The following is a 135,414-nucleotide window of genomic DNA, read 5'->3' on the forward strand; positions in this document are numbered from 1 at the left end:
CAGCTCAGCAGAAAGAAGCTGCTCTTCAGCCCCAGCTCCTCTGCTGCTGGAGGAGACTTGTCTCACAGTCAATACACTAAACTGGAGCATACTGCGATGTTCAGGGATCCTTGGCTGTCCACACTTATATCAATATTCCCAAGCCTCTTGTGAACAAGCCTGGGGCATGGTTACCTAGCTCAAGGCTTCTAGTGGGATAGAGCAGCACCAGTCCTGGACAGCCCAGAGCAATAACCTGGAGCTTTGGAGCTGGGACTGTGTGACACGTCCCTGCTCCAAAGGACAGGGCCCAAAGCCACCCTCATTTAGAGTGACACACACCAGAGGAACAGCGCTGCTGCTGCTTTGCCCCCACAGTCTGCCCCTGGACAGTCCACTGGCTCGCCCTGCTGCTGACATGTCCTTCCACCTCATGATAACCTTTCCATTTCCATGAAGGCTTTGTCTTGCATTTGATTCCTGAGATAATTTTCTCTCTCCTCCTAGGGAGGCTCAGTGGGAGACAGAGACCTAAGCACAGCAGGCTGCTTCCCCTGCCAGGCCCTCTTAAACTTCACAGCATGTCCTGGTGCTGCAGGCATCACTGAGGGACAGCTCCTCAGATGTCTCAGGAAGGAGGAGATGCTATTTTTCTGCCCTCTAGGATTCCTCCAGGGGATCTTCAAATCCCTTGACTCTCACAGAGTAAGTCTGTTTAATCCAAGTCTGAAGGAGGCAGCAACACAGGAAGAGTTGGATGGAGGAAGCCAATTTTTGTAAGCTTATTAGAAAAGATTGTAATGCTTCTGTTCTTCAGGGTTAACAGTGCACATTCCCTCCATCAACAGCTTAGATTTGCTCTGGCCTGCTCTGCACTGGGCCAGGGAGCACATAACTCTACAGCAGTTTTCTTGACCTGCAGTGGTAGCAGGAACAAAGGCAGCTCACATCCAGTTGGGAGAGGCACCTCTGACCATTGGGAAGAGGAGCACGAGCAGCCTGAGAAACTCAGTTCTCTTTCCAGAGAGAGCTCCAGTGCCCTGCCCTCATGTACGTCCCTAGAACCATAGAATACTCTGATTTGGAAGGGACCCACAAGAATCATCCAAGTCCAGCTCCCTGCACAGGACACCCCCAAGAATCACACCATATGCCTGAGAGTGTTGTCCAAATGCTTCTTGAACTCTCAGGTATCACTCATCGGATAAAATGCACTTTAGGCCGGAAGCAGATGCAGAAACTGGTTTGAATGGAGTTAGACAGAACATCCACCCAGGAAGGCTTGACAGCGTTATTGGGTTAGTGTTAATGCAGCACATGTGGTCCAGCAGGCAGGGGAAATGGCTGGGCCTTCCTCGGAATTGATGGCTTTATCCCTTGCATTAGCACCAACCTGCTGGCAGTGCCTGGCTTTGCTTGCAGAGGCTGTTTTTCCCTCCTGCCATGCATGCAGAGCTCTGTTCAGCTGCAGGAAGAGAAAGAGGGCACTATCAACTGTGTGTTCTGTTCATTCAAGGCAGGCTTGTCATGACAGGGAAGCAGCAGTGTATGGTTGTCTTTCAAGAGCCCGAACTGGCTGGAACAGAGCAGAGCAGCCATCCTTTCTAATGCCAGGAACTGCTGGAGAGGGCAGGAAACAATGATGGCATCTCCTCATGCACCTTTGACCTTTCCAGTCCTCCCAAGGGCTGCATGTGGTGGATGAAAGATGGAAGGCAAACCCCACAACCACCACTGATTTCCCCACATGCAGGACATGCCTTGCTGAATGACAAAAATTTCAACTGCTGCACAAACCACAATTAAATGTGTTTATTATGAAAACCACTACTTTATAGATTTTTGTGCTGGGTATTTCCTCACCTCATCTTTACAAAACCTACAGCTTGATTTTACAAACTGAAAACTCAGTATACGGCCCTGGTGAATTCAGAGCACGAGCAGTTTTCCGTATTCAGAATTAGTTCACAGTTTCTGCTTTCGGCTCCTTGTAAATCTACCTGCTTTTTTCCACTGATAATATTGAATTCAACCAGATTAAATCTAGACAGAATGGGTACAGCACGTTTTTTTCTGCTAGCTGATCACTGAATCTGACTTATCAGCTCTGTGACTTGATATCTAGAAGCTTGATACAAAATCTTGGAAGCCTGTCTACACAAGAACACCATTTTAACCAGCAGTACGATGTCTGCAAGTCCTCTACCATCAGTCTATGCTTCCCTTGAGGAAGGAAGAAAGAAATGGAAGTGCTGATCAAAAGCAGCCTCTGTTTTTTACATAGCACTGATGTAATGAAATATCCATCCTGGAAGTGCAGGAGATTCTAGGAGGCGTTCAAGGAACCTCTGTTAAGGAGAAACAATGTGCTGTGGGATTTCAAATGGTCCTCTCAAAGGAGTCCTCAAATTGGTTTTTTTCCTTGAATCCAATACATCAAAATGATAAGCAAACACTATTCCCAACTAGGCACAAGACAAACTGAAACATGACAAAGGGGAGAAGTTTCTGTTTATTTATTCCTCTTTAAAATGACTTAAAAGAAAATTCAAAACACTATTTAAAAAAGAGGGGATTCAGAGTATTGAGAAGCTGAAAATCAAACCACAAAGGAGGCCTTACAAGGTTAGCAGAACATAGAAAGCATAGTTAGTATAAAACAGATTTACAGTCTCAGTGAGCAGCAAATTTGTACTGCCCATATAAGTGGAACAGCACGTAACGCTGCCCCTACTCTCTGGAACACAGAACTCTTTTATAATTTTGTTTTATTGTAGTACTGTGTAGGAAAACACAACAATTTTAAAAAAGCAACATTTTCAATTGAAAGAGAAAAACATTAAAAACATTATATTGCTCTATAGGCACTGATAAATGTCTTTCTGTGGTAAAAGAGTGTGCCAAGCAGAATTCAAAATTGTATAATTCCTCTTAAAATCATACAGCCCTGGTGAGATTGCAAATAAAACTTAGTTATGCTACTTCTCTGGCACTGCCTGACAGCAGCTCTGCCCACTGTGAACTGCCTGCATGTCTTCATGGACAGGGCTATGCAGAAGCAACAGGCAGCAATATTGGAAAATGAAGGTTTCTCCTGGCAAGTCAGAGCACTGACAGCTCAGATCCATGGAGGGCATTTGTTACACTGACAAGAAGTGACTGACTGCATGTGCTTGCCAAGGCTTTTGCTCTGTTACACCTGACCCTGAGGTGCTGAGTCCCAGTAGGGAGCGAACGGGAGCAAGAAAATGTTGCTGCCTACAGGTCTGCTTAGAAAGAACCACTCTGGTGGCCAGTGGCTGCTGGCAGAGGCTCAGCTACAAGCCCTGTCCGAGCTTGCCATCAGCAGACAAATATTCCATCTCCTCGCCCCTCACTGAGCACAGGCAGCTGTATGTTACATATGCCCTCCTCTGCAGAGTACTCTGCTCAGACTATGGAGCCCTTATGTCCCCCTGAGAACAGGGATGAGGACTTCACTGGGATCTGCAACAAAAATCAAGTTAAAGCCATTGGGAGAAAGAGCTGCTAGGGCCTTGGAAAAGGTTAAAGCAGTGCCTGTGCAGGGCACCCTGAAGCAGATTTTTACCGTGCAAGCATCCTCACTTCTGAGACTCGTCCTCCCCTATGTATTTTGGCACATGCAGCTCTGCTGCTCCCCTGCTCTGGCAGGCAGGATGCCTGAGAGAAGCAGTGCTGAGCTGCAGTGACCCTGCCTATGCACAGGGGAGGGATGATGCGCTCCAGTCTTCTGTTCTGCTAAAGAGTGTCTGCCTTAAAAAGTCACCTTTTAAAAAATGCCATGGCAGGGACCAGTTAATCAAACATGTCCTCGAACATGCGTTGCCCCATGGCTATGTAAACCTCTTTTTCCTCTGGCGTCATCTGGGCCACCAGCTCGGGACGCTGGCTCACTTGGCTGTAAGAATGTGGGCGCCCAGCCACCGTGACAGTGGGGTCTTCTGCCACCACCTCAAACTCTTCATCCTCCTCCTCCTCCTCCAGCCCGTATGTTGTGGTGGCTGTGGCTGCAGGGCGGGGAGGGGACTCCTCCTCCGACTCGCTGGTCTCGCTCTCGGAGTCACTGGCGTTGCCGCCGGAGAGAGGAGCGGCGCCGCTGACGGTGACGGTGGAAGCGGAAGGTGTCTTCTTCTCGTGGATGAGCAGGGCACGCATCACCTCCTCGTTGTCATCCAGGGCTGCCCGGCTCTCCTCACGCTCCTGGAATGCATCCAGATCCCGGCCCCCTGCAAAGGGACCCGAGGGAATGAGCATTTCCTTGCAGAGAGCTGTGTGATGGCCCTGAAAGTTTTCTTAACCTTCATTAATTACTGCCACTGAGCTCAGTTGGCAAAGTCACACCCTTTCTCTATTCCAACTCCTCCTCTCCCTTGATATGCCTCATCTGCCTCATAATGGCAGAGCAAGAACTGACATCTCCTAGGAGCTGGGAGACCTAGAGACACTGTGGCTCCCAGCTGGAAGCCTTCACCAGGAGGTGAAGACAACACACTGCAGGTGAAGACAACAAATGCACAATATCAGGGAGGTGTCCAACTCTGGCACTACAGTGGAGCAGAAAGCAAAGCAATCCTTAAAATACAGACCCCAAGCCCAGGCCCTATCCTGCTGAGCTCCCTGCCTGTAAGGATTAACACAGAGAAGAAACTGATCCAGGCAGACAAAGAATATGTGGAAATCATGTGTTATAAAACAACATTTAGAGCAGCCATGCCTGTTGAGCTCAGACGTGCACCAGGGAGAAAGGGGGAATGCTCCTTACAGGAAGATGGTGATGGCATGGAGCAGATGCAGCTGACAACTTGCAGCCCAGCTGTGCAGCACAGCACTAGCCAGTGCCTGCTCTCCAAGCTGAAACACAGCCCAGACAGTCCCTGTGGCTCCCTACCTGTGCCTCTTATTTGAAGGGAACTGCAGCATCCCAGCTGACACACCTGGCCTGTGCTCCTCTTTCAGAAAATTTGGGTGAACAACAGCTGGGAGCCTGGCTGCCTCTGGTAGGCAGGATGTCTGCAGTTCATGGATTCTAAAGGTAAAATTCTGCTCAAAAAGTAGCATCCCACAGAAAACCTCTTAGAACGACATCTCCTAGGAGCTGGGAGACCTAGAGTCACTGTGGCTCCCAGCTGGAAGCCTTCACCAGGAGGTGAAGACAACACACTGCAGGTGAAGACAACAAATGCACAATGGGCAGGCACCTGGAAAAGACTTCCTCAGGGAGGTGTCCAACTCTGGCACTACAGTGGAGCAGAAAGCAAAGCAATCCTTAAAATACAGACCCCAAGCCCAGGCCCTATCCTGCTGAGCTCCCTGCCTGTAAGGATTAACACAGAGAAGAAACTGATCCAGGCAGACAAAGAATATGTGGAAATCATGTGTTATAAAACAACATTTAGAGCAGCCATGCCTGTTGAGCTCAGACGTGCACCAGGGAGAAAGGGGGAATGCTCCTTACAGGAAGATGGTGATGGCATGGAGCAGATGCAGCTGACAACTTGCAGCCCAGCTGTGCAGCACAGCACTAGCCAGTGCCTGCTCTCCAAGCTGAAACACAGCCCAGACAGTCCCTGTGGCTCCCTACCTGTGCCTCTTATTTGAAGGGAACTGCAGTGTCCCAGCTGACACACCTGGCCTGTGCTCCTCTTTCAGAAAATTTGGGTGAACAACAGCTGGGAGCCTGGCTGCCTCTGGTAGGCAGGATGTCTGCAGTTCATGGATTCTAAAGGTAAAATTCTGCTCAAAAAGTAGCATCCCACAGAAAACCTCTCCTAATCCTACCTTTGGTGAGAGGGCTGTGAGTACACCTAGCACCAAAAGAACTACAGGCAGTACTGGGGGAAAAAACCCCAAAAACCACCACAAAACAAACCAAAAAAAAAAAACCCAGAACAAAAAATTAAATATGGAGAAAAAAAAAAGGCCTAAAAAGTAGGACAGGGTCCCTGTGGCAAACTTTCTGTCTTACACCAAAAGATGCTGCCTATGAACAATTGCTGGAGCTGAGGGGTTGGCATTCTGCCTTCATACAGGCAGACACTTGCCCACTCCTCCAAGACACAGACCCTCATGGGTTCAGCATGACATCCAGGCAGGCAGCTCCCAAGTCTTTCCCCTCTCCAGTCAAATATGTGCTGGTTACATTTTTCAACCTGAGATTAAAAAATAATGTGAAGGCATTTAGCACTAAAAGCCAGGGCAGTTTGTGGTCACTCCTTTCCTGTGGTAAAATAAAGGCCAAAAGAACCATACCTAATTTCACCAGAATTCTGTTTTCATTGTAAATAAAGTTGTAGTAAGGGGTGATGGCTACAACTAGTAAGACTAGAACACTGCCAAATTCCTGAAAGAAAGGAAGAATAAAGGCATCGTGTTGGCAGTCGTGTGCTCAGCTCACTGCTTGTGACTGTGGAGCAGAAGAGGCTGTAGGAGAGCATCTTGTGAAATAATATCATAGCTCATCACACTGAGAGCTGTGAAACGACAACAGCCAGAGTTAGCTCCACAAAGGCTGCCTTTGTGGCTCAGAGAGGCTGTCTCTTGCTTGCAAGAACTGTTTCTGCCAGATCCAAGCAGTGAATCTTTTCTGTCAATGGTCCCAAGTTTCTGTCCTTCCTGTTTATGTGTTGCAGAAGCAATTTCAGGCTATTTCCACAAGATCCCTCTTTGATCTCCATAGCTGAGGAAGTTAAGCAGTGATGCCACCATCCTGTAAGGAGATACTCCAGCTCCATGTCCCTCAGTGACTTCTTGAGAAACACTTATGCTGTGTATATTAAAAGTTGTCTCAAGGAGTTGATTTAAAACTACAGGTGAACTGAATGTCTAGCAGAAAAATGGGGTAAGAACTCACCATGGCTGCTGAGTAACAACAACATCTGCTACACACTGCAGGAGAGGGTTCTTCAATCATCTCATTTTGCTTAATCTATTTGAAAAATGTTTTGGGATCCATAATACACTTGAAAGGCATTACATGTGAAAAGTTCTTTAGGTATCTTGTGACCATTATATCACATCTATTTCCTTCACTTCTGCTACACCTAAGTCCACTCCTCTCCTGAACATGGCACAAGTTCCAGGGTCACATACTCACACATATGACTCCCTTTTGCCATATTTTCTTCCTAGGGCATCATCAGTTTCAGTCCATAATCCTAAAATTACTCTATCTATTGACTCACTCTTCTAAAAATCATAAAAGGTCTCCATTTTCAATTTTGGCATGGAATCTTAAACACCACACATACCAAAGCAGAATGTTTCTACTAATGGTTATAAGATTTTGACCATTGGTCTGTGGACAAACTGACCCCAAGATGAATGAAAATAATAATGAGAAACAAACAGAAGGGAATAAGACTCACCTGTCATGGTGACAGACCTTCCTACTTACTCCCAGAAGCTGAGTATTCGTCATACGTAACAAGTTTTGAGAAACCATTATCAAGAAGCCTGGGAGCATATAAACAGGCCTGGTAGATTTAGTAGACTTCAGGGTCACTGAACATTAATAAATGTTATATTTCAGCAGTGACCTATTAGGGAGACAGCTTTCTAGATGAAACTGAAAGACCTTGATCTAGAAGTAATAAGCTCTCAAGGTGGAAGACATAACAGTTAATTAACGTTTTAGAAGCCCCCCCCAAAATTTCATGGACAGCTCAGCTTTACTGACCTAGATTTCAATCCTGGGTCTAAGGAGTTTTTACATCTGCCTACACACAGGTGCTTTGCACAGCAGAGGGGAGCAGACACTCCAGTGTTGGGAGCAGCAGCTGTACACACACACAGCAGAACGTGGTTTTGACAGCACCCTAAAGGCCTTGTATAAGCCCAGCAATACTTCTGCTCTGTGAATTTCTTACCATCTTTGATTTCATCAGGGTCATAAGCCCCCTGCACCGTGCTCTCCCGCAGCCAAATGGGTCTCTCTCTGGCTGGCTTTCCTTCACTTGCAGACCGGTTCAGATCCTCCTGGTCCTCCATGCTGATGACGACATTCTGGGTATACAAGTCCTCATATGATGGTCCCTTTGTGGTCCATGCTTCCCGATGGTGTCCACCTGCAAGGCCAGCTGCTGCCCCTGAACCAGCACCAGCTGCACGCTCCTTGCTACATGAAAGTTAAAGAGAGAAAAACAGAACTCATAACAAGCCCCTCCTTAGACAAAAACACTTAAATGATGATCAGTTATCTCTCATGATCTGCACTGAGAACTTTCATTCTCAGTTCTAACATGTGCTGCCAGGAATTTCTGTGCCAGCTTGCTGGTTTAGGAAACTTGTGGATCTCTAGTGGGAAACCCTACATAGGGCCATGGCAACATCCACCACAGACACTGAAAAGAAGAGGCAGCACTAGAGATGCAAATGCACGTAGGTTAAAACAAGCATAACATCCCAGAATTCCCTGAAATAAAAGCCACAGCAGCAAAACACAGTCAAACAGTAGTCTGGTATTTGGAAAAGCCTCTTTTTGGCCTTCACACAGCAGCCAAATACTGAATTAAAAAAGCACTGAAGTTTAACCAAGGTAGATAGTAGGCCCAGGGACTCAGCATGCTCAGAGCTGTGAACTGTTACTAATCACAGGACTTCTGAAGGAGTTAACTCACCAGGAAAAACACAATTCAAACCTTTGCTTGAATTTTGAGTGACAATGCACTTGAGAAGTCACCTCTCCTGTGTTACACAGGAGATCTGTACTGTCCACAGACACAACCTTGGGAGGACTGGGGAGCTCAGGCAGAGTAGAAATAAGAGAGAGCACCTTCAAACCAGAGGACTAGGGCTGGACAAAAGGCTTTGTGTGCTGATGGAGTGCAGGAGGAGATAGAAGAACTGAATTCACTGTGGAAAAAGTGGAGAAATGAAGATGCTGACCCACGTGAAGGGTATGGCAGTCAAAGCCCAGCCCTCCTTTGCTCTCTGCACATTTCCCTGCAAGGCTGCTTCTAGCTCAGGAGACTGATGGAGAAAAACATTCCTGCTTGGATCTGATCAAAACAGGATATCAGGTGAAATATTTTCTGCACACTGATGATGGCAATGAGCCTAAAATACACCCTGGCCTGTGCTGCTACGTATGCAGAGTGGGGAAAGCCAAACGTGACTGTTCCTCTACTTCAGAATGAGATTTCAAGTAGTTTTCAGAGAAACAAATCCACTGCAGATCATACCCACCCTCAGCCATATAATTCCAGTCACCCGATTGCCAGGGGTAACTACAGCTTTTCATGAGGAACAGCCCTGCCTTGACTCCTTCTCTTGTCCAGATTAAATCCATCAGGGATACTCCAGGAAGCCAGCTGAGCTGACAGTTGTCATCAGTGAGCATGGTTCAGTTACTGCTGTCTACCCAGTGACCTTTTCTCCAACCAAGAAGCTTAAAATAAAGTTACACTTAGAGAAGACCTGACTAATATGAGGGTTTTTGTAGTTCAGCAAGGACATCACCACTGCTTGATGAACTAATTCTGCTGGCTTTTTAGGGATAAACAGTGAGGGGAAATTACACAGGTAGGTGAACATTGCTCTTCCCCAAATAAAAAATATTGGTGTGTTCAGCCACAGTGTTGATCGGAGCTACTCACAGGCTCTCAGTAGCGGAATGGCTGGGATCTGTTAACAAAATACTTCACAGCATCTTGTGTTAGCATGTCTCGTGTCCTTAGCAATCCTGCAGCCAGCTCTATTAGCAGAGCTTCACAGCAGCCTTGAATTTTGGGGCAGAAGGCTCATGCGCATGTATTGCTTATGTAACCTAAGGAACCACACAGAGACCTTCTCCCCAGCGTGTTATTTCAAGTGTTGGTACCTTTCAGCTCTCCAAGACAGGCGTGTGTTCTGTGAAAAGCACCACTCTGCTTCCCACACAATAGAAATCTCTGACTAGCGTTTCCCTGACGATTTTATGTAATCCACTTTCCTCACAGGATGCACAATGCAGCTCTCCCCCAAGCTCTCCCTCCCCATGACTACAGAGTGACACTAAACCCTCAGTAGTGCCAGGAACTACATAATAATACTTTTGCATAGAAGCCTCTGTGAGTGTGCCTGAAATTGACTTTTTTGCCTACACAGAACCATTTAGCAGCAAAACACTTATTCCATGACGTCAGGAACGTTTAAAAAATGAAAGTAACACTTCTAAGAGACACCTACAGTACTAATTACTTCACGTGGCCTGCTGCAATGTCCTACACTGAGCTGGAGCCATCTAGACACTTCCTGTCTAATTCTGGACCCCAGTGAGCTCTGCAAGTGTGCCTCAAGTGATGTCTCTTTATCTTCAGTGACACTGTTGGTAGGTGTGAGCACCACCCCACGACTACCTGAGCAGGGGAATACTTCACTCTGCAAGAAGAGAACTTACTGTTGAGCAAGCTGTTCCAAAGTACAGGATTAGACACCATGGACCAGGCACCAACAGAAGGCCAGGTGTGGGAGCTGCCTTACAGGCAGCACAGAGCAGATAAAGGGATCGCTTAAATCTCTCTTTCTCTCTTAGATTCACGAACTACTTTTTCCCCACCTTGCTCTAGACTTCACATGGCCACCCTGCAGGCAGGAACTGTGGCAGCTCAGTGGCCAGATGTGGCTACATTTAGTCTGTTTTATTCACCTCGATGGAAATCCCTTAATGAGTGGTTTAGCTGCCTTTAAAGGCAACATAAATAGCCCTTGACACAGCTGAGGTATGGCCCACAGAAACCACACTGTGCAGAGGGCAAACAACTTGAAATTTTCATCTCAGTCCTGCCCAGACTATTAAGAAAGGTCTTGGATAATGGGGATAACTCTCTTTTTTTGCCACATTTGAGATAAAACAAAACACATTTTCACTGTGCTGCACTTAAGAGTTTCAACTTCAAAACAGACAACCCATGGTTCTTGACAGCACGACCACAGGAAATTAATTCTGTGAAGATTTTTTGTTAATTAAAATCATGCTATTTTGACACAAGGAAATACGAGGGTTATTAAAATCCATAATTTTTCCAAAAACTACAGAGAAGGGCTTAAGTAAAACAGGTTTATTTTGAAACCTGTGGGGCTAATTCATGCTCTCCCACGATTAAGAAAATTAACAGCCTCTCAGGAAAGCATAAATGAAGATCTACGCAGTTTCCCAGGGCAGGTGAATGACAGCTATGCAGTGCCAGTGGGGCCACTTAGAGGTGTAACTCTCCTGAAAACACGTGGAGTTGCCCAAGTTACTGCACAGAGAAGATGCAGGCATTGTGTGACCTTTTCGGTTTGCTTCAGAATCACCAAATGTCAATTTTGTTAATGATTTCAGACACTCAGGACTCCATAAAAACAGAGAGGGATAAATAACCCAGGGTTTGGCACTTAAAAAAAAAATCTCACAGCAGTGCTTTCATGGAATTAACTGCTTTGAATTAATAAGAGTTAATAAATAATTAAATCACTGTATGTGCTGAAGCAAGTTGTGTTCAAGTAAGCATTTAGAAAGCTGCCTATTTATTTTGTCATTCCTTGCACAGAGTAATTAATCATTTACAATGTTTTTTAAGTATTTAAGAGTCAAGTAAGTGGGTGCTGCTATTTAATCGTGGGACTGCACCAGGCCTCTGCTGTGATAATTTCCTGTACACAAAAAGGGAAGACTAAAAAATTACTCTCTTTTTGGTAGGGTTATTCCAGTTCTACTACTTAAACTACTGAAAAGGGATTTTAAAGCAAAGTCTAGTGATTCAGCTTGGGTATAAAGGCTTCAAAGAATTCCCCATATCACCAAAGACATGTTGAGTAACCTTGGAAAAATCTTTTCTGCTCTTTATATTGCTTCTGTTTTTCTATCAGAATGATGAGGGAAAATAGCTACCTTCTTGGCTAGAAAACGACTATGAATAGACAAAGAATTTTTATTATATTAATTAGAAGCTGTCTACCATGAATATATGAGGAACATTCTTTCTCAAGGTTAGCCTGAGAGAAAAAAAAAGAGTATCTTGCTTGCTCTCCTATTAACTAAAGCCAAGCACCCCAAGGCACTGTGGGAATGCTTCCCCTCACGGTACAGCTCTTTTCCTCCGTGTGTATAATTAATTTTTTTTTTTAAATACAGAGAAGTGCATCACATTTCACCACAGCTGACAAAACTGACAGCTCCCCACATCTTTTTGCATTATTTAAACATCATCTGTTTTTGTAAAGCTAGGAATGTTCTGAAAGAAAGTGTCATTTCCCATGGGTAAGAACATTTTAAGGACTTTTTGATTCTAACATGGTCTTCTCCTGAAAAGAAGAGGTGTGTAACAAGTTGGACAAAATCAGAAGAAAAAAACTGCTTATTACAAGTAATGTCTTCAAACTAGAATGCTGTAATATGAGGATTTGAAATACAAGGTGTGGATTGCAGATAGCTTCGTTTCAAAAGCTGGGTAGAAGCAAAAGGAACAGATGACAGATAAGCATTTGAGACAAAAGACAGCATAGGTGGCACCTTCAGAGCTTTGTCAATCAGCTGTAATTTTAATTATTGGGCCAAGGGCTTGGTTGTGCCTACCAACATGGCAAGCAGCAGGCAATTCAAGCATTCCACCTCATAGAAAAATACATGCAGTGAGCTGACCAAAAGAACAGTTATTTGCCTTGTTTAGTAAAAAGTGGTTACAGCCCTCTGTCTCCTTGTAAACCACACATCCCTGGGGCAATCTGTCAGTTGTTTGCATAGTTGGTGCTGTACAAGTAAGTGCTGCACAAGGTTTGGGAAAGGCCCACAGAGCAGAGGAACACTCTACAAGGAAGCAGTGCAGTGAGGAAAGACCAGGTGTGCTCCCACCTCTGCTTCAGGGCAGGAATCTCTGTGGGTTCTGGCTCCAGGATTTCATAGGCTAAGTTAACGTCTTCCGTCTCACGAAGCAGCGCGTAGATGGGCTCGATCTGCTCGTTAAACCTCGCAACGAGTGTCCTTGCATCCTTTTTGGGCATTGCTGACTCATCTTCTTCCACCTCGGTCTCGCAGAACGTACAGCGGAAAGTTCCTAAAACGAGAGAAGTTGCTCAGCATTGGAAGGAAAGCAGCAGGCCCGGCTCCTCACGCAGCCTTCCCAACAGCAGTGCCTTGCTGTTCCCTTAGCTGGATGCTAAGGAGATTTTCTGCCCTGAAAATCCCTTCCCACACATGGTGTACCTGGTTATTATTCAAGCAGACAACAAAGGAAGTATTTTGATACCATCCAGGGATACCCAGCTGGGTACAGTTTCTCGCTCTGAAAAGCCCAGATGGGCTGCAACACCTCTACTGAGACATCTCCTGATCTCCCTCCCTCCTTACTGCACATTTTAAATGTCAGCTATGACTGGGCTGTGATAAAAAGCTACACAGTATCCTCCAAGGACTTCAAATATCTTCTGTTTCAGGTGCCTGTGACGCTATCTCCCAGGCCACACCAACAGGCAGATTTCACAATAAAACAGTGCAGTTTTACACTGCACCAACCAGCCTGCAGTAACTGCTAATCTAACCGTTGTCACTTTGCAGCTACTGCAAAAAAAAGAGATGGCTTCCCCTTCTGTTTCAAGGCCAAACCAGGCAAAAAAGTCATTACTGCAGAGCAGCCAATGCAAAAACCTATCCCACCCAACTCCCATACTAGCTTCTTAAAATTACGAATGGTAAGATAAGGATCATGTGAACAGCAGTTAAAAATAAGTTTGTTTTGCAGACCTCGGCAGGATCTATAAAAACAGGTCAGACTGAAATGGCTACATGGCAAAGCAGCTACAAAAAAACCCACTGAACTCCTGCACAGCAGCTTTTGGGTTTCATCACTCCATCTGTGAGCAGGGCCCTTGGGGTGGTACATGCACAGTGGGACCTTTCCATCTGGTCTGCTAGGAGAGAGCAGAACACTGCAATGGCTTCGTCTTGCAAGTGCTGGACTGAGAACATACCCTGCCACCTCAGAACATGACATCCAGAGTGATGCTCACAGGCTTCTTGATTTCTCTTGCCCCATGGGTGGCATTTTTTATTTATCCATTCCGTGACACCCACACACATCTAGCCTCACCTCTCAATACCCCAGTGAAGCAATGACAAGATCTTTTTACTAATAAGAAGCCTGAGGATACGTCCTGCCACGGAAATTATTATCTTATGTATGAAAATCAGAATTAGAATCCGTATTGAATTCTGCTAAGCCACCAATGCTATGGACAAACACAGTCAAAAGAACACGGTTTGCCCAGGGCACTTGGGCCTGATGTAATGACACAGGCTGGCAAGCCAGGGCTTCTGGTATCTTGGCTTGCTGCTTACACAGATTTGCTGGTGTTGTCATTTCATTTTTCAGCAGAACTCCTTCCCTGCCTGTAATACAGCGATAAAAACAGACCTAACTTCTTCAGCGCTGGTTGTGAGGGCTAGACAATGCTCGCACTCCTCTCAGCAAACACAAAAAGCACTGTTTATGACAGAAGGGAGATCTGTTGCCTCTCACCAGTCTGCAGAGATGCAGTTTTGTACCCTGGCACCATCTGAAGCAGTTTTTGCTCATTGTTACTCAGAAATTAATGCATGCTGTGTATGTGGCCCGTAATATGGGCACATTTCCTGCGATAATTCCTCTCTTTAGAAAATTGTCTTATTGGCATGCAAAAGCCAGAGCAGCCAACAACAGCACTATGCAAAGTAAAAGACAAGTGGATAAAGTCCTCTTCTCTCCTATCCAAGCATGAAACACTTTGCTTATTTTTTTCCAGGCTGTAAAAACTGTCCTCACTGATTCAAAACTGCTCATTATATAAGCTGTCAGACCAGCAAAAACTGAACCCAACATTTGGTCTCCTTATCCCACATCTGAGGGTATCAGTGTGACATAAGTTGAATCAATTAAAAATAATTAGCACATCTCCATTCCCATAATAGACCACGGGAACAAACACAGGTTAATGAAGAACGCTCCCCTCTTTTTACACGCCCCCCAAGTCCTGTTACATGTTCCTGAGACAGCTCAGACTTTTCACACTTCCATCTGTGAACCCCATGAGTATCTGCAAAAGATTAAGATCATAGGGAGAATGGTTCCAATTCAGAGTACCAAAAAATCAGAAAGTAAATACAGCTCTAATGAAACAGAACTCCTAAAGCTATCAAGGATTTGCTGCAACTTCCACCCCTCAGGGTTCATAATAAGCAAAAAAATTTAATAGATGAATTATGTAAAAAATTTGGGAATGAGTGAAATGACAAGCTTCCTCCATTAATATGCTGGGGTTTTTTTTCAAGGTGATGCAGCATTTCACAAGAGGCATATGTGATTAGAGGACTGGGAAGCTGCTTTGCCATGGCAGATGGCATTTACAAGTTGCAAACCTCTTTCGTTAGTTTTTAAGAGGTCAGAAAATGTCACCAAAGCTTTTATGACATGGCACATCACATCAGCAGTGACACATGTTCCTTTCAGATATGAATTGCGTGTGACAAACATGAAGTGGAGGCCATCCAAAGGCTGGAAACGGCAATGTTTCCACTCCAACGATGTATTTTTTCCTTCAGCCCTTACACAACAGTTTTTCAATTCCAAAATGCTGCATAAACCAGGACTAACAGATATCCTGGAGCAAACAGACATGAGTCTTTTCTGCATCTTGGAAATGCTAACAGAGAGCACATACATCCCCTTTTTTGAACACATGCTCAGGCACTCAACAGACCTCTCTGGCTGCATGTTAAAAACCAGCCATCTGAAAGAGATCTCTTCATATGCTCCCGGACTCTGGGGGACAGATATGCTGGTAATCTGGCTCCCCAAGGCTTACTAAGATTAAAGCAGCTGAAGCTCTGAAGTATGGGGCCAGAATATTTAGAGATAATTCCTAATGACTTGATTTCACTTGAGAGAAGAAAAAGGTCAACCACCCACACATATTGAAGGCAGGATGTCCAAGTGTGCAAGCAGCATCTGCTACAGCTAACATTTTTAACTGGCTATAGACTCCTGAGTCTGAGCCCAGGCCCTGCTTACACCCTTGTCAAAGGGTTCAAGCCTCACCTCCAGCCCAACAAGGGGTCTTCCACTCTGTCCTTTGGGATGCTGCCCAAGACTCTCACTACTCTCCTAGAAAACTATTTGATTTTCAACCTCAACTTATTCCCATTCATCTCAAACCTAATGATTGTTTTGCCAAGAACTGTACCTCATCTCATCGGGTTTCCATCTTGCTGTTAAGCCTTCAGGTGTATTTACAAACTGCCGTCTTATTCATCCCTCAGTCTTCATTTTGCAAGGCCATGTATTCTTCTTTACCTTTGAAAACTAGCCACCCATTCTTTTGACCTTGCTAACAGCCTCACTGGCCCTTTCTCCAGTTTGCTCTCATCTTTCTGCTGTGAAGATGGAAGTAGAGACAAGTGTCCAGATGAGCTCTCCCAAAAGCTCAAAAGGCATTAGTGCTTCTCTGATAGCCACTGAGACCTTTTAAGATCACATTGTGAGAGACCATGAAAGTGATGCCTCAATTATTGCAAGACCCAGCAATGTTCCCAGATCTTTCTTTTCCTTTGTATCTTTCCTTCTCCTTTGTAGTTTCCAGTTGATGAACTCCATGTTTATAGCAGACATTTGCATTAGATGGTAGGTGCATGACACTACTTGATAGTATAATCTTTCAGCTCCTTTATATTCCTCCAGCTTTCACCCTCATCCAATTCTTTTTTCTTGAATGCATCACAAAACATTAAGCTAATTTATTTTCAAAATCTCCCACAACCTTCTTTTAGAAGTAGCATTATTACCATTACATGGTGAGCGAGCTGAGGCACAGATGGCATCATTTCAGAAGTATCTGCTGATTTGAGCAGTACTTGATTTGAGATGCTTTTCTGAAACTTCTTTTTCAGAACAGAACGTGCCGTATTCTTCTTTCAGGCTCTAGGATTGGGCATCTCCAATGAGTAAGATACAGTGGCTAACGACAGCCTCTGAAAAGCTTAAAATGACTAGTTCAACATCACACAAACTCAGATGGCCCGGAGGATCAGATCATGTTCTTGTGGCTTCTACAGCCACTTTCTTCAAGTAATTCCCTGACTCTTACACTGCATTTTTCCTTCTTCTGCAGCAAGCCAGACAAAAAGTGCGTTCTATAAGCATAACTCCTCTCTCTCATTGAGCAAAGCATGTTTTGGCAGAGGGGGGAATTATGACACAAAAAAAAAGTTATAGGATGCACAGGCAGCTTCAGTTCAGCACTCCTTAACCCCGAGTGCTTCACCTGATGTTAAAATGAGAATGGTAAAGACCCTGAGGAAAGGACATGAGTTTCCTAGGTCCCTACCACCAGAAAGGCAGACAAATGCCTCCCACCATGGAAGGCTGTGCCAGCCATCTGCAGACCTGGAGCGCTCAGCTCCGCACAGGACTCTGCCACTTGAGTCGCCAAAGGCAAGGAGACAGCCTGCTAGTGCTACAGGGGAGCAGGATGCTGTGCCAGCCCGCTTCCTGAAACAAAGGGAGGATGAGAAGGAAACACCTTGGGTGCTGCTCTAGCTTCTTGAAATAGAGGTGCTTTGTGGGAACCTGCCATTCCACCTGCTAGCCCCACACCTAAAGTTTCCTATCCAGCTCTTCCTATCTGCTTCCCATCCCAGTTCTGGGCTTTTCCTTCACTGATGGTCCTGTTCTCCTTGCTGTCCTACTTTTTCAGCCTGGGTTTCACTCACTTCTCAGACTTCTCTGTTCACTCTTCTTTTCCTGGACTTCTTTTTCCAATTTCAGCCTCTCCTCATTCCTGTGCCTCTCTGGCCCACACTCTTACATCAACTAATTCTGCCTCTTGATTTGAGGCCTGGTCATCAAACTAATTTCCTATTTCAAGCCAGAGAAATGGAAGATCTTTCCACAGCACCACCCATCATTCAGAACAATACTACACAGGCAAAAGAATATACATTTTTCAGGATTCTCCTTCCATTTTCTCATCAGCCCATTCTTCAATACAGCCAAACTGTTTTTAATTAAATTTTCCTAAGCAATTTAAACATAGTCAGATGCATAGAAGGGAAAAACTCAGTATACGGTGTTTGACAAAGTTTTGAACAGAACAAAAATCACAGAACAATTCCTGTGCCTTCCCTCCACCAACGAGCCAATCTCATGTAATGAAAATACTTAGTAACCTAAGTAATAGGCATCGCTGTCAGTATAAATTATAATTAAGTTCCTTTAATGTATCATTGATCTTTAAGATTTAGAGGACTGTTTACAGCAGCACCTAAAAGTATATCTCTGCTGAATCATTAAAGACACAAATAGTAGGCCAAGTGGCTACAAGAGACCTGGATCATCAGTTACCACAACATACTCTACATTAGCTATAAGGATACTCAACCTACAAGAAGTGTCAACCTGAGTGGTTAAATGAAAGCAAAGAGAGTTTTAATGACCTTAATCTGGTAACAGAGCTAATTGTTAAAACAGCTGATTGTTAACTGGCTTAATCATAATGCAGATTAGACTGTGGCAACTGCTGTCCTTTAGTGACTCCCAAACTTAAACAGACTTCTCAGCCCTCATCAAACTGTTCTCACCTTCTCAACAAGAAAGCAATCCAGTGTGTCTGAGTGGGAAATGCACTCCTGCCACACAGAAAGATGAGTTTGCTGTTAATTTCATCAGGCAGCCTTCTCTGGCCCCATCCCTCTTTTCTCACTTACTGGAAACCCATAGTCCCTAGCACATTTCTATTCACATGTGAGTTCCAAAAATGCAGTGGATTTAGGAAAAAACCAAGAGAAATCCACCAATAAAAGATGTCTCCTGAACACCACAGCAATACTTGCAAGTAATTCAGTGTTTCTACACATGCAATAAAAGAGCCAGTTATGAGCACAGTGTGTTACATAAAATGTAATGCCACATCTCGTCTTTCTGAGACAGGTTTCATGGTCCACTGAATCTTAAGCTCCTGGGGCTACTCCACAGCCCAGGGCTGATTGCAGTACTCTCTCTTGAAATGTGACACAGAAAGTTTAACTTCTTATATTAGTCCTGTTTGGGATAGCCCGGAACAGACCCTGTTGTCAAAATTCATGGCATGAAAACAAACACTGGGCCACGTGTAGAAAACGTCAGCATTTTGGGAAGATTCGCTGACTCACTTTGTAATAAAACATCCAGTTTAGCTATTGAAATCCAAAATGCATCAGGTTTTACCCAATTTGCTTTGTAATTTCTATAAAGAAGAAATGGGACATCACAATTGAGATGAGTAGCCTTGGTCAGAGATGGTGACAGGGCAAATCCAGAACACGTGGGTGATACCTGAAAGCACAGAACGGAAAAGTTCATGGGCAGTGCTGCCCAGAGAAGCTCAGTGCAGTGGCTGCAGCTTGGAGCCAAGCACAGCACCCCTCACACAGCACTGCACCCAAATCACCATGCTCGCTGTGTGAGGCCCGAGCAGATGCAGACTGCTAAATACAGATCCAGCCCCAAAACTGACAGCTCTCCTAGTAACAGCCTCACGAATTACAGCATCTTCTCCATGCCCCTACTCTTTTCCTGAAGACCTAATACCAGGTACATACAATGACCATTATGGACAGGAAGCACAGCAACAACCAATGCTACACACTGTTGGACACATTCTATTGTCAGATCCTAGACAGAAATTTGCTAAAACATCTTTTCTATCACAGTTCTGCTTCAGATGAGTGAGGAACCATGTGGAGTGCACATTAGAAAATGTCAAGCGTGGTACTTTAGCTAAAAATGTGGCTAGGAACAAATAACGTAACTAATACTATTATCCGAAGAAAGATTTTCATTTCTTTATTAATTTTTCCACAATATCTGAATTATTAAGAAAGTTGTGCAATCTACTGTTTACAAATGGGATCAAGACTCCTCAATGAAGTGAAAACCCCTCCATTTAACTCTATGTGCCCCAAATCTCAAGTCTGTACATATTCTAGTATAAATCCTACTGAGTCAACAGCTATGAGACTGATCCTTCTCAGTATCAGACCATAAGGTTTTAAGATAGGTTTCTGTGAATTAGGGAATGAGCAATGACTGTTCACCTCCCAACAGCTTGTCTTCACTGACCTGCTGTTCAGTATGAAATGAGACTGTATAGTGGACACAGGAGAGTAAAATCCAGGTTCCTGAAACAGCATTCAACTCCCCAGCCTAGAGGTTTGGGAAGGAGCCAGGAACTCCTACCCTCCAAATCAACCTTTGAAAATGGGTGATTGAAAAGGACTTATTCTATGAATTTAGTAAGTGGAAAACCCAGCGTTTCACCATACAATTCAACACCATTTCATAATAAATGCATACCAAGATACAGCTCTGACTTTTGAGTACCTATTTTGAGCCTTAATAATGCTTCTTAAACATTTTAATATTAAACATGTTTAATATAGATTCAGAGTATTGAATTGCCCACCAGGTATTAAACAGAGAGTAAACATTTCATTTGGGATAAATGTCAATCAGTTTCCTTTCAAAACTTCTATTCTCGTAATATAGATGTAGCAGCCACCTCATTTAAGGGCACTCATGCAGTAGCACTATTTCTGATTTCGATGAGGTAATTCTGCCAGAAACCTGTTCAGAAGATTTCAAAACAGCAACTCACTAACATATGAAAAATGATCAATTTGTTTAAAAAATAAAACCAAGATGGTAACTTAAAACAACAACAACAATGAAAGGGATAAAGGCATACTCTTCAACACACAGCAGGAATAGCAAAAGATGAAAGAAACATATTTTATAATTGCCATTAAACAGTGTCTCACTATAATCAGAAGGAAATTTCACTTAGCCAATGCATATGTTCATGTATTATTTATTCTTCCAGAGAGCAGTGTGTAAATGTATAAAAATTGAGGGACTAGCAGTCCTGGAAACAGAAGGTCCCTCTGTTAAGCTGCAGAGCTGATTTTACTCCGGCAGTTACATGATCCTAGGCATAATTTGGAAGAATGGTGGTGCTAGAATTTTATTACAGATGGCTAAGAATAGTGTCCAGCACTCATTCCGGACCCTCTCAGCACAAAATGAACCCTGCTGTTAACAACAGAAGGAGGAATTGCCAAGATAAGACACCCTTGGCAACACCTTCAAATACATAAGGCCAGTGTTTTTCTTCCTTGGAAATCACAAGTGGACAGGAAAACAGAAGATTTCAGAGGCTTCTTCTAGATTGCCCTGTTTCAGGCAATGGCAAATGTTAAATACTTTCCCCATGCCTGAGATCCACTTGTTAAACTACACCAGCACTTCTATTTTCTGAGAGAGATCTTTTCTTCCATGTTCACTGCCACCACCAAATCCCTTTATTATCATACAACACATTCCCTGAGCAGAGAGATCCAGAACTCTTTGGACTATGCTACTTATAGTCCAAAAGGGCTTCAAATTCCACTGCTCAGAAATGGCAATAACTTAAATCCTTTACTTTCAAATTCTCCTCAGAGAATTCAGAATCAGAGCTCATGTGTAAAATCTCCCACATCAGCACCCAGAGCCACCAACAGAGAACAATACAGATTAACAGAAAAAATGTATATGTCATTTTTTGCCTTATTATAATAGATTTTAGTTAAAAAGAAGGGCACCCAAGGGAATACACAGTGGATGCTGAGACTTTGCATTTCAGACAAATCTGCTCATGTATACACCAGAAATCTATTTAAGAACAAAGAACAAGAACAAAATCCTTAAACCATGGTCCCATGGCAGTATTTGAAAGGCTAACGGGGCCAATAACAGAAGCGTGCGTTTCTATACCAGTGCTTGGGATGGCAGCAGCTGGAAATAGGAAGAGAGAGGAATTAAAGCAGGACTCCAAGCCAGCATGTTGTTTCCAGCCTTAGTTTCAAGAACATCACATAATGGAATGGGCCAGCACCAACAGAACAAGCTGCTCTTAAGTCCCCTTTTCACTTTTTGTTTTCCAAGAGGTTTTGGAGGCCCTTCACAACAAACAAAGCAGGTTTTTCCGATGTTGGTTACTTAAGAATAAAGACAGACTATTACCAGAACAGACATCACACTACCCTCCTTCTCCCAGGTGTGAAATAATTTATGGGCAATATTGACCAACTATTTGCTGGTGGAAGAGATCATGCTCCTAGCTTGCAGCTTTTGAAGGTGCCCCAGCACTGCAAAAATATACATCAGTATGTGATAAGAATGAATGCTGCTTTTCAGCTGACTTTCTGCTGGTAATGTGAAGGACGATGCAAGGCAGCATTTTCTACTCAACTAACTTGGATTCTCAGCCATACATAAGGTAACAGGCTTCCTTAAGAAACTTCTGCACACACCCTTTTCCTCAAGTGTCATCTTTTAACTGCTGCCTTTCATGGTATTTTTGTCAATCTATTCATCCATTCTGTATTTCTCATATTTTAGCACATGAAGCCTCACTTCTTACCTGCCATCAAGGAAACAGAAATATCCATGAATTCTTTTTTGTTCCTTCAGATTTTCTTCTGGATAGTCAAGCCACCCACTGTTCTCTTTTCTCCTTAATGTTATGCCTTTTAGAAACTCCTTTGTGCAGAGGTTCTTGTTCTTTACTCCCAAAGGAAATACCTTTTCCCTGCTCCCTGTGAAAACTACATGCCACATGAAACCAGTCCCAGTAGTGCTCCATGAAGGGCCACCTCTCCTGGCTGGGCAAGAATTACAGCCAAGCCAGAAGGGTGATGGAAAAGCTTCCTCCAAAGACAGCACTTAGTGCTTAACCACCCTTCCTCCCTCCGTCCATGCAGAGCCATTAAGAGTAATGGGAGCAGCCCTGAAAGCTTGGGCAGCGCTTCCCAGAGACTGCCAGGGAGGACCCCATTTTCTCATTAAATGTAAGGGAGAATAAATGCAAAGAGAGGCTCCTCAGGACTGAGCTGAGCTCCAAACTGCAGGATGGTGCCAGAATTGCCATGGACAGAAATAAGCTGGCAGTTTCTAAGTGAAAGTACTGCACAGATGCCAGGAGTGAACCTGGAGCATAAAGGGAAACTAACAGAGACTAGGACTACAAAAATGTTGAAAAAAGAAATTAGGAGGGAATAACAGGGCACCAGGTGAAACATGCAGGAGAAATTGCTGAGGCTGCTCAATGCTGGCCTGGACTGAGGTCTGGGTACCTCTCTCCCACACTGCCTCAGGGAAAGAAAGACTAGAGGAGGTGTATTTTTTACCCTCTCTGTCCTTTTCTTTTGACTCATGCCACATGGGCCCACACAGGTGAGAGGGACTAAAACAACAGCGTGGCCTGGTGAAACAGTCACAAGTGCCACAGGCTTGTGTTAATAAACAAAATTTCTGCTAACAACACTTCAAAGACCAAATTCCCAGCACTCTCACTTCTACCACCTGCTTGGAAAGAAGGTGCTTTTTTTCAACTACTGTTCTTCTTAGAGGAGAAATATCTCTAGCGCTAAGGGCAATTTCTGCCTTCTGTACTGCAGTCTCTCATCACGGGTTTCATGGTAAAACTGAGTAATGCTCACCCATGGAGCCAGGCGCCTCCGCACTGCAGGGCTTGTACAAAACCTCACCTTACCAGCATCCAAGCACTTAAAAAGATTTAAAGAGCAAGCCACCCCACGTGCACACAACTTCCTCTAAACCATCCTCTCACTCCAGCAACATGCATACCAAATGCAGCAGTTTGGAAGGGCAAGGGCAATGAAATAAATAGGTTCCTGAGATTATTTCACTTAGTAAAAAAATAAATAACAAAGGACATTTCAGGTGCTACAGATGCCAAATAATAAGAGCCTGACCTTTCTGCAGCAGCACACAGGAGAATTGATCAGAAACAAAGCCAGTGAGACTAGTTTTCCAGTTCAGTCTGACTTATACACAACAAGAAATACTCCAATTTAAAAAAAATAAATAATTCTTATCACTTTCTACACCGAAAGTGCTGCTGTTGCAGATAACCCATCAGTGATCTGCCATCTCACTGATGGAACTGTTCAAGACAGAGGCTGATGAAGCTAAAGCAACAGAAAGTCTGACACCTGCAAATTTTAAGTACAGACACACCACCTCTCTTTAGCCATTCTATCTTATTTTTAACATATCAAATTAGACCACCTGAAAAATAAAAGCAAAAGCAGTTGAATTCAGCCTTGCCTCGACTTAACACTCCCTGTTACATACAGACAGAGCCCTCAGATTATGGTATAACCTAAAACAGCACTACATTCTTAATAGAAAGTATAAAAGGAGAACAGATTAAAAATGTGAAGAAATAGCAAGTTGAACCCAATTTTTTTTTTTTTTTTTTTTTTTACTTTATATTTGTGGAGAATATGCTATTTAAGATAGACTGTACACACTTGACTTAGATAAAAAATACTCAGTATATCATCTTCCAAAACAAAGAACAAGTTTTCAAAAAATTACATCCCAGCAAAATGTATCTTTGAACATCAGCTTGGGTGGACTCTGAAGGGAGATGCCATGACATAGCCTGGACAACAGAAGCTGAATACACAAAATAAGAAATTTGGTTTGACACATGTTAGTAGCTTAACAAAATAGACTGACAGGTTATCTAAGTGGATTAAGTGATTAAAAATTAGCATTATTTTTTATTACAAAATAATCAAGACTGTACTTCCTGTTTTATTTCTTAATGTGACCCATCACTGCTAATTCTTAAACCATTTCATTAATGTCTTTAGTGAAAAAGAAGGTAACAGGGATAAACTACCCTTCAGAATGCTAAAGCATCAGAAGTGATACTGCCTTTTAGCTCAGTGGGTATAGTCAGCTTTTGCCTTGTCTGTTTTGTGAGTGTAGAGCTTTAACATTTGTGGAGTGCTTTTGAGCACAGCATGTGTCCTTTCCTCTGACACTGATCACAAATCCAAAACAGGTGCATTCATGGATAACAGTTCATACCAGCAACAGATATAGTGCTTGTAAGGGTCATATAAACCTCTTAAATCTTTTTATTTCAGATGATCTACAATTCTAGTAAAACAAATGCAAGAAGAAAGTGACCAAGTTTTCTCAGTTGCTTTTCAGAAGCAAAGCATAACTGCAGATATATAAAAGTGTTAGTACATTAAAAAAACCAAAACCAAATCCTGAAAACATTGCTGTTTTGCTTATTAGTCTTTTCTCCATCAGAAACTTTCTGTATCTTCAAAATAAGTGCTTTTCCAACAATTTATTTTACAGAGCTGTTTTCCTGTTCTTTCTTCCCTTTTTAAAGGGAAGCAGTGGCTTCAGTGATCATGTGCCACAACAGCTTCTGATTAATTCTGATAGACAACCAGCAGTTAGCTGGCACATCATCATCATCACCCTAGGATGAACAATAATCTGCCTCACCATCTGCTCCCAAATTTATTTTTAACCAGCCCCTGCTCCCTCCAGTGCAGAGAGTGTGGCAGGAAGGGCAGCCTTCCCCTGGAAGTGCTGTGCTGGGAGGTGCTGTCAGGGGCCAAGTCCAGTCACACACCCCTGAGCACCACCACGGATGGGAAACAGATGGATAAATGCAGCATCCCAGGAAGGAAAAAGGGCTTCTGCACCAGAGGGGCTGGCAAATGCTTGTTCTCCTCCAGCAGACAGGGAACACCTGCTGGTTTTTCAGTTCCATGGGCAAGTTAGATAAGGTTAAATGAACAGGCCAAGGTGGTATGAGAACAAGGGGAAAGTGATGGATGTGGACCAGTTACTGATGGGAATATGCATGCCTACTTTTTCTGATGTCTACCCAAAATTTCAACATAAGAGCTTTTTTTGATCACTTCAGTTCACCTCTGAAAGTTAAAACTATGCAGCATTCACAGAGAGACACTGGCCTAAGTGAGCTGTGCTGCTGTGCCAGTTAGTGTATGACATCCCTGGTACAGCACAGACTAGATTCAAGAATTTCCTTTGAGAAGCAGCACTGAGATGTTACATCTCATGGGCAAGGAAGCTGAGGGGTGGGAGAAAGACAGGCTTGATGAAGGCACAGGGGAGTGAGGAGGTTCATTTTGTAACTGCATGGCCCTGCTCAAGCCTTCAGGCACAGTCCAGACCCGGCAATTACAGGGTCACTGTGGCTGTGCCACTGCTCACAAGTGTTGCTGTGACCAGCAAACTTCCCAGAGACAAGGTCGTATGTGGGAACTGATATGATGTAGCAGAGAAAAGAAGGAAATCAGCCGGAACCTAAAGCTTTGTACAGCTGGTAAAACAAGTTACACATCTGTGATACACCATCAGCAAGATCTGATGATGATTCCCCCAGAGAAAACAGGAAACTGCTGACAACAGGCTCTGGAGTATGAAGAACTATCAAAATATCAGAAGGACAAACATAAAGAGTAAAAAGATCAGATCTGAGGAAGAATGGAAACATAGATGGACCTTAGCATGTCCCCAGTCCAGCCTCTTGCACAAATGAGGGTAATCAGACCTGACTGCTCACAACTTTATCTACTGATGTCTTGAAAACTCCCAAGGGTGGAGACTGCACAACACCTCTGGGAAGTCTTGCTCAAAGTGAAAAGGTTATATATTAGTTTAGACTCTCTTGTCCTCCAACCTGGCATCACTCTGAATATCCTGGCTTTGTCTTCCTGGAGATCTCATAATTACAAATGCTGAAGAACAGGTATTAGGTGTGATGCAAACTAATGCTGGACTGTCCTGAAAAACATCCTCACCAGGGAGAAAGGCTATAGGTCAAATGACAATAAGAAGGATGCACAGCTGAAAAATATTCTCAATATTCTCAGTGAGTAGGCATCAGTAATTTGGTGGGAATGAAGCAAAGCCTTCATCACAGTATTTCCTAGTGAGTGTCAGGTAACTAATTTTTGTGAATTTAGCTCACAATTTAAAGAGTAGGGTTTATTAATGTTTAGGACACAGGACTGCCATTCCAAATGTAGACATGCTTGGAAAAAGTATAAAGAAATTCGGTAGAGATTGGTAGAAAATATAACACTTGGGTTAGGGGGGGGAAAAAAAGGAAAAAAAAAAGAAAAGAAAAGGAAGGGGGGTGACCAGAAGGGGGTAATTGTTTTGGCAGCACACTGCAAAGAACCTCAGGTTTATAACAGAGGACAAAGCCAGGAACCAAACTTGTTGTGCTGCAAGAAAAGGAAGAGAAAATCTGGCTGCTGTGTGTATTAATAACCATGTTGTGCATGACTATGACTGTTACTCTCCACAGTATGTTACCCTGCTTTATTCTCCCCTATGAATATCTCCTCCTGATAAACCAGGTGCAGCTTCAGATTCCATACTTACAGTTAGGGACCAACTGTAAAAATTCCAAATGAACAAAATGACACAGCTTAATACATGTTTTATTAGGGAAAAATTGGAAAGTCAGACTTGTTTAGTTTTAAGAAGGTGGTGGTAGAGAACTGGTGGTAGAGAATTTTGGGTATTACAGTAATGAAAACAGTGACAAACTGTTCTTTCATTTCACACATACATAAAAAGATTACTCACAGCTTTAATTTGGGGTAAAAAACCCCTTTAGGTGAGGGCATTATGAAAAACTGAGGGTGAGAAGCCTGGAATATGCCAGCCATGAAGGTTAAATTTACCCTGCTTCAGAGAAGGATGATGACACGGCTATCTCTTCTCGCCCTGCACTGTATCTGAAAATAATCTTCAGCAGATTCTGAAATGCAGATACTTTTACTGTATACTCATTCCTGATTTTGTATCTACTTTTCAAAGCAGAAACACACATGTTTTTAAAGCCACAAACAAAATTAACAACCAAGTATGAAAAATTGAAACAGAACTTCCCTCCCACCACTGAGGGCTGTTTAATAAACAGAATTTTTAACAACATCTTTCCTTGGAAAATTTGATTCTGCATCAGCATTCTGGTTCACAAATGCTGTATCTCTTGTTTCAGGCTTTCTCCTCTACATTTTAATCAACAGATTGCCAGTTTTAGACTATGTTTTTCCACTGTGTTTATGCTGGAAGCCAGTGAGCCAGGGTCACAGTAATTGAAAGGCACCAGAAAGCACACCTCTCTGAAGGCCTGTATGATTACCCATTCTCCCTTGCTTTCTTGTTAGTTCCAATAACTGATATTTTAATCAATATACCACAGAGCCTGAATGCCTTTCTTGCTGGGACTTGCAAACACTTGCACCAGTGCCTTACACATGGACTGACAGACCATCTGCTAACCTGTTCAAGTGAAAGTCCCAGCTGTGTGTTTTACTTTAGCAGGTTATTTTATGTCTGACTTGGCACTGAACATCTCTTGATGCTCTTGTCCTGTTTTCCCAATCTCCAACACATTCAGGCTGAAAGAAGAGTAAAAAATTGCAGATTGATTCCTATGACAAATTCTCAATCCTCACATTTTTCTTGCTCCTAGCACACTCCCTTACAAGGTATACTGTGAGGCACACACTCTCCCTCTGGGAGACCGGACAGTCACCCTGCTAATTTCAAAGCTGGAAGGGAGCTTAACCCAACTTGAATTCATTTAAGCAATGACCACTAAAAAACCCAAACCAGTGACAAGCTTAATCCTTCACACTTTAAAATGTTTTCAGGGATAAAGACAACAAAGTACACATGAGGAATTTTACTTCATACTTGAAACACTGTACAGAATCTGAGCCATGATATTTGTGATCTGTTTGCTGTTAGTGGTTTTAGTGAATCAAAATACAAAGCACAGCTGAATAATAACAATAACTGGCACAGAAACTATCCTAAAGGATAGAGGTTGGTGTCACAAACAAGAGGTTTTATTAATTAATAGCTTTCTTGAAGAAAACAAAACCCTGTTATTTTTGTAGCACAGCTCACTATTCTCTTCTGAACTGGATTGTTCTACACAGAAGTTACACACCAGACCATATGCGAGCTTAGCTTTAGCTTGTGCCAGTTTTACAGGCGCTCCAGAGTCACAGAATGAAACTGGCAGAAAGAACTTCCACTGAACTTGGGACACAAAAGCAGGCAAGAACATGGGGCTACTGGTCTGCAGGGCTCCCTTCACTGGCAGCAGACACAAAGATGCTCTGTTTACAGTTTTCTTCTGCCTCAAGTGTCCATGTCTACTCTGTAAATGCCTAAAATTAGGAAGATTAATACCTTGTCTAGTTTCAGTACCCATGCTTGGGAAGACTCTCTCTCCCTCTCTCCCATTTACTGAATTGTGTTACTGGAACATTTTCTAATGTTCTGCAAGTAATTTTTTTTTTTAAACAAAAGCATTGTTGTCGCTAATTTTGGCTTCTCTCCAAAGTCTTCAAAAGAATGTAAGAGTTATGTGCATCAGTTTCCTGAGCTACATTTTCCTTTTACTTTAGCAGAATTAACTAATGAATAGTGCCACTCTAAATACCATATTTTGAAGCACAAGCAGATGAAAGGTTCTACAGTTTCAGACAGTGGCATCAGAAAGAAAATAACAATATCCCAGCCTTTCAGGTTTCCTCTGAGGATGATAATTTAGAAGTCTGAACTCAGAGTCTCTTTCAGGGTTTGTCACCAAGTTATTTCCAATTAGGAACACATCATACACCTACCCATGCAATTTATTTACATTTTTATATACTTTCACAAGACCTCACTGTAACAGTGTCAATTATTGCCATCAGAGAAGAACATTACTGACACAATTATTAGTTCTTTCTAATTAATGAATTTAGCTGCTAAGAGTGCCAGCATATTTTAACATTATACATGAAAAAACAGCTTACTGCAAGCGTACACTATCTGATACATCATACAAGGCAGAAAACTCTTTTGCAGAAATACAGTATCTTGAATTTCTTCTGAGAAGGGCATATGCAGATTGTGTCAAATGCTTATGTACAGAAGAAAGTTGAAAATCTATCTTAACAATGCTAATTTTCTGATTTTTTAATATCAGTTTTTCACTCTTCTTAAACCCAAGGCAAAAAACTCTGTTTAGATATTTCATGTTCATCACTGCAGTAACTTCTAGAGTCCAATGACAATAGACTTTCTACTCTGCCTTGCATCCTGAATAAATTTTTACATGTATACATTTTTGAAAAAAAATCCAAGAAACAGCACTGAGAACTTCTCTATTCCTACATTAAACACACTTTTTTGCAGAGCTAGTTTCCATCAAAAAATTATCTTCCCACACAGATAAGCATCTTTCCTTACTTACACAATCCAAGATCCAATCACTTTTGCTGGTTTTTCTTTTAACAAAAAGCTCCAACTTCCCTAAATATTTCCAAAATAATTTTGTCTCACTCACAACAACCTGAGGAATGAAGCAATTTGTTCTGTTCCATTTGAACACACAGGGATGTTTTGCCTTAGGAGCTATGACGAAGGAAGGTAACAGAGGATAAAAACAAAACCAAAACCTCAAACCTTGCTCAGCTACAACCTGCGGCGTTAAGAAGAGAAGAGCTTTCAATGGGAAGCAGGCACAAAAACAAACACCTCTTATCACTGCAATCCCAAACTGGAATAGTGTCACTTCTCCTTGGGCAGAAGATGTAGAACAGCACTACAAAGTTAGTGGCATCCTCTTCTGTGTGCTCCAAGGACTACCTTCAGCTAGTTCATCAGGTAAGAGTCACAGCAATTCTTTTTATCTGATGCACATCCAAAGGGATGCACAGAAACACATGAGACAGGTTAAAGATGCCAGAGAAATCTCAATTTCACAACAGCGTACTCAGTGTGTATAAGGAGTTTATTTCAGGGTCAAGGAAAGCCAGACAAAGATTCCAGTGAAAGGAAGAAACATTCAGAAACAAACAGATTTTTGACAAAAGCAGTCAGCAGGAGATCAAGGTGCTTTATTAAAATCCATGCAAGTCTTCTCACGAGTAGAAAACACTGCCTTTCAAATTTATAAACAAACCAAGAATCTGATTTAACCCTCAAACAACAAAATCATAATGCTCTGGATTAAAAAAAATAAGGATTACAAAAAAAAAATTTCAATAATAAGATCCTGACATGGGCAAGGGACTGGAAAAGTGGAAATCTGAAGCTCCAGATCACTTTTTTGATTACACAACCCATCAGAAAAACAAACTTTTGAGCAAACAATAAGAATATTTACTTATAAATTATACAAGTAGTACTGTAATAATATGCTCTGTATTATAAAGCATACACAAAAACAGAATTAGGAAAAATATAAAGATGATAAACAGTTTTAGAAGATTTTTATTGATGTTACAAAAAATTTTTTCTCAGTATTCCTCCCACCTTGATGGAATGTTTTGCATGCATCCCGCTTTGGAGACTGCTGCAGATGGCCTTTTCTCCTCCTTCCTACTTCCAAAGACATTATCTAATCTCTTGCAGCTCAGTGAGGAATAGCGTTTACCTTGAGTTAATGCAGAGAAAAATAACAACTGTGATGTCAGAGATCCAGTGACTGGAATTCAGGACTGGGGAAGGGTGGAGGACAGCTGAGATTCAACCCATTTTGTTAGTGGTTATGCTCCATAACACATTCAGGAAAACTGGATATTGGTGGAGGCTAAAGCGTGGAAGAGAATTTACCCATACGGAGGGAACTGATCCAGGAGTATGAATTATAAGAGGGAAAAAAAAAGTGAGCCAAATTTTAAGTTTTAGAGAAGGATAGTGAGATAAGATAAAGGATAATGAGAAAAACAGGAAGCAATCTGTTTTGGTTGGGAGAAGAGTCATCTTCAACTGTTCTAGATGCTTATCAGCAAACTAAAGAAACATCGTCCAGACAAACTAATCACAAAATGATTGCACACCTGGTGGAGAACACCGCTTTTAGAAAAAAATCATTGCTCACTGTTAGCCTTAGAGGGCATTTCAAGAGTCTATCCTGGTTCACTTCAACTTCATACTTTCTCCTAAAGATTTTTAATGTAGACTCTTAGGTCCATATGCTACGTACTAACAAGACAAAATTGGAAAACGTGGCAAATCCTTGGTAGAATACACAACTGGAATGAAAAACTGTCTTTATGAATTACACAAATTGTCATTAGTCAAAAAGATGCTGTTTAGTGAAGTCCAAAGCATCCATTTATTTTTCCACTATTTTTTCCATACCTGCACTTTACTTTCTATACTGTTCAGATGATGGCTGTGAGCCTTAAAAAGGCACCTTTGGATTGGCAGAATAGGTATCAAAACATTATCTTCTATCACCATTCAGACTCTGCAACACTGGGGCACCTACCAAGACTGATGCAAACAATCCAAATGAGTGTCTGTGCCTGTAACTCTATCACACAGGATATTCTCAAACAAAGTAACTTCTGACTAAGAGATCAATTCCAAGTTTTAACTGCTGTAACCTAAAAGGTGTATCACAAACTACATTAAAGGATTCTGCATCATAGCTGGCAGCAGATCTTAAATCAAGAGTCATCACAAGTTGAGGAATCAATGTTTTGACACCATGAAATTTTACAGCATACCTGTAAGCAAACACTCCATTGCATTAAAGAAAGCGATTTATATAGCCTTAATAAAAAAATCAGTTTTAATATGAATACATATTAAAAATGTTTTATTGCACAAATTCTGATGCAGGCAGTGATCTGAGAAGAAAACAAACAACAACTACACGAATTAATTCTCAGATTTCCAAACCCGATTTCCTGTCTTTCAGCATTCAGTAGCTTACAGGGTCTTAATGCTCTTTCAAAACTGATTATAAACAAACATATGGACATTAACTGCAAATCTTTGAGCCCTCACGGGGAGTTCCAAAGAGCAGGCCTGCTGTGCTGTTTACTTGCATTTGCTTTCCCTCTCCTTAAGCACGCACTCATCCTTGGTGCCACAAATGCCTCCATCAGAGCAAGCAGAACTGGCTCAACTCCAAGGCAAATTGACATCTTGCTAATAGAAATTCACCAGAGATGACAGAAGTGAGCTAATAAATTAAAATTCAAATAAAAAGGGGTTAAGAAAAGCAAGCTCTTATTCCTTTCTTTTAGAGGTGCAAGAGCAGCAGTGCTCCAATGATCTTGAATCTGAGATACAACTCATTACCTGTACTCTGAAGAGAGAGAAGCAGGGTATAAGTGATTCATTTAACAAGGTAACAAAGTCTCTTTCAATCCGAGAGAGCAGTGAAAGACAGAAGAACCTCACAAATTTGTAAACATTTGTTTACAATTTTGTCATCTAGTTAAATATAAACATAAAATTTCAGAACAGCGCTGAAGACCAGCGGAGACTCATTGGTATTCATGAGGCATTGGTCCTACTTACATGGGATACAGAAGTTCAGAGTCGCACAGAATTGGAGTCCTGCAAAAAATATTTGGTAGCAAAAGTTCTGCTTTAAAGACTGTCAGTTTAACCAGGCAAATCAAGCAAGCATGAGGAAGAAGTGTTATACATTTCCCACTTGGAAGACAGAGAACCTAAGTAATAAGTGATAAAGCCAGGTAAGGATGTGATAGAGGGGCAATCTCTGGAGCTCCTGCCCAGCTTAAGCTGTGATATCTAAACAACACAGTCACCCAAGGAGCATTTAGTAGGAGCCAAAAGCTACATGCTGATGGGCACAGGTCAAACCCAAGCTCAGTCACATCTTCTCACAACTGTAGCTGTTTTTCCTTCACTACTGTAACCACTGCAGTCTTGGGAACACACCAGGCGGCAGATCCTTAACACTCCAATTCCTGAATGAGTGCAACAGATTCAGATGATGACCAGGATGTTTCGGAAGCAAATACTAAACTGCTGAGAAGCACAGCAGCCTTCCTTGCCTGAAAGCAGCAAGTTCCTGTCAGCTTTACAAGTTACTACTTTTGTGGGTCATTAACTTCCAGCTCCAGGCAGATTAAGATGAATCACCAAAGCATTAACCAGTGGCAAGACCCTTGGCCGAGAGGGAGGACCACAGGCAGGACTGAGGAACTCAATCCTCAACAAAAACATTCCAGCCTACACACGCGATGTTCAGTTATCACATAAAAATATTTGGACCATAGTAAGCAGCTCAACTGTGTCTTGAGAACACACAGATTTCCTTGAGTTAAATTCTTTGAAATACAAAAAAGGATCAAGTCAAGCATAGAAGCAGCCCAAAGTTTTAGCTGATAAAGCATCACATACAGCAGGCGAGAATTACTGCCTCTTCCTTCATCAGCTTCTCTGACATTTTTAAGATTTTTACACAGACACACAGATCAGCCAATTTAATTACAGGTCTTATTGTCTTCTCATATAAAAAGAATGTTCAGATGAGTTTTGTTTGTTTTTAAAATTGATGTGTTCTTTTCCCAACAGCAATCATATATTCATGTGATCTTGCTCACAGAGCAGGAAGAACCACTGCCATCTCTCCATTTCAGCTTGAGTGAAGATTCACAAATCACCTAATCTTTTGTCTTTTATGGTCAAGTTACATCCTTGTCCTCAATGCTTTTTAGGCTTCAGGGTAGATAAACAAACCCCTTTTTAATCCGTTTCAGCAGCTCAGTGCAATTATTATGGAAATTAAAAAGGTATCTCTTCTTTCAGCTCCACTGAATTACATTCAGAAGTTGCTAATCTCTTTGCAACTTAAAACTACAGTATTCAAGTATTCCCATAATCATGGACACTAGGAGTTTATATACTCCAGTCATGCAGTAAAACTACTAAAGGCATTTATCTACTTGTCAACAGGATTGTTTTCAGAAGGAGAGTAGTTTAACTCTCTTCCCCAGCCTGAAGTCAGCAAACTGGATCATACTGTTTCAGACTAACAGCAAAAGGAATCCAGAAAAGACAGCCTGCCTTAGCTCCACCTGTAAGCACAACCAAAGAACCTAATTATTAGCCAGTTATGTTAATTCGTGTTAAGTCCCCAAGAAGAAACAAGAAAGTAAGAATAAAACTACTAAACAGCCCAAGAGGAAGAAAATTTTTGACTGTGAAGAGAGAAAATGCTTCTGTGATGCAATTTTAGACTGGCATTTTCAGAACAGATTTGTATTATTGAGCTTTCTCCTTTTCCGTCAAAGCAGCTGCCTGTTCCCTTCTGACACCAAGATTTCTTTTCATCAATGAAGACAGGATGCTGTGTTCTGATGAAATGCCCTTCCTGGCCATCCCTGGTAGAGAGAATTAAAAGCCTTGCCAATCCTTTTGAAGTGCAAATCCTCACCAAGTAGGTTTCATGCCTCTTGTTATTGTTGCCTCTCTGAGGAGAGCACAGCTGAGGTGGAACACTGGACTGTTTACTTATCTTCTAAAGTGCATCTCGCCTTGCACTTGAGATCCCCTGATCTCTGTCTGCACTTCCACTCTCCTCTTTCTGCATTCCCAAATCTCACACTGTTCAAGCAAAAAAACCTTGATAACTCTAGATTGCAAAAAGGCTTGTTCCTCAAGTGGCAGAATCGCTTACCTGAACGTGGGTTGACAGATCTTCTTTCTTCAAGCTCTGTGCCTGACCTGCAGTGTGCTCTGGAAGACACATATCAGTACAGGATGGGCACACTTGAGCCTCCAGCTTGTACCCGGACAGCACTTTGGGAGAAAACACGCCCAGCTGCATCACTCTGATCTTAAACTGAAAGCCAAAAAGACATCAGCTTTTTTCTGGCTAAGAACCAAGTACAGCTATACAAAGACAGTCCAGGGGCCCAGTCAGCAGTTTAAAATACATTTCTCTAGAGCACTGTAAAGGATACAAGTTAATAAGCTCTGCCAGGAGGCCACAGCAGGTTATCAGTGGAGAATGAGGCATGCAAGGTGCTCTAAGGGCAAAGCAGTGCTGTAACTCAGCTGTGAAATAGCAACTTGATCACAGATTGCAATGTGTATATGCAACTGCCCCATATGTATTTATTTATTGACCATAATTTAGGCAGCAAACTCAAGAAAATTTAAGATATCAACCAAATTTCCTTCAGCATTTCACAACGACATTAACCTATACTTCATGCTACAGTTTCCCCTTCCTGATGAGCTGGATTTGCAATTAGAGAAGGGGAACAATTTAACCTTTAATGTTTAAAAAAAAAAAAAAGCAGCACCTTAAGAACAACTTCATATTATCTAGAGGAACACTACATTGCTCATTCATCTCAGTGTGCAGATCATTTTTAGCTCAACTAAATTAAAATTACTGTAACACATTTTTTTAAGCAAAGACATTTCTCTTGAAAAGGTAAATTAAACATTCAAAAATTGGTCTGCATGAGACATATCAAATTATTGTTAATTCAGTGTCAGATGATTCAATATGTATTCAATATAAACTGGAAGAGAGGAATCCTTTCCTCCTCTCCGGAAGCTACTTCTGCTGCAGCTCATATGCACAACCTCAACAGCTCTGAGCTGACAGAGTTCTTCCTTTGGTCCGACTGTGGAAAAATTAAGCCAGACACTAAGCCAAGAAAACACAACTGGACAGTGATTATCCAAAGGAAGCCCAGTGGGAACCACAGACAGGTGTTTCAGTCAAGAAGACTACACCAAAATACCAACTGAGCCAACATACTATACCCTTGAATTGCATCCAATAGCAGAGAGACTGCAATACAAGTTACAGGATTCTCTGTGAGCTCTTGAGCTGACTTACCCATGAGATGCCCATGCCTAAAACAGTAACGCCCTTCGCAGACAATATTACCAAGGATGCAGTTTCAAAAGAGCAAGTCACTAGAATAAAAGAAAGGAATGCTGCAGTTCAGCTTTCATCACTATAAATGGCTTAGTAATACTCACAGATTTCACAGAGATCTTGCTGCAATCTATTTCAATTTGCAAAGCTAAGAGAAGTTAAAGTGATAACCTTTACTTGAAGGGCAATTACTTCTTGTACTTCAAATAATAAAATGCCCTTCACAGATAAAACAAAAAAAAAAAGCATCAATATTGTAAGTCAGGGCATGCATTTATCAGATAGGTTTTTTAATCTAAGAGCCACAAGCATTCCAGCCAGAGGTCAGTGTGGAATACAGGGAAGTGATCAGCTAGCATTCTAGGGCAGCAGCTTATCCTCCTGGCTGCTGTTCTGCACAGCACAGGTTCCAACCCTTCCCTCACCTATTTCCCCACCAAGCTGAGAGATCCATGGTTAGTCCAGCTGGTTATTTTCCAGACAGGGTGCCCAACCTACAGGGAATGGATTCAAGTTACAGATGCAGCCTTTAAGTCACTCTACAGAGTATTCTTACTTTGAGGAAAGCATGCATTAATTCTGATATGTTTTTCTCAGTTTTCCTTTCCCTGTGGCTCCAAGCCTTATCAAACTGAAGCAGAGTGAAGCTGACAGGAATACTCTTGGAGATTTTGCCAGGAATTGGAAAAGAAATAGAAAAACTAAACAGAGCATGGACACTTTCCTTCTGCTGGTGTTTGCCAAAAGCTCTCAGTGGCAGCACAGACAAACAAAATGTGCTTGTAGAGTCAAGGAAAAACACACTGATGGGTTTTTCTGCACTTGGAAAGCTAACAATGATAACAAAACCACACAACTTCACAGAATTTGAAGTTGTTCAAAGCAGAACTGTTCTGAATCCTTTCTTTTTCAAGGGAAGTTTTAGTATGCCTGTTTACATTAAGACTTGCCAAGTCTTCATTTTGGCTGGTTAAAAGCTGTAAATTGTTGTAGTAGTAGCATCACCTAGCACATACATGGCACTACATGAAGCTATCCAGAATGTCTGAAAATCACTGAACTCAAAGGACAAGAAACAACAGCATAAAGCTCAAACAGGACTGGCTACATTGTGTGAATATATAGAATAAATAGCTCCATGTGATTTATTTTTTTCCTAGTGGCTGGAAGGGACAGAATACAAAAAGAGATGTACTAGAAACGGACACAAGAGCTCCCCAAGAAAGGGTAAGGCAAAAAAAGCAGGGAAAAGGGGAAGCACAATAAAAAATTAACAAAATAGATAGGACAGGCTCAAAAGTAATTTGAATCAGATGAGGAAGTTTTGAAGCTAAAGCAGAACTTGCCTGAGGAAGTGGGAATTCAAAAGAAGATGAGAAGACAGATGTCCTCTGAGCAGCTCACTGGGGATGAAGTGAGGAGCCGAGCACTCAGGAGAAAAGGCAGTAGCTCCAGAAGTCAGCACACAAGACCAAAGCAAAAAAATGACAGGCTAGTCAAGCTTCTGATCTCAGAAAAGGGGCCCAAACCATACAAGTGTTCAGCTGCACACAGGCTGCCTGAATGTGATATTAAGTGCCTTGTGACAGGTACACAAAACCAGTCTCTGAATGTGTTACGTGCAATTCTGTTAGGAAGTACACAAAGGACCTGTGAGAGGCTGTCAGTAAAACAAGTGGGTTAAAATGACATTCAAGGTGTTGTCTTTCCTTCTATAAAACTGGTATTGTCACCTTCAATTTTTTCTTCCCAAATTAAATTTCTTATCAGTACACAGAATAAGAAAGGCATACAGATACATGGTATGTTACCATTACAGTGCATTTATAGGAACAGCTAAACATCCTCAAAAATCATTCACCAAACCAAGAGCAAACAGTGTGAGGACAAAGAGCAGACAAGCAATTAACTGCTGTGAATTCAAAAAGCAACAAAATACTTCGGTGATTACAATTGTGATTAAGAACATCCCAACCAGCATCACCTTTCTGCTTCACATTACCCACTTGTCTTGCATGCTTTTCTTTCCACTACTATTCACACCATACCTGACTGAATACTGTGGTGAGGACACAATGTATAGATGGATGTGAGAGATCAGCTGTCATTACAACATACTGGTAACATCAAGATTTTTCTTCACAGTAACAGAAGTGAAAGAAACACAAGACTGGGTAAAAATTATATTGCAAAGGTGGAAGAGAGCAGTGGAAAAACTACTTCATTTAGCCTTACACTTTTCAACATCAAATTCACTTGCTGCACTGGTGAGCATCCTAGCTCAGTTTGGTATTTAGAATACCTAAGAAAATCCAGGGCTGAATAGCAGTGTGATGCACTGCAGAATCTCATTTCTGCCACTCCTTCAGTTCCACCTCACTCTCCCTTTTGCAGTTTCTAGTCACATACATTCTTTCAAACTGACCTTGAATTTGACAGAACTCCAACGCTACACTAGATTTACAAATATGATTAAGGTATGAGAATAGGATACATTAGAGACCTTCTCCAGCCAGATCCAATTAATCACGCTACAGAAACACACATCCATGAACATAATTTCCAGTGTTGTGACATTCCATAGATTAAGCAAGCCAAGCCTATCTGTAGAGAGCAAAGACAGAGCCCTCTGCTGGGTGAGAAATGCAGCTCCTCCAGCACTCCACTGAACGCACGTGGGCGGATCCATTTCTCCAAACATCCAGTCCACAAAATGGTATCGAGTTGTTTAGGTTGATCTGCGATTCAAGGGATTGGCCTGCAGAACCCAAATTTCTGCAGTTTCTACATTAAAAGCACAGAGAAGAACATGCTTTCCATAGGTTTAATGTAACATCTTATCTCTAGGTGAAACAGGAAGACCCAGTGTTCCCTTATGCCAGTGTCCACCGTTAGCCCAGGTCTGGCAGTAGACTGAGCTCAGCAGTGTTATTCACATCACACATCTCACAGACTGCTTTTCTTACTGCTCCTCAACTAAACTCTTTCCTTGTACAGCCCTGCCTCAAGAGACAGCCCTTATCTTGTTCAGGGAAATGGCTGAAACTTTCCACCTCAGAAGAGTTCATCACAGCAGCAGCTGCAAACTATTGCTCATGTGCAGAATGAGGAGTGATGAAATACCAGAGCACAGTCAGACAGCAGATGATGGCACAAGGGAAAGGCAAGGACCAAGTGTTCATACCAGGATATTCCAGGAAAACAACCATCTTTTTTGTTTCTCAGTCACCCTATCTGAAAAACAAAGCTAGAAGTAACACTTTTCATTCATCAGCATTATTGTTTTCCCACCTGTAGATTACAAAACACTCAGAGAAGTGGCTGCTTAGCCTGTAACCACCCAATCTGCACCAATTTCCACAGATAGGCAAACTCTTCAATCAGAAAGCACTTCTTCTAAGGTTTGCTACAAGTTTCCATTGCAAACTTTTACACAATAAAATCATGCTGTGTTCACACTGTTTGCCTCTAAAACCAGGGGTTACTGATATAGCTTCTTTGGAGGCACCACTGAGGAGAAAGTGTGACAGCTAAAGATCCCTTCGAGCTCCTCATGTAGAAGAGACGGGGCTAAAACTCCTGACCTGGGCATGCCATGCTCAGAGTTAACAGGCACTCACTCACTGGTCATCCAAACAAGCAACTTCTTCAGCACAGCATGCATTTCTTTTCACTTTTTGGAAGATCTTCTTCTGAGTTAAAGCAGCAGAAAAACTCCAGTTTTTGGCATCATCTTGACTTTCACTGTCTCACATCCTATCCCTGAACTCCCTTCAAGTACCAGTAAAGAGCTGTGCAACATTTGACAGCAAGAGCAAGTCGTTGGAATTTTTTGGGTTGAGACATTTAATGGCAGAAAAACGGATGGAGAAAAAAAATCTTACAATGTTTTTAAAAAGAGGGAACACACTCTCAAAATAACACTTCTACTACTTAAAATCTACATTTAAAATTACTGTAGTGGCAAACATGCTACTCTGTTCAAAATATTTTTTCCAAGTTAACCGAAAGCAGCCAAAGCACATCTGTACCTACATGTCCTGGAAATACACCCTTCTCATTATCAATTATTTTCTCTCAGCAGACTCATGTCTACCCTCCAAAACCATCAATAATCACATTTTCTGATGAAAAATAAACACTTCAGTTTATTTCAACATTATTCAGAGACGGAACGAAGAACAGAACCAAAAAAGAGAGCTACTTGACCTCTAAGAAACAAAGGTCTGCTAAATCCAAGCAGTAGACACAGATGCTGTGGTAAAAATTAAAGAGCTCTACAGATCCAAATTATGAACAGGCTCTTCATAAGCACTCTTGATTCACAAATTCCAGTATAATGACCACAGTAATGGAGAGGTTCTGGAAATCTCTTCACCCATGCTAATAAGGAAGTGTAAGAGCAACTCTTCCAATTCTACAACAATTGCTCAGAGTTTGCATTTGAGTTGTGTAGGTAGGCAAGAGGAAAACAAAACAGAAGAAAACACAGGCCATCTAAATCACACCCCTCTCTGAATGACAAGGACAAAATGCAGGCAGTGAAAGAGGGTATCTTTTAACAAAAAACTCTCAGCTTAAACTCAGCTTGGTCCAGACTGGGGCAGAGAACGCCTTCCATGTCCTACCTGCTCCATGGATTAACAGGTTTTGGCCCTGCAGGCCTTTTAATTCACAAAGTTTTATCAACGTAGCTGCAGTCTAAGAGCAGTTCAGGTCAGCTGTGACTGAAGCTATGTGGCTTTTAGCTAACCTTCAGCAGTTGTACTGCCACAACTTTCCATGACTGGGAGAGGTTTATCTTTAGCACTGACAGGAGCTAAAGACATTCTTGGAAAAGCATGGCTCTTCACTGTCTAATAAACCTTGTTTCTCTGCATGCCTTGACTTCATGAGCTTCCTCTGTGAAAGACCTAGGGTCTCTCAGGTCTTTTCTAATACAGAATTCAGGGCAGTAGGAAACATGGAGACAACACATTCCACTGCAATATAAAGCAGGCATAAAACAGTGTCATTGTGCACTAGCTAGATGAAGCTGTCATTGACTCAAAAATAATATAAGGAGAAACAGAATATATGTAAATTCTAGGCAGATATGTTCTTACTGAAAGTTAAGTGGAGGTAAACTGACAGTCTTGTTACTTGCACAAATACTGACAGAACTCCTGGGAATTGCTGAGAAAACAGCACACAGCCTTTTCCTCCATCAGAACACAAAACACACCATGTGCCAGTGAATGATTTCACACTGTGGACACAGCCAGTGCCTGTACTGCAGGCAGACCCTTGGTCGACCTTATCAGTTCCTGGAGCACAGGCCTTGGTATCAAAGCCAAATCCCAGCATTATTTTCAGCACCTCCTTGACAGGCAGTTCTCTGCTCTCAGAACTCACTGCCCACACAGGCTGGGAGGCAATGGCCACAGGCCTTTGCTAAGTGCTACAGGTCCCCTTGGGATCAGTGTCTCACACTCCCCACTGCGTGTGCTCTCTGCACAGGTTCTCTGCTCTCTCCTTACCAATGCAAACGGTAAAAGCACCATTTCCCTTCAGCCAACACACACAACCGTAGACACCACAGATGATCATTAAATGTGGAGGGCATGTAGAGTTCCTACACTCAGTGGTGAGCACAGAAATTCTGTGCTGGCACTGCTGGTTTGGTGCTCTACAAGGAAGCAATTTCTACTCAGCGACCTGTACTGGATTTCATCAACAACTGTTACTTGACTTAGTGGATTCTGCTTCTCTAGTACTAATTAACATCTTCATGGTTGCTCAAGTAAAAGGTGCTTCACAGCTTTTTAACTTTGGAGGCAGGAAAAAGGGAAAATAATAGGCTTAGGTGTTTGCACTTGGCAGATTAAACATCAGTAACCCTAGATTAAAAACTTCAGTGTTGCTAAGCAGTCAAATTTTCTGTTTCTCATTATGTTAACTGACACAAAACATCATACTTCAATGTATCCGAGAGCTTTCTTAACTTTTGTCCTCTTACTTTTCTGAAAAAGTAAAATCAGGACACAGAATTCCAAAGAAAAAAATTAAAAAGTAAATTAACACCTAACCTCCCTGCCTTCCCCCCAAAATAATCCCAGATTAGACTAGCAAAACAGAGTCTCATCAGGTGCAGGTGTTCTTCCTTTTATTCCCTGGCACAGAAGCAGAAAGTAAACAATGACACCCAAGAAAGACTCTAATTTCATATGCATGAGACAGATACACACTTCCACTGAGACTTATACATGAATAAGAATCTTGTTTACTCCCAACCACAGACAAGACCATAATTAATTTCTTTTAACTTTCGTGAGGCTGCCTTGCACCGGGAAGCAAGGCTGTGCAGTATAATGCACTAGGCTAGAGAATATTAAACAGTAACAACTCACTTCTTGCATGACCAACTAAAATCAATTCCACACATGCCCTCTCTGCAAACTATCTGGAAGTCTTACAGTTTACTGGCAAGAGGTCATACTGAAAAGCCATCAGCTTCCAAGAACAACAGATTGTCTTATTCAGCCTTGAGGGTGACTTCAGTAAGACTTCCATTTCTCTGCTGCTTGTCACTCAACAGCATTTCACCAAGATTCCTCTTTGCCTCTATAAATCTAATACACGACTTCAGTATTTAGCTCAAACATTTACCACCTGCAGAAACAGAGTGCCCTCTAGCTCTGGCCAGATTCAAAGAGAATTTTCCTAAGGCTCTGTCTCCTTGAAGTCCAGCACTTACAGGCACAGGAGACTGCAAGAGCACTCTGATAGCTGTACCCCTTACCTGTCCTGGGGTCAAACAGCTGGTTGGCCTCCAAATCTGTGAAAGTGCTGAAGCAGATGGGGCATTTAAAAGAGGCGCGGTTGGTGGAGTCTCTCTCGTCGGTCTCGATCCTGCGGCGCATGTGGTCCAGCTTGTACTTGACCACGTTGACAAGCAGGCGGTAGTTGATGAAGTAATAATTATGGCGCGTGGTCTTGCCGTCAGGAGCTGTCTCGACCCTCATCCTGCATTTGATGAACTTGTCACCCTTGAGGGTGTTGAGGACGGCCCTCAGCTGCTTCCTGTCAAATTTCAGGAGCTCCAGCATGTCCTCCTCCTTCACACAGGGGTTCCTGATGAGGATGTCCAGAGCCAAAGCATGCTCGATGCCGTAAAAGCCACGCACCACATATTTGGCGAGGCGCTTGAGAGCTGCTGGGACCTCAGTGAGGACGTCTGGGTCAGTCATAGCAGGTCCAGATCGTGAGCTTCATGTATACTGCAAGGAAAAGAAGGCAAATGGAATCTTAGCTAGTCTTCTAACTTCCAAAGTTCTTACTTATATTATTTAGAGGTAAGAAAAGGATGAGGTGTTTTCCACTTCCCTTTTCTAAGCCTTGTACTGTCTCCTTAGGTGACAATAATGCTACAGAAGTAGGAAAAAATTCGAAGCAAAGCAATGTAAAACTTTTTTAAAAGCACACAAGAAATAAGTACCAAAACATACAGCAGATTTCATTTGTATTCAGTCACAGCCAACACAGCTTGAGTAAGAAAGCTGTCCTCCAGAAGACAGCTTTGGGATAGCTGAGACCTGTAAACTGGGAAAAGCAGAAAATGGCTACAAGAAGAAAGGTCCTAAGACAGCCCAAGAGTGGAGTCTGAGGGCCTCAGCTGAGATCCCTTGATGCCATTGTAAGCAGCCCTGTCTGGTTTAACACCTCAGCCATCCCTGGGCAGAGATGCACTATGAGGACAGCTTGCTGTACAGGCTGGTATGCATTCAAACAAAAGCTCCCAGCTGCACCATGAGAACAGAGCCTTGCTCATAAACAGTCCTCAGTCAACTGTCTGCAGCATGAAAACCATTAACACTACCAACTCCTACAGCACAAACTGCTTCAGCCTTGTTCTCACATGAGCAAAGATGTCCTTACAGAGGACTGAACCTTCATTTAAAGTCCCACATTTAAGCCTTAAAAGCCCATGAATAATATAGCAAAATAAATGAAGCAAAAGTCAAGACATACCATGTATGAAGTGATTATGTGTTTAAAAAAGAAGAAAGTATTCCATGAAGTATCCTTTGAGTTACTTACCACTATGTCACATGCACAGGCTGCATGTGACAAGACAATGATTTCTAAGTACTCTATTTTCACTTCACTTTTCTTCACCATAACATCAAATGGCACAAATGGTCATGACTATGACATACATGGCAACATACATAAAATCACATGCAAGGAATTCCTCACACTGTCACCCCTGCCATATTTAGCTCACAGACAACACTAGTTGGGAAGGGATTCAAGGAAAAAAGAAAGTATTAGAGGTGGTTTTGAAATAGCTATTCAGAAGGTTGCACTTCCAGCTATCAAATAAGACTCTGAACTATCTTTTTCAGTGTGAGTTTTCTAGGCTAGTTTAGGACACGAGTAACCATTTCTTCAGCAAAAGGTTTCTACCACTAAAGAAAACCCTCCTCACCCTAATCTCTGGTTTTTTCATCATTACTATGCAATTTGTATCTGTGAACTAATATATTAAATTGTAAAACTCTGCCAATCCTAATTTTCACTTCCATTAATGTTTCACAGACTGTATATATATATCTCCCCAGTATTCAAGCCTATCAAATAAAGCAAAAAGCGACAGCAGAAGAAAGGATCTGGATGATTATCCTATTTTTTTCATCACTGTCATAAAACCACTGACAGGCCTTCTCACACACACCATCACACAACTTTTGTCCACTCCCCACTCTAAGACATCCCTCTGAGATCACCAACTCTGCATGGAACCAAGCAGCTGCTGACTCACTTCCATCAGCTAACTTTTCAAAGATCTGTGATCATTTATCACAGTAGTCTTCTTGGATTTTTTTTTCTTATGTCCTTTCAAAAAAGTGTAGCATTACCCACTGAAGCTTTACTCCTCTTCCACCCCTGCCCTCTGCTGCCACTGAAGAGGGATGCTCCTCTCAAGGGTTATAGCCAGTACCACTGCAAAGCAATTAGGCTGTGGAATGTGAAGCTTCACGGTAACTCAATTAAGATCATCCTGTCTTTTCTGCCTGTTGGATAAGAAAAACACCACCTTTGTGGTTTTCTTTCAGAACACTTCCCTGCTTGAGCTTTTCTTTTCCTCTAACTTAAGAGTCAAATGGTATTTGCAGTGCTGAAATTGAAATTAACTGAATGACATTTGTTGACTGCTGGTGTGCAGGCTGAGAATAGCTCCCAGCAAACAATGCCTGGATGTCCAGCTACAGCTTCCCTTTAAGGAAATTCAATTAAAACACATCTATCACACCACGAATTTACCATGAAACAAGTACTTCTAGAGTCATCCAGGTTTCTCTTGCATGCCAGAGACACAGTGATTCATCTCACACAAAGGAGAGCTTTATAGAGCTTTGCATTGAAGGTATAAGTGTTAGCAATAAATTATGCCCCACCAAGGGTTAGCCATGCAGTATTTTGGAATCTCCAAGTCAGACCAAAACTAAATACTGTCACAGGATATTGTCACAGAATATCAACACCATTCTGTCGGTATTTTTTCAGTCTTTCAGCCACTTAAAGACAAATCTTGGTTTTGACTGTATCTGTCAGCAACATACTGACACTATAAAACAATGCCAATGCAGAAGCTGAAGGGAAGACTTGATTTATTCAAACTGATTAAATCTTATTCAGAGCTAAAGCACAATAAAGAATAAATATAAAGATCAATTTTAAATAAAACCTGGCATCCCAGGAGAGTTAAAATCAAATCTTTAAAGTCAAAAGCTTGTTAAGTGCTCATCTGAAGAGCGCACAACTTTGTTTCCTTAACAATCCACTTTCCCTAAAACTTCCTTGCAGAAGAACTTGGTGACGCAGCCTGCAGGGGCACAGTGACCTCCAGATATCAGTTGAAATAAAAAAGGAGAAAACTGCTTTTAAATAAGCACATCTCACTGAACACCTCATCTGAGAGCTGAAGGAAAGCACTTTCTCTGCATTGATAAGACAGCTGCAGATTTCTACAGATACTTCCAAAACAGGTTTAAAGTACAATTTCCTGAATAATGCACTCAGCTTAAAAAGAGACCTACAAGGGACCAATAAATAAAACCAACTGTAAGAGTTTTCAGCAACATTCAGAGATTTAATAACATTTCTTAGTGTCAATCACTAGAAAATATTCTTTTTCATCTAGTGGGAGTAGGAGTTTTAACAGTTTCTTCTAACTCTGCTGGAGATTGAGTGATGTCCAAGTCTTCTGTGTCCTCAGGTAACAGAGGGCATCTTGACTGTGTTACTGTTTTCTTCCAGGTGGGGACAGATGGAAATACAGTATGGAAGGTATTCTGCAAACACCAGAAACCATTCTTTTCTGTTATCCTCCACTCTAAAAAGTGGATTAACACTAAGTTCTAAACAGTTCTAAATCCTGCAGAAGACAGTCATTGGGTGAAACAAACAACTGACTAGTGCCATCTTTAAAAGGCAAAAAAAAAAAAAAAACCAAAAAAAAAAAAAAAACAAAAAAAAAAAAAAAAAAACCAAAAAAACACCCTTCGGTATGATGGGATCAAAACACACTGAGCCAGATGTAACAAATCTCACCAGTCCAAGCTGGTGTCTGGTCCATGAAGAACCCAAGGCTTTTAATCCCTAAACTGCAAATTCTTACCATCTTTCACCAAGCAAAAAAGACACTGATTCAGCTCACAAAATTCAAACCCAGTGGACTTTACCACTGCATCCTTTAGCAATGACTTCACCTTCCCCTGAAGCAGTAAGTCAAACCTGAATTAATTACATGTGCAAAGAAATATGGTAACACCTTTAACAAGGTTTTAATGGAAGTGCATCTGTTTCATAATAATGTCTGAACTGACCTTAATAATTTATGAACATCAAGGAACATTTTCAGGGAAAAAAAACACAATGGCAAAGGTACTCAGCTATGCCAGTAAGCACCTACAGCATCAATAATAAGGCACACTGGACAACATCATATTCAGAAATAGCCAAAAGAAGAATTTCCAAATTTAAACATGGACTTTATTAAAAGAGACAGTTGGTGGGGGATTGTTCTGGGTAATCACATTAATACAATTCAGCATTATGGGTATAGGAGGCAAGCAGACCTGTCTGTGTTAACACAGTAGGACAGCAAACCTAAATACACAACTGTTGGGTTTTTTAAATTGCTGTAATTGAAAGAATTAATATTGATGTGTCTATAAAAGGCAGCACTGGAAAAAGAGACTTACAGTTACACAACGCAATCAGATGTGCTGGGTGAAGAAAATAAGGGTACCTTCTGCAAGATTGTACCTAAGGCTTAGTGAAATGTATGAGGCCTTCAGCATAACCAGAGACACCAGCAATGATGTCAGGGGGAGAACAAGTGACTGAAAAAAAACCCTTCGGTATGATGGGATCAGAGACTACACAGAAGCCAGAAAGTGAACTGAGCAAACACCTGCACTTTCAGGTCCTTCCTGATGCAACATCAAAACAACTGAACTCTTCTTCTCCACACACAACAATTTCCAGAGTTTTCAATTCCAATGAACTCTAACGGGAATTGTGCTAACGAACTTCGATCTGTTTTTCTTCCTGCTTTTCCTGACTAAAAGTGAGACAAAAAGTGCTAGAAGGGTGATAACCTAGAAGCCACAATGTAGATGAAAATAGTACTAGGAAATACAAAAATGTACATCACCCAGTGAATCAGTATGAATTTTTATCCAACACTGAAATTGCAGACCATCCTGTTTCAACACATAACTTTTGAGACTTACATTAGTTTTACCCAGAAAATTCAATGGTCTCACTATTAATATATTTGACAGAGGATCTTTAAAAGCAGGATCTTAAAAAAGGAAGCAGATTGCCCTTCAGGTTCATATGGATATACAAAGCTTTTGTAACACCACAGATCTTTGTTGGGGGAAAACCTGGAGTTGCAGCTTTGGCTGTGAGCCTATCAGACACACCATTAACACTTGCACAGGTGTTTCCTATTTTTCCCCACATTTACTTAATTAGTGCTCTTTCCCACTTCATCTTTGAAACCAGCTTTTGCTGATTTGCTTAGAAAATGCTTCTGCAAGCTTCTGACACAAGATTTTTAAGAAAGGGGACAAAAAAGTTATTTGCTTATACCACTGACATAGTTTCTTCAGGTAAAATCAAAATCAGGTTATAATAAGAGAATCTCCTCCCCTGTGAATGTGGCAGGTACAACAGGCTTCCTGGAGCCAGCGCACGCCATATCCTGCTCCAGCTGTCACTTGCAAACACCAGATGCCAGATTTAAAATTCTCCTTTTCAGAAGATGATGAGGTTAAGCTAAGAGAAGCAATCCTGAATCTTCCTGAGAACAGAAATGGAAGGCATAAATTTCAGAAGGTGGGAAAACATGCTGTCAGGGTTTTCCATGTCTGTACAACGTCACCTCAGACACTATTCATCCTTTCCAGAATGAGGCACAGAATCTTCCTCTTTCAAGTCCTGTTTTCACTTGCATTTCTCTGTAGTGAGCCCAGAACTGCCTTTATCCCACATCAGTTGCAAAATAAAATCTTCTGACATTTTATCAAGAGCTTACTGAGTTTCATTCCCTGGAGAGTTCACGAACACTGCTGCTCAGCCTTTCTCCTGCACTACATCTTGATGAGAAATAAGTGTATTTTCATTGCAAGACCTGCCTTGAAGTATGAGGGCAGAAAAGAACAATCGGCTTTCACCGAAATTCCATCTTCTTGTTGGCTTTCCATAAACTGAAACCAGAAGGCCACAGCTATCAAAGGGTTCTCTTCACTCAGGATGAGAAGTTGTGCTGCAGCTGCACTCAGAAAGGCTGAGGGACCTGGCTGAAATGAGGACGTTTTCCCCCAATTTCACAAGTAAAAAACACACTGAGCCAGATGTAATAAGGTCACAAGGTTTGACCACACCAGGCAGAAACTGAACAATGCAGACTCAGGATGTAATTCTCAATCACTTTTATAATCTTAATCCAGCATAAACAACAGCAAGGTGTCAGGAAATTAAAGGACCACCTGTGTGCATGTACACAAATTTCCTGTTGCAGCTTACGTCAAATTACACCTTCCCTCCCCTAAGGAAGTCTTTCTTTTCCTTCCTTGCCTTTAGCCACAAGCCACACCCTTCTGTCCTAATTCTGGCAGTTCACTATTCATACAGCAATAAGAATCAGTTGATAAAAGTGAAAACTAACATGCCAAAATAAAAAGTGGGACATTTCAGAGAGGTCAAAGTTCAAGAACTGAATCATTTAGGTTACCAGACTAGAGCCAACACAAAACAGAGAAAAACATGCATGGCTAAGGATGTAGGTGAGTGGGGAGCTTTCCCCATATGGTGGCAAATTAATCTGACTGTAATGCAATGATATTAGAAAATTTTAATTATGGATACCAGAAACTCTTACAATTTACACTCTGATCTGAACCTAAAACGTGTTATTTCGGAGACATGTAAGCATCAGCCCTCACATAATGTAGCTGTAAGGTTTGGGGGGCTTCTTCAAAGACAAAAGATCCTAAAAAAAGCCTTCCCTTTCTTCTTAAAGGGAAGAAAGTAAGATAATTTCTCTCACATATCAAGCCTAGGAAGTCATGATTACACCAAAGCGCAGCGAGTTTAACCCCAGCATTCCTTTCTGTTTCTGACAGAGAAAAAGCAGTAATTGCTTTTCACATTATGGATTCAATAAGACTTGGAACACCACACTTTTCATCATGATAGATGATGTGAGCAATATTGCCTTTTGGGAATTCCAGAAAAGACAACGAAAAACTATGGAAGTATTGGGCTCAGTACTGTTTTAGCACATTAGAGTGCAAGTAAGTGAGTATATTACCGTGGATACAAGCAATAAAGAAACAAAGAAACTAAGTAACAAGACACCAGATTAGCTTTAATTAACACAGTTTCTTGTTCACAAGAATCCCCCAAAGCATCCTGTGAGAAAGTGAGCTGTATGTCACAGGAAGTGGAAGGCAGGAATGCAATTCCCATCAAGCCTCACTCCTGCCTGAAAGCACGTGCTCCTCTCCCAGGCACACGGCTCTGCCCTCACAACACCATCCCGTGCACCAAACTGATTGCTTAAAGGTAGAAAAATTTTCTTTTTTCCCCTTTTTGCTATGTTTTTCAACAGTTCAGTGAGCTGGTGGTGAACTCTGATGAGCAACAGAACCAGCACGTAAGAGAGGAGGCCACTGCACTGGAAAAGATGAAAGAAAAAACTCCACCTTTTGTGGATAAAAAAATATTAAGCCCCCTTATAAGAGAGGAGGCCACTGCTCTGGAAAAGATGAAAAACTCTACCTTTTGTGGATAAAAAAATATTAAGCTCCCTAGACTTGCAGAAAATGCATCTTAGCTGTGCACAGCTGAACACTCTTTCCAAAATGCTGATCTTCCCTGCTCATTGTGAGCCTCTTGGAATGGTCTAATAGCTGGACCAATTTAACAGCAGCTCGGTGCCACTATGAGATGCGAGCCTGCTTCTCGGGGAGCCAGCACACTCCTGAGGCCAGAAGAAATGTAATACACAAAAAATAAAAATTAAAAAATATATAAAAAAAAAGAAGACAAAAAATCCAACAAAACAAAAACCAAAAAAAAAAAAAAAACACTCCCATAAAACAACCAAAAAGAAGAAAGAAAAAACCGAACAAACCTTGCTGACCTGGGAAACTGAAAGCCGCCTGGTTGGCTCAAAGCTGGCAAACAGGAATGAGCTCGCTTTGCCAGTCAGCTCCTCCTCAGATGCCCGTGACCCTGCACGTTCCTGCGGGCCACAGAGGACACAGACCTGCCTACAACAGCACAGCGAGCTTTAAGGCCAGGCACAGGGGAGAATCCCTGCCCGTCTGCACAGCTTCCCACTCCCTGCCCATTCCGTGTGCTGAGGCTTCAACATCGAACTGTGTGGGATTCTGCAGGGTAAGAGGAAGTGAGGAAAACGTTTTTAAAAAAAAAAAAAAGAAAAAACAAAACAAAGAAGCCTCGACAAACACCGCAGGAGGAACGGCAAACGGTGCGAAGGAGCCGAGGCGAGGAAGGGGCCCAGACGGGCACGACGTGCGGGGAGCACGGGCCCCGCGGGCCGCTCTGCGGCACCCAAGCGCCGGGCCGGGGGCCTCCGCGGGCCGCAGGCACCACCCCGCTCCCCGGGGCCGGCACTGACCTGGCGCCGCTTCCAGCTCTTCCCGGCTCCGGGCGGCGCTTCCAGCGGCCCCGCCACCCGCGTCACCGCCGCGCGCGCCTCTGCCCTCACCGCCGGCGCGTGCGCCGCGCCGCCCCCTCCCTGCCCGCGCGCCGAGCGACAGGGAAACCAGCCAATCGCCTGCCCGTACAGGACGGCGACTTCCCGCCCTCACCGGGGATAAGCCAATCAGAAGTGAGAGCCGCTCTGGCCCCTCAAGCAGGCATCCAATAGGTTGGGAGGAGCGGCAAGAACGCGCGTCGCGATTGGCGGGTGCCCCGGTGGGCGGGCGTTGTTGCTAAGCAGGATAAAGATGGCGGCTCTGGACAGGGTCAAGGTGCTGGTGCTGGGTGACTCCGGTGAGTCCGCGTCCCCAGGCCCTGTGTCCTGGGGCCGCTCCTTGGCCCTCTGCTCCTCGCCTCCTTCCCCGTTACCCGCTGAGGGGCCGGGACCGCCCGCGTTCCCTCAGTGCTGCTCCCGGCCCCGCCACCTGTAAGCCTGGCACCGCCTCGCAGGAGTTGTTCTCTCTCTGTGCGCTTGCAGGTGTCGGGAAATCGTCGCTCGTTCACCTCTTGTGCCACAACCAGGTGCTGGGAAACCCGTCCTGGACAGTGGGCTGCTCCGTGGATGTGCGAGTAGGTGACGTGCACGGCCCCTCGGTGGCCCTGAGCCTGACGTGTAAGGGAAGGGCCTTGACTTTTTACTTTAATTACTTACCGCCCCAGAAAGAGGTGTACTTTGATCGTGTGTTTTGCTGAGGGCTTCATCTTCTGATGCAAGTAGCGTCAAATGTGAGCCGAGCATTCGTGTAAGCAAGTTTTGGCCTTCCAAGGCTGTCACGGTCAGCCAAGACATTTGTCACTCGTAGCTCTGCTCCCTGCTGCAGTGGCCACCGGCGTTACAAGTCACAGGGTGGCCGGTTCCTTGAGAAACAGGCAAGGAACAGCCAAACTGTCAGCCAAATACAGTGAGGAAAAACAGTTCACTCATTTAGCTTGTGGGAACACAGGAAAGCTCTGTGTGATGCTCATGTGTTAGAAAAACAGATTAAAATTTAGGGCCTGGCATGCTTCAGTGCTGGGTGAGGAAATTGACAGGAGAAATTTATTGTTGAGACCTGGACACCAGGAATGCAGAATATTTAAGTCGCAAAGATGCGTTACAGAGAGCAGAGCTGAAGAAGAAACTAACAAAGACAATTAATAAGACTGTCCCTACCTGGGAATAAGATTATAAAAAAGGCTGGAAAAGTGGGCTACTTAGCATGAGAAGTGAAAAATCAATAACCCATAAAAGATTGAATACTAATTAGTGAAGAGAGCTGCATCACTTGTAAGCCAGTGAGCACTATTTCCTTTGTTTGCCAAAATGTATAAACAATTGTAAGTTTTGGTGAAGAGCTACTCATGCACCTCACTGCTGAATAAAGTAGTGTTGATTTTCTAACCTAACTGGGTTAGAGAGTTTATTTCCTGGTTTTTGGTGACAGTTGTGACCGTGGGGTTGCTTCTCCTCCTGACTGCTTGCTGCAGGACCTGCTGTAGGAAGAATGAGGATGCTCATCCAGCAGTTCTTTGGCCCAGCCTCCAGCCCTCATTGATAAATGCTTTTTTCCTTCATCACTCTTAGCTGCATTCTCCTTGAAAAGCATTGCCCTAGGTTAGGAATGTGTTTCCAGAATCTGAGGAGAGGAACATGGCAGTCCTGTTTGATTGTGGAGCAAAACTACTCAGCAGATCCAGGGGCAGAAGTTGTTGATTAATTCAGCTGAGATGTCAGAGTTTGGGTAGGAAAAAGATGAGGTCAGTTGGAATCCAGGTCAGTCACCTGTGTTAATATTCTTGCAGTGCTGCCGTGTGGGTTTTAACAACTATAAGGTTTCAAGACCTTAATTTTTCCATTTGCTGTAGCAAAACACTGTGTCTGAGCACATCATGAGATGTTGGGTTTGTTAACACTGAGGTGCTCCCTGTTTACTCACCAGGCTCCCTCCCACATGAGATGGTGATCTCCATCTCTGTGGTGGCTGCTGCTTGACTCATTCCATCTCTCTTCCACTTGAGAGGTTTGAAATGGTGTCAGCATGAGAATTTGCAATTTTCTATCCAAGTGCAATAATCCTGCCAGCTGAAAGTGTAAGTGCCGTGTGGATTAACTCCTGTGACACGGTGCTGTGGTGTTGTGTGATGTGAATTTTTCATCAGATCCATGACTACAAAGAAGGAACCCCAGAAGAGAAGACCTATTACATTGAGCTGTGGGATGTTGGAGGTTCTGTGGGCAGTGCCACCAGTGTGAAAAGCACACGAGCTGTGTTCTATAATTTGCTGAATGGTAAGTTTGCTTGGTGTAAATATGGATTTACTGGTGTTTCTGTTAGGAGCTGTCCCTTGGGCCAGAGTTTCAGGCAGCCTGCCTGAGGGCTACATGGTTCTGCTTTCTGATTTATACAGGAACCAACCTGATACCATTTGTAGGCAGAATTTCATGGATGCAGTTGTGAACAGCTGATATTTCAGGCAAACCTGTGCAGATGAGCTCTATCAGCCTTTCCCTTCAGTCCTTCAGCCTTTCCCTTCAGTCTTGTGCAGCTGGCACAGCAGGGAGGCTTTGAAGGTGCAGTGGTTGCCTTCACCTTTCCAGGTCTGATATACTGCAGAAATATGATTTATATTTCTTATGACTTTTTTATGATTTATATTTTCTTGTCTGTTCGGTTGTAAAACCTACAGCAGAAAAATCATTATTTCAATTTTTATGAACTTTGATAGTTACATCCTACCCTGGCAAATTTGAACTGTGTCCCATAAAATTGCCATATGCTGATAACCATCTTGCCTCTGCTCATTTAGCTTACCAACTTATTTTTAAGAGTTGAATCTTGCAACTTGCTGCATATGTAGGAAGTAGTATTTTGTGCCTTCTGTTGAGATATTGTCTTAAAGGCCTAGTAGTTCATTTGTGTCTCTGACAAGAGCAAATAAGAGATTATAAACATAACAGTGCAGTATTTCAGTTGTTACTTTTTGTCATCCCAGGACAGTTCACTAAAAATAGATGTGTATCAGACTAACAACTGCATCTGAAAATCTGGCTCAAGTGTTCTGTTTGATTCTCTTTGCTTATTCCCACTCATTTGAAGACTTTTCAATAACATGTTAAGCCACACAATAAACATTTTTGGCCTGTGACCAACTAATTATTTCTTCCTCCTTTCTCAGGGGGAAAACTGTGTTAGGTACCTCTTGCTTATACTGCTAACCAGATTTCTGTGTATGAGAATTGAGTTGAGTTGTGCCCTCAAAGCAAGCCTCTTTGGTATATGAAAAAAAATTGATTTCTTTTTGATACCAAATCTACAGTGTGCCAGGAAGTGTGGGTCAGACTTGGAAATACCTTAGAACAGGCCATTAGGAAATGAAGTTTTGGACTTGTGCACTTGAATTATAATTGATGACATTAGAATAGAGTTATTTATCTCCACTGCCCAAAAGATACTAATTAGACTGCTTGCATATGAAGAGTGTTGCCTTTGGTAGTTAACCTTGGGTCTTGTTTCTTTCATTAGATTAATTTCTCCATTAGAGCTTGTCTCACAAATTGCCTCTGCTTGACCTGATTTAAGAAGAAAAGATGAATGCATTCCTTCTGCCTGACTGCTTGTGCTTTCTGAACTTGCAGTGGTCTGAAAGCCAGTCAGTGTTTGGTTGTGGCAGCAGCTGGGCAGGCTGCTGGGTTGTTGACCAGGCTGGTACACTTTGGTTTTGGATTATCCACAGATCTTCTTCTTTGACTCTCCACCTGGTGTGATAGCTGAGGACAGTGACTGGGCAGTAAGGCTGTGGATTGCAGACCTTGTTGTGGGGGGAGCATTTCTTTGAGTAGTCTTTGGTCCTGCCTGCTCTTTTTGGATGTTGCCAGTCTTTTTCTGCTGCTGCAGCGAACTGTGCAGGTTTTAGGTGAAGCAGATAAGGAAACTGACCAAAGACATGACCGAGGGGAGGGTGTGTGGAGGTGGAGAGTGTTTCTCACAGGCTGTGCAGCAGTGCCTCTGGATCTGTTGCTGTAGGCCAAGTTATGTTGTATCAGGCATTTTCTCTCTATGCTGGGGGTGGACACGCAGCAGAGTTGCCTTTTTATACTGTTACTGAGATAAATGCTTTGAAATAGGGCTATGGCTGTGATATGCTGGGAACTCTCGTGGGAGAGTCTGTGCACAGTCATGTGGGGTAGTGGAAAATGTTTGTGGAAATGTGGTTTGTTCATGGTGTGTGTGCAGTGGGTGGCACCTCTGGAAGTTATGGTGAAAGACTAAATTAGTGAGGTTTTTTCTACCTGTAGGCTGTGAAGTATTTTGAGAATGAATCCTACTGCAGATAAGGGGTATCATTCCATTTTGTCCTTGAATTGATGATAGTTTGAAGTCTGGAGGAAGTGGGAACATTCCACATATTGCAGAAGGTGTGAATAAATAGAAGAAATTTGCTAGCAGGAGTTGGTAATTGAGTTAGGAACTGTGGTTATCAGAAGTGGGTGTCTGTTAATAGCACAGCTAGGAAGCTTGACTCTGTCTCAGAATTTACATTTTGAAGGCTCGTGGAAATGAAAAATGCTAGAAACTTAATCTTAAGTACAATAAATCTTATTAATTCATGCTTTTACCAGCTATTTAGTGGACTATGAAATTTTGTCAGTGTCTGTTTCCCCTTTGGATACGTCCCCAAATATATAGCATTAATTCTTGAAAATGCAGGAAAGGCAGTAGTTCTCTCTGAACTCTTTTGAAACAAAGAAAAAGCCTTCAGACTTAATAGATGGTGTGATAAAAAATAATTACGTTTACCAGAGAAAGGCTAAATTTTCTGCTGCAGTTATACAGAATTTCAGTATCATGAGAAGTAGGCAGAATCAGTGAATGCCTGCAAGCCTTTTGCAGATTAAAGCCTGAGATGGCTGTTTGTTTCCTGCTTTCATGTGATTTTTCTCTTAGCTCTTAGCTAGTTCTTGATAAGCAGCTTTAAAAAACCTGTTGCATCCTGATATTTTCAGCCTTACTTATTCACTGTAGCTGAACTGGTTTATACATCCCTTCATTCTCAGATATCTGGGAACCTGTGGGTGTCATTTTGGTAAGATAAGGAAGAGAATCTGTATCTTTAAATGGCATCTTGCTGTCTTGTCTTTCACTCTAGGGATAATTTTAGTGCATGACTTGACCAACAAGAAATCATCTCAGAATTTGTATCGCTGGTCTTTGGAAGCACTCAACAGAGATGTTGCTCCAACAGGAGTTCTTGTGACAAATGGGTGAGTGAAAAACAAACATGCAGAGCTCAGACATGGTAATTCCAAGCAGTTGTAGAAGTTTTTGTTCATTTCTGAGGCTGCTTGGTCTCCACAGGAAAGTAGATGTGGTTAAACTCAAAAGAAACTAAGAAATTGGGAATATCAAAGAAAGTTGACTGTTGATTTTTCTTTTTCTTTTATACTGCCAGACAATATCAGGCAATTCTGACAGCTGATTCCCAAACTGGGTGGCTCTAAGGGAAATGATGTTTATGATCCTTTATTTGTCTAAGGTCTCTGCGAGAGCGGGTCCAGTCCAGTTACACAATTTCTTTGTCTGTACTGAGAGATGCCATTGTACAGGAAATGTCATGGTATGATGTGTCTGGGCAAAGAGGCATTCCCTTCATGCACCAATACTGAGGAAGTTCACTTCATATATTTTTGGTTTGGGTGATGGGGGAATTATTTTAGAAGCACGGCTAAAAGAGCTTAGAAAACTCTGCTTAAACAGCATGTTCATAATTAACTCTCCAACACCTTGTCAAGGATTTCCTCCTGCACCTCTTTGCTCCTGTCATCCATCTAGTCAAGGAGGTTTTAAAATCATTGCTAAACCTCACACGTGAGCAGGAAGGCAATAATGAGGAGTAGCTTCTTGAGGGAAAAATATTAATTGTTTATCTGTCTGTTGTAGTACACAGAACAGTTCTGTAGAAATGTAGGAGATGGGAAAGAGGATTTACATTGTATAAAGTGCAAAATTCTCCAGTATCTCTACAGATAGGTTCTTCACAATTGTTTTAATTTTCAGAAATTTAACTTCTGTCAAGGACAGATGTTCAGCCACTAGCAGTTCCTTGCTCAAATTGTTGCTGTTGGTTGTAAAATTACTTGCTAGAAAGCTTGGTTTAGGTAAAAATGACAGACAAGTGATTATCCTAGCTAAGGAGAGTGATTGAAGCTTGGATTCCTATGTAGTGACTTAGGTGCAGAAGCCCTTCCTTAATTTAAAGATACTGCACATTTTAACTTGGATAAATGGACCACTAATAAATAAATTACTGGTTTTTGAGAGGCACAGGCGAGATGACGTTGTACTTGTGCCCACTTCCATGGCCATTGTCTCATTCAGGATTGTCTTTGTTTCCCTCATCAGTGACTATGACCATGAACAGTTTGGTGATAACCAGATCCCACTGCTGGTAATAGGAACTAAACTGGATCAGATCCCAGAAACGAAGAGGAATGAAGTTTTGACCAGAACAGCATTCTTGGCTGAGGATTTCAATGCTGAAGAGATAAATTTGGTTAGTATCCTTGTCATCTTTGTTGTTTTTCTTTTGTATAGGAGTGAGTCCAATTTTTAGTAAGTAAAGATGTAACAAAAATTTGGCTTTTGGAGATTTTTCCGGTAATGCCAGTCATTCACGTTTCTGTTGGCTTTGCCCCTCGCTTGATGAAACAGATATCTTTGTTTCACTATAGGGGGATGTAAGGGGTGTTAGATAAGGTCCCTTAAGCTTTGAATTGTTGGCTGGGAGTTAAATTTTCTTTTTCTTGTTGATAGCTCTGACATAGACTGTCTTTGAATTAAACATGAAGATGACTTTATATAGATCTGTGGGTATAAAAATATACATGTGCTGTGTGAATGCTTGTATACACACTCCCAGAGTCTCAGGTATAGCCTGTACAAATCCTTGCCTGACTGTACAGCTGATGGTGGAAGAAAGATGTGGAGCATATGGGGGTTGCTTGGAATTCTGCAGTTGATTCACAGAGCAGTTGGTCTTTTCTCTGAAGTGACTGTGGAGCAGAAATCAGCAGATCCATTGTTTTCTCTTGCTGATGGTGTGTGTCAGGGGGAGAGGGTATGTTCCATTTCCTTGTGTTTGGCTTCCTTGCACTGATTTCCTTGTGCTTGGTTTGGTGTCTTTTGGGTGTTCCAGGACTGCACCAATCCTCGTTACCTGGCTGCAGGTTCATCCAACGCTGTCAAACTAAGCAGGTTTTTTGATAAGGTAAGTCAATTAAACAATGTTTTATTGTCCTGTGCATCAAATACTGGCATTTGAGCATGAGCAACAGTTTAAGCTGCTCCTTTCACATTCCACTCTCTGAGGTAGTTCAAGTCAGGTGTGGGGAGGCCAAAGATTGATCTGGTTTTGGAACCCTACAGGAGATAGCTGATTTGCATGAAGATTTAGTTCCTGATCTGCATAGAGCAGTGGCAAAGACCTCACAAATGTGCAAAGACACTCTGCTTTACGCTTTTGAAGTCTGGCAAGCCAGAGGGGTTGCAGCATTCTAATGTGGGGAGATACAAGACTGGTTATCTCTGTTGATCCTAGTTAAAGCAACCTTTAGGAATTAAGAAATTAATTAAGAATATTATTCTCCCTTCCTTAAAAAGAGACCATGAAGGTCTACTGTGCAATGAGAGAAGGAATGCTCTGTTTTAAGCATCCTCTGGGCAAAGATGGCATAGTGGGGCTACTGTGCAGTAGTAAGAGCCAATATCCCTGCAGAGGGAATGGGAGTAACTGAGTCTGAAGCAGGAGACACACAAACCATCACCTCCATTACCCAGGAGGGCTGTGTAGAAGTTGAGGATGACTAGACAGCTTAGACAGCTTGTCGAAGAATGGCTGTAGGTGGCAACTGCTGTGTGTGCTAGAGCATTGCACTAAAGCAGTAGGCCTGGAGCAGAGGTGTAGGGTCAGACCTTGTCCCAGTTAGCCATGAGTTTCAGTGCTCATGTGTGAAGTGTTGGTTGCAAGCCGAGGTTATGCATGTGCTGTGCAAGCTAAGATCATTCTCTGTTGTTCCAGGTCATAGAGAAGAGATACTTCTTAAGAGATGGCAATCAGGTTTGTTACTTTTCTTCCTCTTTTGTTTCATTTCTCCCCGTGTAATGTGAACTGCTGACATAGTCCTCTTTAAAACACAAGCTTTGTGCAACCTAAATGACAATCTGTGCTGGTAATTTAATTCTTGTATCTGTGGGAGCACAGCTGTTAAGGCTAGACAGAAGAATGGCTGACTTTTGTCAGCTGAAGTATTTGTCTGTAAAGCGATTGGCAGTGAAATACTTAAGTATGCTAATGTAGTGGAAGTTGGAAGAATGAGGTAAAATGGGCAAATATGATTTCTTTCAGCTCTGTCAGCTTCAGGCTGCTTCATTGCAGATTAAGGCCATAGATCATATCCTGAAGGTCAATGAAAGGGTTTTTTTGTACAGCTGGAACGAGATTTTGTGTTTAATACAGGTAGTTTCCAGAGACTCAGTGGAGCCACTAGGAAAATTGCAGTATGATATCAGCTTGTTATTAATTCCTAAAGGACTGAATTAACTGTTTTCAGCCAGTTGGGGAAGTACTAGCAAAATGAATTCTGATTTAAGCAGGCCACTTCAGCTTTTGTGCCCCCCACCTTCCCACATGCAGTCTGCCAGGCAGGGAGTAGTGAAGTTGCATTTACCTTATGTAAAGGTGCTGCAAATTACCATGAAAAGCATCTCTGAAGTACAGTCACACCTGTACATTGTTAGAGGTGGCTGTGCTGAAAGCCCCTGGGGTGTGGGGGGGAAATAGTCACAGATTACAAAATGCTTCCTTTCTTTGAGCACTTCTGTAGTGCCTTTTGAAAATAAATTTGCTTTTGCCTCTTTCAGTTCTGCATGATGCCTTTTTTTATTCCCCTCTCCTCCACACATTCTAGTGAAAGGAAGTTTTTCTTTCATGGGAATAATATCTTAATGCAGAAACCTGCTTGTGTGCTGGTTGTCTTTGATGCATGATGTAAGATTTTTATTTTTATCATTTGATCCAATTTAGTGGCTAGCCAGGGATTAACTGTACATTCCTTTTGGCTGTGTGCCAAAGATTGCAGCCTGCTGATGACTATCTACTTCCCTGACAGGAGCTCAAAAGCTCAAAACAAATCTTAAACAGCAAACAGTCATGTTTAAAGAGGCAAAATCCAAATTGGAAATGGAGACTTCAGTACAACCTCTTAATGTTATCATTTGAAATTGTCTACTTAATGAAACTCTTACCAATGTGTTTGTGGGTTTTCTGCAATAGGTCGCTACGATCATTCGTGTTTTGAGGTATTTCTGTTAAAAACTTCTTCAGGATGAAAAGAATGATAAGTTTCAAATTGTTCATAGCTATGACTTCAATCAGATATGTGATAAATAAATAATTATTGCTCTTAATTAGTGACTTTGATGTAAAAAATGCTAATGCAGATAACTTTTTACCTATGGTGTTCAGGTACTTTTTAGTTATAATGATTGCATTTTTCCTCTTTAAATTCCTGAAGCAGTTTTCATGAGGTGAACCTTTGTACAGAATATGCCTGATTTTATCCTTAGAGATGATTGCTTTTCAGAGATGAATAAACCAGTACCTTAGTGAATACCTTGCATAATTGAGTTTTGGGCCTGAAAACCCCAAGTAAATTTAATCAGTGGAGTTTTTATGGGACTTTTATTTTGGGAAAGCTCTTCAGCTCTCTGCTTACCAGTGAAGTGTGTAACCTGAGCAATCTGCTGTGAATTGTAGATGATGTTTTTGTCCCATACATGCCCATGTTCTTCTGGCATGATTTGTAGGGCTTGGTTGACCTCCTCCATTTTAACAGACTGTATTTCCTATGAATTTGTGGAACTGTTTTGGGAGGGTGTGTCTACAGAGTCTACTGTTTCTGCTTGCTTGTAGTGAGTAAGGTAAAAGTTACTCTGGCCTGTAATAAAATAGTTTTATGATGCCAGTAGGGCAGATATGCAGTACTAGAAAGCAGCACATCACCTTTTGGGGATTCACAGGTGCATTGGATTGAAAATCTGTCTGAAATGCTGTTAAGGCCAGAGAAGCTTCTGATGGTTTCTGATGATTTTCTTTGTAAACATCCATTGTCACTGTGTAAGCAGTGTCTGCAGATGGGCTGCAAAAGCAGGAGTGCTAATCCTTTGTATTTTTGCAGCCATTTCTATCCCAGTGATTTTCTTAAAGCTTTCAGCCATTGATAAAACTGTACTTTCAACTGCCACTGAAGTGCTGCTGCCTGGGTTTGAAGGCATAAAGCCTCCACAGCTCTCTGATAGGACTTGGTTTATATTGTTTTATAGTTTTAAAAATGAATGGAGGAGAAATTCTTGTATGCACTTGAATCTGCTTTGAACTCTGTCTTTGAAATCTGTCATTAACTGTGTTAGGATTGAGGCTTTCAACTTCCCTTGCCAAAAAGTCTTAAGTAGCCCCAAAGAACAGATGAGCCATGGTGGAGTTGTGCAGTGTTTAATTAGAGGTGCTCCTCGAGCAGGCAGCTGAAGCACTGTGGCCCTGACGCTGGAGATGGCGTGGAAGATGCTGCAGTTGGCTTGGTAACAGTGTGGGCTAGAGGGAGCTCCTGCTGATTCTGACATGACAACTTGTCTTCCCTGCCTCTAGATTCCTGGCTTCTCTGAAAGGAAGAGGTTTGGAGGAGGAACACTGAAGAGCCTTCATTATGACTGAGCACTGAAGAAGTGGAAGACAACTTTTCTGAGTTCCTAAAGACATTCCTGTTCCTATAGGCTGCTCAAAGACAGTAATGCTTCTGTCAAGCAGAGTAAAATGATATTACAGCTGGCTAGCCTGCTGAAGCTTCTGTTGTTGGAAAAAACTTGGGAAAGTTTTCCAAAAACCTAATCGGGAGCCTAGAGTATTGCTTAGGATTGCAGACCATCTGGATCTATGGGAACATCTGGGGAAAGTGTGCAATAAGTTGAATGCCTCTCACTGCTGTGGGAAACTTCATCATACACAGCACGTATATGTGACATCCTTGTATTCATTTGGAAAACTTATGGACACTCTTTGCAATGGTTTGCATTCATTTTACCTCTAAAGGAAAATGACATTGAGTGGGCCTCTCATGTACAGTAAAGTGACCAAAAGAAGTGAGCAAAACATAACAATGGGTAAGGAGTGGTCTGGAAAATAAGGAAATACCTTCATTAAATGAATGGAGTGTTGTTTCACCTAGAGCACACTGTTCATCCCTATTCAAAAGGGATAAAAGCAATAGGCAAGATATGAAAAAAGATTTGAAGCCTTAAAAAGAAAATCATTAGTAGAAAACAACTGGTGTTAGTTCTGCTGCTTAAATTAAAATTGTTTACTTTGGAGAGGGCAAAGTAAATCAGGTTCTCCTGTTTATCTTTTCATAATTGATTGTGGTCTTGTTTTTTATATTAAATTAAAAGGCAATTCATGGAAAACTGATGGAAAAAGTATGTTTTTATACAGTGCTTATTTGGGACAAATGTGACATGGTCCTACTGAACCTGAGGGCTTAGTGGATTCAGAAAACATGGAATGTAAGAACACCCTCTGAATTAGAATGGATAGAAATTTAGAAGGGATATAAAGCTGTGTAAAAAGTAGGAACTGAGCATGATTGGGAGGAGAGTTCTGTGGTAGAGATGTTTCCTTTACATAGTTAGCACTAAGGATAAAGGAGACTTGATCTGCTTTGATCTCCTGTACTGGGTCTTGTTTCCCTAAGTAGCCCAAGCTTTGCATGATTTCTCACCTTGCTAGAATTCCACGGAGTGGTAAAAGCCTGATTTATGGCAGTTCCTTCTTTCCACACCTTCCTCACAGTCACCTCTAATGGTTAAGCCTCTGGCAAAGGCTAACTAAGAGCGGGAGTTAGATATAAATAGAGATTAATAATAAATGGGGATAGAAGAAAGTAAAATGCTGGTGTGAAATTGACAGGGAGCAGAGTTCTGCAGTCTCTGGATTACCTCTGCCTGCAGCTCTTCTGGCAGCTGCTTGGAAGTAAATGGAAACCTGCCTACTGCCGCTAATCAGGCACAAAAGTGACAGCTGGGGGCACCAGTCAAACTTATTAAAAAGACTGATGCTTTGCTTTCCCTTAGGCCATTTCCAGAAAGGTCTGGGAGCAGTTGTAAACATGAGTGCAGTAAGATTGTAGGTGCTTGTGTGAAATAGGTTGTTAGTTTACAGTTAGTTTACAATCAGAAGAAACAAGGTACCAGAATATTCATAATGAAGAACACATTTCTGAGCTGTGCAGCTTGTGACAGCGCCAGTGTCTGTCTCTGATCCTTTGACAATGAAAGCTGGAATTGTTTTCTCAAGGTCAGTTGCAGTCTTAGGGTAACCAGATCTGGGCTCCCTCGGGTTCCTAAGGAACTGCAGACCAGAACAAGCAAGCTGTAGTGCTGTTTTCTCCCTCACCCTGTGGCATCTTTGGAGTGGCCAAACCCCTGGCTGCAGCTCACCTGGCTGCGTGCTTTAAAGTAGGCCTCTAATCCAGAATAAGTATCTTGTTTGTTTAGATCTCAGCAGGTAACCACAATTAGGTATATTTTTTCCTTCTTAGGACAAGGTGATGTGCAATGGAGTTGTGCATGTGGGTGACGTTACATTGTTTTTTTCAGAAAGTTCCAGCTTCTTGTCAGAACCAGGTGTGTGAGTAGCTGGAGTTAATGTTGCTTTTCCACCTTACATGTTTCAGCTGTCCAAAAATGGTTCACTTGCAAGCTTAGGGATGTGACACCAGACAACTTTTCTATATCACACTTGCTTTATGTGTTTTACATTCCTTTTCTCTGCACACACACACACCTCTTCCATGCCCTGTGACCCTTCTGTTTGTCTTGCCTCTGTCTGCCTATACCTCATTCCCTGTTCCCACAAATACCATCCCTCTTTCTCTCCCCATTTGCACCATTTGTCTGACCCCTCTGTTTCACAAGAAGTCACAAAGAATCCTCTTTGTGCTTCCCGCTCGGCTCTCTGGTTTCCCCTTTTCTCCCATTTTCCTCTCTGTTTCTCTGTGCCGTGCATTGTCTCTTTTGCTGTACCACTGAAATTCTGTTTCTCTGTTTTCCTTCATCTCTGGTCCTGTCTGTCTCTGGTTTGTATTACATCACACACATTTCACATCAGAACATTGTTACCCAGTCCCTTTAAATTCAAGATACTCAATGTCTCTGTTCTTTCCAAGGCAGAAATACGTGCCCAGGTGCTGTGTTCCAGAGGTGTCAGTGGAGGTGGCTCGTGCAGGTACATGTGAGATGCGTTGGATCTCCCATGCACACGCAGGTGAAACGTAGAGCAAATAAACCATGAGCCTTCCCTGTTCCCAAGGGGCTTGGCAGAGCTTTGTGGTTGATCTATGACCACTTCGATGACTGGGGGGGATACTCAGAATGAATATAGTATGTTCTTAACATGGAAAATTTAGCAAGGATGCCACTGGCTTTTTAAGCATGTGAAACCTATCCAGTAATGGGATTTTGGGTGCAAAATACCTTAATACAAATTTTTGTTATTGATTATATTTGCAGAGGCAGCTGCCTTTGTCACAAATGAGAGATGAACTGCTGTGTCGTAGCCTGCAGTCAGGTGAAGTCAGGCTTTGGGTTCTCATTTCGCAGTGGATAACAAGGTGACAGTATTCACTGACTGAAAACCTGCTTCTGCTTTTCAGCAAAGGGAGCTTAATCCTTCTATTTCTTTTGTTAGTCAGTTCCTCTTGTTAGAAGTCGTGTTTCTGTCTCACTGTCCTTAGGAGGATGCTGGTTACTTTGATTCCTTTGTAGGGCTGAGCAAGTGCGTGGCTTAGTGCACTAGTTTGCCTCGACAAAAAGCCATTATCATTATTGATGAACCTGTCACTGGCTGGCAAGTTACCAGGAAGTGTGCAGAGGTAAAGCTTTCCTTAGGGTGTGCTTTGCTGCAGCACTCTGTGTTAGGTCCTCAGACACACAGGAATTTTATGAAAAAAAACCATCACATAGTTTTCGGGTGGAAGAGGGGAAGAAAAATAAAAGCAGTTCCAATTTTTAATTTCAAGTAGCAATGGCAAAGCTCTCTCATCTAGTGAGGGCCTGTGACATGTAGCCAAAAGTATTATTCTTAGTATTTATTATCCACTTGTGCTGTTTTTATTCTGACATCTGATCAGTAAGTGTGGAAAATATATTTCTTTATGGTACAAGAGGACACAAAGGAGAAATTAGGAAGTGTCTCTGTCACTAACAGTGGCCATGTGAGCAGCATAAGGGATTTCCAGTTGTGCAGGCAAAGCTGCAATGAACAGCAGTACTCAGGACCTGACTCTGAATGGATCTTGAAATGAGATGCAGCTCCCTAACAGTGAGAGTGATGATTCCTGAGACAGTTACTGGGGAAAAAAAGTGGATTTGTCAATGTTTAGAGTTTTTCAGAGTAGCATTAGTTGCTTTGGAAAAGGCATGCTTTAGCACAGCTCTGAGGACAAGTCCCCAGCATGCTTGTAAGGAAGGTGGTTTAGATGTTCAGAGCTCTCTGTGGCAGCAAAGAGACTGTGAAATCTAACTTTGGCAGTTCAGCTGTTTAGCCAACACCTGCTGCAAATACCATTAAATACAGAAACAAGTTTTCTTTTTCCTACTTTGGCATTGTATTGCTGAGCTTGTTGTGCCCCTTGGCTTTCCTGGTGCACAGAAATGCTGGTTCCATACCTACTGGAATTGCATAGGGAGGTTCTCATCATCCCACTATGGACTTCTTTCAAAAAGATGTTGAGCACAAGACAAGCTCATAAATAAAATCACGTGCTCTTTCTTGACTAGATCAAAATGAAGTCTGGACTGTGTGAGCAAACCAACTTAAAATTCAATCATATTTTTGAATAGAAGGAGCATGAAGGGAAATAGTGGGTGATTAACCCATGCACATCTACGTTCCCTTTGACCCAAAAGTTAATGTTTACACAGTGGGAATGCACTGCTGCCTGTGGGTTAAAGATTGTTTAAAGGACAAGGATGCCCAGTAGCTGTGAAGGCTATGACTGTGGTGAGAGCTTCTATCTTTCTGTCTGATACCATGTGCTTTTCCTGAGGCTTGTTCTGCTGTGGCTTACCTGGGTTTGATGGACTGTCCTACCCTTGCTGAATAAAAGGTCAGATTGCAAATTCATTGGCTGTCCAAAATTAGCACCAGAGTGGGGAAGGACAGAACAAAGCAATGTGACTAAATTTTTTGCTGACTTCTAAGAGTGGTGGTTCTAGCTTGCAGGCAGAAACATCACAGCAATGTGAGCAGGTGGCTTCTCCAGCTTCTATTCATGCAGCATCTGCTTTTTGGCAACAAGGAGTGTGTGCTTTCTGCTGCAGACAACTTTTATGATCTTTCCTGCACAAATAAATGGTAATAATTAACCTGTCTGGCATCTCCTGCTGAACAGTCCCAGAAAAATGACAAGGACATATTTCATAAGAGCCACTCTACAGGAAAGTATATGTTATTAAAAAGAGCCTTTTTAACACAATGCTGTTGGCAGTGATAAAAAAAAATAAAAGTGTAAACATTATTGCTTTATTTTGCTATATTGTGATGAAAGATTCAAAAATGAGATTAATTCTCCTGGTACTAAGTAGTACACTATCAGATAAACAAAGACAGGTGGTCTAAAGAGCTCCTGTCCAATTTAGCAGCGTGTAAAGGGTTAACAAGCAAAGAACAGATGCGAGTTGGGGAAGCTGGGATCACAGAGACAGGAGTGAATAAGGGTATTTGTTAATATGTACAGCACAGATGCAGTTTAGCTGATGGAGATAGGAGGAGAAGTTGGTCAGTTTAGAAGCAGGGTGCATCACTGTGAAAAGCAGCAGGTTGTTGCAACAGGAGGGGCACAAATACATCCAAAGGGATCTGCCTCAGTCACCCGTGACATCTTTTGCTCACAAGAGAGAAGAGCTTGGCCCTTGGCACCGGACAATGCCTTGCTGCAGGAAGCAGTGGTGAGCTGTGATCCAATAATAGTTCACACCATGGCCCCACTACCTGAATCAGCAGGAACCAAAATGCCTTTTAATGCATATGCTGTGAATTCAAATATTTTCTAGTCCCCTTTTTCTGTTGGATCAAATACAAGCTGCTTCAACTTCTCATTGAAAGGAAATATTTTCCATTCTCCTCCTCATCTTTCATTCATCACCAGGATGTTGAACACTAGCTGCTAAATTTTCAAGCAAGTCCCTTGGTATTTTCTTGCTGCCTCTCTGAAGTAGATGAGCTCTTTGAACACCTCTTCAGATGCCTCTGAGAAGAGTTCACAAGTAATTAAGCTGCTGGTATGCAGGTACCATCCAGCTGTACATGCATCATGTAGCAAATACAGTGGTATGGATGTCTTTTGCTTTTTGACATTTCTTTTGGGTCTTGTTATGTCTTTCTGCTGGAATCTCCTTGGAGTAAAAGCCAGATAAAGACATGCACTGGATAACGTAATGAACCCAGAAAAGTAGCTGAGAAAACACTGAATGATTTCAATATTCATTCTTCCAAGCTTAATTCATTGTGTTTATGCCCCATGTTTATGGTCCTGGTTTAGGGCAAGTTTGGGAGGAAGTCACCCTAGGACCTTTATGCAATAACAATTCATCGTGTTTCCATGTTTCATAGTTACATGACAATGAATACAGTTGCTAAAATATTAATGAAGTACATCTATACTTCATGTTACATAAAATTTATAGTCAAGGCTTATACTGCAACTAACTAAAGGAGTTGTTTAGGCTAAATATCTCATCCAATCCCCTGCTCAAGCAGGGTCAGCTGGAGCAGATTGCCCAGGACCATATCCAGATGGATTTTGAATGTCTTCAGTGGTGGAGAATGCACAACCTCTCTGTGCAATCTGTTCCAGTGTCTGACCACCACTTTATGTCCATATTTATGGCCAAGAAAGAAAGCCCACAGAGCTCAGTCCACAGTCAGCCTCACCTCCATCCTTCAGAGGGGATGCTTCAAGGCAACTAATCCTGGGAAACGTTCTCACACACATGAAGAGCATGAAGACGATTTGGAGTGATCAGCATGGATTTGTTATTTCCCTCTTGAATGGTATGGGCTAGAACAGAAACACAACATGTGTTAAGATTTTTTTGCCATATTTCATATAATTTGGGGATCAATAAATTAAGTGGTGTTTCAACAGAATCTTACTAAATAACATTTTTCATGGAATGGAATGCAATGGAATGGAATGGTTAGGCAGACTAATCAGTTTTAAAACATTACATGGCCATCAAGTGAGTAAAGTGACACCTTGTCTGTTTTTAGGGAACAAAAACAACCAGGAAATAGGCCTACAGATAATTAAAAAGCAACACCTTTATTTTTACCTGTCCCATGAGAAGAAAACAAAAGAATGGAGCCTGTAAGGAGATGTGAGCAAGGTGAAATGTAGGCTCTCAAAGGGAAATGTAAGCTAAAATGTGAAGTTCTCTCTCCTGCTGTGTGTCTCAGTAAAAGAGGATCTTGGAAACCCCTGAAACTCTGCAACTGCAGTTCGCTAAACTGTAGTCAAATGTGTAATTCTTCACTGTCAGAAAATAAGTGAGGTGAACTTTTTACTCTTAAATCTTGTCTGGTAGAAAAGGAGTCTCAAGGGTAGGTGACAGGTGCCAAGTACTTCATTTCTTTGGCAATGATGAATCACTGCTCAGGGTGAGCTAACATATTCACAGTCTCTGCCTTGTCCTGGAGAATTCCTCTCTGCTGGAGCAATTTTTTTATGGCAAAGCTGGAGAGACCAGGGTATGGAGAGAGCATTCCTGGTGTGCAGACACAGAGACTCGAAGAAGACTTTTTACTTGGAGATTACTCAGTCTATATTCTTCTAGAGCCAAGGAAAAGTCTCTCTCCCTGTCCCCTATCCAGAACCACTGTCTCTTCATACAGCCCATCTTCTCCCTCAGGGCAGCCAGCCCATTTTGCCAGCTCCTAAAAGCAGCAGCTCTCAGTGGCTGGAATGTGTTATTCAGAGTGGTGTGAGGAGTTACCAGTTTTCAGAGAAGCAAAGGGGATTCAAGACCTGCCCCTCTTGCAGCTGTGAATGCTGTGGGGGTCACAGGGGCTGGCAACTGCTTTGGGGAGGGAAGGCTTTCAGGATGCTCTAGGAGAGGAAGAGACATTAATTCAGGGTCACATTCAAATTTCAGTAGGTGCATCCTAGAAATTTCCTCCTGGTAGGACATATAAGCAGAGCAGGGGATGGAAATGGAAAAAAATGCTGCCTTTTTCTTTTTCAAGGGGGGTTGAGAATTCAAAGTAAAGGAAAAAAAAAAAAATCAAAATCAATTGTGTTTTTTCCCCTGCAACTTCTGGAGTGCAGAGCTGCTTTCATTAGTATTCTGTAGCTAAATGCTTGCTGCCACTTCTTCCCCAGCAACAGCTTTCTTGAAGAATATTAATATTTCAGAATTTGTGAGTTTCCCTTACTAGCTCTAATCACAGGAATACAAAATCCTTCCCTGCTTTTGGCCCCAAAATGCTGTGTAATGTTGCCACACAGTGTTTCACAAATATCACTACCTTCACCATGATGAAGATGTGATCTCTTCTATCCCCAATGTAACACAGCTCAGAAGAATTAATGAACAAATATTTACTACCCATTTAGAGGGTTATATCTGAAAATTGCTAGAGGTACAATTTACAAAAGAAACTTATAAAACAGTTGCAAAATAGCTTTTCTTGGTTCTAAACACCTTGTTCTTTCCCCCTCCCCATATGTGGGAGCTATAACCCCTTTTTTAACATCTGAGGGGGAACAGGGGCCATGAGGAAACCCAGTCCCCCTCACCCCCTGTTTATTCAGATCGATCCTGGGGTTGGTTCTGCAGAGAAGGGCGTTTGGTTAAACACACACCGGGCTGAGCAAACAGGTTGAAAATTCCCTTGGACTTTCTCACTCCCAGCACTGTCAGCCTGCCTCCAGCACAGCTCAGTTGATCAGCGAGCAGGCTTTGCTTGCCAGGCTGCTTTGGCCAGATACCTGCTCGGGGTTTGTGTCTCCACAAGGAGGAGGATAACCAGGAGGAGATGACAGGCCTGCAGGTAAGAGGTCGGGTGCCTGGAACCCACCAGTGCTGGCGGTAAACACCCTTTCTCTGCTCACACTAACTTTTTGGGGCTCCGTTTCATTTTATTGTGCCACTTTTTTGTGTGTCAAGGTGTGTTTTTGAAGCTTTCTTGGGATGAAGTGTTTTGCTGTGTTTCATCTACAAATAAGCATTTCTCTCCCTCTTCACCTTCTTTGGAAATCATTTTTGGTCACGACCTCTTCATGGTGGGAGTTGTCCTTTCCTGGTGGGAGTTGTCCTTTCCCCACCCTCGGCATGCGCCCCTCCTCCCGTCCTGGCTGCCAGGGGGTGTTTCCCCCTCAGCCTATGAAATCTGGCTGGCAATATCTGCCCAGCTGTTGCAACCCTGGCCCCCATCTTCCCCGGCAGCCCCAGGGAGTGGCTCCATTCAGGGCTATTTCTCAGCACCCCTTGCAGGGCACCCTGGAGCAGCAAGGCTCCAGCCATGCCCTCCCCTCCAAGTCCCAGCAGGGCAGCTGGCAGGAGCTTTCCCTGCACCATTTGCCAGAGCACAGGGGAGCTGTGGGAGAAGCGTGTGATAGGGGGGTTTGTGGCTCAAGCGTAGGAACATGAGATTTGCAGCCCTGAATCTCATCAGCACCTCACCACTGTCGTGGGGGACACTGGGGTGCATGGGCTGCTGCAGCATGCAGGAGTGGCAAGGCCTCACCCCAGGACATGGTGAGTCTCAAGAACTTGTGTAGGATCGTCATATTTCTCCCTGGACTTTTGGGATGTTATTGTTACTAAGCCTGTTCCTAGTTCTGGAGACACATGTGTGTGCTCCTTCACCACCTTCTGTAATGCTCATTATTTTACACAGTGCTCTTACAGGTCTCATTTACCTCTGAGGAGTCTTGTCTCCTCAAACAGTAAGATTTCACCGTGCTTCTTCCCTGCCGTCCGTGACACTTCCCAGCTCTCACTATCCTCTTTCAGCAGCAGGGTAGCCTTGTCCCTGTACCATTCCAGATGAGGATCCAGCTGGTTCATATCATGGCTGTGACTGCATCTTCCATGTCCATTTTGACTCACTCCTAGCACCCCTAATGCCTTGCTGGCCATTGTGGCTGTGGCTGCAGGCTGAGCGTGGGCCTGCCCAGAGCTGCTCATGGGAACAGGCTGCTCTGCCAGCAGCTCCTCTCCAGGACGTCACACGTGTCCCTACCCCGTCATCACCTCACCTGCTTCACCTTCTCTTGGCACCTCTCCTCCAAAGCTGTTAGTTTGCCCTTCCTCTCCACTCCCCTGGCATCCACCCCTCTCTTCTGTTGCCTGCAGAGTGTCATGTCCCAGCCTAGAGCTGAGCAGCTCCTTTCAGGAAAGGTCTGGCTCGGGACCATCTCCAGCACTTTGGAGCATAGGGATGTTGAAATGTCAGGGGAGGTGGCAGTTTTTTCTGGAGATATTGGCCCTGCATCACCAGGGCAGACTCTGGTTTGTGTGCTTTGGCTTCAGCCTGCAAGGAGGCTGTGGAGCCCCACACAGAAGGTGAGAGACCTGCTCTGCTCGTTGCCCGAAATGCTCATGTCAGTGTTTCTGCATTTGTGTTAAACACTCCAGGGCTGACTGGACTGAGCTGATAAAAAGTGCCATGCTTCTTGTTGAGAGATGAATGTTGTTTCCCTGTGTCCTGCAGCAGGAGCTGATAGAGAAATATATTACGCAGTGTTTGAAGAAGGGTCTTAATTATTTTGCAGAGTATGTGTTCAGACTTCAAATGTGGTTTTGCCATGCCTGCTGTCTAATCTGGAGAACAAAAGGTTATGGTTTATAGGTCAGAGCATGACACCCATTGCGAGCACTCTGCTTTACATCCCAGTTATTCCAATCAATGAGCTATGCTGAATTTTTTATGCTGTGCTGGGCTTTTATCTCTCTCATTTTATCAAAAAACTACAAAACAAAAACCAAAGTGGAGTCAGATGAATACCTAAGGTCCTGTTGGCATAAAAATCTACAGGATCTTGAACAAAATAACAACACTAGTTAAAAGCAGCACTGAAAACAAAGAGCCACAGAGACTATTTTGTGTAACAGAGAAACCTGCTGCTCAATTACAACAGTGCTCATCAACCTACCCAACCTGGAGACTTCAATAACTTCTCTAGGAACTGTAGAGGCCAGGCAGAGCCCTAGAGGTAAGTGCTCTGGTACTCAAATCATGGTGCCACTTCATGGAGAGGGGTTGGGTTCCATTTTCACAGATTTTTCAGCCCAGGAATGATGCTCTGCTGCTGGGCAGGCAGAAGGAGGTCATTTCCCTTGGCTTGGGGACACCTTGTGCAACAGAAACTGGGAAGTGGGGGGTGGGTCTGGAGGGTTGGAAGGGAGAAAGGCCATGATGTGCCTGGCCCTTTCACTGCTACTCCCACCCAACCTGTATCAGCAGGGTCCCTGCACGGTGCCCCAGAGCCCTGGAGCATGACAATTCCAAGGCATGCAGGGAGCACATGTGGCAAAGCTTTTTGGAAGCCCAGATAATGCTTGATGCCAGCTCCCTGTGGGCATATAGAGGAGAGAAGCCTCTCTGAGGTATGCCACAGGGAACGAGAAAATCAAACAGGGAATAAGAAAAGCCACATCCAATCTCTAGGCAAAACTCTTGGAGCCACACTCGGCAGCAGCAAGGCGTCTCCCCTCCAGCGGCTGCAGTCCTGCCAATGTCTTTTTTTCAGCCCTCGATGCAGTTACCTGAGCATTCTTTTTTTTTTTTTTTTAATTTTTTTTTTTTCCTTGGCAAGAAAGAATTTATTTGACCAAACAATGATGCAGCAGCTTCTGCTGCCACTCTCGAGGCAGCAGGGCAGTGCCACCCCCTGCAACCCCAGCTCTTCATCCAGCCCATGGAAAGTGCCCCTGCCCCGCTGCGCTCAGGCACAGAGCAGCTGCTGCCACGAGATGCTTGCTGCCGAGTAGGTTTTCTTTCTTTCCTCTGACCCAGCGAGCAGAGGGAAAGGGACTTCTGGGATATGTGGATGGGCAGTTCAGATGTGCAGGTCTCCAGCTTTTTAGGCTGAAGGACAAGGGATGGATTTGTCACAGCAGAATCTCTGTGCCGCCCTTCCCCCTGACCCCAGCAGTGTGGCACGGGGCTGCCGGGAGCACACGACGCTTGCCAGGTACACAAACCCTCCGAAGAGCCACTGCCTGTCCCCTCCCAGCCCTCCATCAGCATTCGGCAGAGCCTGTCGAATCCTGCTGGCTACTCTTCCAGAAAATCAGCTTGTTCCCTCTTGGTCCTCTTCTCTCTTTCCTCCTCTTTTCACCAGGGCTGCCCCGAAGGCAAATGCTCGCACAACCTCCGTGCTCCCGGTAAAGGAGGATGCAGTGTGGAAGGCTCAGTTCATTCTGGAACTGCTGCAGTCCCATCAGATATTGCTGCATTTCCGTTTAAAAGAAGGGAGGGGGGAAGGAAAACGGGGCGGGGGGGAATGTTCCAATACAATACATTTGCCAAGGCTGCTTAGGTGACCTACTGCTTTGCATATCAATATGCTTCTTGCAGAACCCGGCAGAGAGCAGCTCCTAGCGATGTATATTCATTTACAAGACGAGAGAAATATCCTCTCTGAACCGCAGGAAACCAGGATGTTTTCAGGTTCAGGCTGAGCAGGGCTTCCAGCCAGCCTGGGCCCCCTGGGAATGATCTTCTCTTACAGGTGGCTGAAAGGAGCCTGAGGAAAAGACATGATTTCTCAGGAGATTTCAGGCTTGCTCTCTGAGTGTCTACTACACTGGGAAAATTATAAGGAGGCTGCAAATTGCCCAAGGTTGAGCACCCCTGGGGGGAATAATCCAGGTGCTGTAATACTATATATAAAATAAACCAGGTTTTAGGGGCGTCTGTCCACTTGAATCTCAGACCTCCTGGGGGTCATACCACGCTGAGGATGGTCCCTGTGCCTGCCAGGGCTGCTCAGTGCTGCTGACAGCCAGGATGTGTGACAGCCAAGCCTCAGGGCCCCTGGGCTTTGCCATCCTGCCTGAAGGCCGATGAGCAGCCCCGATACTCTTGCAGTTGTTAGAGGGCAGCATTAATATTTAACTCCTTCCCCAGGCCACGCGGCTGAACCGCCAGTCGCTGCCAAAAAACACCTCTGCGTTCATGCAGAGTTCAACAGAGCTGCTTTGTGGCTTCCTGTATCATCTGAAGGGACTGTATTTACATTTCTGACAGTGCAAAGCTAAGGTCTCTGTTATTCCTGCTTCCCTTATGTGTCTCAGGCTTGCTGTGTGCTTTTCCCAGGGCTGCAAAGCTGGGATCTGCATCCATTCTATCCCGTGGCTTTTAGCCACGCTCAGACCATGATAGCTGTAGACAGGGCAGGTATGGGAGGACGTGTAGGTCTGCTCCATCTGTGGGTCTCTTGGGAATTCACTGCTCTAGAGACCCAGACAATCACCCAGTAATGGATTAATTTTTGCTTACTACCATGGTGGACGCTTCATGCCCAACAGGACAACGCTTATTTAGGGCAGATCAGTGACACAGTTTAACTTGGCTGTGTTTCCCTTCATCCCTCATCCCATCTACATCCTGAACTTTTCTTTAAGCATGGGGATTTATCACAAGGCACGCCAACCAAATGATTCCCAGTTTCATTCTCCAAGAATCTGAGGACCAAGTGAACAAATTTACAAGGCAGTCTGGAGATTTTGGAGCACCCATGACTGAAGCAAAGTCAGATTGAGTGTGAATGGTGCTAGCACACATCCATAATGTTGGTGCACAGTTCTTCCTATCCATCACCCTGTTGTCCTTGAGTCTGACAGTATATGTGATATTGGGTTATTTCTCAAGTACCTTGATGGAGCAGAATGCAGTCAAAATAGACATGCAGTCTTAGGAGAGTAATTCCTGTCTGTGCTTCCCAGCCCACCACACAGTTAGCTAATGAAGTAAATTCAGGAGCTCTGAAAATGGTCTGTGGCAACATGCAAGGAAACCACTTGAGAAAATCTTAATGCATACAAAGAGCCTGGAAAAATGCATGGGAAAGCAATGGGTGGGTTGTTTGGGGAGGTTTTGATTGTGTTTTCAAAACAGTGATGAGCTGTGCGCTTTATTTTACAGTACATGTCAGGATTTGGAAATGAACATGCTTCTGAGGATCCACGCTGTCCAGGAGCTTTACCGGAAGGACAGGTACTGAGGGTTTTTTAGGTGCTTTATCAAAATGCACTCTTGAGTGAATATCTAATCCTTTGTCTTCTTTTCATCTTAACATGTTTCCTTTCTCTCTGTCACCATGAAAAGCTCCAGGAACTTTCCTTATACAAGACTGGAATAATAAGATGCTGACAGAAGTCAGAAATAAAGATTTCCATCAATACTTTCTATTTTAAAGTTATTTGTGAGCTTCCAAGTTTCACCTTGAGTCTTAAGACCTGCCTAAATTACCTCTGCTCAGCAACAGGGTTTTTTTTTTCCTAAAGGAGTCTGCAATACAAGTGGCTCAGCCACACTGAGAAGGAAGCCACCAGCTCTGGATCAAACCAGAGCAGAAGTTTGAAGATTGGCAGAGAGATATGCTCATGCAGGAGATTTCAGAACTTCTGTAGGAATGGGGTTCGATGAAGCTGACATACGAATCTTTGGCAGGGGAGAAGCTTCTTTGTAGGGAGGGGACATGAACACCTGTAGTAATAAGCTGACAGATTCATTTTTAAAAGTAACTTCTGAACATGTTTGATGAAAATAAATTATATGGGGTCATTCTGTTTTAAGGGAAGGAATTGCAACCCATGCAGCACTACCCTCTTAGTACCCAAAGGTGAGAATGAGACCCTGAAGAATTAAACCTCTCTCACCTCCTTTTGTGCTGATCTCCTTTACACCAGCACACACTCTGAGGATGCCTGTGGCTTCCCTTGGATCTCCTGTAATCTTGGGACTTGGATGGCAGCACATCTGCTATAAAGACAGAGGGTTGGGGTTGTTCAGCCTGGAGAAGAGAAGACTCCTGGGAGATTTTATAGCACCTTCCAGTACCTAAATGGGTCTACAAGGGATCTGCAGGGAGGCTTTTCACAAGGACAGGTAGTGGACAGGACAAGGGAGAATGGCTTTAACCCAAAAGAAGGCAGGCTTAGATTAGATATTAAGAAGAAATTCTTTGCTATGAGAATGGTGCAACACTGGAACAGATTGCCCAGAGAATCTGTGGATAGCCCATCCCTGGAAATGCTCTAGAACAGGTTGGATGGGGCTTTAACCAACCTGGTCAAGTGGGAAGTGACCCTGTCCATGGCAGGTTTGTTTAAGGTCCCTTTCAATCCAAATTATTCTAGGATTCTGTGACTTGGTGCTAAGCCAGTTACATCCCTTGGTGCTCTTCTTCCCCGTCTATGCAAAGAGGCCAGCAGAATTAAGGTCAAGTGGAGACTTTTTCAACTTTTGCCTTTCCTGAGTTTCCTGGATTTCCCCAGTTCTGATATTCTGTATGCTGTGTGCCAGTGAGAACACTAACACACAACACAGGGGCACATTAAATGCAAATGTCCCCTAAGTCTGCAGGGCAGCCCACGGTGTGCTCACAAGAAAGACAAACTGCTGTGCTGGTTCAGGCTGCTAGTTTGGCTCATGCAGCATCTTGTTACTGAGGCTGGCTGGAAAAAAATGTGAGATAAAGAAACTTAAAACTGGAAGATCAATAATAGTGGCTGCTGGTCTAAAAAGGCAGTGGGATGTGTGGATATGCTCTTTGAGGATTTCCACAGCAGTACCATTTTCCAGAGCAGACTCCTCCAGCTCCTGGCTGAGGTGCTCTCATCTGGACAGAGTGTGGACTCTGTATCAAAAGAGTTAATAGAAAAATCTGAAAACAAGTTAGACAAAAAAGATTTTCAGTCCCAGGAGTGGATCCTTTCTCCGATGCAGTATTTATAAGACTGGCATCTGCAGTAGTGCTGGCTAAGATAAAAATTCCAAGGGTTATTGATCCTCCTGCTTCACTGCATACCCGTATTGACAAGATGGAAGTGGAAGGCTGGAAGCTACATGAACTCAGAGAGCTGTAGCTCTCCCCTCTGCCCACCTCTCAGGGCAGGGTTTGATACTCTATGGATGGCTGGTCTGCTCAGCAGCAGGATACAGGATGCTATTCCTTGCAGGAGGGAGATAGGATAACAAATGGTGTGTGACTGTCCCACTGGGGTGTTTCCTGCAGCTCTCGGATGTCTTTGCTTCTTGCTGATCTCGAACAAATAGATGGTGGCCTACTTAGATCAAATGCTTAGTTTCTGTTCTCTGAAAAGGAGGAATCTGTCCTCCAGTTATGAACTCATAAGGATTGCTAAAACCTGTGCTAGATGTGCCCACGGCTCTGAAAAGGGGGAAATGCCCCCTTTGTACTCCAAAGGAGGGCTCTCAGTGTGCAGAAACCCTGCAGGTCACTGATGCTTTTGGGCAGCAAGCAGCACTGTCAGGAGGAATCGGTATGACACCAAAACGCCTGCTCTGGGCACTGGTTCCATAGGCAGAGGGCAGGAGGAGAAGGGGGAATTCAGTGCATCCACCTTCTGTGTCTTTATTAGCCTTTTGGAAAGGCAGCCAGACATGATGCTCTGGGATAACCCCTCTGAACACTTGGTCTGAGAAAAGTGTGTGCTCATTACCAGTGTACTTTTCAGTCTGTACTCACTGGGAATTATTTCCTTTTCCCTGATAATCCTGTTTCTGGCCCTGTGCAGCACTGCCCCTTGCAGCTTACTCTATTGCTGCCCCAGTGTCTGTGCTGATTCCCTAGGGCACTTTTGTGGCATGTGGGAAGGTATAGGTTGGATATTAGGAAAAAAAAATTTCACCAAAAGAATAATAAAGTACTGGAATGCTCTTCCCAGTGAGGTGGTAGAACCACCATCTCTGGATGTGTTTAAAAAAAGGCTGGATGGCACTTGATGCTATAGTTTAGATTCTGAGTTGAGGTGTTAGGACATAGGTTGGACTCGATGATCTTAGAGGTATCTTCCAACCTCATTATTCTGTGATTCTGTGATTCTGTGCAATGGTGTTTGGGGTCTGGCTGGTGCCTCAGACGAGCAAGAACACAGCAGTGCTGGAGCTGAAGCACAGCCTCAGGAGAGCACAGCACCCTACAGCATCAGGCTGCTGGGTGCCCAGGTCAGTGCTCTGCTGGAGGCTTCAGAGCCAAGTTCCATGCCATTGCCTCTCACTCCTTCTTTTTCCTTCTCCTCCCACGCAGAACAACCCCCAGGTGTGCCCGTACGGCCTGTACGCGGAACAGCTCTCGGGCTCTGCCTTCACCTGTCCCCGGCCCACCAACAGGAGAAGGTACCGTGACCCCTGGCACTGGGGGGGAAGGAGGTGGATGGACCACAGAGTCCTGAATGGGTTATGTGTGCTGCTGAAACAACCTCGGGGTTTCAGCCCTGCTGCTTCTATGGAAAGATCACCCCTGGCACTGGCACTGGTAAGCAATTGATGTTGCACAGTGTCAAAGCCAAGCCTCTGAGAAAGATTCTTTCCTCCTAAGGGATGGTCCTGCACAGTGGTTGGGGCCAGTGAGCTGCTCACTGGCAGCTCAGTCTGTTCCTATTTTGGGGCTGTCCAGGGCCTCAGAAAAGTGCCAGGCACCCAGCATGGTCTTTGACACCTCAGCAGTGCTGGAACAGCTTGTTCCAGCCAGCAGCAAGCTTCCCAGAGCTCTGTCCTGGTTGTCATGCTCCAGCCATAACCAGATTGCAGAAGATGGGTTTCTCTTTTTGCTTCTCCCACTGTGGCTCTTCTGTCCCTTTTGCTGCTTGTTCAAATGAAAGGCAAATGCATCATCAGAGATGCCTCTGCTCTCCAGGCTGGTGCCAGCTCTCAGTGTGTGTGGGAAAGGGATGAATCATTGTTTGCTGCACGAATTTGTCCTTGATGGAATTTTTCAAGCTCTCAAGGGAGAGCTCCCTCCTCCCCTCCCCAACTTGCCCAAACTGCAACCACCAGTGTTAACACATCAAAAGCATTGGCTGCCCTGCCTAGCTGAGGCTTTTCTGATCACCTCTGCTCTCTCACCTGACTGAAAGCCCAGCTTCAGGCTTGGCTGCAGCATGCAGGGTGTGTGGATGCCAGAGTGGCAGTGCTGGCAGGGCCCACAGCCACAGCAGGCAGCAAGGAAGGAGAGCGATGGTCCCAGGCAGTGACAGAGGCATGGGGGACTTCCTACAGCAGGAGGAAGCATCACATAAAACTCTGGGCTTTGCTGCATGGGCATGGCAAACCAAGCAAAGGATGCTACTTTTTGTAATTCATCCAAATTCAGATACAGGCTATCTCCAGAGAGTTCCTCTGTTCTTTGCATTGGACACTGCTCATCCCTGTCTTGTCTGAGCTGCTTTATAGCTGTGTTTAAACAAGCTTCTTTTTCCAGCTGTGAGATTGCAAGAGAAAAAGCTGTATCTTAATTTTTTCATATGCAGATGTGTGAAGGTAGACATCAGTAATTACATGTAAATACACATATAGACATTTACCTGTATAAAGCAGGACATGTTTGTATTTAGAGCCCATAATAAAAGCCATCTCTCTGGAAACCTCTGGCTGTGAGCTGTTGTTTGCTATGTAATTTTAATATTACTAATTTGATATTTAATAAACATTTTGTTCCGGTTGCCACCCATGTAAATGTTATTCTAGGAGCTCAATCAGCCAGCAGCTACCCAGAGGGTTTAACCTCTTCCCCAGGCTAATCCAGGTGTTTTCCTTGTTTGTAGCTGGCTGTATCGAATCCTACCTTCAGTCTGCCACAAACCCTTCAAACCTCTCGAGGAAGGCCACTTGACACACGACTGGGATGAAATTGAGCCTGACCCCAACCAGGTAACCATGCTGGAAGGAGCTCTGGTCCTGCCAGGAGGATACTGCCGGCCGGGGGCTACATACAAATCATGAATGGGACGGGACTGCTAGGAACGTGTCGCTTTATTTTCCAGCATCAGTCTCATTACATGGTTATGACAATTGGGAAGATGCCAGCAGCTCACATCCCAGGCAGCAGACCAAGAACTTAATGTTACAACTTACTTCAAAAGTTTTTTGACCAATCACACAAAGCAAAAGCACATTGACAGTAGTTCCATCCAATCACTATAAGCACACGTAACTTCAGTTAAAACAATGCTTGCTTATTTTGAATACAACACCTAGTTGTAAGCCTTCAAACACAATGCACAGAGCTCTGTTATTAAGCTTAAAACTTCCTAATATCTTGCTAGATATACTTTTCTGCAGCTTAGGGAGTTATTCTAGACAAGCTTAACACACAGACCATTGTTCCATTTGTCCTTACTTTTCTACTTTTTACATAATTTTCCTGCTGACTTATTTTATGGCTACTGCTTAACTCTATTCACAGTTCTGCTGTTTCTGAGGCCTGCCTTTTGCAGCTTTCCCAAAACTTTCTGATTTTACAGATTCCCACAGAGGACAGTCAAATGTCAAACTAACCAGAAGTGCAAAGGCACTGAGTTGCGAGAATTCTGAGGGAGCCACAGGTTCCTGGGGGTCTGACCAATTCAAAAGCAGAGCCTTATCTGCCACCTCTTCATTGTTCCTCACCACGGTCACCCAAGGAAGGACAGCCCTCGAAGCTTGTTGCTTCACATCTCGACAGATCCTTGTGCTGCTTCCCAGCACGGCTACAGTGCCACAGGGTTAGATCTGTGCTACCTGGCATCTCCCCTGGGGGCTCCTGCTGGCCACCTTTTAATCTGCTCTCTCTTCTCCTTCAGCATCCCCCATCAAACTCTCATGCCTCAGCTCAGCCAGCAGAGCAACTGAGTGTCTCTGGCATCCATCCTGTCCTTCCCTGTGCTTTTGGAGAGGCTGCTGGCTGCCAGCCCATTTCTCTGCAGCTCTCATGGGAAATCTTGCTTCTTTCTGGAGAGTCACACAGAGAGATGGCATTTGTCTTCCTCTGTTACAGCCTTGCCATTGTCTTTAATCATGATTTCTTCCCTGCCAGCCCCAGAACATTTGGTTTTGCTAATCTGTTGCCATTCTCCTCTCACCATCATCTCATGGTCATTGGTTTTCACTTCTCTCAGGTTTTGCCCTTTGATGCATCATGATTAGCTAATTTCCAGCCTCCCGGCAGCCTCACCATTTGTCTAAATAATTTCCTGGATCTGCTGGAATATGTTTTCCAGCCATTGACCAGGGAGCAGTGACAGGCTCATATTTACATGCCTTTGGTGCTCCTTCCCAGATAAAGCTCCAATGACTTCTGTTATCACCTCATCCATCCTTGATGTCCTTTTGCACCCCACATCTACCTTTATGATTATTTATCATTACAGTAATTCCAAGATGCCCAGCTCTCAAGCATGTGAAACCATTTCCATGTAGTACTTTTTTTGTCTAAGGAAACAGTAGCAAAGCTCCTGCCTACTCCCTCTCTTGCCACTTTCAATGGCAACCCCCAAACCCAAAAGAGTAATTTCCTGGCAGTAAGTGGGAGCCACCTTCCTGCTTTCCATCTTATCCTCTCTGAAGCAAAGTTGGAGACAAGGTTCAGTTTGCTGGACAACACCTACTTTTCCCTGAGATGCTTTGTGTTTCCCCCAGGTACTTAAGGAGCTTCAGCAATCCTCATCCCTCTAAAAAGATGGACATATGGAGGCACCTCATGCAAAGTCATTGAAGTCAATGGGAAAAATGACACTCTAAAATTACCCAAGGACAATGGCAGAATTATAAAAGATGACAAAACTGAAAAGGAGTCAAATGTGACGAAAAAATATGGGGTGGCATCTGAGCAAGAAATGCTGAAACAGAAGAAAGCTCTCCAGACTGGAACAGAGATAACAAAGGGAAGCTATGATTGAAAGGCAGGGAAAAAACAAATAGCAATAACAAATGTCAGAGTAAACAAACAAACCAAACCAACCAACCAAACAAACAAAAAAGCTCCAGACAAACATAAACTGTGGAATGTCTTGTCAGAGGGTTCAGGCGGATTCAAATCCAACAAATATTTTGGACTCCTCTGACACCTTCTGCCTGAGGACCTTGATAGGCTTTGCAAGAAGTAATTAGTGCTGCTCATGGCTCCTGCTCATGCAGGCAGAGCTATTTCCGCTTTGGATGTGGGGAAAATGAGGTGAAGCAAACAAAAACGTCATGTTTGGGCCACAGAAGGACTGAATCATTTAGCATGGAGCACAGGACCATAACCATTTGACTGTGGAAAGCTGTTTATCTGAATTTCTTTGCTCTCAAAAGTGTTATTAATAGACATAGATTTTAAATAGGATTTTTTTGACCTTGGCACTACACAGGCCTGCCAATTACTTTACAAAATGATGATTTAAAATTTTTTAAGCCCCCCAAATAATTTCTTTTAATTAAAAAAAAGAAACAACACAGCAACAAAAACACTTGTAAACCAGATGATCAAGGCAATGAGGAAAGAGAGGAAAGAGACAGCTCAGCAAGGAGAAGCAGGGGGAGGACAGGGGTCTACTTTCTTTTTAATTACCACCATTTGTGTTCTGATCACTGCCATCTCCTTCTTGTTTTTTGTTTGCTGCAATCTAGCTGCGATGGAAACCTTTTGAGATTCCAAAAGCCCCTCAGAATAGGATGGACTTCGTGAGCGTAAGTTGGGGAACCAGGGCATCTGGGCATCCTCCATCTCTGTTTCCCCTCAGGGCGTGGCAGGGCACACAAGATGCTCAGAACTGGGGTAATATTGGCAGTTTTGAAACCACTGGGCTTGCAGAGCACCTGTGGGAGGGGCTTGCTGAGCATCTATGGGAGGGGAGAGGATTGCAGATTCCAAGCAACTGGCAGTGGGCTTGATTTTCTTCATTGACTTTCAAGGAACTCTTAAAGAAAGAACAAAGTCCCAACCCTCAGTTTTCCCCAGACCCTTGGCTGGAAAACACTAGCTCACATGGATTTTAAGAAACCCTTATTATATCAAAAAGAATCCAACATATTTGACAAAGGGCCGCACAGAGGAAGGCTGGAAGCAGTGTGGGAAGTGAGAGAGGAGGCGAGAGCCAGCAAGAGGTTGGGGTGAGGGGAGGAAAGAGGGCTGCCCCTGCTCCCCTGCCTTCTGCTCACTCCTGGTGCTTTGTGTTTGCCTGCAGGGACTGCACACCTTGTGTGGAGCCGGTGAGCCCAGAGGACGCAATGGCATCGCTGTCCATATCTTTGTCTGCAACACCTCCATGACTGACAGGTCAGTGCCATGACTGACAGGTCAGTGCCTGCTGTGCTGGTGGCTCAGGCTGCTCCAGGCTGTCTGTCTGCCACCAACTGGAGTCCAGCTCCCAGCATCCCTCTGTGTCCTGTGCTCCTGTGTGCACAGGCAAACGTGTTCTCCGTGTCCACAGTGCTCTGAGGGCAAACACCGGAGGAGTGCCTGAGGAACCACCAAGAGAAGTGGGCAGCTGGACATGGGGTTGCAGCAAGAGGAGATGTCTTGGATTTAGCTCCTCTAGGTGCTCCTCAGAATTCAACACACATGCAGCAGGCATTGCTGCTCTGCAGTGGCCCAGAGGGGAAATCAGCCCCGCTCCCCAGCTTACAATAGCTGATGTGCCCATGAGTACAAAGGCAGAGATCTGGCAGATGTCAGAGAACATCCTGCTTCCAGGCTGGGCCATTTACTTAAGAGTTGGACTTGATCCTTGTGGGTCACTTCCAAGTCAGAATATTCTGTGAATTTGTGAAACTCTGCCATGTCAGTCTCCCAGCTCAAAACTCCCCAGCTGTGGCTGTGATGTGCACAAATGCATGGGGCTTATAGCACCTTAACCTTACTGTTTCCCTTTTTCTTTAGATGCCTTTATAATTCCGATGGCGACTTCCTGATTGGTGAGTTGATGCTTTGGCTTCTTTTCTCCTCCAGGTGGTTCTGCCTGGGCTACCACCTGCCTGCCTTTTTGTTCTTCCAGAGCATGGGGCTCTACAGCCAAGATTTGGAGGAGAGGGTTGGCTTCACCCCCATGCCATGCAGATTTGGTGTTCTGGAACCAGCTCAGCGAGTTACACTGCTCCTGTGCCAGACCTCAACTCTTTGAGCAGTGACCCAGCTTCTTCTCCATGGTGCTCAGGGATCACTTCCCAGTGCTCCCCAGACTGGTATTAGACACGCCACAGGCAGAGGCTTTCTGGAAATCATAAACCTCAGGATTTCAGAGCAGCTTACAGTTAGATGCCTTTGTTGCTTTAGCCCAATATTATTTGGCACAGCAGCTTAGCTCCCATGCTGTGCCAGCCTCAGGCAACCAGACTGCCACAGTGAGTGTGGAGGTTGACACAAAAAGTCCACACATGCTGAAAAATATTCTGAGTGGTATCAGAAGGCAGATATTTGCTTGTATCTTTCTTGAGTAAGGAACAGGAATGCCTTCGGGACACCAACAGGAACATTTGTTCCATCAAATAGCTATTAAATTGTTCTCACTCACCTCCCTCACTACTGTGAAGTAAAAGTGCCAGGGCAGGTTTTGTAAATCTACTAGTTTTTCAAGTCAAAATGTGAGCTCTCCTGTGCCAGAACAGTCATGGAAAACAATGCAGATGTTAGCAGAGTATTGCTTCTACCCTCAGGAAGCAGTTATTCCCAGACGCTCTCACACTGCCACAGTCCTGACAAAGATGGGTACATGTACTGTTTCATATGAAGATTGTGAGACAAAGAGGTATGGACCCAAATGTATCAAATCCCATTTATTTGGACTGTGCTGCACACCTTACACCGAGGGGCCACGAAGTTTTGGCTCATACAAGTACCTTCTGTGACATGGGGAAGATGGAGCTGGTCAGGAAGCTTCACCCCAGGGTTCTCTGCTGCAAGAGTCTGCATGGGAGCCCAGACTCACTGTGTATCTGTGCCAAAAAGGGCCCATTGCTCTTCCTTGGAGCCTGGGCGCTCTGACAGGGAGAGAGAAGGTGGCAGTCACCACACTACTTCAGCTCCGCTGCCTGCATTTTGTTTCCACAGTGCCCCAGCAAGGAAAACTACTCATCACAACTGAGTTTGGGAAGATGCTAGTGGAGCCCAATGAAATCTGTGTCATCCAGGTAAGGGCTGAATGCACCTTGACTGTGGCTCAGAGCCAGAGGCTGGAGTAAGCCAACTCCTGCACTCAGCTGCTCATGGTTTGTCAGCAAAGTCCTGGGAGGATCCTAGTATCTTTCTTTATTTTCCAGCAAGGAATGCGTTTCAGTGTGGAGGTGTTTGGAGAGACCAGAGGCTACATCCTGGAGGTGTATGGGGCACACTTCGAGCTGCCTGACCTGGGACCCATTGGTAATGATCTCCTGTTACACCTACAGTGAATTTCATAGGGACAGGCATGAATTACAAGCCCAAATCCATGAGATCCTCCCATGCACATCTCCTTCACAAAGAAGCTTTTTGTTCCAGCACTGTTATTCCTCAGAAGAGTCCAAAAAAATGAGACAGATTACTTGTCCAAAGATTCCCCTGGATTCCATTTATCTCCCACCCTCTTTTCTATTGTTTTCTTTTCAGTTCTGGTCAGCATGTCCCCATCTGCTGGCTCTGGAGCTGTTCCTACCAAAAGAAACCCAAGAGGCCATCACCACTGATGCCTTGTACTTACAGCATAAACTGGAGTGATAGGAGAGAATTTTCCTGGTAAAAGGAAGGGCAGATTTCAGAGGCAACTGAAAATGAGATATTCCTGAAGGCCCATTTTAGATTTAAACAAGTGTTTTTTCCCCCCTGCTTCAGTTAACAGAGTAACCTTGGAGCTCCAGAGTGCTTTACTGTCAGAAACTGCTTCCTCTGGAGAATTAGAAACCAATGAAATGAGTGGCACTGGAGGGTTTGGATCAGCAAGACATTCACATCTCCGCGTGGTGCTGCTGGGGAGGATCTGCTTTCACTGAGTGCAGGTCTAGCTCTCAGAAATCACAGTTCCTCTGTGCCAGATGCCTCCTGCTCTGTGCAGTCACAGATCACGAAGGCACAGCCTCTTGCTACCGTGACAAAGATATTGCGAGGGGACACAGCAGCTGAAGGCCTGCTGCCCACATCGTGATTACCCAGTCAGCTTTCTGGCAGTGCTCAGCTCAGGTTATGTCACCTTCCTCATCCCTTGGGTACTTGCCTCCAAATTTATCTTGCTGAGAAAAACACCTCCTGGTTGCTTCTACTAAGATTGTCCCAGGGAAGGGAAGTGAAACTCCTTTTGTAACAGCTAAAATAACCACAAAACCAGTGCCAACTGTTCTCCACTTTCAGACTGGTGTTTTGGGGTTGGTTGTTTTGTTTTACGTTGGATTGGAGTTTTTTCCCCACTAGATATTTTTAGCTCTCAGCGTGATCTGGAGGACTGGCCGTGCTTCAAGGAAATTAACTGATATTATCATTCAGTAACAAGCCTGGTGTGGCACATCTGTCTTCAGGGGCATTTGTATCTCACTGACATGGTGGAAGTGAAGCTGGTCCTCCTTTCCATGGAGAACCAACCCAATCTGCAGCTGTTCAGTGGAACCCCACTTGAGCATCTCTTCTGTGTGACATACTGGGCACATAATTTTCCACATGGAGCTTACAGTGATTTTTCAACAGCTTGCCTTTTAGCCAGTGCAGCTTTCTGCCATCCCCCACTTATCATACCCTGTGCCTGCTCACTTGATTATTGATATGGTTTGTAATAAGTTTTCCTGTTAGCTAGTTTTTCAGACACAGTTAGACTTTCTTTGGGATTTTGGTTTGGTGGTTTTTGGTGGTTTTTTTTTTTTTGTCTCCAGAAGGCAGGAATCTATTATAAGGCTTACTTTCTGGAGAAAAGACTGCACTTGCCTGTAAAACTTTTCAGGAGGTGGTAATTACAAGAGCTCCTCTTCTCACCATCTACCCGCCTTCTCCTCAGAGACCAAGATCCTTTGTATTTCAGTCTTGCTTTATTTTAACTTCACCTTTCACTTGAAAAAAAGTGACAGCTGGAGAAAAGCAGTGACTCTTAAACCTTAGCAGCAGGTAGTAATGTCTGCATTTTTATCCAAGAAATTCAAAACCACTTTGTAACAATAATACTAACAAGGAGAAGAATGTTCCAGCACCATATGGTGCTTTGCACTTTGAAAATGCACTATTCACATTAAACAACCCCTCAATATGCCCTGAGTCTGTAGGTATCACTATTTTATTGCTCTCTTTGTTAGCATTCAGAAATGTATTTGGCCCCCTCGTGACATGCCTTGTCTGCATGGCTAAGCATCCTGTCAGCAGGATGTCCAGGAACAGAGAGCAATTCATCCTCCATTTTTCACTTAATTCCTGGTTGTTACATGCCTTTAATTGAGGATGACGTACTAATCTTGTTCCGAAGGCAACTGGTGGGACCTCTCTTAGTCACAAAGGGAGCACGGACTTGAATGCTAGGATGAATTACAATCACCTACTCATAGGAGCAGAGAAGAACATGACTATTTCAGGTTTCATGGTGGCCAAGAAGCAGTTGGGTCATTCATAACACAGAAGGGCACCCACAAAGCCAGGAAATTGCACCAGCCTCTCACTTCCCTAGCAGATTGCCCAAAGAGCTTTGTCACCTCTCCTTCTTTCCCAGGAGCCAATGGCCTGGCCAACCCACGTGACTTCTTGGTGCCCGTGGCGTGGTACGAGGACCGCCAAGTGCCAGCGGTCTACACAGTGATCAGCAAGTACCAGGGCAAGCTGTTTGCAGCCCAGCAGGTGAGGATGGCCTGGGATATGCAGCTCAGTAGCATGGATGTCATCTCACAAAGTCCTACTCACTTTTGTGGAGCAGAACTGAGCCCTTGTCTTCTTGGGTCATTCATTTTCCCAGATGAAGATCCTCAGTCTGGGAAAAAAGTGTTTGTGAAGACTTGGTTGTCCAAAAATTCAACAGTGGTCTTAGCCTCCATATGTTTATAGTGACAACGTAGAAATGAGGAACTGGTGCTACTGTGAAAATCCAGAATTTCCTTACCAGAGAGATGGTGTTGCAGCTGGCCTTGGCCAAACACTGCCTGAGCACTCAAAGGCTCTTAGAGACCAAACTCCAGAGGCTCACCAAGCATAAATGCTGAGGAAAACCTCATCCTCACAACACTGGGCTGTGCTTAAAGAGCTGCCAGTGTACCTCTAACCAGTACTAAACCCACTTTTCACTTGGGGAAGAGCAGCATGCTGCACATGTGCAGCATGTTGGAAGGCTGAATGTGGTAATCCTCTGTCTCTTTGCTTTGCTAGGATTACTCCCCCTACAATGTTGTAGCTTGGCATGGGAACTACACGCCGTACAAATACCACCTGGAAAAATTCATGGTCATTAATGCAGTTGCTTTTGACCACGCGGTAAGTTCTGGAACTGGGCAAAGCAAAGCAAGATTTTGTGGCCACTGTACCACCCAAACCCACCCTGAGCTCTAGGGCTCTGAGCATCTTACAAAATATGTTGCACTCTAAGAAACAGTGTGAAATCTTTTGTGCTACTTTCCCTGGGTCCAAACCAAGATTTCGTAGGAGAAGATGTCCTTTTTTGTAGTACAAACGCATAACTGGAGGTTGATCAGCTTCTTAAACAGCTCTGTGCAGCTTAGCATAGAATTTCTGTGCCCTGGAGGAGGAATGAATACTGTTGCCAACATACACCACGCAACTCAGCAAAAACCCCGTTGCTTCAAATTTTTGCCTTGATTTATTTCTTGCTGTTGGACAGGCTCCTTCCTCTGGTTCCTCTGAGTCCAGCACTGAATTTCATTTTGAAGAGCTGGCAGCTTTTATTGTAATAATTTCTATATTTTATGGAAAATAACTAAGGCCAAAACTAATGTAAGCAACTCATCTGAAAAGGAAACCAGTCCAGTGGGAGAGATGCCCACAGCAATGCAAGTGGGTGTGCAAGGGAGACTGGAGCATTTCTAGTGAGAAAACCAAAGAAAGTATTGTTTAAAACTCCAGAAAATCTGCCAGGAGAAGGACAGGTTTGGGATTAAAGCCCAGAAAATCATTTTACTGGACTAGAGATTTCAACAAGCCACAATTTCTCTGCAATTTCTTCTCCATTTGTAAACTAACAGGGCCATGAGGGTAAATGCCTCTAGCAGGATGTTCCTGTCCTCTGTAACTGGTTAGGGAAAAGGTGTAGTTTTGTGGTAAGAGTGTTGGAGGCTGCTCCTGGAATTGCAGTACCTCATCTTGCAGGGTTGTCCACCCTCCTCATCTATGCTGTCAGCTACAAGGGCCAGGATGGGAAGGATTGTCGAAGCTGCTCAAAGGAAGAACCATCCAGACCTATTTCTTGTCCTCCCCGTACAGCATGGAATTGAGAGCTGTCCCCCAGGGTCCCACATCTCATCCACACTATCAGGTGCGGGTGACAGAAGTGTTTAGGCAAGGGAGAGGCTGTATCAGTCAGCTTTACCACCCAGGTAATCTGAGCAGACAGCTCTGGGCCCTGCTCCATTTCATGCTTTTTTGCTTTACTTTTTTCCAGGATCCTTCCATCTTCACTGTCCTGACAGCCAAGACCACCCGTGCTGGAGTGGCACTCGCTGACTTTGTCATATTCCCCCCGCGATGGGGGGTAGCTAACAACACCTTCCGCCCTCCGTACTACCACCGTACGTCTGCGCTTCCCTGGCTGTGCTTGAGCCCGGGACTGCAGGAAAGAAACAAGTCTCCATTTGTGTGAGAGCATGTGCAGGGAAGCAGCAGTCTGGTTTGTTGTCCTTGGCTCAGTTAGTCAGCTTCTTGGAGTCAGTCAGTCCTCCCTGGAAAATGGACAAATCCAGAGATGTTCCTATTTAAAGCATCTCATGAAAATTTAGAGGTGATGGGCTCATTGCTTCTGCATAGATGGATGTGTCTGTACTCGAGGGGCTCCCAGAGAGCCTGGGTGCATATTGAACTTTGCATTGTACAAATGAGTCAGATATTGTCCTATCACCCAGCCATGAATCACTTAATATCTCATTAGAGTACATATATAAAGAACAGGAGAAAGGGAAATATCATATTACAAGTGGTGAGAAGCCCAGAGGGGTGTAGAGCTGGCACTTGTATGGTGAGATCAGAGTTACAGCAAAGGAGGGAATTGGCTCTCCACAGCCCTTCTTTACCACCTGCACAGTGATGGAGGTATTGCTCACATTTAAGAAGCCAGTGATGAGGAATTGGCTTCTCAGGCAGGGAGCTGGTTGATATTTTTGGATTTGGTTGCCATCTGCAGACCTGGTTTCTTTTTGGCAGTTTTTTGGCTTCATCTGGCAGAGCATGGCAACATGTTGCATTGAAAGGACGGTAGAAATCCAGTTCCCAACATGGGACTGCCCTGCCAGGGAGAGGATGAGACATCCTGCTCTGCAAGATTGAGAGGGAAAGCTTGGTCTTCCTGCACCCCTTACATCAACAGCTAACAGGCTCCATCCCAGAAGATACCAAGTGACCATGCTGTGGTCACTTTGAAGTGCTGAGAGAAGTTCTGCACACTTACTAACCACAGTTTAACAGCCAATTCCTTCTGCCACTTAAATTATTTCCAAGCACCTTGGAGGCCAGCAGAATTAGTGGCACTGCAAACATAGCAGGCAGCTCTGCAGTCATCTGAGCAAATCCCACAGGCAAAGTCCCGCCCTGTCATTCTGCTTTCATTTGCAATAATGAGGATGACAGGAAAACACGTCTCCTGACTGGCTGGGATAGTGCCAAGACACTTTTTCTAGACCCTAGGAGGTGAGACACACTGCTGGTTAACTACAATGAAGCTGCTGCTCGTCAGCAGAGCTGCGCTAATTTTACACGGACACATTGTGAGCCACAACAAATATGAAGTTGTTCAACCTTGCTTCTTCTGTGCTAGAAGACAGAGCTCTCCTTCTCTTGTCCACGTTGTGACAATCTAAGAGCACCCATGAGGACAGCTGTGGCTGCCATAGCTACTCACTTGACCACAGCACCTCAGCCATAAGCTGGAGCACTAAATTCATGCTGAGCAGGTTGGTTGTCTGCTCTACCCCAGCCATGGAGGGGAAGAGCTTGAGTGAGTAAGGCAGACATTGTGATTGTCTACTATCAAGACACTGCACACGTTAACTCCTTCTGCAATTAGTGCTGTGATGAGAATGTTGTTGCATTAAGAGAGGTATCGCAGGACAGAGCAACTCTGGGGTAGAAGTACCATGCTGATTCCAACGAGTTCAGTTCTGCTGAACTCCCTTCTCTCCAAGTATTCACCAGAGGCTTATTTTGCATGCCAGAAATCCTTTGTTGCCTCCTCTCCTCCGGTGCCGTGGAAAGCCTGTGTTCAGAGAATTTTGATGCACTCAAGAGTTATGGTTTTCATATTTCATTAACTTTGCTCCAAGTACAGCAATGGTGTTTCAAAAATATTCCTCTTAGACACCATAACAATTCCACATACAAAGGGGGCTGTACAGCTTGTAAATACTGACTTCTCCTGGCTACATTTACATCCTTAGAGGCTGTGAATTACTCCTAAGTACTTTTGAACTTAGACTGAAAATATCTGATATACTTTTTATACCATTGGCATATATTACTTCTCTCTGAGAGAGTGCTTATGTGATTCTCATGATGGTGGGTCCTTAATACCTACTGGCCACTAAAAGATTTTAACTTCACAACATCCTGCTTGTAGACAACACTATTTAATTAACAGGGAAGGGAGGCACACCTAAGTTGTTTGGATTCATATATGAAATTTGCAAGCAAAAAAGAGACTAGATTCTGCTCATCTCCTAAGTTCCAGGCTGGTTTCCTACTTACCTGCCCAGTCTTCCTAAGAGATATTAAAATTCCTGTTGCAGACAAATTGGCTATCCAACTCTCAGGGTCTGTACTGCAATTTAAATGTGCCAAGAGCAGTACATGAGCAGGCTCAATGAAAATCTTGTAACAATCCAGTCCTACATGAGACACTGACAACTTGGAATGAAAATTAATGTATGTTTGTATACATATATAGGCCAACCCTGCTTTGAGCTAAATTAGTTTTGCTGTTAAACATTTCAGAGCCTGGATTGTACTTAACAAAGACTGAACTAGTGGTTAAAAAGGTCTATATATAAAATAGCTAGGGAAGCACGTCCTGGTTTTGCAAAAACCAACTGCTGAGCAGAAAGTTGCCATATTGTTTAGTCACATCAGGTGTAGGAAAGCTGAAAGCTTCGATGACAGGAGTTAAAGTACTTTCTTACAGGGAGCATAACTCAGTAAGTACTGAATGATTAGATATAACTATCCTTGCCTAACTTAGTGGTATGTTACTCAAGTAGTTTCAGAGGGTCTACTGAAAGTATTCTTCCTCAGGGAAGGACAGAATTTGGCTCTTTGTCTTTGGGAATACAGTGGCTGTAGAGAAATAGGCAGATAATGCATGAATTAAAAGCATAAGGTAGTGAAGTGGCTGACTGCACTAGAGGTGGTAGAAGAGTATCAAAATAATTTCCTGCTTATAAGCTGGGACAGCAGAGCAAGCTCTCTCATGAGGCTGTTGATCAGGTATATTGTGTCTGTAACACAGGGATGATTATACAGAACTTCCTTTCCAATGCTTCACAATCCCTAATCCAAGTCTGTAAAATCAGTTTCCACCATGCAGTCCATATGCAGGTGTATTACTAACACAGCTCGAGATGGCAGGAAAAGCACAGGTCTATCAACATCATTTAGGGATTGATGGAACCCCCTTCATTAAGGTGATTTCTAGTGAATGTCCTTCATCAGGGAGCTCTGTTTCTGAATCCAGGTAGTAAAGTCCTGTACAACTTTACAAGCATTGCCTGTAGGATCCCTGATGTCCCCTAGCATGATACCCTGTCTAGAAACTTCCACTCCACCCTCTGCTTGGCCCAGCTTAGCTCATGGGTTTCAAGGAGCTCACAGCCTGTCTGTGATCCCTCCCAACCACCCTTCTCTGCAGCCTCTTCTCTTTGCCTCCTGCAGGGAACTGTATGAGCGAGTTCATGGGGCTCATCAAAGGCCACTATGAAGCAAAGGAGGAAGGTTTCCAGCCGGGAGGTGGCAGCTTGCACAGCATGATGACCCCTCACGGGCCAGATGCTGACTGCTTCGAGAAGGCGAGCAAAGCCAAGCTGGAGCCGGAGCGGGTCGCAGACGGGACCATGGTAAGGAGCCAAGGGAGCTCGTAAGAGTTGGGGTAGAGCATGGCATACTTTTAAACTAAAGCCTAGTTCTGTCACTTCTTGCTGGCAAGTTGGAAAAGTACTTGGACCCAACTGCTGCAGCATTCAGCTCCCTTATCAGTGAGCACTGCTCAGCTCCCAGGAGCTCCCCTGGAGACATCCAATACCAGCCAGCTTTGATCATCTGCCCACATAAACTGCTGCCTGAGCAGGAAGCTGGGAATTTCATTTTTGTCTTAGCCTATGGGAAAAGAAGCAAACACCCTGACTGTCCTCTTGTCTCTACCCCTTAAAATCTAATGATGATCATCAACAGACCTTGAACTAGAGCATTTGGAACAACCTGGCTTTTCTAGGCAGGGAAGGAGTCCGAAGTCACTCCTGAGACCTGACTAATTCCAGCATTGCATTGCCAGATCTGAAGAGCATTCTCCCTGAGTTGGTCAGGCTGAAGAGAGAGCCTGGAAATACTGGACCATATATACAAATCCTGATTGTGGTAAAGACACCTTGCCTGGATTAAATTTTTTCCTTTTACCCTAACCTACCTTTCCTCTTCCCAATAGGCCTTCATGTTTGAATCATCCCTCAGCCTTGCTGTCACGAAATGGGGCCTCCAGACCTCAAATCGCCTAGATAAAAACTACTACAAGTGCTGGGAACCTCTGAAAAGCCATTTCAACCCTAAATGCAAGTAAAGGGAAGTGCTTTCTGCATGCAACATGAGTGAAGGCAGGGAAATCCAGCATACCTGCACGTGATGGCACAGTCAACTCAGGCAGTGTAGAATGCTCCAGCACAGACCGGCACTTCCACCAGCTACTGAGCCATGGAAACGATCATCCCTAAGTAACCTGGGAAATGCAGTAAAACCCATCATTATTCTTAACTTTCAAGTATCCAATTAAAGCTTTCCTGGTGGCATGTTGAAGCTGAAATACTTGTGTGGCTCTCACCACATGGACCTGGTGTGAAAGCTGCACCTTGTGTGGACATGAGGTGCCAGCTAGCTCCCATTCACAGGGCCTCCTGAAAATACAACCCACTGTGTCTCTCCCAGGGAGGAGCTAGGGACTGACAAAGCATTGTATGCTGTAGGTTTGGGAAGAGCTTTATAAACGGAGCTGAAGGCTCTACCAGGCCTAAGCCCACCGTCAGAGCAAGCCACTTCAACCTGCTCATCCATGGAGGGCTGCCAAGGAAAGACTTGGTTGTCAGAAAAGTAGACCACAAATGAAAAAAGGTGGCAGAATCCAAAGCACTTCACTGCCAAGTGAGGGAGGGTTTCTATTCCACACTCTGGCCATCCTGCAATATTGACTTGTTTGTCAGCACTTGACAAATTCTCTCCCTAGTTCTGTGCTAATCTGCAGCATAGCAAACGTGAAAGGGCTACTCTGGCCAATCAAAGCATTTGTTCTGGGAAAGGTACCTGGAAAAAAAACTCAACTGCAGACACCATGGGGGACCTCAACATTGATTGGAGTATGCAAGCCTCACCCCCAGCTGGTGAGTTCCACAAGGTGGAGGGAGCAAGCAAAGCCCCAAGCAGAGTGGGAACCACGAGCACAGCCCAGGCACCCCACACTTCAGGCCTGTACTTTAGCACATAGCCACGTGGAAGTTTCTAAACTTGGTGCCACCAGATCTATGTTTCTTACTTCCCAAGAAAAGCAATTTTCCCAAAGAGAAGGAAACGTAGACCTGTGACACACAATTACCAGTCAGTTACATCCATCATCAGTTTTGGATCTGCACCAGGTCCTTGGGGGAAAAAAAAAGGCATCAGCTTTGAGCAAAGTATTATAAAATCTACACTGAGACATTTACTCTACAATAGCCAGTTCAGAAAAGGACATTTGGGAGAATCAATTTGCCAGAGAACTGATTTAATCAGACTGATCCAGGGATAAATGAGGTCTAAATGTTTCACAGGCAGAAGGGAAGAACTTGTTTTCTGTTTGGGACCTAAATTATCATACAGTGACCTACAGGCTTGAATTTCTCTCATACAGACACATCACCAAAGCATATATGGGTGGTAACACATCAGCCAAGGGTAAAATTCCACAAGGCACATTCACTTTCCTACCTCCACCCTAGATATCTGAAGGGAAACTTCTCTTTCCTTCCTCACTGCACCCAGCACCAGTGCCTCAAACATCAACCCCGCCTCCAACAGCATGGCATGCTCATTCCTAGCAAGAAAACAGCTTGGAGAGTTCTGGAAATAACAAGAGAGAAAAGTAGGGCAGCCTTTCCCCAAGCACCATGCTCAAATCTGCAGGGATATAGCATCAGAGACTCAGGGCTGGAAAGGAAAGGGCTATGGCAGGTGCCACGAGCATCAATCCAACGTTGTTCTAAAAGACCAGAGGCACTGAGCTCATCCACAACCCATCCTGAAGCATTTGCTCAGCTGGCCTGAAACAAATACAGCTGCAAGGGAGAATTTACATGTGTGGCAACTCAAGTTCCAATTAGCTGAGGAAATGGGTCCTGGGAGATCAAATTAGTTTGTGGCAGCAAGAATAGCTAATTTAGCATGCTCAGACAAGCAATTATTTCTTTCCCTAAATACCACTCTCCATGCACCGATGCCTCTTTGCACTGGTCCACAGCTCTATCTTGTAATATCATTTGTGACAGTCTTTTAGGAGCTATTCTGCAGAGAATAATACGGGTTTGCTTCAGTTAAACTAGCAGAACAAGCTGCAGAAACCGGTGCAAAATGGTTACTGGGAGCACGTATGGGATTGCAAAACCTAGCACTGACCGGTCGTTTCTGTACACAGCACTAGTGCTAAGCTCCACAGCCTGAATGTTTCATGGCCCACACAAGAAGAGCTGCAATAGGAAACACTTTAAAAAATTAATTTTTAAAAAAACAAAAAACAAAACAAACAACAAAAAAAACCCTAAACCAAAACCAAAAAAAAAAAAAAACCCAACAACAACAAAAAACCCCACCCCAAAACAAAACCCCCAAAAAACAAACAAAAAACAAACCCCAAGCAACAAACCCACCATCAAAAAGAACCCACACAGTGAGAATGATTTTATTGTGAGGGTGACTGAGCAGGGGCACAGGTTGCTCAGAGAAGTTAGGAGTCTTCATCTCTAGAGATACTCAAAAGCCACCTGTACATACGTGGTCCTGGACAACCCACTTCAGACAGCCCTACTCGAGCAGAGGGTAGGATCCAGATGAGTTCCAGAGGTGCCTTCCAACCTCAGCCACTTAATGATTATGTGGTAAAGCTCATCAACTCACTCTGCTGGAGTGTGACCGCAAATGGCCCACATTTACATCTTCATCATGCAGGAAAAGAAAGGATGCAGTAGACCTGTTTTTGCTGACTTCACATTGGCTGCTTTCCCAGCAGGCAAAGGGAAGTTTTCAACTTTTGTATCAGACTGAGCTTCTGGCATGAACCCCAGTGCGTGGGAAGAAATCAGTCACACAATCTTTGAAGAATGAGGGTTGTTTGGATCATGATGGCACCTACTGGCCATGTAAAAATTCAAGTATGCATCAAAAATCTTTTCTTTGCACTCATACCTCAGTACACTGGCAGTAACAATACCAGAGTCCTCTGATATGTTGATCTGGGCAGGAAGAACTTTTGTTCTTGTAAGAATAAACAGAAAAGGCATCTTTGCAGGCATAAGATTCAGTTATGCTTGGTAGTGGATTTTTTTTTTTGGAACATAGCCCCCTTGCAGGGAGGAATTCTCCCATACTGCAAGATAGTCAGTGTCAAAGTAAAACTCCTTATCTTACACTTCTTGTCTCTTGTTCACAGGAACTATAGAATTAGTGGAAATTCTGGTTATGTACAGCATGACTATATTGAGCTCACTGTTTCCAAATCTCTTACTAATAAAAAATATAAGTTTATTACAATAGACAAACACATAGTTTAGGCCTGTAGTTCATCAAGGAAAAGAAAAATTAACTCAACTTATTGACAATAGTCAGGCAGACTCCTAAGTTCTTAAAAATGTATCATACAATTTGCCTATTGTCCAGTTAGGGCAAACCACACAGCCAAGGTAACACCAAGAAGAAACATCTGGAAGGCAAGCAGTAGTTCCTTTAGGAAACTGCTTTCGTCTTGCTTAGCATTTTAGCGTGCTAGTAATTTTAAACTTCAACCTTCCTGGACAACAGCAACTTCCATGGTTTAAAAAGATCCTCAGTATGCATACCAAAAGAGTACAGTAGCTGAGTTCCAGACACCCTCTCTGTATCCATCTGGTTTAGATACAAAGATCCTACAGTTTTGCACTTCCCATGATTTTTAAAGATGCAAGACAACCAACAAGCAATTAAGATTTATTTTTGTGACAGAGAAATGTCATCACATAATGCATCTTATTTTATTTATATCCCAAGAACATCACTGCAATTCCAGGGACTTAGAAGAATACACTGAACGGCGATTGCTTGTATTTACCTTCCTGGATACGCTTCTCTTTACGATCCTGTGGAAGAAAGAGAACATTTATCATTTTCCTGCTAGAGGACTTTCAATCAGCCTGGGATAACAGAACAGCAGTTTAGCATTTCAGCATGTACTACATGAAGGTAGCACCATATAGGATTTTAAGGGTTTTTTCCACCCTAAAGGATTCTTTGGGCACAAGCTGTTTAAAAGTAAAAGATAACAAGGCACTTAGCTTCACCTACTGAAGACCTGCTCAGATTGACCTCATGTCCAGGTACTCTCACAGGCCAGCAGAGACCAATTCCTGTAAGGCATTTTTCACCAAACTAGTTGTGTCTCATCATTTGTACCTTAGTTTCTATCTCCTCCTTCTGGCTGAATAGCCCAGCTTAGAGATCTAATTATGGAGAAACTTCTTAGTAACTTGCCTACAAGTGCCTGTGCTCTCTTCCTACCCATTTGTACCTCACTCTGCAGTCATGGACCTTTCTGACAGGTATCATTACAGTACACAGGCACTGTGGATAATGGCCAGATTCCTTCTGCTGAATAAAACCAGAAGATTTACTTAAAACCCAGTAATTTATCTCCTGCTTTCCCAGACACACAGCAAATATTCCTCAGAGAAAAGACTATGACTACCATGCCTTAGGTACTACCAGAAAAACAAGAGGAATCCCCAAACATCACTAAAGGAACCACAATAAAGGAAAGTGAATTATCCTGGACACTAATTAAAGACTTCAGCATGGCAAAATACTGCAGAGGTACTGAAGTCTCAAGAACATTTATATCAAAACAATCAGCATGTTTCCTACAACCTGAATTTTCAATTCATTCTAGCAAACATTTCCTACAAATATTCTGTTAATTTATGTTAGTGCTTCGTGGTTTATGATTTGATCTAAAATGCTACTTCTGTGCAAAAGAGGGAAATAAAAGTGGTTTACAACAGCCACAAACCGTCTACTAAAAACAGCCACTGTCTGCCTGTTAGCATTTTTTTATGTATGTATATAGCTGTGTTTTTTCATATTGATCATTAGATTCTGACACTCATAGTTCAGGAGTTAGAATGGAAGCAAGATAAACCTTGCAAATTATTAGTGTCCAGCTGAGATCAGACACTGCAATTGGCATAATTACTGCTCCCCATTTGCTTCACTAAATTAGAGAAATAATCCAGTAACTGCACAGAGATATTGCTAGGTCTGCCATCTATAAGCTTCTTGTGTATTCTGAGTTCAAAAAACATAATTAATGCATGTTATGAGTAATTTAGGATTAATTTTCACTCAGTGCTACAGAAAAACTTTGTGACTGCAAAACAGCCTGGTAAGGCAAACTGTGACTGGCCATGTCCCCAAGCGTACAATAAAGGGCTCTCAGAAAAAGACGCTGCAACCAGTAACAGGCTTTGAGACAGCAGGCTCGCTACAGCCTTCCTCCCCTCACTACTTCAATGGTATTAATCAATCCTAGCTGCATGAGGATCCCACAAACTGAGACTCCAAGCAGATCTACATTTTACAGGCTGGTGTTTGTGGTGTTCGTTGACGTTCAGCGTCCTTGGTCGACTTACCCTGTCAGCTTTTAACACAAATATCCAGAAGAGGAGGGGGCCTAACCCATAAACAGCTCCTAGAAAGGACGTCGTGGGTGTCGGGCGGAAAGTAGGGTAGACATTCTGCGACTTCGCATAGGCCCAGCGGATCAAGGCGGGATTTTCCTGGGGTGCAAAGACAACAGCGGTGAGGCCCGCAGGGCCCTGCAGTGACCCCTGCTCCCGGGGACGGAGGCCAAGGCACACCGGGACGGGCACCAAGGTCACGGGGAGGGCGGGCAGCGTCCCGCCGCCCCGGCCCCGGGCCCAAGCACGGCCGCAGGCGCGGGCCCCGCTCCGGGACGCCGCCGGGTGAGGCGGGCGAGCCCCGCGCTCCCCCCGCCGCCCCCTCGGCCCTCTCGGTTCCCACTCACGATGACGGCGGGCGCGCTGGGGTCGTTGAGCTGCAGCAGGTACTGCCGCTTGAGCCGGGAGCGGATCGCCAGGCGCTCGGCCTCGGCGCGGCGCTTCTCCGGCGATGTGTCGTAGGTGGCGGGGTCGAGCTCGGCGGGCAGCGAGACGAAGCGGTTCGGCCTGTACAGCTGGGCCGCCGATGGAGGCGGTGCCCACGCCATCTTGGAGAGCCGGCCCTGCCGGCGGCGGGGGCGGTGCCGGCCCGGCCCCGCCCTCTGCGGGGGCAGCGACCTCCCCTCACAGAGCCGCGGCCGCGGGTTGGTCTGGGCTGCCGGGGCGGTAAAGCTCATCCTCTTCAATCCCGCTGCCATGAGCAGGGACGCCTTCCCCTACACCAGGTTTATCGGAGCCCCATCCAGCCTGGCCTTGAACACCTCCAATGGATGGGGCATCCACAGCTTCTCTGGGGAACCTGTGCCAGTGCCTTTCCACACACAGGGTAAAGGATTTTTTCTGTAATATCTAACCTAAACCTACTCTTTCAATTTGAACCCATTCCCCTTCCTCCTATCACTGCATTCTCTTGTAAATAACCTTTCCCATCTTTACTGTGAGTTCCCTTCCAGGTACTGGCAGACCACAATTACGTCACCTCAAAGCCTTCTCTTTCCCAGGCTGAACAAACCCAATTCTCTCAGCCTTTCCTCGTGGGAGAGGTGCTCCCTCCCTGTGGGCATCTTGTTGGTCTCCTCTGGACTCGCTCCAACAGGTCCATGTCCTTCCTGTGCTAGGGGCCCCAGAGCTGGATGCAGTTCCAGGTGGGGTCTCGCAGAGCACAGGGGCAGAATCCCCTCCCTTGTCCTTTGGATGCAGCCCAGGACATGTTTGGCTTTCTGGGCTGTAAGTGCCCGTGGCCAGAGCATGTCCAGCCTCTCACCCAGCAGCACCCCCAAGTCCTCCTGGTCAGAGCTGCTCTCGATCTGTTCATCCCCCATCCCGTGTTGATGCTGGAGTTGCTCTGACTCAGGTGCAGCACCTTGGTCTTGTTAAACCTCATGAGATTCCCAGGTACCCACTTCTCAGCCTGTCTTGGCCTTACCCGGCCCACCTGCTGTGGCTCAGGGCATGTCAGGGGAAGGTTTTGTTCTCACAGTAACAACAGTCCCAGCAGGTCAATTTTTCTTGTGCCCTGCAATTAAAATGGCCTTCAGGATGAGTCACAGGTCAGGAGTATTGACCTCTTTGAGCCTGCTGGGACAAGGAGGTGCCATTGCTGTGGGGGTGTTTACTGCCCTTTTGAACAGCATTTCTGTGTTTTAGAAAGTGTAGTTAATGTATGTCAAACTGCTGAAAATAAGTCTCTTAAAATTACAGGATCATGGAATCACAGAATATTCTGTGCTGGAAGTGACCCAAAAGGATTGAGTCCAACTTAGCCCTGCACAGGACCATCCCCCCACACCATCTGCCTAAGAGCATTGTCCAAGCACTTCTTGAGCTCTGTCAGGCTTGGTACTGTGATCACTTCCCTGGGAAGCCTGTTCCAGTGCCCAACCACCCTCTGAAACCTTTTCCCTTTTCCTAATATCCAACCTAAACCTCCCCGTGGTCAACTTTAGGCCATTCCCTTGGGTCCTGTCCCTGTTTGCCAGAGAGACAAGATCAGTACCTGTCCCTCCACTTCCCCTCATGAGGAAGGACTGCAGCTAATTTACACTGTCAGTGCTACAGAGAGCTTTGTTATAGCTATGTTTGAACATTAACTCATTTTTGAACTGAATAAAAAATCCCTACATCTGAACTGTATTTCATGTTACACAAGAGATATGTTGCAAGCAGACTGGTACCTGCAAAATCCCACAGTTAGTGGCTTTCAGCTTCAAATTGTCCCTTTGATTCTTTAGCCAAGGCTGAGCTGACTGGACAAGCTACCAGGTAACCTCCAAGATTCTCAAGAGGGGACTCACCACCTTGACAAACACTATTGACAGGTTCAGGATTCACCCTCTGCTTGGTGAACACTGGGCAAAGAAAACAGGGGTTTGACCCCGCACTGCTTTTGGCCAGCATGTGCCCAGGTGGCCGAGAAGGCCAGTGGCATCCTGGCCTGGATCAGCAATGGTGTGGCCATCGCACTGCTTTTGGCCAGCGTGTGCCCAGGTGGCCGAGAAGGCCAGTGGCATCCTGGCCTGGATCAGCAATGGTGTGGCCAGCAGGAGCAGGGCAGGGATTGTCCTCCTGTACTTGGCACTGGTAAGGCCACACCTCGAGTGCTGTGAGCAGTTCTGGGGCCCTCTCTACAAGAAAGACATTGAAGTGCTGGAGCGTGTCCAAAGGAGGGCAGTGGGGCTGGTGAAGGGTCTGGAGCACAAGTCCTGTGAGGAGCAGCTGGGGTTGTTTTGCCTGCAGAAAAGGAGGCTCAGGGGAGACCTTATTACTCTCAGTAACTGTGTGAAAGGAGGTTGTGGCCAGATGTGGAGTTGGTCTCTGGTCCCACATAGCAAGTGATTGAACAAGAGAAAATGGCCTCAGGTTGTGCCAGGGGAGGTTTAGATTTGATATTAAGAAAAATTTTTCACCAAAAGGATTATCCAGCACTGGAATAGGCTGCTTCAGGAAGTAGTGAACCTTCTCTGTAGATATTCAAAAGACATGGTGTGTGGGGACACTGTCTACTGATGGACTTGGCAGTACTGGGTTAATCATTGGACCTGATGATCTTAGAGTTATTTTGCAACCTTAATGATTCTTAGGCTTTGTCTTTAAGAGGTTTTTGTCTTGTTGGTATTAAGTACTTTGGTCTCCAGTGATGTAAAGAAAGACAATGCAAGTTGTCTTTATGGTAACAAAGTAGCCAGTAAACAAGTTTACTGATGTGTTTTCTTCTTCTAGTCTACAAAACAGTGATAGCTATGCTGATTGGGACCCAGTAAGTTAATGGCTGTACATATCTAGTTATGGCTTGATTCAGACTGTGGTAACTGCAGACTCAGGTAATGTTGGATGAGGGATTACAATTTCCTCCTAAGCATACACAAAATAATACTGCTGACTTATTCAAGATACTGTGCTTTGGCACTGCAATAATAGAGCACAAGCTCTTCCTCACATCCTACAATTTCACTCTTTTTCCTAAGCACTTGGAAAATAAACTACCTCCTTTTGGTCTGGACAGCTAATTAGGAGTTGTGACTTGCTTTCAGCAGGATGAAATACAAGCTGGATGTTTCTGCAGTTTGTGTACCTTGAGCATCCCCACCATAACACACAGCATTAGTTGCATTTCCCTCTCTCAAGTACAAGCCTATAGTCCTCCCAGAAATCTCTCCAGCTTTTGCACCCTCATTTTCTTCACAAACGTGTCTGCAAATCCAAGTGAAAAACAAGCTGCTTCATTCACAGTCAGCTCCCAGGGAAGTACTTAATATGCCCTGTTGCTTTTTCTCCCAGGGCTTTCAGCTTGGGTCAGTGGCTCCTATAGCACGGAAAAATATACTCCCTTTACTTCCCATTTTGTGACCATTGGATTTAGTGAGCTCTGTGTCTCCAGCCCCACGATTTGTGTCTCTTCATAACCGGCATGTAGAGAGCTGCTTTAGCAGCACGGTACCTATACCAGCAGCACTGCCATGTGGCACTCCTGTGGTACTTTCATCTCTGAGTGTTCCCAAAGTCTTGGCAGCCTGTGTCTCCCAGCCTCTGCATGGCTTGCTGCTTTTAAAGCTGCTTCTCCCTGCTCTCTCTTATTTCTTAATAAAATGACACGTGCAGCCTTGAAACAGATTGATTCCTGGCAGAAGCAGGACTGCAGATTGGATTAGCAAACTGGGAAGGATTAGCTGTTCTGTGGGAAATAGTGGGCTTTTTTTCCCTCTTTGCTGCATCACAGAGTGGAACAGAAGACTCCTGTTCCTGCAAATCTCCCAAAGGACTTCAAAACAGCCAGATATCTTTGCCCCAATCCACTGACTCCTGAGGCCTGTCTGTAGTGGTGTGTGATGGTTCCTGTGGGCAGGAGCAGAGATGGTCTTGTGGTGAAGTCACTTGGCAAAGACAGCGGGTTCAGCTCCAGCCCTGTGCAGAATCTTTGTGATCTTATCAGTGCAGGTCCAAGCTGTGCCTCTCCCCAGAGCTCGTAGCTGTGAGTGTGCATGCTTGGCATGCAAACAGTGCTGGAATTAATTCTACTGGGAAAAAACCAGAAGGTACAAAGCAACATTTCCATTAACGATATAATGTACTGTATTAGAAAACCGAGCAGCCAGCTGCTATGCTGAAAACACCTTTGCGTTTCATCTCTAGCCGCTAACTCATCCTCCTTCCCAAAGGATCAAAATCCTTACAGGAAGTCTTTTCTGAGAGATGGCACCTGTTTCATGGAGTAAGAAAATAACTAAATCCCTTCCAGAGAAAAATATTCTCTGACACTGAAGCCTGTGCATTTCAATTTGTTGTTTTCACTCTTCCAGGGGTGAATTTGTGCACTTTCTTTGTTTTGTAACAGCCGTGTTTCTAACTTTAAAACACATCCTTCAGCAAAAGCCTGAGTCACCAATAGTCAGTGTTTCACCCTTGCATAAAGCAATGCAGAACAAAGACAGAAACGCTGCAGACAAAGCACACTTGACTGAAATCAGTGATTGTTTTTTCTCCTGCTGACAGGAACTGCTGCACCCAGGCAGAAATGCTGCGGTGACAAACTGTCCTCCTGTGCAGACTTCCTGCATCATCTGCTCCTCCTGGACCACCCTATGGCAGCCGCTGAACATAGTCTTGCTGCTACTGCAAACCACCTCTGAAACAAAAGATTTTGCAAGAATGAACAAGACCCTTCTTGTCCCTGTTTTGTCAGCCAGATCTTGAAGCTCCTTTGACTCTCCTCCTGACTGCTAGTGTTGACCTAAGGCAAGCAGCAGGAATATAAAATAGGCTCTAGTAAGGGTGGGGCCAGTCTCAGTAGGGTAGCATAGGCTTGAATTAGAGTATGCTGGTCATAAAACCACATCCTCGTGGCCTCACACACCAAGGCTTAACAGGTAAGACCCCAAGTGGTTTTTCTTCTTTTTAATTAGGATTGATGTTTATTGAATGTTCAAGGTTGGCAGTATTAAGTGAAATTGACAATTCTCCTACGAAAATGCCTTCGCAGTTTTCATCGTCTGTTTTCTTTGACATCAGCAGTAACCAAAATGGAAAGAGCAGTCAAGAAAATTAATCTTTGTCCAGAACTCTATGGAGGGTTGGCCTTGACTGACTGCCAGACATCTACCCAGCTGCTTTCTCACTCCTCTCCTTGAAAGGGCTGGGGGAGAAAATGACATAGAAAATCTCATGGCTTGATAAAAGTACGGTTGTTAAGAAAAGAAAATGCTGCACATGAAAGCAAAGTAAAAAGAGGAATTCATTCACTACAACCCATCAGCAGACAGATGTCCAGCTGTTTTTTGGGAAGCAAGCCCTCAATAGGCATAGCAGCTGCTTGGGAATACAGATGGCATCACCACAAATGTCTTCCCATCATTCTCCTTTCCTTCAAGTTTTATTTCTAAGGAGGACATCATACGGCATAGGATATCCCTTTGGTTATGTGAGTCAGCTGCCCCACTTATTCCCCCTCCCAGTCTCTTGCTATCTCCAGCCTACAGGCCTTCAAAGTTGTTGGTGGGGTGTTGGAGAGAAGGCCCTGACACTGTGCTAGCATTCCCCAGCAATACCCAAACCCGTGTGCTCTTTTAACAACAGATGAAAGGCACAGACCCTATAGGCTGCTGTGCAGAAAGTTGAGTCCATCCCAACCAAACCCAGTACAAAGGCAGTTTGAAGCTGTCTGACACCACTGAATTTCAGACTATTCTCATACAAGGTAGCCTGAAATCAGACACACTTCTATGACACTCTTTGATTGAAGCTGCAAATAACTTCCACCTAGAGTTTAAATTAATCCAAGATACCTTCAGTTTAGAACTGTGTGATTTTGCTAGTGGCTTTTCAGTCATGCCCTGAAATACACAGACTGGATTTTTTGACTGTGTACCCAAAGTCACTCTTTTCAGTGTGACCAGACTAAGTGATTCTGTGCTTCAAGTGAATGAGAGAAAAATGAACCTAAATCACATACCTGTCTACCTACCTCCAAGGTGACCATGAATGATGTTTTCAGAAGAGACAGGTTAAATATGCTGTCAACTCCAAAATACTGGTGCCTGTCAGACTTCTGCTGAGTGCTTGCAGTTGCCCTATTTGAATCTGTTGTCAGACTGGGTCAACATGTTGCTGGGCTCCGTTGTGAATTCCCACTGACCTTTTGCAAAGAAAGCAAGCTGGAAAATGGGGGAAGCTGACAAAATCATTCATGTCACAAAAAGATTCCTGAACAGAGTCCTCTTACTTCTAATTCCCATATGTAATGGCCAAGAAGGGTCATTTGGCTCCTGTTCCTGTTCTATACAAGAGAATAGAACATGCTAAGTGTGCTGCTGCCCTTCTTTTGAAGGGACATCAATATCAAGCATACAGGTGCATGGATATATCCATGGTAAAAGCCAAATGGACACAGAAGGGGAGCAGTGTAAGAAGGCATTGGGATCCAGCACAGTTTATTTGAACTCAGAACAAGTGCATCTAACTGCAGCATATTAATAAATTTTCCAGATACATGTAATTCATTCTGTGTTAAGAACTGAAGTCCCCAGTACCTTTATTTTATAGTTGTTTAAAGGAAGCCTAGCATGCAAAAGAAGGAGTTAAGATGGTTAGGGGAATTATGAATTGTTAGTACAGCCAACAGGCCACCCATAAATGTGTATCAAATGTTGAGCTCAGCAGGAGTTAGTTACAAAACTAGGACATTTAATGAGTCATGAAGTGCCAGGAATAATGAGACATGGCATTAAACAAACCATTCCTGCCTCTCCTTGGCTTGTCCAGAGATGATGGCAAGAAGCCCTCTGCTGTTTCAGCTTTTCCTGTCAAAAGAAAACTTTGCACTCACACTGAATTATAGCCGTGGCTGAGCTGCCTCAGCCAGGGAGCTGGTGCCGCCTGGGCGGCCCTGGTGAGGGAGGGATAAGCTGGCAGCCAGCAGCCCTTCTCCACTCCTTTGCAGGTCATTGATTGTAGCATTTAATAGTGTTATATTCTTAGCTCTCCCTCTGCTTCCAGCTCCTCACACAAGAAACTATTAATAGTTATGTATCAATGAAGAGTGGGAGAGAAAGAGGTCTCAGAGTAGGGTGGGAATTTGAAACATACCCTGCATGTCTGAGGGTAAGTCCTGTTGTTGGTTAAGTGTTAGAAGTGCTTAGCCAGTTGAGGGCTAACACTGTTCCTAGACTTCCCCTCACAATGGCTGTCAGGACCTGGAATACTCCAGCGAGCTCTCATTGCTCCAACCGCCCTCCACCTGGCCCAGGTGCAGCATAAAGCTGAGATCCTTGCCTTAGAGCTGGCCTGAACTATGTGAGATGTATGTTGTATCTAGGCTTGGCTCGAGTTCCTAGCTTGACCTCAGGTCTTCCTTATTACTTTGGCTTTGCCTGGACAACACTGGACTGCAGCTGGTTATGGTTATTGCCACTGGACCTGTCCTCATCACCTTGTCTGGCTCCCAGCTCAGCCCAGTCTTGCCACTCCTGGACTGCAGTGTCACTCATGGAGCAGTGCTCAACCTCATGGCTGTGGAGTTTGTATGTGGTGCCAAGGGTGAACTCAGATGGCTGCCAGTAAAAATTCACAAAGCAGCTGCTAACAGGAGTCAGTGAGAAGATTGCAGGAAATGGCTCATGCAGCATAAGGGGAGGCATCTTTTCTGGCCTGCTGCTCCTGACATAGACCATCACCAGAAGCTGATCCTTCTTTTTTCCCCCATTTCTGTGCAGTTGTTTTGCTCTGCTCACAAAAGAAATTATAAATCTGCCTCATTCAGTTTGGGTATCAGAAAAGTAACAGTGCCTACTGTGAGCTCTGCCTGCTTCTCTCTGACATGATGGGGAGAGTCCTCTTAACCCAAAATATATCTGAGAGGTGAGCCATCCCTTAGAGATTAATTTTTTCTTCATGGGTTTTGGAAAGAGTTTAACATAGCCCAGATACTTTCCAGCTCCCTGAGTATCAGAGTGCCATGGCTTGTGCAGCTTGGAGCAAAATGTTACACATTCTTTATTGCACATGGAGGATGCTCCTGTAAGTTCTTCTCAGACCCACGGGTGAAATGCTGGACTTGCTGACAGCAAAGGAGAGCCCAATGAAAAATGGCTTTTGCCAACAAAGCTTTCAGATTGCCTGCAATGTCTTACTTGAAGTTACCTGATGGGTTTAGCTGGACTTTCTTTCACAAACAGAATCAGAGTGTAAAGAAAAGCCTGCTGTGTAAAGACCCAACCAGGAGGGGCCAGGGAAACTTTAATCCCCAGCAGACATGGCCACCCCTGCTTGTCAAGACAGAAATACAGTGCCTCAACAGTTGGTTTGGAGTTAGGGAGGGTTAGTTAGTTTGCCTGCCAAGGTAGAGTCCACTCAAGAACATTATCTTGGAGGACGCCTCACTTTGTGGTATCATCAGGTCCAAAACTTATCTACAACCTGAAATTAATTTTTATCTCAAAAAAGAAGTAGGACTTTATAGACAATGATTCTTTTAGAAGTCACAAATTTCTCCTTTGTACAGGAAGACACTCCAACCCTGTGTGGGGAGAAAAACCTCCTGCCTGAAATCTGTGATAGATGAGCCTTGAAGGAGAAGCAGCTCTGTTGAACTGCTATGTAGAAAAAGATACTTACTTTGTTTTGTTTTATATCTTTTGTTAGAAATATGGAGCTTAAATTTTAAATCAAGTATTTGGGAACACACTATGAAGCAGACCATCAGTATGAATAAAATATGTTAGTAGGAACATGTTGAATTTAGTGTGACTGTTTGGCAGTCTCTGTATTGCAGTGGGGAAGGACTTAGTTGTGGCAATGCAGAGTGGTTTTTTTCTTTGCTCAAGGAGAAGACAGAATACAAATGAGGCTGTTGCTGCAGAATGCCAGCTAGTGGGAAGGATACAGCATGTCCAGACTGAGTATTTCAGTGTTTAAAAAAAATTATGGCAATACTAGAACATTAAACTTCTGACCCATAGAGACAGAAAGGCAGAAGAGCGATGTCCCTGGATTACTGTTACCATTGTGTAAATCAGGAACATTCACTAAAGAAGAAATATGCCTTTGCATTGCAGAACCCTGTATCCATCAGGTTTCACCTGCCTTTTTGGGGAGACGGGGTAAGGCAGCTGCCTAGGTTAAAAATTGCTTCCTAAATTAATGTTTCCATACTTCTCTAGATAATCTCTTAGCAGAAGGGTTTGCTCTTTGTGTAAACCACTTCTATTTACATAATTCCCTAATTCAACTAGTGTAATTGTGATTTCAGTCCTTAAAGGGAAGATATCTACTCGTGGTGTGACCCTTTCAGGACTCTTTAGACTCAGTGCTTTTCCTGCTCTCCTACTGCCCCCCACTCCATCCCCTTACATGCATCTGCTTCCTTCCTACTCACTTGCATATGTTTTAGCCCTACCCAATTCTGTTCTCTCACACTCTCAGCACTGCTGAGGGGCTCTTTACTCCCTCAACCTACTTTGACTTCCTCTGCCTCCTTCACTTGCTGCTCAGTATTTTCCCTGCTCTCTACTGGACATATCTCGCTCACTTTCATCCAAAAATCTTCAAAAGTAGATCCAGTTGTGGTGGCAGCCCTTGCAAAATGCTTGATAGATGGCAGCTGACGACTTTTTGGTACTCTGCTCCCTGATGCTTCTCATCTTCTTTGTACACAGCACATTGGGAGCAGAAGCATTCAAAGTTCTTCCTCCTTTGCTTTGAATTATTTCAGAAGCTTTCTGGGCCTGAAGCTAAGGGAAGTGCAAGCAGCCATCATACTGCTTGCTGGTTCTCCTCAGCACAGGGGAGCTGATCAAACTCAGTTTCTACAACCAGCCTTTTAGTTTTACTGACCAGTATCACGGTGAAGGCTATGGAGAAGGGCCCATCCATCTCTGCACTAATGCTTTTCATGGTGAATCCTTCCTTTCTTTGCATGCAGTGTATGTCAGGAGAGAGTTTGTTGTGGCTCAGGTGCAGGCATGGTATCCCCACCTTCTGTTGCTGTGTTGGTCTTGCTGCAAGCTCCAGGGAGGCAGCCCTTTCTTGTTCCCAACACAGTCCACCAGTCCCTGCAGTGACCAGAGCTGCCCCCAGCACAAAGTCACAAACGGAATGACTCCAAGGGAAATTGCAAAGCCTGGTGCTGGTATGTCTGTATCAGTCTCACAGCTGGCTGAGATGCCTCTTCTTCTGGACCAATTAATAGGAAGGTTGCATTTCTCCATAATTTCCCTGAGGACTGAACACATCTCAGCAATTGAAAGAAAAAGGGTGGTGACTCACCTCTCAACCTGCTTAATTCTTTCCAGGATAGTGCTTCTCATGAAGAATTGAGACTGTCTGGGATATACTCATGAGACAAACTAATATGCTAAAATCTGTCTCAAATCCAAATGAAAATTTGAAATATGATAAAACGCAGCACAACAGTCATCAAAATTAAAGTGGTTTTTTTTTTTTTTACAGTTATATAACTTCTCCCCAGCACAGAGCCAGACCCCATTTCCCATCCCCTTGCTTTGCCTTGTGGGGCTGACTTGACTTGTTTTACTTCATTGTAGAAAGAACTTGAACAAAGCAGGAACTGAGCCCCTAATCTTAAAAATCTCCTGCATATTTTTTAAGATCAGTGAAATTATTAAGCTTTGGTTTCCTTGTTCTTAGACATAATTTTTGCAGAGGCATCACAGAAGTGAGATCTGCTCCTGACAGCAATGCTGCCTTTTTTTTTCCAGGCAATGATGGAAAAGGTCTTTCTGACCTGCAGAGCAGTCTCAGAGCAGAGTTACCGCTGGCTGCATCGTCCCACCTCTGACATTTGTCAGGTAGTTGACAACTTCAGTTGACAGCTTATGGATTTTTATCCTATTTTCTTGCAGCACAACCTCTTCCAAATACCAGCATCTCTCTCTTCTCTGAGTGGACCTATATAGCATCTGGCACCAGCTTTGTCTGGATTTTTGACTCTGTTTGGGACAAATTCTTCTGAATTGCCTATCATGGAGCATACTGCTCAGACAGACTTTTTGATGTGCTGTGCATGGTGCACAGGAAGACAACTGCAAGATGCGACACCGTGGAGGGAGAAGCTGTCACTCACTGCATTATCTTGACCTTGTTCAGAAGAAAAGATGCAAAAGTATTTCTTGGTCCTAGAGTCTAGACAGTCACAGATTTGATCAGACTGAATTTTAACAGTTTCCTACAGAGAGTACTGCTGTGCTCATGGCCCTAGGGTGACCTTGGGGCACAGCATGCAGAGGCATGTCTCTAGGTGTTTAGGGCTGACCATGTTAGCATTGGCTTGTCCTTGCCTAATACCTTATTCTTGGAAGGAAGGAAAAGTCAGGATTGGGTGTCCCTTGGACAGAACATTAGCTGATCAGAGCATAGATATTTCAAAGTGATTTATTCTGATAAAGATTACTTTCTTGCTTGAGAGTTGCTTCTTGTTTGTGCTCTGTGGCAGTGAAAGGCCAGAATGTGATGAGGAAAAGGTGATCTTTAGTTTAGGACAGGAGAAGTGAATGAACAACCCAACAGCTGGAACTGCATTTTGGGACATTGCTTGGTACCCTCCTGCCCTTATGGCTTGACCCTGTCTCAGGATTTCAAATCTTTGGATCCAGTCCAGGATTTCTGAAGAAGTCATCAGTCTTTCCCAGCAGTAAGAGGTAGTGCAGAGAGCATAGTGGTTTAATGATGATAGTGATAAAAATACCAATAAAAATAGTCTGACAAAATTTCCCTCAACACCCATTTTCACATATTTGCTGTTTTGATGCAACATTTCTGGGGTTTTTGACAGAAACAGAAGCACTTTCTCATCCTTCCATTAAAAAAATTGTTTGTTTATTTTTCACCTCCTTTTCTCCTCTTCATACCAGTTGCTAAGGGAAACAGAGAAGTAAACAAGAGGGGGAAACTGAGAGAGATAAAGGAAAAAAAAACAATTCAGGTTGTTATTTTTAATAAATTTTTTCAACCAAACCCAGCTGTATCGTCATAATAAAAATACAAGAAAACTCCTTTCAGCAAAAGCTGCTGGTTCTTTGTGCTTTCTCAGATCAATTCCTACTGCACTGTATCCCCCAAGTGTAGCAAAGGCTAGCATGAGGTATCCAGAAAATGCTGGCTCCTGACAACATGGCTGGTTCAGTTTTAGAACTGCAGAAATGCAGTGATAAACAGCAAATCTTAAGTGTTTTCTTAACAACTGTCAATAGCTGCTGCTTCACTTTACAAAGTAACTTTAGGTTGCTCCTTCCCGCACCAGTAAACAAAGCCTCCTGAGAGGCTTTCTGCACATGCTGGTCTGGTAGGTGTGCTGCAGGTGTGCTGGAGTCCTGCTCCAAGAAGACTGTTGGGATTGTTGTTGTTGTTATTTTTGTTAGTAATGAGAAACTTCAGCTGCTGTTCTTGAGCTGAGATCAGTGAAGCTCTGCAGAAAGCAGGAGGTGAATAGCAGTGATGCAGCAAAACTGTTTCCTAGAAAAAAATCTTTTCTACAAGGGTTCACACTGCTCTGCAGAGACCAAGAGTCAAAACAAGTTCCATAACAGTTTTAGGCAATATCAAACATATTTTAGCAAAACTGATGCTCTTTACTGAGTTCTAGAATGCTTTTCCACCAGCTAGCCAACAATTATGCTTAGCTGAATGAGGAAGGAGGTTTGAGAAATGCAGTCCCAAACTAGTAAAATAGAAATGGGTTCAGAAAGGAAGGGATCACTGATCTAATGCAAAACTTGATATATGTTTTCAAGATACATCTTAGTTGCAGCAGTAAAGTAGATAGGATCTGAAGTAATTCTGACTAGTATGCTGGGGTTCAGCCCAAAGAAAAATTTCTAAAAGGAAAAAATAAAGTTTATAAAATAATGCACTGAGCAAAATGGAGCTGTGATAAGTAATGTTTCTTCTACCTTCATTCTTAACCCTGAGCGGCATTCTGTGGGTAAAAATAGCTGCTGCCAAATATACTAGTTGCTTTAAAGAAGCTGCAGTGCCATCACTTCTAGAGGAACTTCCTGTTGTTTCTGGGTACAGTGTTAAAATAAGCATTTGTTTCAGAAAATAATATTGGGGTTGCAATAGAACTCTTCCAGCTGTTGTTAACTTTCCCAAAGAAAACAACATAGAGGGAAAATTAAAACACACAAGCCTTATTTACACAGAGCCCAGTGCAGCAGCCCTGAATACTTCAGATCTCAACCCAGATGAGAGAAAGCTTCAGAGATTTGTCTAGAGGGATCCCTGTCAGAGGGCTCTCAGGTGTCTCTTTGGGAGTCCTTCCCCAGAAAGGACAAGCTGGTGTGTTGGCCCTGCACAAAGGCACAAAGGAAGAGGACAAAAGCAATCTTCCCCTGCTTGGTCTGGTAGCCAACACAGGTTAAAAAGATACAGTGTGTGGGAGGGCTGGAAAGAGAAGAAAATATACTGCCCGGCCCAAGTCGTGGTGGATTATTAAAAATCAAAACATCTTGCCATCTGATGATGGGATCAAAAATCTTTCTTAGGGCTGCTTCAAGAGGTCCATGCACAACATATCATGCTATGAAAGGATGAGTAAGAACTCTGGGCTGGAACAAAAACTTATGGGAAGCTTAGTTAAGGTTCCCCTCTGGTCACTGCAAAAGGACCACAAAGCAGATTCTCACAGGCTAAAATTCTGGGTAAAAGGAGAGTTTGACATCTGAGTTATCTAGGTCCTTAGTGCACAAGGTCAGGAGTCAGTCCAGCTTTTTCTGAGTACCTAATTCAGAACTTTTGCCTAGGGATGCTATAGATTGCTCACATTGCCTGTTATTTGGAAGTACATACAGAAGCATTTATAGCACATTTTCACCCAAGATCAATGCAGTGGTGCCGCAGTGCTGCCAGACCAGAGTCCCTCAGTACCACAATATTGTGCCATTGGCAGAGAAGACTAAGAGCCATTTGGCAATGGAAGGACATAGGTTTAAGAAAGGACACGGCAAAATTCTTCAGTTCCTTTATGCTGGGCAGGAGATATGGAAAGAAATCAAAGATCACATCACAGCAGTTTTGCCATGATGAGGATGTGTTCTCATTGTTCCTGCTTCTTGTGGCAGGAGTGTCGCTGCCAGGCTGCAGATCAGGCCTGGAGGAAGACAGTAGCTGTATTGCACCATGGGCACCTTCCCACCATTTCCTTGGAGACCTTGCCTTGGGCTTTTGCCACTTTTAGTGCCCAAATTCTTTGTGTCCTGCGGGAGGAACTCCACCAGTCTCCTGGGAAAGTACACCTCATCCATGTTGTGCTCCTCTTCACTGATGATAATTGACTTTCCCTTTCTGAATCTCCAGGGCTGACTTTCTGGCATTTCCACAGCCTTGGAAGCATCTGGTGCACGTAGAGAGACAAATTGTCAGGGAGAGAGGGCGAAAGCAGATGTTTAAAACACCCATAAAAAACCTGCTGGTGCCTGCTGGAAAGCCTCATGGAATGCTGATTTGTATGTATTTCTGCTTATATAAAGCTGGTCCTTTCAATTGCCTGGTATTTTTAGTAGCCTAATCATTTGCATAAGAATACAATCTTGGTTGCTTGGGAAAATTATATGTCCTATATCACTGCTTCAAACTCCTAACCTTTTTCAGCACAACAAGCTCTGATACTTGGCATTTACACACAGCAATATCTTAGGCTGTTTTTTATTTTTGCTTTTACCAGTGAATTGCTTGACACCAATTCAGAGTACCTTCCAATACCCATTTGTATCTTCAAAAAAGAAAAATAAGTTTTACTATATTTCTTCCTTTAAAATATGTGGCTGCTTTGGCAAGATCATGTTTGCCTATTTTGCATGGACTTTAGTTCATACTGATGGAAAATTACAGGTATTTATAACTCCATACACATATATGCATCTGAACAATTTTTTTTTTGTATGCATCTTGTTCTAGCATTAACTAAGGAGAAACAAAATCTTAGTTCATCAAACTAAACCAAAAAGTTTCACTAATTCAGTTTTTGTTTCTTCTGACTTTTAATGTCCAAAACCAGAGTTTGTTTATTCTAACCATCAAGCCAGAAAATATACCACTCTTGGAGACCAGGCATATACATCTTATGAGGAAGTGCAAGTGATTTCCCAGCACTTCACAACCTAAAATATATTTGCATGAATTCCTGAATGAGCACTCATCAGTGAGAAATACCTCTAGGAAACTAGTCCTGAGTCCTCATACAGCATCAAAGAGGCCATGCTGATTTGCAAGTGCTTTTCTTAGAGAAAAGGTTAACAGCTTTGCTGCAAGCTAAATTTTTTTGTTTCCCAATGGCTGTTGGAAAGCCTCACTGTAAATTGAGTAGGTCTGAACCTCAGCCTGGTGCAAATTACCGTGCATTCAGTGTTTCTTCTTTGTTTTACTGTCAGTGTTCCTGAACTTGCCTTACTCTGACTTCCCAAAGGCATGACTAATATCCTGTATTTTAGCCATATTTTATTTATGGTTAAAAAAAAAAAAGGGTTCAACTCTCTGGCTGCTCTGGTTAGATTTCTGTTGTCACATCAAAGCAGAGTATATGCTGCTTGTCAGACTGAGTTGGCAGTGACTATTGGAGAAGAAATAAAATAGAATGTGCTGTTTACTGGATGGTCATTGCAGAAAAGGTCACTGCCCTATTACTCCCTGCCCTGCATCTTGTAGTTCTGCAATGATTGTGAAGGAGGAGTGAGCATCTGGTTCACTACCCAGCTTGCTTCCCACAGGTCAAGAGCTGCAGGAAGCCTCAGCCTCGTGTGCCCAGGCCTTGGCTGATGCCTCAGCGGCTCTGAGGCAGCGCTGTGGCTGTGCACAGATCTGTAGCACAGTGCAGACGAGGCAGAGCTGAAAAAGGAAACGGGGCGTGTTGGCAGAGCTGCTTCTGGAGGGGCTCAGTGAAGGAACGAGACAGTGTCAGATGCTTTCTCAAGCCATGCAAAGTGACAGCCGATTCCTTCCCTACTGCCTCGGCTAGAGTTCTTAGGGTATTTTCTTCCTAGACAGGGCTTCAGGTCTAGCCAAGAGTGTGAAATGCAGGTATAGGGAAGGTGGGAGAAATAGGACATCAAACTTCTCCAGCAGGCAATCCCCTTGTCCTTGTAAGCTGATGTATCACCTGGCAGAGCGGGAGCCATGCCCTCTGGTGGCAGAACAGGAGAGGGAGAAGTTCAAAACCTTTTCAAATATCCAGTCCAAGGACACCAAAGCAGTCTGTACATTCTGACACCTGCCAAAATATTCGGCCTCTGGTTAGGCTTGTACTGCCCTAGAAATTCAAGCAGCTGCCGTGTGAGGTGGGGTCCCTCATTGCAGCCAGGATTTCCTTGCTGCAGTCAGAGGCTTACCTGTGATGGGAATGCCATTGTCCAGGTGGGATGGCAGATTTTGGAGGAGTCCTCCAGCTACTCAGTGAAAGCATGTTCCCTGCCAAGCACAGCTATTGCAGCTCAAAGTATGAAGCCAGGGCTGTCAGCATTTGAGTGCTTCAATACCCAGTCTGTCTCTCAGAGCTTTATGGTGAGTCCATCACACAGAGTTAGGAAGCTCCTAATAGTTCATATTGAAATATTAGGTTGATTCAGATTCAGATGTGGGAGAAAAGGAAGGAGAAGGGTTTTCCTGCTTGCAGGGAGAGCACAGTCCAAGTAGATTTTGACAAAAACACCTGTGGATTAGAGTGAGTGATCTGTTTATGTTTTGTCCTTGAAGAATGAGTTTCTTACAGTCGCTTTTAACCTAGAGGAGTGTGGCAAAAGTACTTTATGTGAGCTACCTCAGCACAGCACCTGTATGATGAGCAACTGACCATCCCTTTCCATCATGCTACACATCCAGCACAGTACAGGCAGATTCACCCCTGCTGAAGGGATCTTACAACGGAAATTAGGGGATCCTCAGTTTGCAGACTTCTTGAATCCTGAATAAAATTAGGTTGCTGCTCCTAGGCACACACAGCCTCCACAAAAATCCTGCTAACTTCTCATTCCTAATGAGCATTGCCACTAGAGGAAGTCAGTAACACCTTTTCTCATGCAAAACTTTGGCTGCTGGACTCTCCCCTCCTGCATCTTCATGTGCACATGGTTGGATGCTGGCCACACAGGATATTGCCAGGAATCAGTGTGTGAAGTTAGGAAGAGATAGAAAGAGGAAAGTAACTCCTGAGCATCAGGTCCCCAGACCTATTTCCTTATCAGTACAGTGCCAAGTTACCATGAGCTGTACTTCAATACCTTAAAACCTGCTAACTTCAAGAGGACTTTCCAAGTAGAAACCTCACACAGTTTCCCCCTTTCTGCCTCACCTTCAGCCTTTCAGCAGAATGGAGCACTAGAGCAAGGACGCTTTCATCACAACACATCTCTCTGCCTTGGTCTCCATTTTCTACCAAAACAGGCTCAGAGCTCAGTACTTGGTATAACTCTTGTTGCTGGAGGAACATGGAACATGTCCATAGATAGCTGAAAAAGCTTGCATGTGACTGTGGCTGCAAAGATATCTCACCAAATGGACCTGTCTGTGCTTGGACATTATGTTAGGTGCTTACGAAGATTTTCTGTTGTGGAGAGCTCAGGAGAGCTTAGATGTGTGCATAGCAATCTTTGAAACAATTAAAACAGCTTGTGTGAGGAGACTCTGTGGTTAGTCACACCTCAAATGAATTACCAAGGAAGGCTGGTGCAATAATCTGTTGGCTAAGAAATTGTTTCTTTAGCTCTATGCATAGCAGAATGTTCAGTTCACTAAACCCAGTGGGCCTGTAAACATTGGTTTCAAATGATGAAAGAATTGATTGAGATTTATTTTATAGGTGTGCCAGGAACAGTAACAGAGTGCACATTTTATTTCTTCACATACATGTTAAGAGCCTAAAACTGTTGGCTTGTTGTCTTAGTGGGTTTTTTTCTGCTTTATTTTTGCTTTCAAGTGGGAATGCAAAGCCTGAAATTTCATCAGGTTCATAAAGGATTTGCCAAAGTTCCAGCAGTGAAATAGGAATGTTGTCATATCCAAACTGAAAGACCAGAAAACTTAAATTCCCCTAATTGTTTGCCATTCAAAACTTTTTTAACAGTAAGCGAACAAAAATAATTTTAGCAAATGAATAGCAATAGAAATTACTTTGCAATTGAAATTTGTTCTCACTGGTGTATTACCTGTATGATAGTCCTGCTAATTTTTTTGTTGCTCACAGAAATTTCAAGAAATCAAAAATTAGGAAATTCAGAATCATGTAAGCACTAGCAGGACAAAAAATTGCTGCTTGGAAGATGGCTTCCTGCTTTCCTTTTCGCACAAGAAGCAAAAGCTATTCTTGACATTTGGAAGGAACTTTTATGGATTTTGAATTACTAGAAAAGAGTAATCTCAACTTCAGTTTTGCATAAATGTTTCTTGTTTTTGTGACATGTACTCAGTATGTTAATCCCTTAAATTATTTATTTATTTCATGATATATTTAAAGCCAGCCTTTTCTACCCAAACAGATATGTGGCCAATGTAGATTCAACTTGCAAAGGGATTTTTTATAACTACATATTAAAATACTGTCTCAGTTCATTGGTCCCTGTATGATCATAGCAACAATGCAGTGGCAAAAGATATGGAAAGTCTGTTTCCCTGCAGCTGATGGGGAAACATCATTTTGTAGAAGAGGCTTCTTTTCCATGCAGTGAAGGACCACAGACAGGAGCCTGATGCTGGGAGGTTTTTCTGTCTGAGAGGTGACATGGCTGAGGATCTTAATATCTTAGAATTCATTTACTTGCAGCTCCCACTTCAACCACACTAAAACACCCATTTTGGTGCCAGACTAGTCACTCATGGGAGGTCTATTGTATTGTACATCAGAAGGTGGCTTAGTAAACAATATCCACCCTTCAGAAAAGATTCCTCTATTTCCTATAGTGTCTGATAGACTATAGGCTCCTATAAATGCCTTTATTTTATTATGTCCTCATTAGAGGAGAACAAAATGCAGAAGTGCTCACCTCAGGCAGCTTGAAATCCTTGTTATTTAGTGGATGTTGCAATGTCATGTTCTCATTCTCAAAAAACTCCCTCAACTTTTGAAAGAAACTTCACACAACAGTCTAGCCTTTTTCATGTGCTTTAGCTGTGAAAAGGCAAATAATAACACTGGAAACATCAGCCTCAGTCCTTTGCCCTGAGTAAATTCCCTTCAAGGTCCTTTAGGAACCCTGGTCTAGTGGCAAGTGCCCCACCCACAGCAGAGGGGTTGGAACTGGATGGACTTCAAGGTGGTCTTCCCACCTGAAGCATTCCATGTTATTGTGATTCTAAGGATGAAGTAGCTCTTCTTCCAGGACTGTCTTCTGCATTGTAACAGGATGGGGAGGAGAGGTGTGCAGTGCCTTGAGAGCCCCACCTGCAAGTGCCACCATCTCCCAGACTGCTTGGCTGTTACTTTACTCTTTTCTAGTGACTACTGCACTGGTGTGAGTCTCAGCAGTCCCAGTGTGCTCCCACCTTTTCTCTGCCTCTGTACTGGAGGAGTGGGCTCAGCAGAGATGAGGGATGAAATGCATCAGCAGAGGCTGGAGAAAGAGTCTGCAAAAGATCCAGCTCTCCTGTGCCTCTGCATGAGCAGCTCTTCATGTCTCTCAAAGGAGAAGTGTGAGCACTGCCTGAGTATGGCAGAAGCACTTCTTTTTGTTTCCCAAGCCTGCACTGTGAGGGGAAAGATAAAATTTGAAGGAAAAATATATATTTTTGGAGTTGTTCCTAATTTCAAATGTTCCAGCCCGCTTCCAGTCTTAAACAATGCCTTTGTTCACAAAGCTAGGACTTTTTCCTTGCCCAGGAGGGAGCTTAGACACTTCAATTTGCAGAGAGTGCTTGTCATATGGTTTTGCTGCTGCACACAGAAGCATGAATGAAATGAGCTTCAGGCTTCCTGGAGATCTCATGGCACCTCAGCCACGGATATTTGTTATGCCTTCCCTGTGCTGAATGCTCCTGGTTGACACGCTCACAGCCCTACATTAAAAGTTTTAAATTGAGATAGTTTTCTTTTAAACATGTTTTCTGTTCCTTGTTATGGCTTACTTCCAGGGGCATGGTTTGCCCTTGGCTGATTGAATTGGGCTACCAGTCAGTCAGAGCCTCTGCAAAAGTGCACCAGGTTTGGCCAGCTGTGTTAGCAGAGGCTTTGTCTATCTGGCAAAGCTCAACTTCTGTATGACTTAATGGTTATGTTCCCTGGCCACCCTTTTGGCCTGTGCCAATCACCTCCAGCCTGGAAAAGAGCTGGATACCATTTAAATGAGAACTTGGGGAGGAGCAGTTCCCAATTATTTCCTTATGAACTGATTAACCCTGAGTCTGGTGTCAGTTTCTGTTCACCTCAGAGTGCCCTGGAGAGGTTTGGGATCAAGCCCAGGATGAACTTTTAAGGCTTTGAAAAACTTATTGCATGAATATAGGTAGCACCTTTCCTGGTGTTTGACAGCATCTCTAGGTCTACAGATGTACCAACAGGCAAGAGGAGTTTGGACACAGCCACCCTGTTCTAATGGAGAATTTAGGTGGCTTGACATGGCTGATGCCTATGTCCCACAGCCCTTGAATCTTTCATTCTGTTTTATTTAATAAAATTAACAGAGATGCAGCCTGACCTGGAGGGGACCATGGCTTGGCTAAAGCATTGGTGAGGACAACAGGCAGTTCTGCTGCTGAGAGAGACCCAACCCTCCTGTGCACAGAGGGACAGTGGTGGCCTTTGTTTACCATCACAGAAGCAATGCTGGGGTCAAGGCAGGAAATTCATCTGCTTGCCATGCAGCAGCTTCCAGCAAGTCTCCTTCCACTCTGTAGTGCCACTGGCTGGCATCTTTTGTGGTGGTTTTTGGAAAATACTTCTATTTTGATAACCCTTTGGCCTCCCCAGTACAGATACAAGTCTCCATGAACCAAACTCTGCATGGTCTAAGCAGAATAAGTTTACACAAGTGGCATTTCAACACAAACAGAATCTGCAGCAGATTGTAGGATTAGCATTCACCCTGGGGGCACGATGAGCTTTTCAATGAGAAAAATGGGGAAAAAGGGAAAATGGAGATCAGATTATGTAAACCATCTCTGCTTCACCCAACCAGAAAAATCAAGCCAAGCAAGCCTGCAAGGTCCCAGCTCTCTTACAACCTTAACATGTAGCACAGCCTGGAGAAGAGGCTGGTGACAAGGTGTAGTCAAGTGCCATAGTCAGCAGCCTGCCAGCCCTAGAGCCAAAGCTGGATGTCTCTGACTGTGGTAGGAAGGCAGACAGGCAGGAGGAGAGCTGAACAGCAGCTGAACTGCTGCCGTGAGAAGGCTCTCTCTTTCTCCTGCCCCTCTCTTTTTTGGACTCACTGTTGTTTGAGCAGAGTTAATGTTTGCTCTGGCCCCATCTGCTCTTCACAGAGCTTTCAGTGAATCCAGCTATGGCAGCCTGATACTGCTTCACAAAATAAGCCCTCAAAAGTCCCTGGGATTACTGCTGAAGGGAGAGTCACACCTCAAAGAATGGTACAAAGCTTCCAATAAATGAGGTGTAATTGCCACCCATCCACAACATAGGGACACATTGGCCATAGGCTTCCTTAACACAGAGTGGATTCTCTCAGCTCCCAGCAGAAATCCATAGCAGGGGTTCTGTCTCTGAGCAGCATCCAGCCCAACAGGGTCCGGGTTCTCAATTGCTTTTCTGAGTTACAGGTGACACATAACCAGAACTTTCTTTATCTGTCTTCTATGAAATGAGAAGTTTGAAAGACTCAGAGTTGGTTTCCTACTGGCTTCTACTATCACATCCTGCCCATGGTGTAGCCCACTGGTCTGACCTTCACCTGTGTCACTCGTTTTTTGAGTTTCAAGGTTGTAGCTACAACCATGATGTTATCTCCCTAGCCTCCAGCTGTTCCAGGCTGTCAGGATCAGATGGGGAGTCCCCCATAGAAGCATGGCACTCTGCCCATTCATACCTTCAGACTCCTCCTCAATCAAGATAAGCATTATGTTGAAACCTGGGTGCCCCAAGAGAGCTACTATCTGCATGTTATTTCAGCTAGCACTTGAAGAGCTGTTCTGTGTTCATTCTTCAAGGGTACCTGTACTAATCTGCTCCTGGGATGAGCCTTCAGGGATTTCAATGCACAATCGGAATTCCTCTCCTTCTGGGTATCTTTAGAGATGAAATTTGTCTCTTTTCGTAGTCATGTTCTACCTTGTTTTTATTTTGTAGTTGGAGGTTTGTTACCTTCCTGTTTGTTGAAATCTTCCTTACAATCAAAATACTTTATTCTGCTTAATGGCCATACTTCTTCCAAAACACATCCTAAAGTCTCACAGTATCTTTGAGGGTGACATCCGTTGCAGATGGTACTTTCAGAGGAGAGACAAATGCTCCTCTTTATTCAACTCAACACAGAATAGATGCACCAAATTCCTCACACACTCCCATTTCTTTCATGGAGGGGTGGGCAGATGAAGGAGAACATCTCTCTGGGGATGAACAGATGCTTCCCAGCAGGCCAGGAGGGTGTAGCAAGGCTGCATAGTGCCTGTATGGTACCCAGCCCATATTCCAGAAGCTACTCCTGGAGCTTCTATTCTGAAAGATGAGGAAGAGATCCCTGCCTGTCTCCTGGTATAGACCTGATGTCAACCACTGGCCACGCTCTTATACTCAGCCCTAGGTCAGAGATAGTTTCTGCTGTGCCAGCCAGTCCCTGCAGTGCAGTATTTGTGCAGCAACATTTCCCCTGTCCCCCCAGGACTGCTGCAGCTCGTGTCTTTTGGCAGGGCTTCTGGGATGGATGCAGTGTGCTGCTGGTCATCCTGCCCCCACCTACCAGATTCTCTCTAAGCATCTTTTGTAAGAATTCCTCCAGATCTTCCAAACTAGGGATAAGGGCATAATTTAAGCAAACAGACCGGTTTTCATCTACTGCCAGGAGATTTCTGTCCTGCTTTACCTGCATGGGTGATTGCAGACCATGTCATCTCAGAAGAAAGCCTTTGCTCTTGAACTGGCTTGGATGTACTGCAAACTGGCCAACCTTCACTGGCCACATACTTTTCAGCTATTTTGCTTCCATCAGCTATTAAATGGGTGTGTTGAAGCAGATGAGATTGACCCAAATTTACACAGGTAAGACAGGAAACATCTTGCTTAGGATTTTCAGATTACTAACGTGACTTTGTTGTTTCAGATCAACCTGCCAGAGAATGACAGGTGCAGTGGAGAGAAGGCAAATTTTATATTGGGATGTCATTTCACCAATCAATTGATCTCCAGTCTAAGAGCATGCAATAGAAAGAAGTTTGGAAGGAGGAGAAAGGGTAAGTCATCTCTTTGATCTGTGTATGGATTTTTATTAATGTGATATGCAAAATAACTCTAATTCTCCTCCTCCCTTTTCAGTGTCCTTTGAACAAAACCTTAAGGTGAAAATGCTTTGGTTCTGTTAATGTGAGAATTGCTGCCACTTTTGTGGTGCTGAGCACTCCAGATTTTTTTGGCCTCACATCTGTCCAATCGCACTGCACATTCTGGCTGTCTAGGTCCTTGGTTCCCTGTTGAAACCCAAAGGGAGATCTGCACAGGTACCCACAGTGGTACAGAGCTGTAGGCAATGGCAGATGTGCCTACTGCTATCATAGCCCTGCTATGGAAAAAGTCACTCAGTGGAAGAACACAAGTCTACAAGGTTGTGGCAGAAGCATGGTAGCCCTCATTTGCTGGACTGGGCCTCTGAGAGCTGGAAACTTTTCTCACTGCAGTCTTTGAATGCTGCTTTCACCTGGATTTCCAGCCTTACTCCTTCCTAGGGCACAGGTCAGCAGGAGTGCCTTGGCCCGTACAGGTTATACTGTTTCCCCAAAGAGGGCATACTTTTCTGGCCAAAAGGATTTTGTGGCCAGCATAATCACATTTACATGAAGGCTTTTTCCAGCTTTGCTATATTGTTTGGGACTAGAGAATGGTCTGAAGGTAAATGACACTCTTGGATGTAGAGCTTTGCCAGAAAAAGTTCTAGTGCCTCACTCTTCACAGCTGCCCTTCTGGTTCTGTATCTCTGATAATTTTTAGCTTGCATTTGCAATAGACAAACCCATACCTTTCTCATGAATAATGTGAAAGTTTCCAAGTTCAGAGTGCACATTTTAATTAAGTCAGTGTTTGCTTGAAAGAAAATGATATTACTGCACTTTCATTTGATAATTCAAGTAATACTCGCTGAGTGTTCACTGCTGACCTGCAAGCCTTCATATTTAAAACAAAATGGGAGGTGGTGGGGGGAGGAAAGGCATTTTTTGGCAAGGAAACTGCTGCCCTCAGGCTATTAATGCATCTTAATACTGAACAGAAAATGAAATCACTTTGGGCAGGTGCCAAGCAATACAGTGACTTTCCTCTGATTTTAGGGAGTTCTTGAATAGCCTGTTCTGGATGGAGTAAGAGCCATATTCTTCATTTTGCTCTGACTTTACACCCATTTTATACCCCCACCCATGCAGTGTCCCATCAGAGTTCCCCCATATTGGCAAAAGAAAAGCAGTCCTCATTGCTGCTGCTCTTTATTACTTTTATTGTGGCTCAGGATCTGTGTTACTGTTGCTGACACTGGACTTCATGCCTGCAGAGCCAGCAGGCACATTTTTTCTTCTGATTGTGCTTTTGAGCATAATTACCTCTATATGGCTTTTTCTGGTGCCCTGATAGTGTTACTTAGAAAGAAAAATGTCTAAACCTCTTCCTGCAAGGCAAAAGACCTGTGATAGTCATAAGGCTGCTCAAGGAAGCCAAATAGCATCTCCTTGTCACTGCTTTGTCCCAGGGCATGATTCATGGTCCTGTTTAGCTACCCTGATGCTGCAGTACTGACAAGAGGAGCTGTCCCATGGGGGGTTTTTTTGCTCCCCTGGGGGCTTCTGGTTACCTCTTATCAACTTGGACTTGGCATGAGATTCTGTGATCTGAATCAGATGAGCTGAGTTATTTGGCTGGAAATTACCCCAGGAAAATGTCTGTGGGATGAGTGTGCTGATCTGAAGGAGTGCCCAGCCATGCATTGGTGGGCAGGTGCAGGATGGTTTCAGTTGCTGGCAACCCACACTTAAATGTCCTCTGAGCAGTAGCTGGTAAGATGTTAGTTCCCTGCTTGATGTGGACAGAAGTGAAAGCATTGCATAAGAGGAGAGCAGGACGTGAGGGGAGGAGCAGATGGGAGCAGAGTAGGGGCATGGGGAGCTTATGGAAAGGCAGCAAAGGAGGTGGGCTGGAGCTGGATGCTTTGTAGTGATTGATGAGAAACTCAGGGCAAATGAACAAAGAGACAAAGCTCAGCAAAGGAAAAAATATCTGCACAACATTAATTATCAAGGAAAAAAACTCAAACCTAGGCAGGAAGAGCCCAGCAGTGAGTGGAGAATTGAGGCTTTAAGGAAAATTCTGCTTTGACAGAGAGGAATTGTGCACTGAAGGAAAAGGTTTTAACAGGGTCAAACCAGAAAGGGGCACAAGGAAAATTAGCAATGAAGGCCCATTTAGCAACTGAACAGAGGGACTCAGAGAACACAAGAACATCGAGAAGAGGCTGAGGTTGTGTTATCTCATTATATGAAGAGACAAGAACAAGAGGACAGGAGTGCCACAGGCAGTGCTGAGAGGGGAGGGAGGTACCAGAGGGCCACACCCAGCAGTTAAAGCGGAGCAAGCAGCAGAGGCACATCAGCAGGACGCTGGTGTGATGCATTGCACTGTGCAAAGCAATAAGCAAACCTGGCTCTTCACAGTCCAGGTGAGAGTTTATCATTTGAGCAGATGGAAAGGTACCTGGCCACACCCACAGGGGTGACTGCAGAGCACCTCCAAAGACAGCAATTCAGCAGCAGTGACATTGCACTCTTCCCATGGGGCCAGGAGTTGGACTTGGGGATCCTGATGGGTCCCTTCCAACTTAGCATATTCCATGACTTATGAAATTCCATTATATGTATGGCCTAGGAGACACACTGGTGACACTGAATCTTCTCATGGCTCTACAGGCCAGTTGCCATCCTAGGACAGAATAAAGGAAAGCACAGCCTGAACTGTCCCATGAGCACTGTTGTGAGGCTGGCAGAATGCAGAGACCTGCATTTGGCACAGCAGGGAAATGCAGTGTTTCAGACACACATACATCATGGTGTCAAGTATCTCCAGTGCTGTGATACAAAAATGCCAGGAAAACTGGTCCTGGGACAAAAAACCTTAAGTCCCTGACATTTGATAAAAAATTTCAAAGTCTGCCTAACAGAGAGAAAACCAAATGCTTTCCTGGAATTTGAAGACGTGGGATAGAGAGATTGTCAAGGCCCTGAGGGCACTGTCACTGTCACTGATTTTGGTTGGCAGCTTCAGACCAGCTGGCTGGTCAGAGCTGGTGAGAAAAGAATAGCTGGGAGAAGCTTTTGTGGAGGATTCGCTGCAAAGATCTGCTGAGATATTTTCATGGGAGAACCCCTCCTCCTTATCCTGGGAACTGCTTGAAGTCACAGCCCTCTGATGCTTGGCTGCTGCCTGAGCTGCGCTGTGGCCGTGTTCCCGCCAGGCTGGTACCCTGCTGATGGGAGCCCTGACCCTGCCACGGGCTCTCAATTTCCCATCTGAACCTCAGGCTTGCCTCTTCACTTGGGTGTTGCTGCTCCCTGCCGTGGTTTCATTGTGCCTGCCAGGCTGGAATGGGGCACTTGTCCAGCAGTGGAGCTGTGCTGCAGCAGAGAATGATGGATGATTTTTCGTCTGCTGCAGGAGAATTGAATCTGCAGGAATCATTGAGGATGACATCCCAGGCTCCCTCGAGATCCAAACACAACCCCTCTCTACAAGAAAGTAGCTACTGCCTAAAATTATGAACACACACCATGGCATCCACCAGCAGCAAGACTCAGAAAGGGATGGGGAGCAGAGCCTTTCCTGCAGCTAAAGACAACTGAGCCAATGGAGAAAGCACTGGAATGATATTTCACAATAATCACAGGGAAAGAGAGAAATATCATAATAATCTGTAGCTGCAAAGGCTATTGAGACAGAAAGAAAGCAGTAAAACATTGCACTTTACACACCCAAGATGAGATCACCTATCTGCTTTCTACACAAAATATACTACATGCACTAAGTGTTCCATCTAGGCACAGGCAGCTCAGATTGCACCAAGAAAGCAGAATGTTAATAACTTTAAGCAGACAGCATTTCAATTTTAAGCCTCTTAAAATGCTGCCTATGCTGGAGATATTTCCCAAAATATCCCTAAAGTAACATGAAGGGAAGAAGTCACTTTTGATGACATTCTTATGAATGACAGGCCCAGAGAAAACATGACAAAACCCCCCAAAACTAACAGCATTACCTACAGAGACTGCAGCCTGAAACTGAATCACAGCAAAATGCAAATCCATGCAAAGGAACTGAATATTTTGTCCATGGTGCAGAAAAAGGCGACATCAGATTTGATTCAAAGTAAAGAAAGCAGCTAATGAACAGCAACTTCCCTCTCAAAGTCAGCAACTGCACAAGGAATATTGACATAGCTATCAAGATTTATACCATGAGCAGCGTAAATGCATGGCTCATGAACTGAGGAAAGATATAAATGAGGAAGACTAAGAAGGCATAGTGACAAGAAAACCTGGAACAAGACCTCCAAAGCAGTTGCTTTGAAATCAGGCTAAATCAGCAAAAGCAAGGAAAATACCACATCAGACAGTTGAAGTAGTAGGAAGGACCTCTGGTAGTTTATGGATGAACTGAAGCCAGTGCTGCAAAATTAAATTCCTGGAAAAGTCCTTGTTTGCCATTGTCTGGATGTCAGTTTTCTCTGGCACAATTCTTGACCACGGACTAACATTGCAAGAAATTTGCGGTCTCTTAGGAGATGTTCTTCACAAGCCTCATGCTCCTGTACACCAAGTAATTCACATGTAACTCTAAAACTAGAAAGACTCAAATTGAAAGGGAAAATATAATCAAGTAAAGACAAGTTCTTCTGATATATCCTCCTTCAAATTTCATACAGAAAAGGAAAAAAAGAAGATTTTGAGGAAGGAATCCATACTGATAGTTCAGCACTTAACAGTGCCCACATGTAAGTTATCAGAAATAGCAAGAAAAGCAGAGTTGGGATGTGCTGTGTTTTAAAAGGAAGCAAAGAGAGCAGAGTGACCTGCACAAGAATAACAAGCTCCCTTGGCTGCTGCAGACTTTTGGGATGAGCAAAACATTGTCTGCAGAGAAAAGATTAAGGATGAAACATAGGGAGAAACTGTGATTCCTAGAAAAATGGATCTGAAAAAAAATAGGTAAAGGGGATTTTTGCTATAATGCTTTACAAAAAAAAAAAAAAAATAGAAAAGGAAGCATAAGTTTTTGACATGGTGTGAAACCACAGGTAGAAGGAAATATGGACATTGGTGCTCCAGAAAGAGAGACCAGAAAGAGAGACCAGAAAGAGTACTGCAAGAGGTGAATCAGAGTTTGTGTTATTGGCAGAAACTGACAATGATGTATTCTCTAGAAGAGATACCACACATTGTGAATTATTGTCAAAAGGTAGATGTTCTGTAGCTACACCATGACCTAACAAATTCAATGGCAGCGTGCTGAATCCCACAAAAGCAGCATTCACTCAGCATACAATGATACCTGCAGTTAATCCGGTAAAGACAGTGGGGTAAGAGGGTCCAGGAGAAGTCCTTGGGATGTCGAGTGCTGTCTGTGTGATTACTGTTTTGGGAGGGTAGGGGCACACGGTGAGGAGCTGGGAGCCAGCTATCAGTGGAGACAGACAGATTTGTACCAGTAATTTGTACTATTAATTGTTCTCATCTGCAGTTTCTGGCCTTAGAAACATTGTCACCAGCAGGGAGGGCATTCACACCACAGGGGCTGTGCTCACTGAAAGACACAACAGAATTCAAATGCAGTGTCAAGTTCTTCCTCTTCTGTCCACTGCCTCCTCCAGCTGCCCGTTATTTGAATCAAATGGCAACAACGTATGTCACGCTCTGAGCTTTTCCAATTTGTAGATGGGATGTTAGATGGGGAGGTGAATTTTAAGAGATATTTTGCAAGAGATTCTGTGATCCCATTTCCTCCTGTTTTTGTACAGGTGTGTGCAAGATTTTGGACATTTGATATGGTATCAAGTGTCAGAGACAGACTAGTGACTACTGCAGTTTAGGAACAAGGTTTAGTGGGACTTGGCAGTGGGAGGTTTACAGCTGGACTCCATGATCTTAAACAACTTTTCCAACCTGAATGATTCTATAAATTTTAACATTCACTAATTTTAAGAAGAAACTTGCGGTTTCAGATGAAATAATGGAACATGTGACCCAGCTGGAACCAAAGACTAAAAGACAAAAGAAAAACTTGGCCAACTCCTGTTTCCCTGAAAGCCAGCATGAAGCCCCTGAATTTCCCACACTTCTATGAAGGGACAAACAAGCACTGAAACAGGAATAGCTCATCCTTTACAACAAAGGAGGTAATGTTTCTTCCCTTTGAACACCACACCATATTTTGCATTGATCCCAGCTGTCACCTAATTTTTGGCTCATCAGAACAGAAATGCAACACTTTTGCAGTGGCAGGAAGATGGACAGCAGGACTGTGCAATTGCCTTCTCCAACCAGAGCATGCAGGGAGGAGAAAAGAGAGTTAATGTTGAAGGTGGACTAACCAACATCACATCCAATATGCATTTGCAAAAGAAGACAAGTCAGTCCAGGCATACCCAAAAGTTCCAGGCTCACCAAAAATGCCAGCATCTCATGGAATCTGAGACATTTTCAAGAGTCTGTAATTTTAACATTTTAGGACATTGAAGAATGTAAACTATTCAGTGAGATCAAATAATTCTTCCCTGAAACTTATGCTGCTTTCAGTCCTGCTGTGCTGTCTTTGGAGGATTGAGACAAAAGGTATCAGGAGGCTGAGCTCCCAAAGAGTGGGGTTACTTAACTGGGAGGGCTCAGATGTCTCGGATACTGGTTTTAGGGGACAAATTTGGTGGAAAATTTGGTGGAAAAAGGGTCCTCAGGGTGGATGTCACCAAAATGAAAGAGTCTAGGATGTCATCCCAGAATGGATGTCACACAAGAGGAATGAATCTGGGAATATGCACTTGGCACTCCAGATTATAAACTGTGGAATTTCCTTTGCTGCAACTGCGTCCATTGCTTCTCATCCTTTCAGCCTGGACCCCTGTGAAGAGTCTGACTCCCATAACCCTCCCATTAGTCAGACAGCAAGTAAGACCCCAACAACTATCTGTACTCCAGTATGAGCAAACCTAGGTTCCTCAATCTTTTCTTATGCATTAAGTGCTTCAGATTCCCTATTTTCTTGGTGTACTCCACTTAGAATATGAATATCATTCATATCTTTTCTTGGGAAGAAAACAAGAAAGAATGCTCCAGATGCAGCCTCATGAGTGTTGAACAAAGGGAAATTATCCCTTTCCTTGCCTTGCTCACTTGTTTCTGCAGTCCAGCATGCCCTTGGCCTGCATAGCTGCTGAGTGCACTTCTGATTTCAATCAGTAGTCTTTTGGGACCCTAAAGCCTTTCTGCAGAGGTGTTTCCTGGGCAGTCAACAGCCAGCCTGCACCGGCAAGCACTGCAAAACTTTGTGCTTGTCACTGTTGAACTTGGTGAGATGTCTGCCAGCCCTTTTCTCCAGTTTATTTAGGTCCTTCAGAATGGCAGTGCTGCCCTTCAGAACACCCACCACTAATCCAAGTTTGTATCATCTGTGAGCTCTTCAAGGTGTTCTCTGCCTCCTTTTTCTCTTGTAGATGAGCATGTTAAATGGTATTAATCCCTTAAGGAATGTTACTCCCAAGTGGCTTCCCATTTACCCATTAGACTTTGGAATGTTGCCCTCTACACTTTGAGTTCACCTGTCCAGCCTGTTTTTCACTCACTTTGTAGTCCCCTCATCTAACCCAATCCACCTTGTTCTGGCTACAAGGATACTATGGACCAGTGCTCTAGTAATCCAACAATTCATTTGAGGGAGAAATATGCATGCACCTAGACATCAATAATCAAAGAGTTTTCCTGTATCACATTTGGCCGCATCTTCACAGCTGGCAATAGATCAGCTGGACCTAAGTTCTCTGGAAAGTGGCAGGACACAGGACCAGGACTTACATATGGCAATAAAACTGTCATGGAGTTGTGGCAAGTGGCCAGAACCACGAGCTGTGCTATGCCAGTCGCAGATGGGAAATGGAAATTTGTGACATTTTGTACTGAAACCCAAAATCTGAACAGATTTTCATGAGACCATATTACATAAAGTTATCTTTTCCTGACTTACGTACCCTACCACATTTCATAGTCTTGCTACAACGCTGCAAGTATTGCAAGAAAGAGGAAAGTCATGAAAGGGTGGGAGGAGAGCTTTTTTATTTCTTTTTTTATATTAAGGAATGTACCAGGCTGCCAAGTTTTAGGAGTGTGAGCTCCTCTGTAAAATCAAACAAATCAGGATCCAGTTTTCAGCCAAGGTCTGCTGGTTATTTCTACCAGGTGACCACAGGAAACAGTTAGCTGTAACCCAGAAAGACTGGTATTTGTGCTGATAACTTTAAGTTTCCTGAGGGTTCTGATAAGGTCAGCAAAGGACCTGTTGAAAAAAAAATAAAAATGAAGGGATTGGGTCCTCTCTCTCATCTAAAGTTATTGCTTCAGGTCCTTGAATTTCTGCCCCTTTCTGGAATGGTTGAAAAAACAAAACTGCACTGTTAAAACTATTCTTTTCCCAAGCCTCTTTCAGAACACAAGGATGCTATTTCTGTAAGAATTTAAAAGGAAATACATGTCTGAGACGGAAAGCAAGAATGGAAAATTTCAGTACAAATAAACGGTGAATGTTTGGCAGCCAGGGCAAAGTTTTGTAATACTCTGTAAGAGAGAGGTTGTCTTGTTGGCTCTACCAGTGGTCAGATTTCTAAGGAAAGAAAAGAATGTGCCTGTTGGAATGTTTTTTCTTTTGCAGAAAATGTTACAAAAGGCTGCTATGGTGGAGAAATAGCAGGTATGTTTTCAGATGGAGTCCAGTATGGTCCCCTAAAAATGCCTCTCCTCTCTTTCTCTTCATTTACCTTGTCCCAGCCTTGGCCAAACATTTTAGCCACAAGGTTTTTTTCCCCTCTTGCTGTACTCAGCCTTCCCAGCTCCAGCCTATTTCCTTTTGCCTTTATTTTACTGAGATCAGCCATGCCAGCAGCATGGAAAGGGAAACAAAGGGCTTTATCTTGTGTTTTCTTCACTCTGTGAAATGATGGAAAGATTTGGTGCAATCTTATCTGTCTATCAGGAAGGTCAAGTTGAAGTTAGTTACCATTATTAGGAATGCAGGACTGCAGCCACCAGGTTTCATGGTCTTTCTCATCTCCTATCAGGAAATTACCCAAGGTTGTACATTTCTGCACAGAACATCTACTGCTTTTCCCAAGGATACAAATCTGGCTCTCTTAAGAGGGCTTTGCTTTAGTGTATTTCCACACACAAAGACTAAAATGAGGCATTTCCACTACAGAGCAGTACTTCTGTTTGAAAGACAATCAACCATGAGAAGGTAAAATGGAGCTGTGTTGGAGGAGGGCATGATGTCCATATCTTCATGTCATCACATCAGCTGAAAGCCACTGCCATGGACCCCACACTTCCCAAACACTGGATGGGTGTGTGGGTACCTGCTTTGATCTTCCTAGGTTTGGGTGAGGGCAGCAGCACGAGTTTGTTCTCAGGATGGACGAGTTTGCCCATTGTTTCCTGACTGGAGGCAGGAAGTCCATTATTTCTGTGCTGTTCTGATGATGCCTTTGCCAGTTGCCCAAGCAACTTGGGAAAGGAAAGATATTTACCTGCAATGCAGAGTGGGGAGGACCAGATGGGAAGAAAATGTATTATACTGGGACAAGCCTCCAGGACCTGAAACAGGGAGAAGGCAGTGATTGTGGTAGCAAAGAGTGACCACAAACATGTAGTACAGGAACTGTGGGATCTGGAGCACAAAGGGAGATGAGACTGAGTGGGGAGACATAGCCAGAAGCAGCTGAGGTGGAGGGGCTGTGGACAGTCTGAGGAAGGAGACTGGGAAAGGTGGGTGACTGGACAAGAAGCTGGAGGAAGGAGCCTAGGATCAGGACATGGATGTTGGGGGGAATGGTGGTGAGAAGTAGAAGGAGGCTGAGCCTCAGAGCTGAAGGCAGATAGATAGTTTGTGGGGCAAGTAAAGAATGCAAGCAGGGAGCATCATGAGGAGGGGAGGCAGTGACTGGAGAGCAAAGAGGACTGGAATGAGAAAACAGCTCTGAGTAGAGGAAGGACCAGGACAAGGTAGGGATGAAGGAATCAGACTGGGAAGACACCCATCTGCTGCCCACCAACCTGAGTGGGATGTTCTGTCTGCATACAGGCAGTGGCCTCTCCTCCAGCTGATCCATTTACAGAGGCTCCCTCTTACAAATGGCTTGTACTCCACTATTGTTTTGGCCAGTGGTCCATCTGATATCATACCATGGGGGTTTGGTGTTGTTGCTGTTGATTTTTTGTTGTTTTTGGGTTTTTTTAATTTATTGTTTGGAAGATGGGACAGATGAGAGTCTTGCCAAGTTGAAATGCTTTGAACCTGCAGCACATGGAAAGTTATTTCATATTGTCCCTTGTATTGCAGTGAAAGCCCAATGACCTCCTTACACCAGTTGCTCTTCAGGAGCTCCATACTTGGTCTCTGCCAGCCAGCCTGTGTGCTCTCACCTCATCTGGGGCACCACTGCTTCCCACTTCCCTTTCTCGTCCCTACCCTTTTTCTGGGCTCTGTCTTGTCTGGATAGCACAGTGTCCTTTTTCCTTGTACAGGTACAGGTACATCAGAGACATCTGTGTGTATTTGCTGTGTGGTGGAACCACGGCTGTTCCCGAGCCCCATACCTGCAGTGATTGCAGTGTGCCCTCTGCTGTCTTGCTATCTGTAAGCAGTCCAGAGTTTTTGAGAATTACAGAAGCTCAGTCTCTGCCCAGAAGCAAAATCATCTGTGACCCCCCTGCCCTTGTACCTCCTCAGCTGAGGGAGTTGCAGCATTTCTTAGCAGACAAGAAAAAGTCAGCATTGCTTTGGGGGAAATGCCTGTTCTTTGCTCTGACCAAACAATGTAACCAAGTTGTTTTTAATTTTTGTTTACTTTACCATTGCAGTATAATGTATGCAAGAAAAGAATGAACTAGGCATAATCCCCAAAGTGGAGAGAAAATCAGCTAGGTAAAGCAGTATGCCATTATTCTCAGCTAAATTGGCCAGGTTTTCCTGCTGTAGCTGTATCTGTGCTCAAAAAACCAAAGGCCTTTTACCAATCTTATTACTGATCAGAGCAGGAGAACAGAAGCAGAAGATGGCTGTGTGCAGTTGAATGCCTCTTTACCTAGTACTAATGAAGAAAATGCAAGTGGAACAGTTTGTAGAAAAGGGTTAATGTAGTTATGCATTTTCAGTCAGCATTTTACATTATTTTTAGGTTTGTAGCAAGTTTACATGATTAATGTGTATTAATACTTATTATTATTATTATTACATGATAATATTTGTATTAATAAAAATACATAATTGCCATAATTCCTAATTTGCAGCCATAGCATAAATTCAAACTAATT

General features: G+C 43.8%; 4 protein-coding genes across 8 annotated transcripts; 2 read left to right on the top strand and 2 right to left on the bottom strand.

Moving 5' to 3' along the window:
• Positions 1-2,483: 2,483 nt before the first annotated feature.
• On the bottom strand, positions 2,484-51,866 carry GTF2E1 (general transcription factor IIE subunit 1). Of its 5 annotated transcripts, XM_041410943.1 has the most exons (6): positions 51,767-51,866; positions 51,257-51,515; positions 43,343-43,820; positions 12,812-13,013; positions 7,866-8,113; positions 2,484-4,226 (listed from the first exon to the last, which is right to left on the bottom strand). In XM_041410943.1, the coding sequence occupies exons 3-6, from the start codon at positions 43,788-43,790 to the stop codon at positions 3,796-3,798; spliced, it is 1,329 nt and encodes a 442-aa protein (XP_041266877.1). In that variant the 5' UTR covers positions 43,791-43,820; positions 51,257-51,515; positions 51,767-51,866; the 3' UTR covers positions 2,484-3,795. The 5 variants fall into 5 exon arrangements, with proteins under 5 accessions (XP_041266877.1, XP_041266874.1, XP_041266876.1 ...); XM_041410940.1 differs by lacking the exon at positions 51,257-51,515 and having other exon boundaries at positions 51,767-51,851; XM_041410942.1 differs by having other exon boundaries at positions 51,266-51,851.
• Positions 51,867-52,038: 172 nt separating this feature from the next.
• Positions 52,039-63,335, top strand: RABL3 (RAB, member of RAS oncogene family like 3). Its single transcript, XM_041411027.1, has 8 exons — positions 52,039-52,143; positions 52,328-52,419; positions 53,989-54,118; positions 56,977-57,091; positions 58,230-58,380; positions 59,023-59,094; positions 59,905-59,943; positions 62,530-63,335. Exons 1-8 carry the CDS (start codon positions 52,098-52,100, stop codon positions 62,593-62,595), a joined length of 711 nt encoding a protein of 236 aa, XP_041266961.1. The 5' UTR covers positions 52,039-52,097; the 3' UTR covers positions 62,596-63,335.
• A 7,521-nt stretch (positions 63,336-70,856) lies between these two features.
• HGD (homogentisate 1,2-dioxygenase) lies at positions 70,857-94,896 on the top strand. The gene is made up of 14 exons (XM_041410894.1): positions 70,857-70,986; positions 76,090-76,161; positions 79,220-79,308; positions 80,736-80,841; positions 83,560-83,619; positions 84,117-84,208; positions 84,812-84,846; positions 85,979-86,058; positions 86,188-86,287; positions 88,581-88,705; positions 89,228-89,332; positions 90,474-90,600; positions 93,944-94,125; positions 94,710-94,896. The coding sequence occupies exons 1-14, from the start codon at positions 70,972-70,974 to the stop codon at positions 94,839-94,841; spliced, it is 1,320 nt and encodes a 439-aa protein (XP_041266828.1). The 5' UTR covers positions 70,857-70,971; the 3' UTR covers positions 94,842-94,896.
• Positions 94,897-98,466: 3,570 nt separating this feature from the next.
• On the bottom strand, positions 98,467-100,815 carry NDUFB4 (NADH:ubiquinone oxidoreductase subunit B4). Its single transcript, XM_041410895.1, has 3 exons — positions 100,572-100,815; positions 100,177-100,323; positions 98,467-98,631 (listed from the first exon to the last, which is right to left on the bottom strand). Exons 1-3 carry the CDS (start codon positions 100,770-100,772, stop codon positions 98,566-98,568), a joined length of 414 nt encoding a protein of 137 aa, XP_041266829.1. The 5' UTR covers positions 100,773-100,815; the 3' UTR covers positions 98,467-98,565.
• Positions 100,816-135,414: the final 34,599 nt, after the last annotated feature.

The sequence above is a fragment of the Onychostruthus taczanowskii genome, unplaced genomic scaffold (assembly GCF_017590055.1).
Source record: "Onychostruthus taczanowskii isolate IOZ18803 unplaced genomic scaffold, ASM1759005v1 scaffold34, whole genome shotgun sequence".
In the NCBI taxonomy this organism is placed as follows: Eukaryota; Metazoa; Chordata; class Aves; order Passeriformes; family Passeridae; genus Onychostruthus; species Onychostruthus taczanowskii.

What these genes read in the sequence shown, in the direction of transcription:
- GTF2E1 (XM_041410943.1), bottom strand. Translation starts at nt 43,790, where the DNA reads ATGACTGACCCAGACGTCCTCACTGAGGTCCCAGCAGCTCTCAAGCGC. An exon ending in GCTGTTTGACCCCAGGACAG is followed by an intron (nt 13,014 to 43,342) that starts GTAAGGGGTACA and finishes CTCTCGTTTTAG; the next exon opens with GAACTTTCCGCTGTACGTTC. An exon ending in CCCTGATGAAATCAAAGATG is followed by an intron (nt 4,227 to 7,865) that starts GTAAGAAATTCA and finishes GTCCCTTTGCAG; the next exon opens with GGGGCCGGGATCTGGATGCA.
- RABL3 (XM_041411027.1), top strand. Translation starts at nt 52,098, where the DNA reads ATGGCGGCTCTGGACAGGGTCAAGGTGCTGGTGCTGGGTGACTCCG. An exon ending in GCTGGTGCTGGGTGACTCCG is followed by an intron (nt 52,144 to 52,327) that starts GTGAGTCCGCGT and finishes GTGCGCTTGCAG; the next exon opens with GTGTCGGGAAATCGTCGCTC. An exon ending in GTTCTATAATTTGCTGAATG is followed by an intron (nt 54,119 to 56,976) that starts GTAAGTTTGCTT and finishes CTTTCACTCTAG; the next exon opens with GGATAATTTTAGTGCATGAC.
- HGD (XM_041410894.1), top strand. An exon ending in ATAGGATGGACTTCGTGAGC is followed by an intron (nt 83,620 to 84,116) that starts GTAAGTTGGGGA and finishes GTTTGCCTGCAG; the next exon opens with GGACTGCACACCTTGTGTGG. An exon ending in ATGAAATCTGTGTCATCCAG is followed by an intron (nt 86,059 to 86,187) that starts GTAAGGGCTGAA and finishes TTTATTTTCCAG; the next exon opens with CAAGGAATGCGTTTCAGTGT.
- NDUFB4 (XM_041410895.1), bottom strand. Translation starts at nt 100,772, where the DNA reads ATGGCGTGGGCACCGCCTCCATCGGCGGCCCAGCTGTACAGGCCGAAC. An exon ending in CCAGCGCGCCCGCCGTCATC is followed by an intron (nt 100,324 to 100,571) that starts GTGAGTGGGAAC and finishes TTTGCACCCCAG; the next exon opens with GAAAATCCCGCCTTGATCCG. An exon ending in TTGTGTTAAAAGCTGACAGG is followed by an intron (nt 98,632 to 100,176) that starts GTAAGTCGACCA and finishes TTTCTTCCACAG; the next exon opens with GATCGTAAAGAGAAGCGTAT.